Source organism: Dendronephthya gigantea, unplaced genomic scaffold (assembly GCF_004324835.1).
Source record: "Dendronephthya gigantea isolate DGI-Jeju-01 unplaced genomic scaffold, DenGig_1.0 000015F, whole genome shotgun sequence".
Lineage (NCBI taxonomy): Eukaryota > Metazoa > Cnidaria > Anthozoa > Malacalcyonacea > Nephtheidae > Dendronephthya > Dendronephthya gigantea.
In genome coordinates this window covers 335,641-472,967 of record NW_021163025.1, presented here as the reverse complement: position 1 = coordinate 472,967, position 137,327 = coordinate 335,641, and the positions used below count along the sequence as shown (strand labels likewise).

Sequence of the window (137,327 nt, the reverse complement as noted above, 5' to 3'; positions counted from 1 at the left end):
TATGATTGTATCTTTTTACCTTTCTCGAAACAATGTGTGTGTGACAGCTCGTTGTTGTCCAATTTATTTGTCATAACTGATTCTCGTTGGCTTTGCTCGTGAAGCAGAGATTTTGCGAAATGTTATACTGTGTAACTGCTCCGGCTGAATTATAGGATTACCATGATGATAGGATTAATACATGACCATGCAACGTCCGAAGAATGCCCGTAGATTTCAATATTATCCGTATTGGAATGAAAAAAAAAAAGATTTCGTGCGAGTCTCTACGTCCCATAATGATGTTATCTCTTAATACTTGAAAAATATCACGAAATTCGACTCGTGAACTCTAACAGTGCTCAGCTTCGCCGTGTTGTGTTTTCATAAAAAATATAAGCGGTACCCAGACTGGTGATTAAATCAATCGATCGCCTTTTTGCTTTCGGTAAACAAGTCAAAGTATCAATGATTTTTGTTATGACAGGAACATGTACGTTTTTTCTCCACTATTAATTGCCAGTCTGTCCATGAGACATTGAATGCGTGATGTTTTTCAGGTACCTAGAATAGACTCTTATCAGCGCTAGCAACAATATCTCTTTGACTTCAAAATATTTTTTATCTCGTTTGCATCAGACTGTCAGTCATAACATGGTTCCAATGGAGTAGGATAAAATATTATAATTGAATGAATACTTTCCTAAACATCAAAAGATGTCACATTTATACATCATATTGGTTCACTGAGGGATCAGTATTCGTAGATCATGCACTTTTATCGGTATCTGTAAAGGGTTACATAAACTCAGCTTTCAAAAATCGAGATTATTTGTTCTTTAATAGCGTTGTCCTTCTTTTGTCTCGAGTTCAATTCGCACTTCAACGTTTCTCGTTCACGCTGGTAAATGGCAATTTTCTCTTGCATCGTCTGAACTAAAACGTTCTTTGCCTCCATCTTTTCTTCCAGTTCATCTTTTACTCGTTGAAATTTTTGCTTTAATTCCTGTTCATGCTTTTCCAAGTTGGCCTTATGTTGCTCATTCTCGTGCTGAAAGCAACAGGAAATAAAAACAATCTTCAACATATCTGTAATCTGTTATCAAAATCTTCCGGATTAAAGGATTCCGAGTTTAATTTAGTAACTTTTTCAAGGGTAAATTATCCGTATATGACCATTTTAATGAGGTTTATTTTACCAAACTTTTACACTTACAGTAAACAACACGAATATGCTCCTCCACCTTTTTCAGGAGAAGACTAACTTTGTCTCCATTGGCTTTTATCCTAATGACTATTTTCTCAACCAAGTCTTACTAATTTTCGGATGCTCTTTCCAGCTATACAGTTCAGAACCGATGAATTTTCATGTGCACACTCTTAGTTTTGAAAGGGAATGGTGAAATAATCTCCGCTCACTTGAAACCACAATCTATTTCTTTACTCAGACACTCACCTTCAACTTATTAATGTAAGAATGAGTGATCTTATCTGCAGCACTTTTCACCAACAAGCTTTGCCTAATATCTTCTTTATCTTCCTTCAACTTGCGATATTTTGCTTGACAGGCTTCCATTTTTGCTAAGATCTCGTCGTTCTCCTTCTGCAGTTCATTGAGATGATACAAATGGCGATACTCGTTTTTCTTCTTTTCTGCAATTTCGCTACTGAGCTCGTCTCGTTCCCTCGTCAATGTGGCAATCTGACTGTCCTTTATCGCGACAAGTCCGCGAATACAAGAGGCCATGCTCGATCCCTCGCTGTTCTCACCATTACTGAAACGCTGTCCTTGGATACCTGAGAGAAACATACATCAGATATTTCATTTTGCTTGCCTGAAATAGTCGTTTTTTCTTATGTATGTCACTGATGTGTTTTCTCACTGTTATATTATCTTTCGAATTCATGTTATATCATGCAGGTCTTTCAAATCTTTCTGACATAAACAATAAATAGTAAGGAGAAAGTTAATATCTTGTTTTGAGTAGAAAACTACATCGATTATTTTTTCACCTCAAAATAGCGGACTTGATTCCTGGTTTTTAACTGAAATTTTAAGCACTTCTACATACCTGCAATGCTTTCTAAACTTGCAAGTTCTTCATCCCTAATATCGGACTGCTGAAAAATCCCCTGCATCTCAATAGCCATTGCAATATAACCTTGATCAATTTTCTCGTGTCCACTATTCTCTGCATCTTCTTCTGCGTTCTCCCCTTTCTCGATATTGGCCTTCAACATGTCTTTACTCTCGTCGACGCTTTCCTTAAGCTGCCCCAGCTGCTGTGTTGCCTCGCTATAACTCTGAGCAAGCATTTTAAGTTGTTCTTGCAGAGCCTCGTATTGTTTGTTCTTTTTCTCGTTTTCAAGAGCCTCGGCGTTGCTATAATGACATTCGTAATGGATGTGATCAGCCTCATTCAAAGACTAAATTTCGATCCAAGCGAGAAAGATGAGATCCAAGGCATTTTAGAAATTAAGCTATTCACAATAACCATACATGTTGAAAAAAGTGGTAAGCCTCACTGTAACACCATGGATTGAACTTGTGTCGCAAATTTTATTAGGCTATGAATTAATTTAGCTACATTAAAAAAACAAACAAACTTCAAGTTGCTCGATTTCAGTCGAGTTATATAAATAGAGGGAAATGGTAAAACACAAGGCGAGTGTAAGGGACCATTTGAATTTGACATGTTGAGGGTATGTGAACTGGTTGTTTTTGTAAATTGTAAAATTGCTCAATGTGCTTCTCTTCACAATAACGCGCCTACAATGATTCATTCTACCTTTTGGCAACTTTTTCTTGTATTTTCTTTTGCAAGAAATGGACTTCTTTCAACAGTTCTTGTTTCTCTCCCTCAATCTTCAACAACTTTTCTTTGCTAACCTCGTTTGCCCTCTGTTGCTCTTCATGAAGTTTTACCTCCAGAGCATTAGCCTTTTCTTTGAGATCTTTGTTCTCCTTCTGTAGCGATGCGTTTTCTTTCAAACAGTTCTTAACTCTGTCGCTGTTGAATTCCGTGAACTGCTGCTTTGCACGAAATACTTCGTCCAAGGTTTTGAAAATCTCTGAACAGAGCTGTTCGGATCTTTCTACAAAAGCCTTAAACAATCCATCACTCATCAGTACAAGGTGCACCCCTTTTCGGAGTTTTAAAGGTGGGGTACAGTCCATAATATAAACAAATGCTCCAGTTTGTCTCAGGTGAAGAACTTCACTTAATGTACCTTAGATTGTTTTGTATTCTCATCTCCAGTCTGTCTCGCGTTGCTCAGCTCAGTCTGAATCTCTAAATTGCGTTTATTCAATTCAGCTGTCTCCTCGAGCAGCTTCGTGTAGTGCCCACGTTCCTCCTTCGCTTTTGCATTCTCTTCTTCCGTATTCAGCAAAACATTCGACATTTTCTCGCTCAAAAGTTCGTTTTTCGATTCTAAACTTCTTACAGTTGCCAAAACACTGCCAGACTCGCCAAGCTTTATCTCCGCTTGTTTGAGTCGCTCCAAAATCTCGTTATTTTCTACTTTCTTTTTGTCCAGCGATTTTTGTAGGAATCCGCTTTGTTCTGTCAAACGTTCCTTGGTTTTTGTCAACTCGTTTATGTCGTTTTTGTACTCCTCGTTTTTTTCTTCGAGCGTTTTGATTCTTTTTGCTTGTTCTAACTGCCTTTGTTTGGATTCGTCCAGCTCAACTTGGTATTTGTGCATTTGTAAAATCAAACCTGTCAAAACGTCAAGATTGGTGATTACCGATATTAGATCCCAAAAAGTGTGACGTGACGTATCAGTATTTGAAAGCGATTGGTGTTAGTTCCGAGCAGGTGAGCTTTTTTCGAACTCATCTGCTGAACTCCAAACTTATCATTGTGGTGACGACATAATCGATAAAATCGATTTATCTGCATGGTTTTTAAAATTATACATGAAATACTGAATTAGCCAGCTCTACGTGCTTTGCTTAGGGCGTAACTAGAACGATTATTCGGGAGGAGGGGGGGGGGGGTGTTGATATTCAGTTCTGCCCGACAGGATTCTATTGTGAGCTATTATTGCACTTACAAAAGAAATCCGTCGGGCAGAACTGTCTGAAGATATGTCGAATGTTCGCCCAATTATCGTTTAGAAGTTTGCATTTTTTAATTTAATAATGCATTTTGAAGTTTGCATTTTAGAGTTTGCATTTAATAATTTAATAACTTTGCTAATGAGCAAAGTTAGCGATGAATCAGTTGCTTTGCACTTACCGTTGATTCCACCGATGAGCTGTTGTGGCTTAACCACCAAATCATTCGCTTCGGAATTCTCAGCCATCACCACTCTTTGCTGAAACATTAATCACAGAATCGCAGGCCGTCGTAAAAGCAAACGAAAAGCAAACGAAAATATTGAAATCATAGAGTTGGAGCACAAATTAGTCACAAAAAAAATTACAACCCAAAAACTCACCTTCAAAATGTTTTGATTTGGTGCATATTTTTCGTCGAATTTATCCCCGAAAACGCGAGTACAATCATAGTGACGTCAATAATGGTAATCATAAACAGTCGCGCGTGATACGAAAGCGCACATAGGCGATATCTCTCGACCTATTATGAACCTTGTCAGTAGCAAAAAGCGTGACTCTACTACGACTGTTGCATGGCGTCATTTCATAATGACCTCAAACGCGGGGTGCAAATGTAATAGAGATTTGATTGGCTCCGCGAAATTAACGAGCCAATCAAACTTCTTGTTTTAACAAACAGACTTTACGCGCATATCTGGCCACACAGAGCTGAAAAATTGTATTTAGTACGCATTTTGCATTTCACATTTAAAAGTGCCTTAAAATGCTAAATGAATGATGGTGGTAAAGCCTGAAATTTTTAAAATACATCGAATCCCGCCATGTTTTAAAGTGAAAAACGCGGCCATATCCGGTGGGTTCGGGTCCAATGCCAAAACACTGGTACCCAGTGTTGTCGATGACGTCACGTCGGGTCGCAATCTCAAAAATTAAATAAACTTCTAACAACTGAAAATTCGTTTTGCTCGATTTCAGCTGCGAAAAAAGAGTAATTTTAAAAGAATCGCTTCGATTACTGTAGTTTACGAGTATATTTAAACAAGGACTATCATATCCCCGACATTGGATAGAGGATGGCCGAAAATTTAGAAAGAAACGGTGACATGAATGGAGACATAAACGATTTCGACATCGTTATGGGTGCTCGTCCTGTACAAATTGTTCTCACTGATGAGGAAGAACACAGCTTTTCTTTGAACGAGGAACTTTTAGAAGAGGTCTTGATCAGCGACGAAAGAGTACGAGACAAGAAAGTTGTTGTTATATCTGTAGCTGGTGCATTTCGTAAAGGAAAATCCTTCTTACTTGACTTTTTTCTGCGCTATTTGGACAGAAAGGTTTGTTTAATTTTCAAATTTTTCTCTACAGCTCAAAACGATGGCTATCATTTTAAAGCTACGCATGCAATCTCACTAGTTGTCTTCGTTGTCGCGATAGGAAGCTACAACGCTATGATGTATATTGTCATTGTAGCGATGCCAAATATATTTCGTACCAAATTATCAAATCTGTACAATTTTGTTTTGTTTCAATATAATGTACAAAAATCAGTATCAATTCGTTTGAATTTGCCCTGTTTAAAATCGCCGAAATTTTTTATATATCTATCGTGGATTGCTTGATATCGTTGAGGGAATTTGAAATAGAGAGTGCTTTGTTTTGCATCACTGTGGTCGTGGAATTATTAAATAATAATGGTCTGATAAAGAAAAGAAAATACTTGCTATAGTACTTGCTTTGAGAGCGTATAAAATGTATAACTTGTATATTAAATAATAAGCTCAGTGTTTCACAGCGAAGTACGTAATAATATAGCGAACTTCAGACCTGCAATGATTTGAGCTTGATTACTGAAGTTAATAATTAACCTAAGTGTGGTTTTGACTTCCAAACTGTTTTGATATATGGCCTGTAAATAATGCTTGATATTTTATTCACACCAGGCATGAATTTTAACCTCTCAGATATTTTCAACAGCTATCACAAATCTCATTGCGAAAAACCTAAATCAAAACAAGTAAAATATTGCAATTTTATCCTGCAATTTTCTGGTTGACTGCAAATTTTACAACGGCATTTCCAGATACGGTTGAGTTGATTATCAAGTTCTGATGTTTTAAGTTCATTTTAATGTGTCTAAAGCAGTGAGTGAGTGCACCGGACAACCAATAAATGTTCACTTGACAATTTTCAAGTGTTAAATTTATATGAGGATGGGATCATAGTCCCCTATAGGAAAAATAGGAAAATTGTTTGAAAGTTAACAAGATTTCCATGTCTTTGAATGTTACAAAATTTGCTTGTTGCTCGATGATGCTGACAGTTGATGTCTCAATTCTAATTGTTAACAACTGTGCTCTGTCATAAACAAGCACCATCTTTTAGCCTCAATATTTAGCTAGAATAGAATTAAACAGCAGGAAGCAAAAATGTGGACCAAAATCACCCATGTTGATGATATTGGTTCTGTATAACAAGCAGCTATTGTTGTTGTTGTTGTTGTTGTTGCACTAATACCTAAGAAACATATTGTTATAAACAGTGTTTTGTAACATGGGAGCTGGTAATAACTGCACTATTTGTCAGAACTAGTTATTTACTATGAGCATTTTTTACAGGAAAATCCTGATAGATGGCTAGGTGAAGACAATGAGGTATTGACAGGCTTTTCATGGCGAGGTGGATCAGAACGTGAAACCACAGGAATTTTGTTATGGAGTAAACCATACCTGTGTACACTTCCTGATGGAGAGGAGGTATATTGTATTATTTTTCTGGTCATATTTTAGGCAACAAGTTAAAAAGTTCTACTTTGATGAAATGTCTTAAGATTTTGTAATTATCACAATATTATATATTTAATCTTGATAGTCGCATGTTAGCTAGTAGGCGAACAATTTTAAATTCAGTTCAGTGAAAGAAATCAAAGAGTTTTTGCATTATGTTACAATGCTTTTTGTAATCACGGTTAACCCAGACCATGCAAAAAGCTGTTCAGGCATTTGTGGGTAAATAGAAGCAAAAATTTTGTTAGATGTGTTTAGGTAACTCTTTTTTTGTTCTTTTGAACCATGGTTAAATTATGATAAATGCCAAATGCTATTACAACCAAAACAAAGAGAGATGTGAAGGGAGATTTTCAAGGTTTTTCTCCATGGGTCTATTATTGCCTAATGCCCAGTTAATTCAATGTTTGTATTGTTTTAGGTTGCTGTTATTCTCATGGATACCCAAGGTTCATTTGATAGCACATCAACTGTCAAAGATTGTGCAACTGTGTTTGCCCTGAGCACTATGCTGAGTTCAGTCCAGGTATATGACATTGAGTAAATTTGTCTGGTGTATCTATTGACTTCCCTCTGCAAGAAAACATGAAGGATGCATCATTCATTCAGCTGCTACACTGATCACAATATAACAGCTGGATGCAATCTTCATCCTTTCAGCCACAACACTGATCTCTATATTATAGCTGAATACAACTTAGGTTTTCTGAAAAAGCACCTTTTTACATTTGGTTGCAGTGATGCATCAACACCCTACCCTCCTTATACCCATTTAACCCACCTTAATCCCCTGCCACTCAATGTGTTTTGTAATATTAGTAAGTGTTGCACACCTTTGCACATGATAATATTAGGCATATGATTTGTGTTGATCAATGTGATTTTTTTTTCACTAGATTTATAATATCACACAAAACATTCAAGAAGATGATTTGCAACATCTACAGGTTTGAACAACTTGTTGAATTTGTCATATTTGATTTCGGATTTCCAAACCATTCTCCCCACTGTGTACATATACAGTGTATGCTCAGTTTTTTTATTGTGGTAGCATTGCTTTTTATGTGTTTAATATGTGTTCTTGGTAGCATTGCTGATTCTTTTATCTTGTAAAATTCTAGCTCTTTACTGAATACGGCAAGCTTGCTATAGAAGAAAGTCATGAAACTCCTTTTCAAGTAAGTGTGACTACGTAGTACTTGGTGTTACTAATACTATTGTGGAGCGGTTATTCAAAGGCTGATATCCCAATGTTTTTTAGCTGTAAATTACAATATAGAACGCTGGATTAATTGGATTAAGAGTTTTCTTGTACTTTTCTGCCAATTGGTAACTGTCATTTTCAAAAGTGTGCGATATGTTTTATGTAAAATAGAGCTTGTTGTTTCTGGTACGTGATTGGAGTTTCCCATACGAGGCCGAATATGGTTATGGTGGAGGAGAAGCCATTTTGAAAAGGCGTTTAGAGGTATTGCATTATTATGATGTTACTATATATAGTTATACTACTTATGCTGCTTTTAGAGTTTTAGTCTAAGGCCCGTTTTTTCGATTTTCTTTTGATGGATGTGAACGAGTGACTAACTTACGGACGTCAAAATAGAGACACTTCAACATCAGAACGGTCGTAACTGTATGCTCGTTCACATCTGTCGAAAGAAGAAAATCGCACGTGAATTCGCAGTAAAAGTCACAGGTACGTGGAAACGAGTTTATAGCAAAATGAGACCAAAAATTCACTCAACTGATGATAATTGTTCGTTTTCAGACCAAACCCAAGCAACATAACGAGCTGATACAAGTTCGTAATCACATAAGATCATGTTTTGATCAACTGGCTTGCTTTCTGATGCCTCATCCTGGCCTCAAAGTCGCTACAAGTCCTACTTTCGAAGGACAGCTCGCTGGTATGCGGTCAAAAAACTATAAAAATGATTGAAATTTGACAGTCGTTTTCCGTCATATAGGATTCTCTTCATGTGATAGTATTGCTTGTCTGATACACTAAATTTTTCGACATTTTGTTTTCTAGACATCGACGAAGGATTCAAACAAAATCTTCAGAGGTTGATTCCTTCGTTACTCAGTTCTGAAAACCTGGTTGTTAAAAAAATCAATGGAATGCCAGTGACCTGTCGTGGTCTTGTGGAGTATTTTAAGGCAAGCTTTTCATTGAAATCGTATTCCTCCTGTTTCTGCCACTAAATTATCTCTATCATAAAGCAATATAGGTTATCTCAGACCAAGTATACAATTTATTTGAGAAAATACTTTTAACTTTACCTGTTATTTCTATCTTTAGAGACATTTTATTAAAGTGACATGAAGTATCTTCATTTTAGGCATACATAAAAATCTATCAAGGAGATGAACTTCCAGAACCAAAGTCTATGTTATTGGTAAAATATGCTTCCACATGTATTTCTGAAAGTTTCAAATACTGTGAGAGATAACGCCATTATTTTTTTCTCTGTACAGGCGACCGCAGAAGCTAACAATTTAGCAGCTCTGGCGAGTGCCAAAGATCTTTACCTACAAAAGATGGAAAAGGTTTTGTGAATTAGCTATTACAGAAATTCAACGTGAATTATTTATATATCTTTACAATCGTTTCGACACAAATACTGCAATCGATAATAATGCAATCGATAATAAATTCATTATCGATTGATGTACAGAACAATAAGTTTAAATGTAGGACCTTATCTATCGACCTAATTCAAGGTATGTCATTTTACAACATTATCAATGAGTGACGGACAACGAAAATCAATATTCCTTCTCTATTTTTGGTTTTAGGTTTGTGGGGGTGACACACCGTTCCTCGCCCCGCAGGAACTCGAACGACGTCACGGAAAATACAAGTCGGGCTCCCTCGGCATGTTCCACACGACACGGAAGATGGGAGGTGCTGAATTCAGCAAGGAATTCGCGGAAAAATTGGAGACAGACATCGAAGATGCGTTTGTCAATTTCGTGAAATTGAACGATAGCAAAAACATCTTCAACGCCGCGCGAACGCCCGCGGTTTTCTTTGCGATTATGATTGTCGCGTATCTTTTGTCGGGTCTCTTTGGAATTGTGGGTATTACGTCATTCGCAATGTTGTGTAACTTTTTGATTGGTTGCTCGTTAATGGCGATCATCACGTGGGCATACGTCAGATTTAGCGGCGACTTTCGGGAGGTCGGGCAACAGTTGGATCAAATTGCAGAGGTGGTCTGGGACGAGGTAGGTCCATTGATCTCACTGTGCACTGGATTGCCCCGCTCATTGTGAACATGTTGCTAAAATGAATAAAATAAAACACCCACTGATCTGAATAAACACTGGACAGTCCCACTTTTCTGAACATACACTGATCCCACTCATCTGAATATAATCTGAACAATCCCACTGATCTGAATATGCACTGGACATGTAGTGTTTTGTCTTTCTTCGGGGGTCTTGCTATGTCTAGTTGTATTATGAGATCAGTGTGATTGTTCATCGTAGTGAAACAACCACTCATGATCACGTATCATACAAAAAACCACGAAAATATTTTCCAAATAACGATGCATAGTTAAAAAGACATGTAGGCATATAGATGCACAATTGTACATAATCTACTGCATCCGTCTTCACATCCTATAAGTATAAGTTGAATAGAATGTAATAGCACGTTCAAAACCTTATCAAGTTTGCGCAGTAACACCAAGCCACCACTTCAAACCTGTCAAATTTGGGAAGGCATAGGCATAGTTCATGTGATGTGTATATCTTTAATAATGTCAAACCTTTTGAAAGGTCGTTACTTGATTTGTGTCCATCATTGATTTTTAGGTCATGGCAAGGTTTTATCAGAAAGTTTTGGACAAGGGAATGGAGGCTGCAACGTCGTCCATGACGAGAACAACGAATAGAAACAAGAGCGAAGCGAAAAAAATAGAATGAAAAGATAGCTATATTTATAACAAACATAAAACTCTTCTACTTCTTCATCAAGTAGAACCTCGTATTAAATTCTGTTCTACTTCTAAATTTCGAATTGATCCTAATTTCCTGAAAAACCAGACTTAATTGCCGAGCCATTTCCGAGAATTTTTCTTTAAACCTTCCAAATGTTGAAATCGACAGGTTACAGTTTCAATTTGGGGCGAGGTTTAATGATATTTTAAGCGTGTATGCATGTTATGTACGTCTCAAAAATTTTCCTTACCCCAAACTTTTAACCACATACAACATGCAGTGAACCATTTGAAGCGTTAATATTGATAGCTATAAATTTAATTATTGGAAGATTTAATGCGATCTAAAGCAGTGTGTGTATGTACATATATGCCATTATAAAGTTGTAATTTTCAACATGTGTGAACTTTGATTTAGTTGTGGTCGAGCTATCCAGCGAAGTTAATGGAGGTTTGGTTGAGCCGAGTGGAAAAATTGGATATTTTTCTCACTTTAATCGCAAACCGCGCAATAAGACTATATATAACGCCATATTGGCGTAGGAAATAGCCTGCGAATAACAGAATCTATTTATACGCTTATTCCACGCGCCGATCTTACAAGTTCCATACTGATGACGTATTTTGCCGTGGATCTCCGCAGAATTAATCAGTAACAAACACGTTATTGGCTAAACCATAAATTATGCAAAATATGATATGATTATGCGAATATAATGCAACATTCTAAAAAATTAACGACTTGCCAGAACGGTCGGTAAACTGACAAATACATCTCTTCCGTTAAAAAATGCAAACGCCCATCAAATTGATTAGTTGATAATTTGCCTATCCTAAAAACTTCTTTATCCTATTCACACAACTACTTAAAATATTTGCCGATATTCTTTCATATTTCTCGGCTCAGTCCGCTATATTGTTTTGAATGTTACATTATATTCGTATAATTTATAGTTTAACCAATAACATAACGTGTTTAAGAGTTATGACTGATTAATTCTGCCGAGATCCACGGCAAAATACGTCATCAGTATGGAATTTGTGACATCGGCGCGCAGACTCTATTTAACGCGTTTCCCCCCACCGTGGAATAAGCGTATAAATAGATTCTGTTATTCGCAAGCTGCGTAGGAAACAGATTCTCCCAACAAAAATGTGCTGACGTAATGACAAAAGCAGCCAATCAAAGAAGACTTGGTGCAGGAATTCGGTGCTTATATTTATATATCTGTCAAGGACCATCCTGCAATAGAGCTTACTTTGTGGTCACGTTTGCACTAGAAGAAAGAAAGTTTTGGTAGCGAATTTGTTCATAAAGAATTGCGGTAAGTTTTGAACCCTATTTCAGAAGCACCCTTCATAATTCGTACTCGTATTGAACAGCACAGTTGGTGATTAACGATCATAAATCAAACAAAGTTGTGTATATTTATATAGTTTATAGAACTTCGGCTATTACCACGTTTACAATTATATGACCGATATCAGAGTCAGACTTGCATTGCTGGGTATATCAGTGAATATTGTAAATGGCGATAGACTATAGTGGGGACTTCGAACGGTAATGCTAACATTGTAGTGACTGGTTGTAGATGCAAGTTAACGCCTCGCTTTCTCGGCTTGTGCCGAATGCATTAACAAACACTATACAGTTTAATGTGTCAATTAAACTCGATTACACTCCGACTGCTTTGATTGACAGGGAATAATAAAAAAAATGCGCACGGTAATTCACACATGCATCAAAGCTGAGGTATCGACCTTAATTTGCGAAGTAAGATAAATTCGTAGTCGAAATTAGCAAGAACAAACAACTTAAAATAAAAGATTGCAAATAATTGTTCAAAACAATTAAAATTTAATTAGTTCACCAGTTAGTCTTAAATTAAAACAGTTTACTAGGTGAGACTAATCAGGACTTCAATATTATAATAATTTACCCTGCATGCATGTTAGACATCTCCTCTCTCGTCATATGTAACCACATGTACAGGCCATAAACGACGTCTTAAACATGCCTTTTGGATCCCTTTCTCTGCTGTAATGAATTTCATTGTTCAGGGTATATCATGTATATAGAAACATCGGAATTTCTTTAGAAATCAAGCTTGCTCCCAAAGCACAAATGATTATATTTACCTATAGAGCTTCAATTCACTATTAATTGTATTCCTGAATTGAATGCATGTCAATACTTAATTGGCATATGACTTATGTTGTAGTTTTCATTCAATTTCGCCCTTGTCAACTTGATCGATTGTATAGTCCAATTTAACATGCAGATTGAGTTAAAAAAACTGACAGTAATGTCAAACCATATGCAAACTTGCGTCCTAACTGCTGTAATTTGAGAGAAGTTTGCTAACGTAAATCATATTGATCAAAATAAAAAACTTTTGAGGTAAACTCGCATATAAATAGGAATCGATTTTTAACTTGCGTTATACAGGGTACAGTGAAAGATAAAATGATAGGACGATTAAAGTGGCATTTGCATAAGTAGATCTTCAATTTGCATTCAAATGTCAGTGCAACGCCAACAGTCCAACTTTAATTATACTTCTGTGACTTGAAAGTACGTTAAGGCTATTCTCCATTACATCCAAATCTGCCCATGCGACCGTGACTGGCCTGAAAAACAAAGGGCGCTTCGCCCAGCGATTGCAATGGAAAATTGCGTTTATGTTCCTTGTTATTCGAATTTTAAATGGCTTAAAAATTGAGATGAAATGTAAATTAACATTACCATGGCTCGACGAACCACACGGGTTTCATCAGTTCACATTCAACCCTTTAAGTTAAATTGCTTTGCTTTAGTTAAATTGCTGAGTTGCCAAAAAAAATCTTATTGTTTGTTTAATGTACACAATTTACTCTGCTCGTGTTTTCGTTACTAACCGCAGCGTCGACAAAAACAGTGTACGAACTTCGACATCCCCGAAAATGATAATTCTGTTTCACGCACCCTTGGCATTTAAATCACTTTTGCAAGCGCTATCGATCATCTTGGCGGTATTCCGGTGTCTTTAGCCAAAACACTCGCAGAGATATTCAGTTTTGCTTCTCCCGACAATATTGTCTGGATTTACATGTGTGGAGTGAGTTAATTAAAGAACAAATTCTTTTTCAAAGCTTGTGTGTTGTGAGATTAATAAGTTCATTTCTTGCAGAGAGCAGTTTCCAATTATACCTTTGCGAATTGCCCGTACCAAATTTGCAGCTCTGACATCTAAATCGATTTGTTTTGTCTGTGAAACACCAACGTGCGGCTTTGGGCAAAAATATATCGCTGAATGTGTACATTGTTCATTTCGTTATTCTAGAAGTGCAAACATTGTCATTGAGCTTCAAAAATTTAATAAAAAATCCTGGGTGAGATCTTCAGTTCCGTTTTCTTAAAAACTTCTTAATTAATTGCGTAAGTTTCATGTTGATATTTGTGAAGAAAACTGATCGCTGTATCTCTACTGTATTTGTCGGACTTAGTATCTTCTATAATTAACTCGTGGTCATACGTTTACGCAAGATAAAAATCTGCATGATTGGTTTCCTCGTTACATTACAGTGCGCACTATGAATGCTTATACAGGGTGTCCCAAAAAAAAGCAACCACTTAAATATGCAGAACATTAATACAGCTCTAAAGCGCAATAGATAAGCACCTCTGGGAATTGAAAATGGCTCTTAATTCTTCAGTTAAAATGCTAAAAGTCATTTTAGCTGAACTATGGTGCAAACCCGAACAATATTAATATTCTTGCATATTTAAGTGGTCGCGTTCTCTCTCGAGACACCCTGTACAGTATACATATTGAAATCTGATTTAAATTTCTTGTTTTAGAAATGCATTCCTTTCTTCTTATTATTTTCGTATCCGTCATCCTTTGCACAACGTCATATCCCATGTCTGGCACGAGACGCCCCACACGATCACGACCTCGGACCACGGTCCGCGTGGGGTGCTCCTACCAGGGAAAATTTTATCCTCCGGGGGAAATTGAGTCTGATCCTAATGGGTGTTATGGAGTGGTATGCGACACCAGCGGGTTTGTGTACATTTGGGACAACTTTAATTGCGGAGCAACCCCCCGGCCAACAACACTTCCGTCAACAAAATTTTCGCCAACACCCCTCCTGGGATGCTTCTACAATGGGAAGGTTTATCCCCCCGGGGAAATTGAAAGTGGCAATGACGGACAAGGGTGGTGTTACGGAACTTTGTGCACGGACGATTACCATGTGGTATCATGGGATAATTTCAACTGTTTGTCTACAACTCCGCTACCACCTACCACTATCCACGTTCGTCCTACGACACTCCCACATAGCACCAAATGATCATAAACATCCAAACCTAGCATTCCAGTCTAGAAGTCAACTTCGTCGGTTATGCTTGTGTTCAGTAGTTTTAGACATTGAATAATGTAATTTTATTTGTTTTGATCTTCTTTGAATAAACTAGATATCTTACTTTATACGTGTACTCCTGTTAGTTTCGATTGCTATCACCAATTCTCAGTATAGGCTTTTAAAGTTTTAGTACTTACGTTTTCAATATAACTATAGTTTACCTCGATATCTTTTAAAAATTCTTTGAGGGTAAATTACAGTGTGGCTTCTGCGCATCGGCTCTGCTCATAACAATGCGTAGACCTCTTGATTTAAATGCATGTACATATTTAAGGTTAGAGACTATCATGAATGTTTTGTTGACAAATAAACGCACGCGCTGACGATAAAATGAACGAGAACTTTCAATATTTCGCAGCAAAACTTTGCATTCGCACTACCTTAAGTAAGATCTTTCTAGCTAGGATGATTTCCTTCTAGTTATACTTCGATCAAAAATTAGTCTAAAGCGCAAGTCGTCCATGCATTGACACAGGTGCAGAGAGTTCAATATAGAAAACGTGTGTGCACTTTCAGGTCACGTAGCACTGCCACACGCAGTTCACCTAAAAACGACAGCTCAGACAAATTGATTGACAAACTAAAATTATTACTACTCAAATTATTCATTTAAGCTGTCGTGGTTGAAAGAGGAAATGGTCCTGACATCGCAACTAAATGACTCGCCATTTGAACAAAGTAACTTTGCAACTTTGAGAATTATATAAAAGTGTTGTCGATATTCCCGGAAATATCACGTGCTAAATAAGAGCAAACATGCCACAGTATCTCTGTCCATGCACGTAATCAAAACACTAGATGTACAATGTTTAAACTATCCTTAAACCTTGCAACGAGAAACATCAGTTAAAAAACGCTGGCCAAGCGCACTTCCCGGATTCTACTCATTTCCTTCATAGGCTTCTAGGGCCGGTTGTACGAAAGCCAGATGGCGCCGCTATCCACCGGATAAATGATTTTTTCAACCGTTATAAAAATGCTCGAAAAGCGATAAAATTTCATCTTTAGAAGCAACAATTAATAAAGAGGATCCTCTTTTTAGGAATACTACGATTTAATTAAAGTTATAGCAAACAGCGGGCGGTGGATAGCGCTATCCGGCTTTCACACAAGCGGCACCAGTACTTTAATTTAAATACGGAAATTAACGACATCATTTCTTCATCGACTTCCTTAAGTGTTTTTTTAAGTGCACTAGCGCCGAGATGATGAAATAATCTCTCGTCTGGCAGTAAATTGGCAGTATCAATACATGCACGCGCATTTAAAAACTATTGGCAATTTAATTTTAAATTTCAATACTGATACAAATAATAAATCATATAGACTATAGTGTTTTGTAATTATTTACGGTTTACAATACAAGAATAATGATTTCTTACAATAAGTTACGGCCATAGGCTAGTGTCGATACGAGACTATGTGAAGTGTTTTTTTTTAGCCTTCGTTCCGTTTTTCTTAATTAAGTTATTTTCACCGATGTGGAGAGTCTAGGTAATTGTCGAGAGTCGAGAGTCGAGAGTAAAATGTCGAGAGTCGAGAGTAAAATGTCAAGAGTCGATTTCGCGCACAAAATGATGTTTCTATTTATGTGTTAGGTTTACTTTTACTTATATTCATAGCACGTTACCTATGCCAAGAGACTATGGTGACACTGTTTTTTTATCAATTGACGCTTTATGTTTCAACTTCCGACATGGATGCGTCAAGTGACAGAACTCGACGCACACCTTGCGCTTTTTGTCTCGTTTATGAAACGATCGATTCTGTCTTTAAAAGTGTTGCATAAATATAAAAAAATGTTGAAACGGTTATATTCCGATATTTTGAGCGGTAACTCGGGAAACTCGGGCGAGGAAAATGAATACCAAATGAGTCCGAAGACGTGGCTCTGGCGAAAGCCCTAGAAGCGAGCAACGTAACGTAAATGAAATATACTGCGACTTGTTCATCAAACAAACACGCCCTTTTCACACTAGTTTCTTTTATAGACTTTTACTTTTAGACTTTTACCTGCTGTGATTGACCTTTATCTGAAGGGTCAGATAAAGGAAGGCAAGATCTATATAACACTTACAAACATCGCTGTCTGTGGCGTATTCAAGCACTCAGATGCGAACATATTTTGCAAAGCATGCAGCTGATGCAGGCATTTTATTTCGTGGAGGTCTACATGCGTGTGTGTCAGAAATGCTAAAACGCTCAGAAATATGAGTATATAATCTTTAACAGAATCGATCGCGCTTGATAAACGTGACAAAAAGCGCAAGGTGTGCGTCGAGTTCTGTCACTTGACGCATCCATGTCGGAAGTTGAAACATAAAGCGTCAATTGATAAAAAAACAGTGTCACCATAGTCTCTTAGCATAGGTAACGTGCAGTGAATATAAGTAAAAGTAAACTTAATACATAACAATAAAAACATTATTTTGTGCGCGAAATCGACTCTCGACATTTTACTCTCGACTCTCGACCTTTTACTCTCGACTCTCGACTCTCGACCTTTTACTCTCGACTCTCGACTCTCGACAATTACCTAGACTCCGATGTGGAATAGTTCGGATGAAAATTTGTCTTTCAGATTTCCGTTTTCAAATCGGTCATTGTTTGCTGCATACACATAGAAATATTCTATTCCATCGGCCACCTTGACATTTTCACCGCAATTACGATTAAAATCCTATCAATTTTCTTCGTGGATATCCATTGTATTTGAGATGTGGGAGAGCCATTTTTTGTGGGGAACGTGAGCCAATTGGCTTGCGTCTTCCACAATCATCCGAACGAGGCCATTCAAATTAGTATGGGACTAACAGGTGATTCCACTCTACTGAAATTCGAATATCGCTCGGTACACAATGGCAACTTTGCTGACAATTTGCGCGTTGTTTTTCTCGTCGGAGCTAACTCAACTAAGCGAATGCTTAACAGAATCGGCTGTGTTTCGCATACACGCCAAAAAATACCTGGCGAATCATGTAATCGATACGAAACAGGCAGAAAGCGAATTTGAATGCGGCCTGCATTGTGTTAGGAAAGAATCGTGTGCCTCTGTGAATTACAAAATATCTGGAATTGGCAAAGGTCGCTGTGAGCTCAACAACGATGCTATTCAAGAGACGTCTAACGGCGATGAGGAAACAAATCCTGAATTCAACCACCTTGTTATTGAAATTGAAAAGGTGAGTTATGTACATCATTTATAAGTTATAACCTCGATTTGTACTGAATATTCCTCTCAAGTTTATCTTCTCCCTTAGAGAAGAAAATCGATTGAAACGCAGTTGCAAGGTTAGTCTTATCGTTTATCTGGAAGCACATAATTATGAAGTCCTGAAGTGCCGACGTGTTGTTTTTGTAGTAAATGCATAAACCAACATGAACAAACTTCATTTTGATTACAAGTATCTTATTTTAGAACCTGTGCAAAGCGAGGAGTATCGTCGTTTATCATCGTGCAAAGATGTGCTGAAGAAAAATAGGTTTGTACGTAAAGCTTGCAGTGGCCATTGAGTATGTTTTACATTGTGACGGATAATAGTCACGTAGCTTAAGAATATTTCACTCATGCGAGCGATCATGTACTTACTGTTTCAGAAAAGCAATCAATGGAGTTTACACTCTGAATTCAATCGCTACTAATCAGTCCTATGACGTGTACTGTCACATGGCCAACATTACGGCATGTGGCGGAGGAGGCTGGACACTAGTCATGAAGATGAATGGGGAAAATGTACGTGCAGCAGATTGGTAACTAGTCAACACACATTATCACCTTCATCATGCCATTCTGGCACCCAGAGCGTTTTATTTGCTTATTTAGCTCGGCTACAAGAAGGAAGATCGTTTGAGTGGCGCGGTAGTAATATTCATAAATTCATGTTATAAAAAGAAACAATTCCTAAAGGAACTAATAATGCTGAACGTGAATATATGAATATTCGCCCCCCCCCCTCTACATAACGATCTTGGGCCGTTCTTGCTAGAATGTATACTACTTATTGCTCATTATGTGTCAGACATGTTATTGTAAGTTCCAGTACGTCTGCCTGTTGCTTGAGTATATTGTCTTGCAGACTCAGTAACCTGTTAGAAAGGTTCCGGGTATGAGAATGACATAAAACACCAGACGTTTATTGCATCCTTATACCATAGGACACATTCATTTACAATTCTCCTCTTTGGACAAACAAGGAGACACACGCGATACAAGATGGTCTGGAAGGACTGACAGAGAAAGAAAGCAAATTGGCTTCGTACTGGAAAACACCGTTCACTAAGGTTTGCCTGGGCATGTCGTATAACGGAAACAGAAAATGGATGACCTTCGACTACACCGCCAATTCGCTGTACAGTGCGATAGCTGACGGCACATTTAGGGCAACTACCGCTGGCTGGGCAGCATGGAAATCGCTGGTCAGGGACTCGTCACTACAAAGGAACTGCAACAGGGAAGGGTTTAATGTCATTTCGAAAATACGAATTGGATTATTTGCCAATCAAGAAAAGGATTGTAACTCGTGCGATTCACGGATTGGCTATGGAATTTGGATCAATAGAAAAACTTGCGGAAATTATGCCCACCCAAACTGGGATCCCGATAATGGAGGCAAAGATTTCGTCACATTTGGATATATTCTTGTTCAGTAACGAAGCACATCAATATTTGGTTTTATAGTTTTCACCGCAGCTTATACAGTTCTATTTCTTGGTTTATTGTCATACTACCTAAATAACAAAAATTTCCCAGCTTGTAAAGTCAGTTAAATAGATAATAATTTTATTTACTAACAACGTTGCAAAAAAATTAGCGTTGCTAGTAAGACGACCAATAGCGTTAATTATTAGCAAGACATTTTGAATTGGAAATTATAGGTCATTTAACTTATTCTGACTCACCCAGAATCCGCCACTGTAATAAAAGTGATGTTTTCCGCAAACATATTCTTTTCTTCTCAATGATCCGATTTGTAATAAATATATTCTCACTGCTCGCCTCACCGCACAATACCTTGGATGAAGTATGGATTCAGTATGACGATAAAATAATGTTCTGACACAACCCTAGGCGGCTTTGTGTAAGCATTCATTTTATTTCTCTACAAAACATTCGCTAAATAGATATACTCGATCCCCTCTCTAATACTTAGAAAGGGATACATCGATGGGATCCGTGAAGGTTGTTTCTAGCGTGGAGGACAGCATCTAACTCGATGAGCTACGACAGAGAATAATCGATCGATGAAATCAATGTTTTGCGGCAGCAGCCTGAAATAATTCAAAATGCAGTGCGCCGCATATGCAAACGAACAATTATTTGTGTCGAACAAAAATTAGTGGGGAACACATTGAAGGGCATGGGCCATAGCTTTTTGAAAAGTTAAATCAGTTAATTCATGTGACATAAGCCGAGAAAACCATTCATTACTCAGTTACTTAAACCGTCAACTTTTCACATTCATAGATAAGATAAAGCCGAATGGCGCCAAAGCACGTAGTTTTAACATAATGATATATGTACATGGGAGATGCATGGGAATGAGACTTTGAAGAAATAATCGCATTTGCAACGCACGCACAGCAAATACTATAATGATGATAAGCGGAGGGATGTGAATACAGTAACGCACAGTAAAATATAACAGTTAATACTTTGATATTTGCCACAAATTCAATTCACTCAACTTGGGATTTGCGGATTTACTGGTGAAAATTCCAAAAATTACATGCATGCAACATGTCTACTAAAGTAGCATATGTCGCCAAAATTCTTCATACGAGCATACTAAACTAATTCATGCACTTCTACTGCTGAGATTAGTTCGCAATTCTTTAGACTCGGAATTCCAATTTAGTGAGCAAATTCCTAACAAAATATGATTTGCATATTGAAGATTTGAAGCTTGCAGACGGTAAAGATAAATTGTCTAAATTAATAAACTTGCATGTGTTTATGCTGAAGTCTCAAAATGGGCATTTCACAGCTGCCAGATATTTTTGATAAGTTTTCAAAAGATTACAGAGTACGTGTATTCGGAGAAAAATTTGGACTTGTTTTAACTTATTCAGTAGCATTTTTCTCTGAGAGCAAAACAGAAATGCACAAATGTGAATCAGTGAGTTTTTCGAGTTAAATTTTCATAAACACTAATTTCTGCCGTCGGGTAATTTGCGAATATATATTTCTTTTCTTTCTTTCTTTCTAATCACTCTATTGCAGAAATAAAATATTTACAATTTGGCAAGAGCCACCCGCACAGGACATAGTCCCAATTGACTACAGCTACCATTGAATATTAGCTACTAATTATTGAGGACAGATTTTCCTTAAATTCCATTTCAACCCACGTTTAGATAAGTAGCTAGATGTTTAGCAAAGTGCTTTGTGTTTTTAAAAAAAGTTGACAAAAACAATTTACTAATACGTGTAAATAGTCATTAGTCATTAGTGCATTAGCCAAAGACGTCAGCATGAATTGGAATTATTAAATACGCCACAAGGAGACGTTTTTTGTTAGCCTAAACATAATTTAGTTCAAAACAAAATTCAAAGCAAACCGGAGAGCCATGTTTTCTGCCATTTTCCTCCAAAACTAATACTCAATTCTTGGGAAATTGGTTTCAGTCTTCAACTGTGTTTCTAAGAATATTTAGGGCAACGAAAGAATACTAAATTGGGTCTCGTCACAATGTGGCCGACCGTATTTTTTAAGGGGACAATTAACGGGTTCTTTGCATGCATTATCTTACGCGGACACATTCACAGCGGTAATATAATTTTGAAAACCGATAGAATACTTTCTCTTGTCCGGACGTACTGCATGGTCACAATGACTGCGCTGATGATATTTTGTGCTTTATATTTCGTTTTGCAAATACCACAGCCTGTCCAATGCAGGAAAGAAGCATTGTTTCGAAAACACGCGAAGAAATACTTGGCAAATAATGTCATAGAGACAAAACAGGCAGGAAGCGAGTCTGAATGCGGCATGTATTGCCTGAGAAAAGAATCGTGTGCGTCAGCCAATTACAAAACCTCGGGAATCGGTAAAGGTCGATGTGAGCTCAACGCCAAGGCGCTTCAAGAAGTTGATGAAGAAGCGAACCCTGAATTCAATCATCTCGTTATTGTTGAAAAGGTAGAAAACATTACAATATATATTTGCGTTGCTAAGTCGTTTGTTGCATGTTTATGATAACCCCGTGCCAACACTAAGGTATCGCCGAATGTAAAACTCTAACAAGGCGCAAACATAAACGAGTCAAATGAGATAAGAGAAAAGATTTACAATTTTCCAAATCAAACACTTGATGTTTCAAATATGCTATCTTTAGTGTAAATTTACAACACGGCCAGAAGGGCAGGTGTCGGTTGTATCAAGCCCGTTTAGCTTAAACGGTGGTTAAATTCAAAACAGAAAGCAAGTCTATCGTTTTATTCAACAAGCGAACTAAATTTTTTTAACCTCAATACAAAGATACTTTTTACAACTACATATTCTGTGCATAATATTCAAATTCACTCATTCAAGAAAGATCTAAGAGCGCTATTTAATTTTGACTTATCCACCGTTTAAGCTAAACGGGCTTGATACAACCGCCCCCAGGCCGAAAAGCGGTGAGGTGTTTGGGCTCGTGCGGTTCAGTTTATTATTTTAGATCAGTGAAGCTTGTATCATAGCAAAAGTTCAATTTTTTATTTGAAGGGCTTATCAGAACCTGTTTCCTCACACAATGCGAAGCATGAAATTCCAAAACAAACAGGTAAGCCTTGCCGATTTCCCATTAAGTCGGTTCTGCATTTTTGAAAGAATGTGCACAATTCAACAAGTAAGGGCGGTTTTCCACAAGGCGAAACTTTTCGATCGAACGAAATTTTTCGCGTGATTTTCTTTTTAATTCTAATCTGTCAAGGGAAACCGCTACAGTCGAATTCTCGCAATTTAAAAGAAAGTGAAGGGACAAATTTCGTTCGATTAAAAAATTCCGCCTGGTGGAGAACCGCATTTAAGCTACCAAAGTTTGCTGGCTCGATTCGGCTGTATATCACCAACACCTGGCTATTTTCAACATTTTACAAAATAGAGGAGATCATATCAGGTTCAGAACAAGAAATTTACAGTATTTGCTTCCAGCTTGTGCCGAACTTTTTTGTTCTTTCCACTGAATGACATTTCTTGGTGCATTATTGCAAGTGAAAATGAATGTCAACAACAATGCTTCCATGATGTTGCATTGCAAATTGGATGACGATCAGTTTCGACAAAAAAGGTTGTTCAAGATGCGCAGGAGAGAATCTATTCATCACAGGATTTTATCTAAGCTCTCCTCCCCCTGGCAATGATAGTGACCTCATTAGTTACCTTGAGGAAGCATGATGTTGCTTCTTGCATGAACGAACTTCAGTTCATCTTCAGTTCAACTTCAGAAACATCTCAGTTTGAATTCAAGAACCTTATTTTAGAACCTACGCAAAGCGAGGAACGTCGTCTTTCGTGCAAAGATGTGCTAAAGAAAAATAGGTTTGTATGCAAAGGTTTCAGTGAGTATTTTTTACCTTGTTACGAATAATAGTCACGTGTCTTAGAAATATTGCACTCATGCGAGTGATCATGTAATTACTGTTTCAGAAAAGCAATCAATGGAGTTTACACTCTAAATTCAATTGCTACTAATCAGTACTATGACGTGTACTGTCACATGGCCAACATTGCAGCATGTGGTGGAGGAGGCTGGACACTAGTCATGAAGATGGATGGGAAAAATGTACGTTCATCAGATTGGTAACTAGTAAATTGTTACTTAGGCTATAATATATAGGTACTTAGAGCATGCGCAGTATCTGAAAGCCATGTTTTGTGAGTAACAGTTTGGTTGTCGCTTGAGCACATAGTCTTGCAGACACAGTCACATGTAAGAGGGGTTCTAGATACGAGAATGACATAAATATCAGGCGTTTATAACATTCTTATACCATAGGACACTTTCATTTACAATTCTCCTCTTTGGACGAATAACGAGACATATGCGATACAAGATGGTCTGGAAGGACTGACAGAGAAAGAAAGCAAGTTGGCTTCGCACTGGAATACTCCGTTCACAAAGATATGCCTGGGTATGTCGTATAACGGAGACAGAAAATGGATGACCTTTAACTACACAGCAAGTTCGCTGTACAGTGTGATCACTGACGATCAATTCAGGGCAACGACCGCTGGCAGAGAAGCATGGAAATCTCTGATCGCTGACTCCTCACTACAAAAGAACTGCAACAGGGAAGGGTTTAATGTTAATTTAATAACAGCAATGCGAATTGGACTTTTTGCCAATGAAAATAATGATTGTTATAGCTGTGATTCATGGATTGGCTATGGAATTTGGATCGATGGAAAAACTTGCGGAAATTATGCCCACCCAAGCTGGAATCCCGATAATGGAGGCAAAGATTTGGTCACATTTGGATATATTCTTGTTCAGTAACGAAGCACGTCAATATTGGGTTTTATAGTTTTCACAGCTTGTACAGTTCTATTTCCTGGTTATTGTCAAACCACCAGAATAACATTCATTTCCCAGCCTGTGAAGCCAGCTAAAATACCTTATATTTATTTTAGTAACAACGTTGCAATAAAGTAGCTGAAATCCCTAGAGCTAACGTTAGTTTCACAACATATCCTGCTAATATTTCAGGAAAATAACGCTGTATATATAAATATATATATTTATTTATATGTGTATGTATATATTTATATACTTAGAAACTTAGAATCAGGAGAATAATTTAATTTGATATTTGCTACAAATTATTTAGGTGTTAGAACTTAGGGTTTGCTAATGGAATGATCCTTTAACTATATTTACGTCTACACGAATGGCTTACGCGGCCAAATTAAAAACTGAAAAACCAGAGTGCTCAGCAAAATTACAGATGTATTGGTGAGAACAAGAATTTATAACTCAATAAATGAATTATTTCACAGAGATTACTTTATTTACTTGCCGTGGTCTGAATTACTTAATACGCCACAATAATTTTTCTGGGTTTTGAAAAATGAAATTCAAAACGATTGTTTGAATAAAGCTACGTTCATAATATTACCATAGAGAAAAACACAAATACCTGAGAGACATATTTTCTGCAGAAATTTATTATTTCCTTTCCATGATCTTTTTTTTCATGATCTAATAAGAAAGACTTAACTAACATGCAATTGCAATGACCAAGGTTCAGGTTAACGGATCGAAAGCTTTGCGGCATTAAATAAGTTACGTGCATGTTGTACCTACAAGCTAATTAACTTGTTGATGTCACCATGCAAACGACAAGGTGGTGATGAATCATGGGGTAATGAAACAGCCTCGTTCCCCGGCTCTTTGAAGTACTTCCGGAGAAAGCACTAAGCGCGCGGGGGTGCTTGGGAAGGTTGCGAAGTTGCAACGTTTTTCATTGGAAACAATTAACAGGTACATTGTATGGTCCCCCGCAGGCAAATCCACATGCAGCGGTAATATATTTTTGAAAACATAGAATACTTATTTCATTTGTCCGCATGTGATGGTGACAATGACTGCGTTGCTGATACTTTGTGCGTTTTATTTCGCTTTGCAAATACCACAGCCTGTTCCAGGCAGAAAAGAAGCATTGTTTCGAAAACACACCAAGAAATACTTGGCGAATAATGTCATAGAGACGAAACAGGCAGGAAGCGAGTTTGAATGCGGCATGTATTGCCTGAGAAGAGAATCGTGTGCGTCAGCCAATTACAAAACCTCGGGAATCGGTAAAGGTAGATGTGAGCTCAACGCCAAGACACTTCAAGAAGTTGATGAAGAAACGAACCCTGAATTCGATCATCTTGTTATGGTTGGAAAGGTAGAAAAGCATTTAAGAATATATATTTGCGTTGCTAGGCGCTTTGCAACAACTAATATACTTCTTTCCTGTCATCCTGAATAGATATTCGTTCGCACACTCTGCGATATAAATTTCCACTGATATTTTTAAAGTTAAGACGCAAGCAAACTGACATTGCCAGTGGCGTAGGAAAATGCATGATAATTTTAGGGGGCATATTTATATATTTATGTTGTGCGTAGCCAATTCTTTTTGAAATTGATTGTCTTTACAGTAATACATGTATAGTTTTAGAGATGGTTTCATGAGAAGCAAATTAAATTTTAATTTGTTTTCCTGCTAATGATTATAGAAATATTCAGATCCAGCCTCGTCATGCAATTCAACAACAAAAATACAGCACCAAACAAGTAAGACTTGACAATTCTGCGTTAAATATTTGCGAATTACACGTTTAGTGATTAGAAGTACATGGTAACGTGGAAACTCAATTCAATTTACACATTTTCAAGTTCGAAATTTAGCTATACATCCAAACTGTTCCATCGCAAACTGGAGGATTAGTTTTGGAAGCGAGGGCTGGTCGAAATGCGACAAGGAAAATCTTTTTATCACAGGATTTTATCGGCGTTCTGCCTGGGATGAAGATGATTATATCACATCTCTTTACGAAGCGAGATGCTGTAATTCGTCGCCAGTGTTCCACGCTTAGAGTAGCGTGTGTGACGAGAGAATGTGGGAAGGGACTTTGAAAAGGTACGTATTTTAGAGAACGGACTTTATCGGGGACCTTTCAGAAAATTAGGACAAATCCAGACAGCATATTGTTGCAAACCTATCACTCATCCTGATAAGTATGGATCGTGTTATGATGAAGATGTTGGAACATCGTTCAATCAAGAAGGATGGTCAAACTGTTCTCAGCCTGGGCATTATATCACTGGCGTTTATCGCGGATATGGACCATGATTGAACAATATCGACAAATTTCGTTGCTGCAACATGACTGAATAAGGGAATGAGAGGCAGCAAATTTGCTCAAGAAATCAAAGTTTTTCTGAGAGAAATCAACAGTTTGAACCAAATTGCAAACAAATTGTGTGACAACTTTTCACATTCATAGATAAAATAAAGCCGAGTAGCTATAGCGCGTAGTTGTAACATAATGATATATGTACATGGGAGAAATGCATGGGAATGAGACTTTAAAGAACTATATATAATCGCATTTGCAACGCACGCACAGCAATTACTATTTTTTGATGATGAGGGAGCTAGGGACGTACAGTAATAAAACAGTTAATGATTCAACTTGGATATGTTGTCACAAATTCACTGAAGTTAGGATTCCCTGATGAAAATCCCGACAATTGACTTTTCTTATAATAACGTCAAACGCGGAAAGTCTCATGTTACACGAAATTTAATTGGCTCCACAAAACTATCCAGCCAATCAAATTTCGTGTTTTCATGAAAAAGGTCTGTTGCATGCACGCGACATGTCTACTGAAGTGACATATATGTCGTTAAATTTTTCATATGAAAATAATGCATTCCTACTGCAGAAATTAGTTTGCATTCATAAATATAGGCGCAATTCGTTGTGCTGGCAATTAAATTTGGTTGGTGTGCAAAAAGATATATAATGACTTGCACAGAAGGTTTGAAGCTTGCAGATGGTAAAAACATATTGTCTGCATAACCTCACTGCATGTATATATGCTTAAGTCTCAAAATGTTCATTTCACAGCTGCCAGATATTTTTGATGCATGAGTTTTCAAAAGATTACAGAGCACTAATATTCGGAAGGAAATTTGAACTTGTTTTAACTCAGTCGCATTTCTCTGAGGGCGAAAAATAAATGCACAAATGTGAACCAGTGAGTTTTCGAATTAAAATTTCATTTGTGCGGTGTTGGGTAATTTACGAATATATATTAGTTACCAATTATTGTAGACAGGTTAAACATTCAGGCTCTTGGGAAAACAAAACTCACTATTTCCCTCGGGAGCATATATTAAGTGTATAATATATTAACAATATGGCCGACCGCAGGCACATTCACAGCGGTAATACACATGTAAATATAAACTGTACCTCCATTTGTCCGCACGTACTGGTCACAATGACTGTGTTGCTGATACTTTGTGCGTTTTATTTCGCTTTGCAAATACCACAGCCTGTCCAATGCAGGAAAGAAGCATTGTTTCGAAAACACGCGAAGAAATATTTGGCGAATAATGTCATAGAGACAAAACAGGCAGGAAGCGAGTTTGAATGCGGCATGTATTGTCTGAGAAGAGAATCGTGTGCGTCAGCCAATTACAAAACCTCGGGAATCGGTAAAGGTCGATGTGAGCTTAACGCTAAGACACTTCAAGAAGTTGATGAAGAAACGAACCCTGAATTCAATCATCTTGTTATGGTTGAAAAGGTAGAAAAACATTTTACAATATATGTTTGCGTTGCTAGGTGGTTTGTTGCGTGTTTATGATGATCCCAAACAAGCAGCAAACATAAACGAGTCAAATGAGATGAGAGGAAATATTTACAATTTTTTAAATTAAACACTTGATTTTTCAAATATGTTATTTTTAGTTTAAATGCACAAATATATAGCGTGGGATAAGAAAATATGAAGAAATTTCTGACTTTCTGAAATTTCTGATAAAGTTGAAAAAGGCCATCTTGCATTGTTGAAAGACACTGAGTCACTATACCTGTTAATATCATATCGTGTTCAGAACAAGAAATTTACACCATTCGCTTCCAGCTAGTGCTAGTGCCGAACGTTTTTGTTCTCTCCACGTTTTCCATTGCATTATTGCAGTATACAAGTGAAAATGTTGTCTATTCCTTAATGTCAATGATTCCTTAATGCCAATGTTTAGTTTTGCTTCCACCGTGTTTAATTGCAAATTGGACGACCAGTTTCGACAAGAAAGGTTGGTCAAAATGCGCAGAGGATAATCTTTTCATCACAGGATTTTATCGAAGCTCTCCTCCCCCTGGCAATCGTAGCGACCTCATTAGTCACCTTGAAGAGGCAAAATGCTGTAATTCGACACCAGCTTTCAACCAGAGTGGCGTGTGTGAAATCGTTTCATATGACTTGAGAGAGTATGTTGAAGTAACCTTTCCTCTCGCAATAATTATAATACATAACATTCGCCTCAAATATACAAGTAAAATTCATTAGAAGTTTGGGTAGTGCATGAAAATAAGCATCCGCCGTGTAAAATACTTTTAAAAATACATTAATTTCCTTTTTTTATAATATATAGAGACGATATGTGGGGTTTTTGCCCAACTGGTTACTTTCTGAACGGATTATATCGAAAAAGTTACAACAAATTAGGTCAAATCACAGAAGCATATTGCTGTCGACCTGGTAATCACCCGGCGAATTATGGATCATGTTATAATGAAGATGTTGGAGCATCGTTTGATCAAGAAGGATGGTCAAACTGTTCTCGGGCTGGGTATTATATCACCGGACTGTATCGTGGATTAGGAAAATGGTTGAGCAATATGGACCAATTCCAATGCTGCAGTATGCATGATTGAATATGTCCACGGGAAGTCGAAAATGAAGTTTTGCAAGGAATTAACCAACCGTTCAAACCTATTTGAAAAACAGCAAATTGTTTTACAACATTATAATATAAATATATGCATCTTTAACATTGCTATTTAACACCAATGAAGAGTCTTCCACAGGAAAATTAGACTGTAACGCTAAAAATATTCAAAGATGAATACAGGTGGATGGGACTTAAAATGATTAATCCTATTTGCACGCACATATATGCATAGGGCTTTCTTTTACAAGGGAGCAATGCATTTTGTAGCTGCACGCTTCGAATACAATTTCTCACCAATTGATCTGCCGTAGTTTTTAAGAGGTCGAAACCTCCGGAGGTTTCCTAGCTGTGTGTTTTATGGAGACGCTCAACCGCAGATGATAAGTTATTTGCAGGTCTATTACGCCAGTGTTAAACATCGAGTGTTATAGGTCGGTAGTATAGTATGTACATATTCGTCCTTATGTGATCATGTTTGATAGGGTTGTCAACGAACTAGAGAAAACACAATTAACAAAATACATTTAAATTTCTCAGTCATTCGAGATTTGTAATTCAAGCAGATTTTAAGCCACATTTTACAGTGTTTAAACTACGTTAGCAAAAATATATTACTTATATATATCTAGGCCATTAGCTAAAGAGACTTGTATAAATTGAAATTACTAAATATGCAAGAAGATTTTTTGTTTTTCGAGAAGAACGAACATGTTTAGTTAAAAGTTTGATGAAGCAGTGGCGGATACAGGGCCGGTAAGTCAGAATAATGACCTCAGCTTTAACTTGCAATCATATTGGTAGATTGTTATGTAAAAAATATTCCTTAGAAATAAGTATTAGCCAATAGCATTGTTACTAGGGCATTTTGAATTGAAAATTAGGCCGTGTAATTTATTCTGACCTACGCTGAGTCCACCTCTGTGATAAAGTGATGCTTTCCAGACATATTCTATTCTTAAGAATCCATGATCTGATGTTGTAAATTTCTTTCAATCGTCCATTTTTTCCCAAGAATATTTTGGGGTGTTGTAAGAGCACTAAAACTAACAGCCAATAATATAGCGAAACATTTAATTATTATATTAACGCGACAATATGGCCGGTCGCAGGCACATTCACAGCGGTAATACACATGAAAACATAGACTGTACCTTCATTTGTCCGCATGTACTGGTCACAATGACTGCGCTGCTGATACTTTGTACGTTATATTTCGTTTTGCAAATACCACAGCCTGTCCAATGCAGGAAAGAAGCATTGTTTCGAAAACACGCCAAGAAATACTTGGCCAATAATGTAATAGAGACGAAACAGGCAGGAAGCGAGTTTGAATGCGGCATGTATTGCCTGAGAAGAGAATCGTGTGCGTCAGCCAATTACAAAAGCTCAGGAATCGGTAAAGGTCGATGTGAGCTCAACGCCAAGACACTTCAAGAAGTTTATGAAGAAACGAACCCTGAATTCAATCATCTTGTTATGGTTGAAAAGGTAGAAAAACATTTTACAATATATATTTGCGTTGCTAGGTGGTTTGTTTGTCAATTTAACTACATGTCAACGAGTATCGTGATCGCTTCTCAGGAATGTTAAACTGCAATAAGACGAAATTTAAGAGTCATAAGGATGAGAGTACAGATTTATGATTTATAATTAACCCAGAAAGTTGTAGTAATTTAATCAAATTGTTAGAATTGTCACACTAGCTCGTTACCCTGAAGTTTTCTTATGTGAAATGAAAAACTATGTTAATTTTCCCTTTTTTTTTCTACGTACGTTTAATATTTATATTATTGCAGTCACAAAGCGATGGCTTCAAGTTTCGCCTCTAGATGACCTGTTGGGTCTGGTTTGATTTCGGTCTCCTTGTTCGTGGAGAACGAATAAGCTTTTGGTTGCCGTTTCGAATCTAACTATACGATTACGATATACAAGGTGTCCCAAAAATAAAAAACTTACTAGTCTTAAAATTGAAATGAGACATCTTGCTTTGTTTTGGTCACGAATCATTAACTGAAATTATATCAAAACGATTATAGTCTGTTTGTTTTAAAATGCGTTGAGTTAATAACCAATCTTTTCAGCAAAGAAAAGTGTTTTTAAACTATGTTGACAAGAACTAAATTATATCAGTATAGTCAAATTATGGCTAACGAGGTCGCGGTGTGAATTAAAATTACTAAATATGCCACAGCCAAAAAGTAATTCTGTTAGCGCTAGACAAATACATAAACTGTACATAATTTTTTCGCAAGCAAGTTTTCGCTTTCCTCCTATCAATTTAAATTTGACCGTAAACTACGCACTACGATATTAAACTCACAGGCTCTTGATATAGTTCAGACGCAGGACAAAATACAACGTAACTATGAGCTTAGGCCTCGGTATAAGAATGGTCATGTAGTAATACAATAGTTTTAGAGATGTTTTCATCAGAAGCAATATAAATTTTTGTGCTCCTTTATACAAGGTGTTCCAAAAAACGAGCTAGTTTTGAAATTGAAATGAACCATCTTGCATTGTTTTGTCACGAATCATTAACTGAAATTATATTAAAACAATTATAGTATGTTTGTTTTAAAATGCGTTGAGTTAATAGCCAATCTTTTCAACAAAATAAAACTATGCTGAACTAAATTATATCAGCAGTTAAATTAAATAAAGAGGTATAGCGGTGTGGATTGAAATTACTAAAGATGCCACAGGCAAAAAAAATCTGTTAGTACTAGACACATACATAAACTGTACATATATCCGCATGCGGGTTTTCGTTTACATGCTATCAATTTATATTTGACCGTAGCCTACTCACTAGGGTACAAAACTCACGGGCCCTTGCAAATGCCAGGGCCAACCATGAGCGAAGGCCTCGGTACAAGAATGGCCATTCAGTAATGCATGCCAGCAAGCATGAATAGTTTTAGAGATGGTTTCATCGGAAGCAATTTAAATTTTAATTTGTTTTCCTGCCCAATGATTATAGAAATATTCAGATCCAGCCTCGTCATGCAATTCAACAAGGAAAACACAAAACCAAACAAGTAAGCCTTAAGAGTTCTGCGTTTAAATTGCTATTTGCGAATTATACGTTTGTGATTAGAAGTGCAAATGAAATTCAATTCAATTCACATACTTTCAACTTCGAAATTTAGTGATATCTCCAAACTGTTCTATCGCAAACTGGACGATTAGTTTTGAAAGTCAGGGCTGGTCAAAATGCGACGAGGAAAATCTCTTTATCACAGGATTTTATCGAAGTACTGCCAGGGGTGATGATTTTATTAATTACCTTGACGAAGCGAGATGCTGTAATTCGTCAAAAGCGTTCAGCGCTCAGAGTAGCGTGTGTGAAGAGTTGTATTGGCACGACACTTTTAGAGCTGTGTACGTATTAAAATCGCTTTTCGGGTAATTTTTACCTGTTTGAAATCTGTATTTAAATTCCGAGTCTTTTTTGTGTTTTGATGTGTCTTTCAATTTAATGATGCTTTCCTCTACGATGAATAAAATACCAGCATGCCTATCTAACTTTTTTCATGTAGAAATGAAACTTGGAGTCTTTGTTCGAATGGCTACTTTCTCAACGGATTTCATCGCACGAATTTCAAAAAATTACCAAACATCAACTGGGCAAATTGCTGCAGACCCAGGAATCATCCTCTCAAGTATGGATCGTGTTATGATGAAGATGTTGGAACATCGTTCAATCAAGAAGGATGGTCAAACTGTTCTCAACCTGGGTATTACATTGCTGGCGTTTATCGTGGGGTTGGTTTCTTTTTGAATAATATCGACAAATTTCGATGCTGCAGCATGACTGCATGAATAGGTCAATGACAAGCGACAAATTTGCTCAGGTATAATCAAAGATTTTTTGCAAGACAAACAAATTGTGTGACAACTGCACATGTGAGACAACTTTTCACATTCATAGATAAAATAAAGCCGAATGGCTATAGCACGTAGTTTTAGGATAGTGATATGTGTACATTAGAAATGCATGGAAATGAGACTTTGAACGCACGCAATATTTGCAATTACTATATTTCTTATGATAATGAGTGGAGGGAATACAATTACGCACAGTAAAATAAAGCAGTTAATAATTCAACTTTGATATTTGTCACAAATTCACTCAACTTTCAGTGAAAATTTGAAACTTGCAGGCGGTAAAAACAAAGTGTCTGAATTCATAACCTTGCATGTGTTTATGCTTAAGTCTCAAAATAGCCATTTCACAGCTGCCAGATGTTTTTGATGAGTTTTCAAAAGATCACAGAGTACTTGTACTTATAAGGAAATTTTAACTAACTTAACTTCGATAGCATTTTCTATGAGAGCAAAACAGAAATGCACAAACGTGAACCAGTGAGTTTTTCAAGTTAATTTCATAAACGTAATTTTCAACGGTGTCGGGTAGTTTATGAATATACATTAGCTACCAATTATTGAGGACAGGGTTTCGTTAAATTCCATTTCATTCCACATTTTCCTTCAAAAATAAGTAGAAAACACTGAAAGCCAAGCCAATGTTTAGCAAAGCGCTTTGTGCTTTGAAACCGTATAAGTTAACGAAAACAAATTACTAATACAGTCCTTTATAATCCATTAGCCAAAGAGGCCGGCAAAAATTGGAAATGCTAAATATGCCACAAGGAGACTTTCTTTGTTAGCTGAAACATAATAATTATTATAGTTCAAAACTAATTTTAAATCGTTCGACAAAGAACGCTTATAGTTTATGACGTTTTTGTCGCGGAAAACACAAGCATTCACGAGAGCCATGTTTGCTGCAATTTTTTTTTTCCTTTTCTACGATTTTTTAAAAATTGATTTCAATCTTTCATTGCATTTTCAAGAATATTTCGGGCAATGAAAGAATACTAAATTAGGTCACGTCACAATGTGGTCGACCATGTTCCACGAAATCTCATTGGCTCCACAAAACTATCCAGCCAATCAAACTTCGTGTACAACATCATACTTTCCGCGTTTGACGTCATTATGAAAAAGGTATATTAGCAGGTGCATTGTATAGCCTACCGCAGGGACATTTATAGCGGTAATACACATGAAAACATAGACTGTACCTTCATTTGTCCGCATGTACTGGTCACAATGAGATCGCTGCTGACACTTGTTGCGTTATATTTCGTTTTGCAAATACCACAGCCTGTCCAATGCACGAAAGAAGCATTGTTTCGAAAACACGCCAAGAAATATTTGGCGAATAATGTCATAGAGACAAAACAGGCAGGAAGCGAGTTTGAATGCGGCATGTATTGCCTGAGAAGAGAATCGTGTGGGTCAGCCAATTACAAAACCTCGGGAATCGGGAAAGGTCGATGTGAGCTCAACGCTAAGAAACTTCAAGAAATATCCGATGTTGATGAAGTAACGAACCCTGAATTCAATCACCTTGTTATTTTTGAAAAGGTACAAAAACATTTAAGAATATATATTTGCGTTGGTAGCTAGGCGCTTTGTAACAACTATTATACTCCTTTCCTATCATCGTGAATACATATTCGGTCGCACACTTTCTGATATAAAATTCCACAATTATTTTCAAAGTTTAGACGCAAGGAAACTGAAATGGCCAGTAGCGTAGTTAGCATGATGATTTTGGGGGACATATTTATATATTTATTGTTGTGCGTTACTAATTCTTTTTGAAATCGATTGTCTTCACACGTCTGTTAACATGCATGAATATATGAATATGCCCCCTCGTCCCAATCATGTGTGCTTACACCACTGGAAAGGGCTAGCCTTTAGCTCCAGGCTTCAGTAATAATGCTCACTAATCCAAAAATGTATTGTTTAGAAGTGGTTTAATGAGAAGTATTTTTTGTTTTCTAAAGCTCACAGATGCTTGATATCGTTCAGACGCACGGCAAATGACAGGGCCAACCATGAGCTCAGTTATAAGAATGGTCGCCACGCAGTAATACATGTACAGTTTTAGAGATGGTTTCATGAGAAGCAATTGAAAATTTAATTTGTTTTCCTACTAATGATTTTTAGAAATATTCAGATCGAGCCTCGTCAAGCAATTCAACAATGAAAACACAAAACCAAACAAGTAAGCCTCAAGAATTCTGCCTTTTATGCTTGCGAATTATGCGTTTGTGACTTTGTGATTAGAAGTGCATGCATGGTAATGTAGAAATTCAATTCAATTCACATACTTTCATCCTCGAAATTTAGCGATAGCTCCAAACTGTTCCATCGCAAACTGGACGATTAGTTTTGAAAGCAAGGGCTGGTCAAAATGCAACGAGAAAAATCTCTTTATCGCAGGATTTTATCGAAGTTCTGCCTTAAGTGAAGATGATTATATTAATTACCTTGACGAAGCGAGATGCTGTAATTCGTCCCCAGCGTTCAAGGCTCAGAGTAGCGTGTGTAATGAGACTATCTGGAAAAAAACTTTGCGAAGGTACGCATGAAAGTCGCCTTTTAAAGAATTTTTGTTTGGTATCCGAATTTAAATTCAGTGGAGGGCTTTTTTGTGTGTGCATGTGTCTTTGTTGACTAATGCCATTACTTTCCAATTAATACAAACCTGCATATCGATCTCACTTTTATTTTGTAGAGATGAAACATGGAGTCGTTGTTCAGACGGCTACTTTCTCAACGGACTTTATCGCGAAGGTTTTAAAAGAATAGGACAAATTAAATCACGGCAGCATACTGCTGCAGACCCAGCAATCATCCTCTCGAGTATGGATCTTGTTATGATGAAGATGTTGGAACATCGTTCAATAAAGAAGGATGGTCAAACTGTTCCAAGCCTGGGCATTATATCACTGGCGTTTATCGTGGACATGGGTATTGGTTAAAAAATATCGAAAAATTTCGATGCTGCAACATGACTGAATAGGTGAATGAGAGGCGGTAAATTTGCTCAGATAATCAAAGTTTTTCTGAGTGAAATCAACAGTTAATTTGAACCAAATTGCAAACAAATTTTGGGGGAACTGCACAAAGCTAAAAGAATATAGCTTGAATATAGCTGAATATAGCTTGCAGTATGTTATTATATACTATAGAAAATATGTATACATGGTAATGAGATTTAGTAAATATAAACCTATTTGCAACGCACGTGCACAAGGCAATTATTGCGTGGACGAAACGCAAAAGTATTAGCTACACTATAGGTGTCAAAAAATAATTATATAATCCGGTTTTGTTACAGAATATTCTCAACGAGTAAAGTTATCAAAACAATCTTACATTTAGTCAGCGCGTGGCTAAAACGATAATTTGTGGGGGGGGTTTATATACACAGTTCTACCCGACGGATATCTTTAAGTAAGTTCAAAAGTTTACAATAGAAATCCGTTGTGCAGATTTGAATATATAAATAAACAGACACCCCCCCCCCATTTATTGTTCTAGCTGATTTAATGTTTAATCGTCTTTCATCCGAATGGTGACGGAGGTAATGCTTTCAAAACTAGCAGTATACTGTCTTCTACTGAGTTGTTTCTATAGTTTGTATGCATAAAAATACAGCATTAATTCCAATTTCGTCAAACGGCAACACACACTGGAATATTTCAAAATATTTAGGTTACTTATTCTCGAAACACGCTCTTCACCAAAGAGGCTTATAGAATTTAAAGAGTTTTCCCGCCAGATCTTTCCTGCCTTACAAAACTTATAATTTATGAATATACATTAGCTACGAATTATTGAGGACAGGGTTTCGTTAAATTCCATTTCATTCCACATCTTCCTTAAAGGACAAGTATAGTAAGCACTGAAAGCCAAGCCAATGTTTAGCAAAGCGCTTCGCGTTTTGAAACCGTATAAGTTAACGAAAACAAATTACTAATACAATACGGTCATTTATAATCCATTAGTCAAACTGTCAAAGAGGCCAGCATAAATTGGAATTGCTAAATATGCCACAAGGAGCTAGTTAGCTGAAACATAATATAGTTCAATACTAATTTTAAATCGTTCGAGAAAAAAATTTTATAGTTTATGGCGTCTTCGTCGCGGTAAACACAGGCATACCCGAAAGCCATGTTTGCTGGCATTTTTTCCCTTTCTACGATTTTTAAAAAATTTATTTAAGTCTTCAATTTTATTTTCAAGAATATTCAGGGCAATGAAGGAATACTAAATTAGGTCACGTCGCAATGTGGTCGACCGTATAGACCTTTCTTATAATGACATCAAACGCGGAAAGTCTGATGTTCCACGAAATTTCATTGGCTCCACAAAACTATCCAGCCAATCAAACTTCGTGTAACATCATACTGTCCGCGTTTGACGTCATGGTGCGTTTTATAGCCTCCCGCAGGAACATTTACATCGGTAATACATAGACAAGATACAATACTTTTACTTGTCCGCACGTACTGGTCACAATGACTGCGTTGTTGATACTTTGTACGTTATATTTCGTTTTGCAAATACCACAGCCTGTCCAATGCAGGAAAGAAGCATTGTTTCGAAAACACGTCAAGAAATACTTGGCGAATAATGTCATTGAGACAAAACAGGCAGGAAGCGAGTTTGAATGCGGCATGTATTGCCTGAGAAGAGAATCGTGTGCGTCAGCCAATTACAAAACCTCAGGAATCGATAAAGGTCGATGTGAGCTCAACGCCAAGACACTTCAAGAAGTTGATGAAGAAACGAACTCTGAATTCAATCATCTTGTTATGGTTGAGAAGGTAGAAAAACATTTAAGAATATATATTTGCGTTGCTAGGCGTTTTGTAATAACTAATATACTCCTTTCCTGTCATCGTGACAGGTATTTTTAAAGTCAGGACGCAAGGAAATTGTATCGGTCGCTTGACAAGCTTGACGCATGTCAATGGCGTGGCGTGGCATGGCGTGGCGTGGCGGGGCGTGGCGTGGCGTATGTCGCTAGCATGATAATTTGGGGGGGGCATGTTTATATATATTTATGTTATGCGTGACTGATTCTTTTTGAAATCGATTATCTTTACATAAATATATGAGTATGCCCCTCTCCCCAATTATGTGTGCCTATGCCACTGGAAAGGGCCAGCCTTTAGCGCTAGCTCCGGGCTTCAGTAAGAATGCTCAGACACTAATCCAAAAATGCATAGTTTTAGAAGTGGTTTAATGAGAAAGATTTTTTGTTTTAAAAAACTCACAGACCCTTGATATCGTTCAGACGCACGGTAAATGACCGGGCCAACCATGAGCTCAGGCCAACCATGTACAGTAGCGTAGCCAGCCTGTCGATTTGTCCAGCTATGCTAATATTTTGGTTTTCACTGACTGTGAAAACAATAGATTTCTAAAGACATGAATAATTATAATAACTCGAAATTTACATAGCGGGACAAAATCGTCGGGCTGGCTACGCCACTGACCATGTATACTTTTAGAGATGGTTTTATCGGAAGCAATTTAAATTTTAATTTGTTTTCCTGTCCAATGATTATAGAAATATTCAGATCCAATGAAAACACAAAACCAAACAAGTAAGCCTTAAGAATTCTGCCTTTTATAGCCCCGTTTACACTACACTCAATTCATCGGCACGGCACGGCTAAAATTGGCACCCGTACCCAATTTTATTAGTACTCAGGCAACCAAAACAAAGGCCGAGCACAGATGAAATGGGCACGGGTACCCATTTTAGCCGTGCCGTACCAATAACTCGAGTGTAGTGTAAACGGGGCTTATATTTGCGAATTATTCGTTTGTGATTATAGAAGTGCATGCATGGTAATGTGGAAAATGGAAATTCAATTTACTTCACATACTTTCAATCTCGAAATTTAGCGATACCTCCAAACTGCTCCATCGCAAACTGGGCGATTAGTTTTGAAAGCGAGGGCTGGTCAAAATGCGACGAGGAAAATCTCTTTATCACAGGATTTTATCGAAGTTCTGCCAGAGGTAAAGATGATCACATTAATTATCTTGACGAAGCGAGATGCTGTAATTCGTCCCCAGGGTTCAAGGCTCAGAGTAGCGTGTGTAAAGAGACTTTCTGGCAAAAAACTTTGCGAAGGTACGGATTAAAGTCACTTTTTTGAGAATTTTTTTTGGTATATCTGCATTTAAATTCAGTGGAGGTCTTTTTGGTGTGTGTACATGTGTCTTTGTGTTGACTAATGTCTTCCTTTCCAATTAATACAAAACCTGCAAATCGATCTCATTTTACTTTGTAGAAATGAAACATGGAGTCGTTGTTCGGATGGCTACTTTCTCAACGGACTTTATCGCTTATCTTACAAAAATATAGCACAAATCATGACAGCATATTGTTGCAAACCCAGTAATCATTCTCTCGAGCATGGATCGTGTTATGATGAAGATGTTGGAACATCGTTCAATCAAGAAGGATGGTCAAACTGTTCCCAGCCTGGGCATTATATCACTGGCGTTTATCGTGGACAGGGAAAATGGTTGAATAATATCGACAAATTCCGATGCTGCAACATGACGGAATAGGTGAATAGGAGGCGGTAAATTTGCTCAGGTAATCAAAGTTTTTCTGAGTGAAATCAACAGTTTTAACCAAATTGCAAACAAATTTTGGGGCAACTGCACAAAGCTCAAAGTGTCAGCAATTTTCACGGATGAATTGGCAAAATGAATATAGCTTGCCGTTATCATATACCATGGAAAATATGTATACATGGTAATGAGACTTATAGTAAATATAAACCTATTTGCAACGCACGTGTACAAGGCAATTATAGCGTGGACGAAACGCGAAAGTATTAGCTATACTATAGATGTTATTTATTCTCGAAATACGCTGTTCACCAAAGATCTAGTGGCTTAGAATTTAAAGAGTTTTCCCGCCGGTCTCCCATAGTCTTTCCTTAAAAAACACCCCACTACCACTGGTAACTGAACCAACTTTCTACGCTTAGGCTATTCCATTTAGGAGGTATAAGACGTTACTAGATCATATAACTATTTAGATTGAGCAGGCTATGCTTATCACAGTAATATATAAAAATCGAATGCACCGGTATGGGAGGGGGCAGTGAAGTTCCAACGGCTAAAGAATTAGTTTTCCTTGGACAACATGAACCATGTTCCACATTATGACCTATAGCAGATACATCCAAATCATTGAAAATCAATTGTTTCTCAGCTAAGTGGTTAAAATTCAGCATATACAAAGGTCACTCACACTCAAACTCACTGAGTGGGGGATCACAATCCCTTCTTAACTTTCCCATGGCGGTATTTCCATTCCAATAACAGCTTGATTTTTAGTGTCTTACGTCAATTCTTTATTCTGAATCAACATCATTCTTAAGAACATCAGAATTTCTTACTTGTTGGCTTCGACTAAGAGTTGCTATGGTAAAAAATCACATGCATGCATTTTCTCCCAAATACACCACCATGGCTCCAAGTAAAAATTGATGATGTCATGAGACACGATATTATGAATTATTAAAATTCAGTGTAATTGAAAAAGATTAATCAATATTTGTCACAAAGTTTGTCGTAAATCGCTACTTGAAATTTATATTGAAAGCACTATTTTTCTGGAAGTATTAATGAAAAATTGCACTAGCGTTTGGTGATATTAAATATCAACTCTGTTACGAGTATTTCGTAGAGTATAATTTTATTAGTACTTCTCGAATCACATACTATTCTAGCACAGGACACATGCCCTTGCACAATTTGCAATTTGCATCGCAATAAAGAATTATTGTTTTTGATTTCGTCATTTTAATTTCGAGTTTGCGGTGACATTAAAACATCATGAAATATGGATCATTCAAATACTCTGAGCCGAAGATACTTAATATTTAAAACTGCACGGATAAGTTGGTAATATTTAACAGTTATTCTGCGAACTCGAGTCGTATATGAGCTGAGATCTGTTATATACACAAACTTTGTCGCCCTTTCGGTGCATTTGATGTGCTATTATCGACTAAAGCCTGGATTTCTACTTCACTCAGCTCCCCAAATCTTTCAGCCATTTTGTTTACTTTCTCTACTAGACAGATATGAGCTAATATCTGTCTAGTAGCCAACCAATGAAATTGCAGCATACCTCATATCTGGCGCTTGTGTATATAATAATAACAATTTGCACCCAGTTAGCATAATCCATCATATTTATTAAATAAATATAATATTTTAGAAAAAAACCAGCGTAATTAATGGTCCAAAACGTTTTCAGTCCTTGTTGTGCTAAATAGCCTGAGGCCACTGATGTTTCAATACGAATTAATGCACTTAATTTGTACTTTTGCAAACGGTAATTTCAACTCATATACGCGCTAAAGCATCCAGTTTTCTTGACGTAACCTGAAGCAATATCTTTTACATCTTTAATGTATTCCCTTTTTATAATAATAAACAACACTAGGCAAATTAAATTAAATTAAACGGAAAGATTTCAATCTTCCTGCGGTGGGTTTTATGTAAACACCGCTGTTTTTATGTCAGCCGGCCGAGCGATGGCGACTTAAATTGTTTCTACCCAAACTGATAAATCCGAAAACCTAAATGGCTCATTTTTGCGTTCTTTGGACTATTTTGAAGTAACTTTATGCTCTATGTGGCTCGTCTTGTGAATTCAACGTTTTATTACGGTTAAAACAATGCGCTACCTTCAATATTTACAGTTTTAATCTGTTGTAGCGCTCGAGACTTTCGAGTGATTTGCGTAAATGCCATGTTAAAGTTACTTATGATTTGCGCGCTATTTTTTTCGTCGGAGCTACTTCAACTAAGCGAGTGCTTAACAGATTCGACAGTGTTCCGCATAGACGTCCAAAAATACCTGGCGAATCATGTGATCGATACGAAACATGCAGAAAGTGAATTTGAATGCGGCCTGCTTTGCTTTGGAGAAGAATCGTGTGCGTCTGTGAATTACAAAACTTCTGGTATTGATAAAGGTCGCTGTGAGCTCAACAATAAGTCTCTTGAAGAGGCTTCTCAAGGTGACGAGAAAACAAATCCTGAATTCAACCATCTGGTTAATGTTGGAAAGGTGCAAAAATTATTCTTAATCAAAACATATTATAGTTTTCCAGAATTTTATTTTAAATTAATACAGGCATTATACTTGAGCGAGAGCAACACTTGCCTAAGGTAATCAACTGCTCGGAATGCATTTGCGACGACGTCACATTTGTAAACTATGTTGAAACAGGTCTATTACTTTCCCGTATATAGTCACGAACATTGTCATATATCTTATAATTATTACATTTCGCATAAGCTGTAGGAAAACATGCATATTTATTCCTGCATGAAGGCCTTCCAGCCACTCTTGCATGAAGGCCTTTAAATTCAGCCTTCGTCAGTTTAATTTTGTACAAACTATCGTATACCCGCGGCAAGATACTTACAATATATTAATTCTCTCCATTTTAGAATGAGGGTTCGAAGGAAGGGTCGCTGAAAGGTTAGTCCGAACATTCTGCACCTTGGATTTCGGATAAATTAGTCGCCATACTGAGCGAAAAAAGGATGTCTCAAAAAGTTTAAGACTTGGTCACTCTTCGTATCCTTCGATTGAATTTTAGAATCTCAGCGAAAGAAGGAGTACTTCAACTCGTGCAAAGATCTTTTGACGAAATACCAGTTAGTATATGCAAATCATAGTTTATATCGATGAATTATAAATTTACTGTTGATGTCTAAAATAAAACTAAATTATGGCCAAGCAATCTTTAATCATGACGAAAGGAATTTGTAAAGAATATTCTGGGGTAAACAAGGCCTAGGGATTGTTATTCTTCACTTTCTAATGCAAAATGATAGAGATTTATTTTATGTATTTAACATGCAGCACGATTATTACCGATTATACAAGAGCTAATGAAAATAAAAAATTAATGAGCTGATTTTCTTTCGGGGCCATTTTAGACTATATGCACACGGTATAACGTTTTCGAGCTATTTCATTTTCATTTTCATGCCAAAACGGTTTCAAACAGACAAACACCGTCGTTCACCGAGGTTGAAGCTAATTTAACACATTGAGCATATTTTCCTTTGTGTACGTCGATCGAAACATTTTAGAAACGCTCCAAAACGACGCTCGTGGGCACATGGCCTTAATGAATTCATCAATAATTCGTGAGCAATTTATTCAACAACAAGTAAACATTGCCGCCATTGGGTTACGAGATGCAAACATCAAAGATATTTGATAGCAAAAAATATATGCATGCAGTAAAGTACGCATTGTTGACAATGTCTTCATCAATAGCCGAAATCTTGACTACGTTCCTGTAATAATATTATTTTAAAAGTCGGTTGACGTGGCTTACTCCGTTTAGAAATTCTGCAAATGGAAACTACACTCTGAATACAACGGCTTCGAATGAATATTATGACGTGTATTGCCACATGACTAATATTCCATCGTGTGGCGGAGGAGGCTGGACACAAGTTTTGAAGATGGATGGAGAAAAGGTACAGTTCACAACTATTTAGGATCCTTAATAAAGGACAGGCTATCCCCTACCCGTAGCCTGTAGCAAATCATTCAGAACAACCAATTTCAAATCTAGTAAATTTCTATAAGACATTTATAATATTTATATACAATAGGATACATTCATTTACAATTCCAAATTGTGGACGAACAAGGAGACATACGCGATGCAAGATGGTCTGGAAGGACTGACGGAGAAAGAAAGCAAGTTGGCTTCGTACTGGAATACTCCGTTCACAAAGATATGCCTGGGTATGTCGTATAACGGAACAAGAAAATGGATGACCGTCCACTACACCGCGAGTTCGCTGTACAGCCTGATCGCGGAGGGCCAGTTTAGGGCGACCACCGCTGGCCGAGCATCATGGAAATCTTTAATCGCGGGCTCGTCGTTACAAAAGTACTGCAATAAGGAAGGTTTTAACATACCGAACAACGTGGGTATCAAAATGCGTATTGGAATCGTTGCCAATGAATATAATAATTGTCATTCGTGTAATTCTTGGATTGCCTATGGAAATGTGGTTAGTGGAATGACTTGTGGAAATCGAGCTCGGTACCAAGGCGATAACGGAGACAAAGATCTCGCAACGTTTGGATATATCCTTGTTCAATAAATAATATAGATCGATATTACACGTAAGGTTATATTTCTTAAAGAATTTGTATCGCAAGTTTAAACGTAGCCTTATAAACTTAGGGCGTTTTTCTTTATACTGTAAAAACGGCCAGACCGGTTCCATTGTATTTTACTACAGACCGGCAGTTTACTAATATTTTAGAATGCTTTGAAGAGCTTTGCATTAACGTATATAGGTTTTCACATATGCCCAGCACGAAAACTACTTTTTAACTGCAATATTTTGAACGAAATACTCTATTCCAATTTAAAATATGACCGGTTTGACTAGTTTGCCGATCAAAGCGCCATTGGTAGTTTTATTTTCAGTTCGTATTATTAGCCTTACCCAGATCAGTGGTGTATATACGACGTTCATAGCATGATGGCAATAAGAATCTTCTGAGACGGTTTCATTCCATGCGCATGTGGCGGATTCAGGGTTAAACAGAATAACTTACTACTTTTTATTTAAAAATATTCTTTAGAAATCCATGACTAATAAAGTTTTGAATTTTAAATTTAAAATTAAGCCTTTTATTTATTCTGCATAAATAACCCTAGGTCCCATTGATTCCATGTTGATAGTAAGTTTATTATTTGATCCCTGAGGTATGGAATAAGAGGTGAGGAATGGAATAGGAAGGTGAGGAATGGAATAAGATTCAGGTTTAGGGTTATCCTAGGATTAGGCTTATCCTAACCTAACTAATCCCAATATTGCAGTAATCATTTTGTAGTACGTAATCTACTCCAGCTAACCCTGAATCCGCCACTGCTATACCACGGATGAAACTAAATATCCTTTCTTTCGATGATGTATGCAGGCTCACTTTACAAATTTAAAAGGGAGATTGACAACTATTTGTCTCTATAAAGTAACTTTATAATTAAAGTAGATTCACGCACGGCAATCTTGTAAATCATACAGTAACTTATACATGCGACGTATTTAAAGTGTCCAGTGTATTTGTCCCACGTATATTTGTACTTATATAGTAACTTGTCTTTTAAAACGTTTATAAAATGTATATAGCCTAGTCTTCACTTTTAATACCGTCGATTTTACCATGGTTAGATAAAGTTTTGATTGGATTCATTAATTCATTGATTTGACTGAATCCGCCAGTGCATGAATGGCAGAACTTAAATATAGAGGCAATGCAAGATTGGAAAAGATGAAACGATTTCGTTTCGGGGTTATTATAGTTCAACAAAGTTCAATATCCTTTTTGCCATTCAGTTTTCTAATCATCACGGGAAAGATGAATACTCATAACTGCGGAAAAAGGAAATTATTTTCGCGCAAGTCATCAGCTGGACGGGAGTGGAAATCCTATAATTGTACTATGTACAAATAAACCACTATTGTTTAACAATACCTTTGAAATTTAATATATTGGACATAATGTGAATCCCAACACGTTCTCGAGGGAAAGTGAAAATGCACCTCCCACTTCATATATATATCCTAATTATATTCCGTGCATGCAATTATTTCGCCGATAAAGTTAACTATTTTGACACTGGCTTAAGCGCCGGGCAACAAGAGGTTAATTAAAAAAAGCAGTAAACAGCCAATAAATATGCAAAGTAAAAATTGCGCACTTTGACGTTTGAACGGTGTCGATATATGCGTGAATCAAAAAGTTTAACTTCCTGCGGTTCCTATATATTTAAATTGTCGGCTCATTAAAGTTCGCCGGACGAAGGTAGTTTTATTTATTTTCTGCCGAAGCTTCAACACTTAAATAGCGGGCGAATTGTGGTTATACGTTCAGTTGCCTATCATCAGCTCCATGAAATGGCATCTTTGCCCTACTTCCTAAGCCTAATTGTGCCGCTTTTTATCCTGCAAGTACCTCAGCCAGGCGATTGCTCGCAGCAGGCTGTCTTTCGGAGGTCCAAACAAAAATACCTCGCGAATAATGTTATCGAGACAAAACAAGCAGAGACCGAGTCGGAATGCGGGATGTATTGTGTTCGACATGAAACATGTGCGTCGGCAAATTACAAAACGTCTGGAATCGGCAAAGGTCGTTGTGAACTCAACACCATATCCAGCGATGCAGAAAAAGAAACGAACCCTGAATTCAACCACCTTGTTATTGTCAAGAGAGTAAGAAAATACTGTCTTTTATTATGATGCATGTCACAGTTATAAAACGATAGCTCTGTGTCCAAACAATTGCTTCCCATGATTTTCAGATTACATTTAGGAGGGCGTTTTAGCCTTGAATATATTGTTGAATGAATGGGCTTTAAGGCTCGTTTACACTTGCGATTTTTCCTGCAATTTTATGTGCGATTTTCTTCGTTTGACACATGTGAACGAGTTAGTTAGTTACTGATGTTCAAATAAGCGCTATTGACATCAGGCCATTTGTAAATAATCACTCGTTCACATCTATCAAAAAATGAAAATCACATATAAAATCGCAGAAAAAATCGCAAGTGTAGACGAGTCTTTATGTTGGATATGCATTTGCAGCGGCCGCATGAAATTGAAGGGGACACAAGGAGATATAACTAGGCACAGGCATTGATAAGCTATAAACCCAGCTTAGACGAATCCGTTGCCTAAATCAACCTGGTTTTCAGGCTCCTTATATGTTCTATTTACAAGCCATCAGAACACAAACGCAGTTGTTTTATATGCACATATAAAATTAGAGGGAAAGCCAGGTGTACGTTCTTTATACGCTGTTAAGAAAACACGAACAACAACAGTCTTCAAAAGTTTAAAAAAAGCCTCATTAAGATCACTGCGTTTGCCAAATAGACCTATGACTATGTACTAAAAACAATTTCCCATATGTCGACACTATGAATACATCGATTATGGATTGAATGATATGATTTCTCTATAAATTTTTTCGTGAATTATTTATGTGAGTATTTAAAAGTCAATCAATATAATCGACCTTAAAAGCTTGGTAATTGGCGTATGAATTTATTTATTTCTAATCAGTCCAACTGAAAAAGCAACTGTCTATTTTAAAAATTGTCGGCGAAATCGTTAATTACGGTCCAATATAACAAAGTTTTCTTATTCAATTTCATTGTTTAAGAGTTCTGCTGAAAGAAGTGAAGAACCGTCACAGGGTGAGTACGTATATTCCATCTTAGATTTGCTCGGTATTCATATGTATTCATCTTGAAATTTAGAAAAAAACCCACTCACGTGTAAACTGCATGTTTTTAAAATTGCCGCTTGTTTTACAAACCATGTGGTATAAAAGGTAATATAAGATTCAAAATGAAACCGCCGCGTAAGCCTTGACTTACTCAACATTTTGCATTTTTAAAACTCTGCTCAGTCAGCTTCAACATGCTTTTTTTTGTTTAAATAATACCCGACTCCTAAAGGGAGGCATTTATAGCTCTCTGAACAACAATCTGTGCCCAAAGGGAGACATTTATAGCTCTAACTCCAAACACACTGTAGCTACACCAGAAACGCTGAACGCGTCGACGATTACGTCTCCGATAAAGAAGGAAAAGAAAGAGTCTTTCATCTCCTGCAAAGATATCTTAGCAAAATACAAGTAAGTGTATGGTTTCGGTCCTTAAAAAATACAAGTAAGCCAGTGTTTTGTTTTCAGCTATATAGTATGTCAAGGTCTCGTTTGCATCATTCCAATGATACAGGTTTAATTTTATTTGTATTAAAATAATTGTGAATTTTTGCCTTCAGAAATTCCATTAATGGGGAGTACAGGCTAAAGTCGAACACTTCAGATGAAATTTACGACGTTTATTGTCACATGACTAATATCACGACGTGCGGTGGAGGAGGCTGGTCACTAGTGTTGAAGATAAACGGAGAAAATGTACGGTTTCACATTTTTTTAATAATGATATCAATATATATGTAAATGCCAGACAAGCGATTAGTTTAGTAGCTTCTTCAGATAACTTGTTTTCGAATGTTTCGGCACAGTTATTATGTAACTATGCCACTCAGAATGCAAAAACATTACTATATTTATAATTTTACACAAAGTATTTTAAAATTTTGGCATTCGTATTGGCTTAGCCTGAAAAATGTAAACAAATTGGCTGATCAGTTTAAAACGAAATTCCCACCTCCTTCTTATACTATATGCTTTTATCAAAGAGAGTGCATTACACAAATCCAATTTTTTATGTCTGTTCTTTGACTTCTTTCCTTCACATGAGCTTGTTGAGTTGTTGGTCGATTTACTTTTAACATTTGCAGGAAATATTTTAATTTCGTTTAGCTAACATTCGCTCACCATTCTTCCCTGTGGATGAACAACGAGACATTAGCAGTTCAAGATGGTTTGGAAGGATTAGAAGAGAAAGAAAGCAAGTTGGCTTCGTACTGGAATACTCCGTTCACAAAAATATGCCTTGGTATGTCTTATAACGGACACAGACACTGGATGGTTTTTAATTACACCGCAAGTTCGCTGTACAGCGTGATCGCAGACAGAAAATTTACAGAAACGACCGCTGGTGCAGCTGCTTGGAAGTCTCTGATCTCAAGTTCAAATCTACAAGCCAACTGCAATAAAGAGGGGTTTAATGTACGGGCAAATGGCGGTTCTTTAAGATCACGCATCGGAATTTTTGCTAATGGCGAGAAGGGGTGTGAAACGTGCGAGTCTTGGCTGGGATTCGGCAGTGGGTACTACTATAATGGAATTAGCCAAAAAATGGTCCTTTCCTGTGGTAATATTTTTCCAGTTGCCATTGATGACGATGATGATGATGATGATGATGATAATGGTGACATCTCTGCAAAAAATGGTAATAAACATTTCGCCGCATTTGGATACATTTTTGTTCAGTAAAAACGAACCGTTAAACGATTATGAATTGATAAGTCATTGATACGTTCAATATTTAAAAAAACTCTTAAATTATAACTAATGTGATTATGTGATTTCGATATCTGTGGATATATGCTTAATGATGGCCATGCATGCAATATACATCAATTACAAGCTTCAAACGGCACAGGCTTGTACTGATATTACCATATGTAATATTCTTTGTTGACCTATACCCTAAATTAAAACATATTATTCAATATTTGTCACGGTCTTATACAAAAAAATCACGATTTATTCAGTGTTTTTAAAATCTCATGGGATGGAAATTTGAATGTCTCCCAAATCGACCCTGAATATTTTTCTCAAACAAAATAAATAAAGAACGCGAGCAAGGAAAAGGGGTCCATTGGCTTATTCTATTGTTTTACTGTTCTGTTGTATTGTTCTCTATAATTTATGAATATATGAAAAACGTTTTTCGTCGCTTTTTGGGAAAAGATAACTCAAAAAGTAAAAAAGCTATTTTGATAAAATTTTCATGATAGATTTTAAAGACAATCGGGTTGGTCGTGAACCTAAAAGTGTTGTATTTCGTTCAGTCCAAGAAAAATAACCACTGTTTTTTTTATCGCTTGCAAAATGAAATGTGCATGTACATGACGCAGATGCACAAGGCCCCCGATTCTGTCATCTTGCCAATCGAAATTTTCAATCATTTATGCCACAAAATCATGAACAGAATGTTGAGCGTCACACTGCCGACTGGCACGTCTCTGGCCCTACCCTTAATACCGCTTTATGGGAAAAGGACTGTGAAAACAGTTCTCAATCCAGATTTATAATAGAGCTCACAGTGTGTATATGAAAATACAATTTTCAAGTGGAAGCATTCCCTTCGAGGAATTCCCGTGAATCATCGCAGTTTTCAAATGTAAATTTTAAAATTTTGTATCTTTCAATTCGTATTTTAAATATTTCAAGTTTTTTCCCAATTTTCGCACGTTTTTACGACCGGAATCTACGCTCGTGTTTTAACAAACCTTCAAGGCTGGATAACTCTACCGGCAATGTCCGAAACGTATGGTAAGTCTACTAGAATGTGCACGAATTATTTGCAATGCAAGAGCTCTGCATTTGTGCTAATTTGGTGTCGTATTTCTCTGAGATTCCTGGTTGAGGTTCTCCTTATCGTATTTTTAGATTTCCTCTTCAAGTTTTTAGTTATTGGTAGCGCTGGCACTGGAAAGAGCTGCTTGCTACATCAGTTTATCGAGGGGAAATGTAAGAAAGCGTGTTATTTTTTCAATATTCTCAAATATAGAACTAATAGAACGCCATTTAAACATCATCGAAGCCATTTGTACTTGTATTATTATAAATCTTCCCACGTCGAGCATGTCTTATTTGTGTTGTTTTAAGTGGAATCCCATAGATGGTCGTAGAATAAGCTCTAGTATAAAGGTTTGATATATATACGTGTTTAATTTTGAGTATGTATGTATATTTTGAGATATTAATATCATATATATTACATTGTATTACATATTACTGCTGTCCACATACCTTCAATTCCTGAGCTGATGAAAGCCCAATGTTTTTTTCCCTAACTACAATGCTTTGTGAAACCCCCAAGAATTGTGTATTTTACTGTTAGACCAGTCGATTTACCCTTGGAAATGTACTTACTCTTGGAAATGTACTTACTCCTGGTTGGCTGAAATATGCCTAATTCACATACTGGCACTGACTGCGGAATCTAAACATATTTACTTTAGCAGTAGACAATTTTAATTGTCTGTGAAAAAGTAGCCGCCAGTTAAGATCTTTAGAACGGTTTAACCAGACAAGTAGACAGCTAGATTGCTTTAAGCAGATCAGTCTCCATTTTGTCAGTGTATATATATGCAACATTGAAAATATTCTTGTTGTGAATAACGTTTCTTTGGTTGGCATCTCGTAGAAATTTTGATTTCACACACTTCTAGTTAAGCAAGATTCAAGTCACACAATTGGTGTCGAATTTGGTAGCAGGATTATAAATGTTGGGGGAAAGACTGTGAAGTTACAGATCTGGGACACAGCAGGACAAGAACGTTTCAGGTCAGTTGAAAAATCTTTCATAAAGATCTATTCTAGACTTATTAACCAAACAATCTCACTAAATCCTCTCTTAAATTTTGAAGCAGAATTTCTTCCAATTACCTGCATCTTGTTTGAATATCACTTAATACACTTCTGTTGCTAATTTAATAACACAGTCCGTTTCTGATTCCGAATTGACCTAAGATGTGCTTGCAATATTCTCCTAAACTAGGAATGATCAAGATAAAATTTGCAATGCATGTCGTCACATTTGCAATGCATGTAGGCAGTTTCTTGGAAGTTAGCCAAAACTAACCACAGATCTCTATATAGTGTCTGAATATAGTGTTCTAAAATAATAGGGACTATGGGGCTGGGATAATCTTTTAAAATTTTAGTAAGTCTTATGTTCTCTTTAACATGAAATGTAGGTCAGTGACAAGAAGTTATTACAGAGGAGCAGCTGGAGCTCTCCTAGTGTATGACATTGCCAGGTAAAAAATGCAATTTGTTCTTGAATTCAATTGATCACAAACTTAAAGAATAGTACTAAATTCAATTGAGCCATCCATCCGGTACTTTTTGATAAAATGCTATCAAAAAAAATACATCTGTAATCTCTAGGTTACCTCTCAACAGTACAAAAACATACATTACTACACTTGTTCACTGAAGTCTGCAGGGGTCTATGCCCCTGGGATAGCCCCCTCCCTCCCTATAGATTAACCACTGTTATTACCAAAATAATTAATATGCGCTCTGGAAAGAAAACAAATATTTTCTTCGCTGCTCAGTCGGGAGACATACAATGCTTTGACAAACTGGTTGACGGATGCGAGGACATTGGCCAGTCCAAATATTGTAATTATTTTGGTTGGAAACAAGAAAGATTTAGACGCCGAACGAGAGGTCACGTTCATGGAGGCGAGTCGTTTTGCACAAGAAAATGGTAATTTTTTTAATTCTAAGAATTAGGCATGATTACCAAGGTGATCTGAAATTCCCGGGAAAAGACTGGGACTAGTGCTCGAAGAGGAATCCCAATTCTCGGTTGAAACAACTTAACGTCTCTTGGGATTCTCTTTTTATATTTAGTGTAGTTTATTTCGGTTTCAAATTTATGTAAGAGCCATAGTTCGCATAACTAAAAATAACCTCAAAATTTCGACTAGTTTCATAAAGAATAACAAAAGATATAGTTGATCGAATGTTACAGAATTGATTTTATGTTTCGACAATCTCTGGGCGCTGATTATTTAATATATAAACGGCAAATCACCGGGTATAGTTTGACAGCAGAATAAAACATTCAAACTTTGGAATATAGCTACATTCTTATTTGAAGAAAAGCATGCACTCTTTTCAAGAAGACAAAAAGACGAGATTTGTTTGATACACGATATATTGAACAGGGCAATTGTTTTTAGAACTCATGTTTTTGGAGACCAGTGCTTTAACTGGAGAAAATGTTGAAGAGTCTTTCTTGAAATGTTCAAGAACAATATTAAACAAAATCGAAACAGGTTTGTGCCGATTTCTCTTTTAATTAAATCGAGAATCGTAAGTCCAATTAGTACAATTCTGACATGAAATGATATTCTTAAAAACTTGCATTCGTAAAGCATAAGATGAGTCAAAGAACAAGGTTATTCATGTTAACATTAATAAAATCAATTGGTCCACGCGTATTTGTTATGTGGTTTCGGTCCTAACACACGGGCCTTCAGCACAAAATATAAATAAACGTATTAATAAATATATCTATTTCAAGAATGATATAATGCATGCAGCTATTGCTGTTACTATTGCATGTATTACAAGCCAATTGCAAACTCGCAAAAAAACAACAACATGAGATTGGACTATCCAGACTTCGAGCCTTGTAGCCAGAAAAATAATATCCTTGTCTGTGAATTAAGACGACTGAACGAGTAAAGTAATATTCGAGTATAGAGATTCAAATATACACGCTGTCTTCTCCTTCCTAGGCGACCTCGACCCGGACAGAATGGGATCAGGAATTCAATATGGCGACCCATCGAGACGACGAACACTTCAGCCAAGAAATTCGGATGGTGGAAAGTGCCCGTGTTAGCAATGCAATGAATCATTACTGTAAATTTCTTTGTCTCAAAGGCGTATATAACACTTCTTGAATATAGAGTATTTAAGATCCATTTTGATAGCATTGATCAAAACTGATTTGAAATTTTAAAGGTATGCATACATGCCGTCGGATAGAACAGAAATTGCCTCATGCTTTCGTTTATGCAAAATTAAGGAAACAAAAAATTATTTTACAGTCTAGGATCAGTCTAGAAATGCGGGAGGAGCAATCCCCCATAGAAAAATGTTAATTTTCTAAAAGAAATCACCCGTTGCGGTAGAAAATGTTACAAAAGGGAACATTTTACTACTGAAGCATGCGACCATTCACCTCCCTACTGTTTCGTGGTCCCTGATACAACAATTTAAATGACTTCTTTTAAATCAGTGAAAGTAGGCCGAAATGGCATTCAATAATGGATTGCGAGTTACGGGTAGCCGAGGATGGGTGATGATGAAATGGGTGACTAGTCATTGGGGTAGAAGCTTCTCAGGGTATTCACATAAAAGTAATCCTTAGGACCTTCGTGCGATATGGAATGGCAATTTGACAGAACGTGTGAAATTCGCTTCCTGTGTTTCCAAATTATCATGAACAGTTTCTAGACTCAAGCTTGTCTTTTCCCATGCATATTCCATCGTAAATAAACCATTTATGGTAAATTTTAGACCTTTTATAGCTTTTTCATTATTGTATTTTAAAACGAGGAAATCCGATGCTGTTCTAGAGCGTACGAAGGTCCCAAGAGGTCAATAAGAAGTCATACAGGAATCATTTCCGCTGGCCAATCACGTAGCCGAAGTTTTGCTTTCTGCGAAAAAAATTTGCGATCCAGTATATTATGTCTAACTAAATCCGAGTGATTTCTACATCGTCACCATGATTTATTGCACCACGATCGGTATACATTGTGCACACAAGTTTATTAAAATTTTGTTTGTTATTACAATTTGGAATGTTTAGTTGTGAAGGGATCTCAAATAGAGCTTTTCGGACCAAGGCACAGGCAGCCATGTTGGTTTTATTTCCTAACAGACCGGCTGTGACTTCATCTGCAAGACAAACTGATAAAGTTTGTACCACCAGTAGTTGCAACACAGGCTGCCTGGCGCATAGTAACAAAACGTTCTTTATCTTAATAATAAATAATTTAAAAGGATATTTTAAAGATGGTGTCACTGGATGTCTGGAATTAGAGAAATAGAGTGTTCTAATTAGGTAATAAAGATATTCCATTTATCTCAAGTGTTGTGATTTTTTCTCCTCATATATAAAATTATCTTCTACGAATCGTTAATAATCGAGTCTGAATTTCATGGTCAGATTCGTTGCTTGAATGTTTGTGCACAATGGACCTGGACTAAGTGGACTTTACCTTTTAAAGTATTGGATATTGTTATTTCTTTTAAAGTATTGGACATTGTAAAATATTTTTTACTTAGTGGTATTGCCGTTTTATAATTTAGACAATGCACTTTGGTTATATTACAAAGAAACTCCAAGTTGCCCATTGTAAGGTGAGCTGCAATAAATATAATGCATGCCCACTTTTTTGTTCACTTGAAATATCCCATAACTGTCCTTTAACATTATGTGCCCTTATGAGCTGCTATCAGCCTAAAATAGCCAGGTTTTGGCAGATTAGACTGACATGCTGAATATCAAATAATAGTGCATGAAAATAACCATCAAAACATTTTATTAGAAAATGTACAAATATTCTGATTCTATGTTTTTTATCACAATCATTGGTATATATTAGGTTTGATTATTTTTTATGGTTAAGCTTTCTCTTATTATCAATACACACTACTGTTAATATTTTTGGCCATCTTTTTTACCACTTTTTATCACTACTGTTAGATGTTATGTAGCACAATTTTGTGGTGCAGCTATATGTGACAATCACAACTATGTAGAGCTCTGATAAACTGGTCATTCACCACACATATCCAGTTTTTTCACCACCAATATTGCAGAAACTTCTCTGGTATTCTGTCATAAACATTGGTGATATGTCTCTGAGGTTGAAGAACTTTTCCCTAGTGATTTCCTCATCAAGCTGAGCTTTCTTCTTATTCTCTTGCAACCTCTTCGCAATATCAAGTTCGCGTCGTTTTAAGGCTCTCAATGATGCAGGGTAAACCTATGTGAAAGGTCAACAAACATAGCACACTAAGCAACATCCCACATTTGTGAAAAGCTGCAGGCCATAGCCATTTTATTGTCTAAATAAAACAATGGCAGAACACAAAACCTTGGCACATATAACCATATGTTTAATACTAGAAATAAGACTTCTAAAGTTGGTATGCACAGAAAAGTAGACAACATTGCTTGCAATGCTGGGGTTGGTTGTATAAAACTCTAACTACATTTTGCATAGTTAAATCCTAGTTAAGTCAGAAATACATGACCCTGATTGGCCAATTCCATCCTTTACAACAGTTAAAAGTTAACTAGTCTTTTATATGACTGGCCCCTGATCAACCTTTAGTTGTTGGGAATAGGACCTGTATTTCTCAAAGGTATTGGTTTCCTGCATTAAATAATTTATTGTTTGAAAACCAGTTGAAACTTAGAAAAACAATACAATTAACTACTAAATGGTTCATACAACTCAGAATCCAAACTCTACCAACAGTTTTTCCATTTAAAGGATTATCATATTAGAACTAGCTAAGAAAGTGCCTAGACATGCCCTAGAATAATATTATTCTATTACCCTGGCTATATTGCAACAATAAGTTTGAAGTGAAGTATTTGTTAGGAAAAATTATCCCATCAAGCTAAACAATTAAAACAAAGCTATCGGCATGATCATGTAGACACTGCAGTCACTGAAAATTGAATTTTAAAACCTCCTTCACCTCCTTGTAAACTTCTCTAGCTGACGGAATCCGTCAAAACTCGTGCAAACAATTAACAAATATAAATTAATCACTCACATCTTTTGCATTGGCTCTAACATTGTGCGTATATTTCCTCTCAATAGGGGCATCATTTGCCCAGCCATAGGAAACGAAAGGCACCCTCTCGTCCCCTCTGCCAACATCTTTCACGAAACTTTCTTCCCTGTCCTTTTTTGTACACTTTGCCGCTTTCTTTCGTTTTATATTTTTGCGACGCTTTTGATGCGTTGTTTGTGTTGCTTTCTGGCTATAAACACGTTCGTCATCATTCGGTTCTGATATCTCCCACGCTTTTTTCACAGACGGCACATCACCTTTTGAATTTTCTCCAGTTAAGTCCCTTCCTCCATAGTCTCCATTTCTCGCAGTTTTGTAAGAAGACAATCTTTTAGTTTGTTTCTGTGGCTGTGCATTTGTAGGCGTTCCTTCAAATTCGACATCGCTAATTTCGCTGTCCGAACTATCGTCCCATTCGAAGGGCTCGTGTCTGTGTTCAACGCTCCTACGGCCTATCCGATAATCCTTTTTCCGATTGTACTCATTTAAAGCAAAATCATCCCAGCTTGGTCCTTTGTATTGCTTTCTGTACTGCGTATGCATCGCCATTTTGCAAATTGCAACATATGTCTCATTACTTTGTTATTCCGCGTTTTCGCTTTGCGAACGTAAACAAACATTTGTAAATCACGTGTTTTTTGTTCCTATGGCAACATGGCGAAAAAAGCGCGCGAAGAGCCCTCATTGGCTGAAAAATGTACACAGCGCGTGGGAAAATGAATGCGATGTTCAAGATTTATTATACTTTTAGTCTTTTATATTATTAGATTAAGCTGATACAAAACTTAATTAATTAATCATATCAATTTCGATTATATATAAGCGTACAAGCAAAATAATATAATATAATGGACAATGCAATACAACGGTTTAGGTAATGAATCACTATTTCAGTGCTCAGGGTAAACTCTGATGAATATAATGCAATAAATTCTCGCGCTTTGTATATTTGACAGTTTAGAAATATTGATTATAAGTGCTTTACTCAATCAATGATACTATCAACCTTAGTAGCTACTACAATATACATGATTGGTGGAAAATGTCGAAGGTATATGAAATATTATGCCCTAAGTTCACAATTCTGTCAAGTTTCAAAATCTCGAACTTGGTTTACTTTGTTGGAATTCTTTGACCATCTTTCCGAATACATCCAGACCTTCGTAGAGACCATCGCCACTCAGGCCGCACGTCCCCTGCACGTGCCACGGCCGTCGCAGCTGATGTAGGCCCAGCTTCTGCGCAACGTCGCTGGTTTGAATTGCGTGTGGTAGATCTTGCTTGTTCGCGAAAACCAGGATGGGAATGCGATCACTGTCGAGGTCAGTCAAAACACCCTGGAATTCACTTCGTGATTCCTCCATTCTTGATGGATCGTTGCTGTCGACGACGTAAATCAGGCCTTCTGTTCCTTGAAAATAATGTCTCCAAAGCGGACGGATTTTATCCTGAATGTGGAAAACATGAAAATTAAAGAAAGTTATTGCCTCAAATTCGTGAGTCGAAATCTTAGGAATAGACTTGATTCGGATTTTTAGTAACGAAAATCGATGAATGTGTGGTTTGGGGCGTTGCAATAGTGAAAAACTTTATACTAGTTGTTCTGGGTCTATCTCGGACTTAGAATTAATTCTCCAACGAACTGTGATATTATTATAATTAGTAGCTGTAGCAATATGACTTCGTGTTGCGGTGGGCTCGTACAAGATATAGACTGATCCAGTTTTGACTGCAATTGAGAGTACTTGAAATAAATACAAGATTCTAAAAGTTCACAAACCTGTCCGCCAACATCCCAAACCGTAAATGTCAAATTTTTGCTCGGTGATACAGTCTCGACATTGAAACCGATTGTCGGGATTGTTGTGACCGTCTCGTTCAACTTGAGTTTGTACAATATCGTAGTTTTTCCTGCGGCATCCAGTCCGACCATCAGAATCCGCGCTTCATTGTTGCCAAAACTCTGGTAAGCTTGGACAATCTTTGAAAAGATAAGACCCATAGCTACGCCGGGTTGATATGTATATTTTAATTCAACCTGTTATACTACTGGACTGAAACTCAATCAAATTCAGTTAATTTAGGAACAACCAAACTTCTTTCGTCTTGACTATCTTCTTATTAACTCAGTTCTGTTCAAAATAAAGTCGCGCTGGGCTTTTTAAACGCTTACAGGGGAAGTTATTTTTATGCGGCATAAGTATTAACGTTGGGGCAGATGACGTTGACAATTTTACGAATGAAAACAAAAATTCCCGCCCACACATGAGCTTCCACAATGGTTTGTGGAATTTCCCGTTCTGGTGGCAGAATTTCCTTGTTTTCTATTGATACAATTTTTATCTTAAGGAAATTGAATTAATATCGATATCACCTAGTATTATAACATCTCACATAAAAAAATACTTTATTATTTTAAAAAGCCTTTAGACTTAATAAATCCATCGCCCGGCATCGGTTAATAGTAAATTCTAAAATATTCTTTAAAAATTCAAAGCTGATAGCGTCGTTATTCATGTATTTTGAATTTGAAATTGGGCTGCTGTAGTTTTTTTGGCTGACAGTGGATCTGCCGCTAATTGTGAAATTTACAAAACCCTTTTTAATTGCTCAGCTAAACTGCTGAAGTTAAATTCTTATCCTCTAACTTTGTAAGTGGAAGCCCTGTCACACACTTTTATTATAATTTATGCAACTTATTATATAAAATACCTGTCAAACTATCAAAGTTGGCGACGTTGCAAGTAATCACTGCGCAACGCCAAAATTGGGCAACTCGCCCCAGTCTTTCTTGTGCGCGGATGAAGAGGCATCTCAAAATGGCTGCCACGAAGTCGAAGAGTTATGAGTTGTATTTTCGAATTTTATGATTTTAAAAGAGATTTAATGGGTATTCTAAGCTATGGGGTAGAATTGGATGCCCTTCGTTTGTTAAAAAGCAAAGAAAAACGTGACAAATTTTCTTTGTGGAATGATGTATTGGCCTGTATTTGGTGTCGTACTAGTAACTATAGTATAGTCTATACGAATTGTATTTATATAATTGTCTTAGGCATGTCATAAATTTGAAATACAAAACATATGTATAAATATTGATCGTTGACGTTGTTCGGATTTTGTGAAGTTTTGTAAATTTTGGGCTGTTCTTGGTATATATACCAACTGAAAAAAAGTAAACTGGGCTCGGTTTTAATATACTTGCATTCAGTATTATCGACATTGTCAGAGCCAGAGGAGTAATTTTTCTTATATATTGAGAAAGCACCAAATCTTTGATACGTGGAACAACATGTACAAAACACATGACCAGTTCTAACATTTTTATCCAATGTTAGGGAGGCTCAGGCTTCCATTAACACGTTACTTTCGTTCCACTCGTACAGAAATAATTTTGCTGTCTCATTAAGTGTCGCCAATTGTTCCTCATATGAAATACATGCTATATTTTGTGCTACTGTTATATAAAAATGTCTGTAAATTGAATTCAAAGACGAGCTTTAAAATTAATATTCATTTATAATTGCCGCAATGTTATTACCTGCGCATTACGAAATTTCCGCGCCGGAGGACTGGATCATACTTGCAAAAAGGCTTCACTTTCCGACATTTTGGCGTCTTCAAACTTCCGGCGGAGCTAGCGTTCCAGTTTTATTTGAGTTCACTGCCCTTCCCTGCTCTTCAATGGCGTAAGATACGATAGCGTAAGGCTGCAAATATGATGACGTAAGATTTCTCGATGAAACAGAAGAGTACATTGTTGGTCAGCGGTATTCTACTCGCGTCGCCAGGTTTCTTGCGAATCGCAAGCATTTTATCGTAGATGCTAATAAACTTATTAAATATCATCCAATTTAAATATAAGTTGAAAAATTGGAAAAGCCAATTCGAGAAGCAATGAACTGAATAAATAAACAGCTGCCGCGCCTGCATGAAATCCATAGCAATTACAGCTACAACAAAGGACAAAATAAAATAGGGACAACAACGAACAAAACAACAAAATTGAAATTTTTCTCGAAAAACACAAACTTCAAGTGTTAATGCCTAATGCCATGAGGATTTATTGCATTTTGTTTTACAGCATGACTATGTACGTTACAAGCAGATTTTTTGACAGAAGAATATTAGAAATATTCATAAGTCACAGCAAAGATTTCCAACCTAGAATTGTTCTGGAATTTCCTCAATAATAAAACGACAAACCGATCCCCAACATGTGAATGCGTTACCGTGAATTGAGTGCTTGCATTTCCCAACAGAAAGACCAACTTTGACCGTTCCTTTCGGAACTTTGTCGCAAATGCCGTCCAGTGTACCGGGGCGATGAAGATTGAGAGCATGTCCATGTTTTGATGCATAAATGGCAACATCAATGGGAGCTGGGTGCGAGCATTCTCTACCATTTATTGTTATATGCCAACGACGACAGCATTGGCCACCAGGACAGGTCACCACTCGGAGATCACCTTGATAGGTCACACGTAAACCTGATCCAGATTCATGCTTCACAAAATCACAAGACTACAGAAGAAGAGCAAGGCCCGTCTCAGATGAAATAAAAAGGTATCGTTGCAATTACGAATTATTTTAGATTACAGACCAAACTCAATAGTTGAAGCGCGAAAAAAGAGCGTAACCAAAGGCATTGGATTGGTTTGAGGATGTCAAGAGATATTGACCAACGTTTTTTAAATGAAAAATGACCAACCTTTCGTTACGCGTATTGGAACTACGTTTTTACTTTTTAGCGACCGCATACGGTGTTTTTATTGACCCCTTCTACACTCGATTTTAAATGCTAGGGCGCTTTTACGATTGTTTAATCTATTCATCTTTTATATTTTCGCCTTTAAATTAACTAGTATTTTATATCCATGCATGTCAAACCTACCGCAATCTGGCCATGATCCCGACCATCGTTGAGATGTTTAAAGATACATTGTTTCACATTCCTATCCAGGCCCCCAAAATGATGATACGATACCTGGAAATATAATTTGAACCCATGCATTCAACGAATCATTGTAAATGATAATTGCTTTCAGCTAATTGCTATAACCAAAATCTGAATGAGAAAACCGAAACCCGAACGATGAAATCGGATTTGCTGAAAATCGTGGACGCGGGAAAAAGCGTTACTTGATACATATAACTAAACAGAAAAGTCGAAATGAGTAATAGAAAAAATCCATCATATCAAACACGACTGATGCAAAACAAGTAATGCAAAGTGAAAAATAGCAGCAACGTCGTTTAACGTTTTTTGTCTATGCAGCTAGTTTACATCATACTTACCACGTTCTTGAACAGAGCAGCTATCATAAGAACGAAAAGGACATTACGAGCAATTTGGTGATTCATTTTTGAAGTCTTCTTTCACAGTTTCCAAGTTTCTTTGGTGTTGCTTCTTCGACAAGTCTTTGTTGGAACTATAAGCTCGTCTGTCTGTGTTCAACAATATATGCATGATGCATGCATGTTCTGATAAAGGAACCAGTCATTTGTTATGAAAGGCGTTATTGAAAACGCGGGTATGTTTGCTGGGTACTGTGTACGCGGTAACGGGTACCGTGAGCTATAATTATAGTTTCTACTTTCCCTATGGGATGCTGGCTTGTGCGATGCATGTGTTTCATGAATTTCATGAGAGTCGTAAAAGGGCAAAAATAGTATATAATAAAATTATACAATCCTGCCTCGTTTTTCGAAAACCATATTTTCTCCACTGATGTTGGTATCTTTAATATAATATAGCTAGCTACCTTGGCATTTAGTCTCACTGAAGTTCAAATGATATAATATTCGTATTTATTGATGTTTCTCAACGATCCAGATTCATCGAGTACTATGCATATTATACAGTCAGTTATATCTTCTGTTTTTAGGCTTTCTGTTGTACCCGATATAGTATCCTATCTATATTATAATCATGACCATGCGTGTTTGTCTCATTTTTAAACAATCCGGACTGAAATATACTTTTTTGGCATTTCTTTGCTTTACTGAATATCTACTAAACTGTATATCTATATAGTATTATCTACTAATATATTACCGCGACAAGTTGTTTTTATTTTTCTTTTATTCGTAAATTTATGCATGTACTTGTGAATATTGTAAACATTTCGTGAAATATTTATATATATGTATATATAGAACCCATGATGTTAATAAATTTACTTGGTTTAAAGATGTTGTGCATGAACAACAGTATAACGAAACGTTAGCTGGTAAATTTTGCATTTTTTTCTGTCTTTTTGAAAGCCATTTGCTAGCTGGGCTTTAATCTTCATTTTTAAATTGTGCTTTTGCCCGATGTTTAAAAACGCCTTTTTTTCACTGATAATCTTCAATGTTTAGCGCGTTCATACTTACAAACTATAGTTTGCATACTTTACGACTCGTGAAATATTCCTTATACAAGTCGTATACAAACTTCGCGAGATTATAAACATGCACTTATATCTTTAGGTGCTTATTTACCAAATATTTATTACTCGTGAACTAATTCTTATACAACTTGTCACGAATCCTGAAACTTCTCGCTGATTTGATTTTCCTGAGCAGGTAGCGGGTACCGTGGTTTTTTTCTCCGTTATGCAAATCAATTTGAAATCTAAACGACCAATAAAAAGCCGTAACAAAACAGGTTTCGTAAATTAAAATGCAAAAGCAAAAAAACAACTTTACATACTTACACTCACGTAATCAAAGTAGACGGATATTTTTATTGTTCTTATATTGTAGTTACTTTAGTTTTAAGGAAAGTAGTTGATTTAGTAATAATTTAGTCTACCGGCCTTTTATGCGCGATAAAGCTAGTTACATGCATGCTTCGACGTTCTTCAAAAATCCGTTCTGCAAGTATCATTTTATGGGCATTTTTTCTTAAAATAAAGTTAGTATTTTTAAATAAGGAGCCTAATTTAACAGAGACTATACGAGTACAATATTCGTCATTTTTGCGCCAATCTCTGTGTTTTTGCCTTCGTCATCTGACGAAATTCTGACGCTAGCTTGCGGGCGTACTGAAAAGCTCGGCGACTACGAGTTTTGACTGATGGCGTAAGCAAACGAAGCGTGAGAATGACGAATCTTGAACTTGTAGTCACTGCTAAAGCTCCATAATGTGTAGTGAGAGCGAACATATGCATCATACATGCTTTGGCAATGCTGGCGCTATCCGGCTCAGCCTGTGGTTCTGCAAATATATACTTTATTAGATTTTTACTTAAATGAAGGCCTACTTCATAAGTCGCATTTTGGCTGCATGCGTCGAATGCATGCAATTAAACAATAAAATTAATAATGTTTTCGTAAACCTCATTCAACCTCAATTGTCATCTCAACTATAGTTTGAATTTAATTCGACATAGAATTCGACATAATTCAATTCGACCAAAATGTGACATAGATGTCAACCAGACCGAAGTCAGTGTCTTTAAATGTTTGGCGAAAGCGTGTAGGGCCTATATATGATTTGGCATTGCTAGCTTTGTTGAACTTAAAGTTATCAAGTAATATATTATGTATAAATTACTAATACCTTCTCATGATCAGATTTGGCGAATAGATTTGGCGTATAAATTATAGGCTCTTCTAAATTTAGGTATACTATATACATGTGTCGTGCTTTAAAAATCTGGTCTGCAAGTATATAATTAAGAATTTTGCTTTACTCAATATCTTCTTCTTAGCACGTTCATATATAACTTTACCATTTAAGAATCGAGCTGTCACGATCTGTGAAATTTTACGGATTTTACGAGTCGTACTGTGATTCACCACTCGCCTTGTTGGTTAATGATTACTGGAAGTCATTTACGAATCGATTGTAAAACATTTCTCGCAAGTCATCACGAGTCGTGAATGCCCGCGATATATTTCTACCCGGTACCTCACATATAGACGAAATTGATACTTGCATGTCTAAAATCTAAATACAATTTTCCCACTTAGTTCAATATAAGCCATAGGCTAATGTATGGTCAAGTTACAACCAATCAGCAGCAATATATCACCATTTGTATAATCGAGAGACAATATTCAAGCTCTAAAAAATACAAATTCACTTACACTAATATAACTAACTGAAAACAACAGTGACTAGCTTTTAGTGTTAAATATAAATTACAAAATAACCATGCATGCAGAGAGCATGCAGCGTCTTCGAATAACTTTTCATCAAATGTGGCGAACATAATGCATGAATTAGTTATATCGACGTTTCGAGCAGTGTCAAGTGTTTTGAATGGAGCTACTGAGGTTTCTTAATCGGCAAAAATTTATTTGAATGTTATATATATGATGCTATAGTTTATTTGAATGTTGTATATAATGATGCTATAATAGTCATATCTTAATTCCTTTGGCTATACCCTGGGTGCCAGAGGTTTTTCCACGCTCGCAAAACAAAAACAAAGATTTCATCGTATGAGCTATGTATGAGCCTGTTTGGTCATTGTCACTGAATTTGAAATGAAAGATAATGACATGCCTTGAAAAGCGAGATGCGTGCATAGAACACGAACGATTCATAATTCGGCATGCAAATTAGGTTAAAAAGGGAACTAAATAAAGTTCATATTCTTTTGGCCAACAAATATACAGTAAAGGATTTATTCAATTATTCATAATGATTAAGGGAAAAATACTGGTATAATTACTGCCTGCTCAATTTCAATTAATCTTCTATTATATTCTCTCTTCTTTTCGTTTTCGTGCCATTGCAGGATTGACTCAGTGGACTTAGATTTATTTGATATGGCATTATAACACGTACGTGCTACTTTAATGTCGAAAAATGCTCGTTGTCCTTAATTGCCGGTAGAAATCTCTTTCGACATGCAAATTGCTGGGAACCGTTAAAATTTCATTGTCCGCGCCAAAATCTAGGGCCGGTTGTTCAAAAGTCGGTTAGCTTAAACGGCGGATAAATTCAAAATGAAAAACAAAATTTTTCATTTATTGAGCAACTGGGCCGAACTATTTCGATGTAAATAGTTTAATCGTAATCGTAATCAATAAATATTGGAATCGTTCCTAAACACTGGCTTCCCCGACAGTCGAAACAGGCGATGATGATATAATTGTGTAAATAGAGTTAAGTGAAGTTCGATTCCATCATTGTAGAATATTTCCTGGCTGACCTGCATGATAGCAACATCTTTTGTTCTGAGTCGGTTATATTTGCTATAATCATCCAATTAAAATTAAACACTTGAGATTCTAACATCCGTTTCAGCGACGATATATATCAACCATTTGAATAATCAAGAGACCATACTCAAGCTCTGAAAATACAAATCCAGATGCACTAATAATTAAAAACAACAGTGACTTAGATATATATTACAAAATAGCCAGAGAGCAGCGTCTTCGAATAACTTTTCATCAAATGTGGCAAACCTAATGCATGAATTATACAAGAATTCAAACGCTTCTTAATCGACATGAATTATTTGAATGTTATCAATAATGCTAGTTATATATCTCCATTTGGCGGGGCTGTGCATGATAAATTCATCGAATATTTCACCGTATGAGAGTATACTTGGACATTGATTTTGAAATGAATGATAATGACTTGGCTTGAAAAGTGAGGTGCAGAGAATACAAGCGATTCATTCGATATGCATCCAAATTATATAAACGTGTGAGCATTTGCATAAAGAGTAGAATTAAACCACAGAATTGCGTTTTCTGTATGATTAAATGTGTATTCGTTGGGGTAACGGCGCATACATTTAAAACGTAATGTTTACTTGATGGTCAAGTTAAAAATCCTGACTTCGGCGCGCACAATAAAATTTCAAAACTTCACAGAGAATGAAGCGGTAATATGCAATTTTGCGAGAACATGTTGTGCTTTATATATGCATGTGAAACTAAATATACGTAGCTTCATAGTTCTAAAATTTCTTTCAAAAAGCAATAGAGGCCAGGCCAAACCGCCACGGGCAGACCGCTCATAACTGTACACGAAAACAAAGTGAAGAGTATGGACAAACAATGGGCTGAAATTACATTTTACTGATTAGCTAACTGAGTTCTGTTTTTTTGCATTCATTTCTTGCAGTGCAGTTACTATTTATTCAATGATTAGGCGACTCATTACAAGTAGATTTTACCATTTATTTAACATAAGAATGACCTCTCATCCGTTGTAAACATGGCTCAAAACCATTGAGATTATACAGATTTGGAACTGAAAGTTATCAAAGAGAGTTTTCAATTTTAGAGTAATAAGGTTTGATCCAGGTTATATACTGCATGAACAACGCCAACGGGCAATATTAGAGCGATCGAAAAATCACTATGTGCTATATCCACGGTTCAAAAATATTCGCCAGCTTTTTATGTGCTTTTGCAAGGACAATAATATGAAGGACAGGAATGTATAATTCATGCAAATGATGTATTGCATGGCCCTTCCTTGCACTTAAAGTGCATCATGTGACCCTCATGTGTCAATGTAGCCTCGCACACGGGAAAGGTTATATATTTTATTTTATTTTATTTTAACTATGAAATATACCTTAACTAGGAATACATATTCAATGATAAAGAAAACTAAATTCTGCCGTTTAATTCTATTTATATGTACGTTTGTTTTTATAGTTTGGTGCATGAGAATATACTGAGAATATGTTGTGCTTTATATAAAATTACATAGCTTGATATATGGTTCTATAAATTTCTCCTCGATAGAGACCATGCAAGGCTATACAGACTTGTTTCAAATTATTGAAAGACTCTATTTGCAATCACATTTTACCGAGTTAGCGAACTGGGTTTTGTCTTTTTGTATTCATTGCAGTGCATTTATTTCTTCAATGATCAGACGACAACTGGAATTCCAGCATGTGTACGCATCACCAGAATATGACTGTTGCGAGTACTTGCAGTTTCCAACGGAAAGGCCAACTGTGATCCTTCCCTTGGGAATGTTGCTACAAAGGCCGTCCAGTGTAGCTGGACGATGAAGGTTAAGACTACCTCCTCCACCTGCATAGAAGGAGGCATCGATGGGTGCAGGCGACGAACATTCCTTACCATTGATCGTGATATACCAACGACGACAACATTTGTTGTTAGAACAGCTCAGCATCCGGATGTCACCTTGATACGTGACACGCAAAGCTGAGCTGGCATGAGCCTTTTGAAAATCACAAGTCTATCAAAAGAATTAAGAATAATTTTTCTGTTAAATCTTTTTAAAAAGTAGCGGCAATGTAACATTTTAACGGCCTAAACTTCATACCATTATCTGGCCATTATCTCGATCATCTTGAAGATTTTTAAAAGCGCACTGTTTCAGAGTTGGTTTTGCTTTTTCTTCCGTTTTTTTCTTCCAAAATTCCTCATCATGGTTGTCGCCACACGAGCAACGGCAGGTGCTGGATGATTCCTGAAAGATATCGGTTGCGGAACGTACAGTATAGTCTATAGATGATAATTTTTAATCCTCGCAAAAAGATTACATGCTGAGCGAGGCAAAGGTTTCAATTAATGCACTTAAGTTTGGTAAAGGAGCATCATCTGCATCATATGAAAATTCTCTCAAATTCTATCAAGAAATCAATAATTATTAGAAAGCTTAAGATTTATGATCGCAACTACGGCTAAGTATCAGTAATAATAATACATGTATCTAGAATATAATATTTAATGAAATCAAGACTGAAAGTCTGCACAGATATATTAATAGATTATCAGCTGTAAATTTAATTAAAGACAGATGATAATACTATATAGCGACTTAACTTTCTAATGCCGTAATGGGTTGTAAGTGTAATGTAGTCAGAATTTTCTCATATAATGACTTTCATGCAACCAGTGCCAAGGTCGCAAATTGCGTGTAAAATGCGGACGTATTTAACACTAGATTGAGCATATGAAGTAAAAAAACAAAACGATACGTACCGCGACCAGCACAATCAACGAGAGCAAGATGAAGACAAGACAAACGATTAGTTGTTTCATTTTGAAAATTTTCAGTTCAAGAGAAAGTTAACTTTGATTGAATTATAGTTTAAAAATATTGAAATCGCTCCTAAACACTAGCTTCCTTGACAGTCGAGACAGGCGATGATGATATACTTGTGTAAATAGATAAAGTGAAGTTGGATTCCATCTTTATAAAAGATGTCCTGACATGCATGATAGCAACATCTTTTGTTCTGAGTCGGTTATATTTGCTTTAATCATGCAATTAAAATTAAACACTTGAGATTCTAACATCCGTTTCAGCAACGATATCATCCATTTGTATAATCAAGAGACCATACGCAAGCTCTGAAAATACAAATCTAAATGCATTAATAATTAAAAACAACAGTTACTTAGACATATTTTACAAAATAACCAGAGAGCAGCGTCTTCGAATAACTTTTCATCAAATGTGGCAAACCTAATGCATGACTGATTATACAAGGAAACGTCTCGACGTTTCGAGCATTGTCAAGTGTTAGTGCATGGAGCTATAGCCTATAATTAACGATCGTAATCGATATAAATTTAATTGAATCTTATATAATGATGCTATAGTTATATTTTCCTTTGGCGAATCTGTGAGAAATTCAGGCATCTAAGATTTCATCGTATGAGCTGGCTATATCAGCGTTTTTGGGCATTGAATTTGAAATTAAAGATAATGATATGAAAAACGAGATACAGAGAACACAAGTGATTCATTCGACATTCAAATTAAACGTCAGACAAGTAAACACTAAGTGTACTTGCACACGATATGCGCCAATTTTTTGTGTATAGGCAAGTTCTGGGGCAAGCCTAGAAGAGGGACTGTTCCAATTTATTTCCTTGTGACTTTTCTATTGGAAACTGAGAGAGGCAAATAGCGTTGAAAGAATGTATAATTCATCAGTGCAAATAATATATTACATGACCCTCTCACTTAAATATCTCTCCTATGACTATGTAGCTGTATAAGAAAAATTTAAATCTTTCATTTCATATGAAATACCCCAACGAATACACATTTAAAATTCAATCAAGAAATCAATAGTTATTAGAAAGCTTAAGATTTATGATGGCAACTACGGCTAAGTATCAGTAATAATATATAGCTATATGTATATCTAGAATGTATAATATAGACTGAAAGTCTGTACAGATATATTAATAGATTATAAGCTAGTAAATTTAATTACGTATGATAATACTAGCGATTTAACTTCCTAATGCCGTAATGGGTTGTAAGTGTAATGTATTCAGAATTTTCTCATATAATGACTATAACACTGCCAAGGTCCGCAAATTGCGTGTAAAATGCGGACGTATTTAACAATACTCACTAGATTGAAGAAATGAAGTAAAAAAACAAAACTATACGTACCGCGACCAGCACAATCAATGAGAGCATGCAAGATGAAGACAACAAACGATTAGTGGTTTCATTTTGAAAACTTTCCGTTCAAGAGAAAGTTAACTTCGATTGAATTAGTTTATAAATATTGGAATCGTTCCTTAAGACTGGCTTCCCTGACAGTCGATAATTGTATAATATTTCTAAAATATTTCCTGGATATTTCCTAAAATATTTCCTAATATAATAATTGTAAAATATTTCCTGACCTGCATGATAGCAACATCTTTTGTTCTGAGTCGGTTATCTTTGCTTTAATCATCCAATTAAAATTAAACACTGGAGATTCTAACATCCGTTTCAGCAACGATGTATATATATATATTATTAACCATTTGAATAATCAAGAGATCATACTCATGCAAGCTCTGAAAATCACAAATCTAAATGCACTGATAATTAAAAACAACAGTTACTTAGATATATTTTACAAAATAACCAGAGAGCAGCGTCTTCGAATAACTTTTCATCAAATGTGGCAAACCTAATGCATGACTGATTATACAAGTAAACGTCTCGACGTTTCGAGCATTGTCAAGTGTTAGTGCATGGAGCTATAATTAACGATCGTAATCGATATAAATTTAATTGAATCTTATATAATGATGCTATAGTTATATTTTCCTTTCGCGAATCTGTTAGAAATTCAGGCATCTAAGATTTCATCGTATGAGCTAGCTACATCAGCGTGTTTGGGCTTTGAATTTGAAATTAAAGATAATGATATGAAAAGTGAGATACAGAGAACACAAGTGATTCATTCGACATTCAAATTAAACGTCAGACAAGTAAACACTAAGTGTACATGCAAGCGATATGCGCCAGTTTTTTATGTGTATATAGGCAAGTTCTGGGGCAAGCCTAGAAGAGGGAGTGTTTCAATTCATTTCCATGTGACTTTTCTATTGGAAACAGAGAGAGGCAAATAGCGTTGAAAGAGTGTATAATTCATCAGTGCAAATAATATATTACATGACCCTCTCACTTAAATGTCTCTCGTATGTAGCTATATAAGCAAAGTTTACATCTCTCATTTTATATGAAATACCCCAACGAATACACATTAATTAATGATATAGAAAACGAAATTCTGTCGTTTAATTATATTCTGTATGCACAGAGGGTACCTAAATATCGAGGCAGGATTCAAGTCAGGATTCAAGTCAGGACTCGAGCCAGGACTAGAGGTCAGGACTCGAGCCAAGGACTCGAGCCGACAAGCTCCGAATTAATGACTCATCTACGTCTGGCTGATGGAAACTTCTATTGCCGTCTTTCCCGCGTGCCTGTTGGCGTAAGCGGGTTCTTCCCAGTTCAATGGTTCTTCCAGTGTGCGGACAAATTTTAAGCGCTTTTGTTTATTCGTGCCAGAATAAAGTGCCACGAATGAACAAAAGTGCTTAAAATTTGTCTGCACAAGAGAAAAATTTGCTTACGCCAACAGCCACGAGTGACTATTAGCTCGGCTAGTTGCTCTCGTGTGCGGCAGGTTTTAAGTAGACTAGAATTTTTCCGAATTCGTTAAATGTGATTTTTTATGATACCATTTTTTGAGTCCACAATTTTTAAATCGCTAAATGAATTCAAAAACACTGAGAACTATGCAAAACTTCTAGTTAGTCAGCAACATTGTATTGGTCGCATAGCGTTAGAAAGGCTAATTCTTTTACCATTACGGTGCATGCACCATTAAATCGTAAAAATTTGCAAGTTAAAACAATGGATAATAGAAACACAATGTGTTTTTATTCTCCATGCCATGGTCAGAAATGAAAATTAACGATTTGCATCCGATATTTTGCACAGCAATTACCTGTTGGTTACGAGTTATGTTACCCCCAATTTTTATTTCATAAAATTATTTATTATAAAATCAACTATATGTCATCCAAATATGGCGGATTGGTCGCATTGCGGGAGAAAGGTTAATTGACTCGAGTCCTTGACTCGAGTCCTGGCTCGAGTCCTGCCTTGAATCCTGACTCAAGCAATAGTATATCTCGTATGCACATACGCTTATATAATTTTGCGAGAACACATTGGCTTTATAGTGAAATTATACATAGCTTATTTGGATGTATAGTTCTAAATTCTAAAGGTTCAAAGCCAGACAAAGCGGCTTCATTTCGAGTGGAATTATATACACTTCAAATTCAAGCTAGGAACTGTTGATGTAAAATAAGTCAACTATAGATACTCCGGGAGGAATTGTACCTACGCTTTTGCGATGCCAGTGCAATCCCTGCATCGAGTGAAGTGCCAAAAATCATAACTGATAGTTCTAAATTTCCCTTCATAAAACAATAGAGGCCAAGCCACCATTATCATGAACACAAACCTTTGTCTCCCGCGTCTTAAAATTCTCGGGGAGATGAAAAGGCGAAACACAACGGGGGACTGAAAATGGTCAAAAGCGTTGTCAATTTCACCTAATTGTTGAAGATTGCCAACCACCTTTGCGTCTGCCCGCGCATTTTAAGGTGGGCGAAACGAAGGTCTATATTCAGGCTAATCCACCACTGGCAGACCGCTAAAAACTTTACACCAAAACAAAGTAAAGAACATGGACAAACATTAATGCCTGAGTAGATTTATTTGTTCCAAATTATTGGATGACTCTTTTTGTCTAGTTTTTGAAATTACATTTTACGGAGTTCTTTTTCTTTTCATTCATTCATTCATTGCAGTGCAGTTATTTCTTCAATGATCAGACGACAACTGGAATTCCAGCATGTGTACGCATCACCAGAATATGTCTTTTCCGAGTACTTGCAGTTTCCGACGGAAAGGCCAATTGTGATCTTTCCCTTGGGAATGTTGCTACAGAAGCCGTCCAGTGTAGTTGGACGATGAAGGTTAAGATTGCTTACTCCACCTGCATAGAAGGAAGCATCGATGGGTGCAGGCGACGAACATTCCTTACCATTGATTGTGATATACCAACGACGACAACATTTGTGGTTAGAACAGCTCATCATCCGGATGTCACCTTGATACGTGACACGCAAAGCTGAGCTGGCATGAGCCTTTTGAAAATCACAAGTCTATCAAAAGAATTAAGAATAATTTTTCTGTTAAATCCTTTCAATGCTGGTATATCTTTTGAAAATTAGCGGCAATTTTACGGCCTAAACGTCTTACCATTATCTGGCCATTATCTCGATCGTCTCGCAGATTTTTAAAAACGCACTGCTTCAGAGTTGGTTTTGCTTTTTCTTTTGCTTTTTTCTTCCAAAATTTTTCGTCATGGTTGTCGCCACAGGAGCAACGACAGGTGCTGGATGATTCCTGAAAGATATAGGTTCTGGAAATTGCAGTGGAAGATGCTTTTAATATCCCACAAAAAAAATACAAGGAAAAGTTTCGTTTAACGCTGAAGTTTGGTGAAGTGTCATCGTCGTTCAGCTGCATAATATTTAAATATTATTTTTCAATTCAATCAAGCAATCAGTAGCTAATTATTAGGAAGCCTAAGATTTAGAATCTCAACGCCGTCGACTACGGCTGAAATTAGTATATATACTCGTTCAAACAAAAAGAAAAAGAACCTTTTCGTATTTTATATGAAGTCTTAAGGTGACTCTCCATTACGCCCTCTCGGACGAAGTGGTCTTTGAAAATCTGCCCATGCGACCGTGACGGGCCTGAAAAATAAGGCGCGCTTCGCCCGCGCGGGTGAAGTGGGCGGTAATGGAGAATCGCCTTTACTGCATGCAGTAACAAGAGTTAAGGCGGATTTCCACTTACAGCGAAATCGTTCGCTGGCGAAATATTTGCATATTTTCTTTTGAATTGAGAACACTCAAGTCGCACTAATCTGTTTATGCTGCTTAAATTCAAAAGAAAATATGCTAATATTTCGCTAGCGAACGATTTCGCTGTAAGTGGAAATCCGCCTTTAAAGACGTCACTTGCTTGCATAATGGGCGGAAACAGTTCTTCTGAACCGAATTTAAAATTGCACTTGCTAAGGCGTTTTAGCTACTATAGGATGAGTAAATCTAAAATTTGCTGCGTTTTACTGAATCAACAAACCTTATACTCATCTATTGTTGGTCCTTTTAAGTAGCATAAAATAGATAAGATTCCGTTCCTCTGTGGAATCTTGTAGTAACAACCATATAGATCTAGAGTGTATCGTATTTTTTCAATTAAAGACTGTGAGCTAGACAGTCTGTGAGATAAAGATTATAAACTAGCAAATTTGAAGACGTATAATGATACTAGCAGTTTAAATTTCCCAAATCGTGAATATGTAGTCAGAATTTTCTGATATAATGCCCATGCATCGACAAGTGGCAAGGACGCATAGAGCGCGTGACTATGTGAAGGTATATATTTCAGACGGCTATAGTATGAACTTATAAAATTAAAAACAAAACTACCTACCGCGATCAGCACAATCAACGAGAGCAAGATAAAAATAACACAAACGATTGATTGTTTCATTTTGAAAATCTTCCGTTCGAACTGACTTGACAAGGTTTTTCTACGACAAACCGTGCAGCACTGGACACCTTCGCCTTTGCACAGTGGTTTAATCATAGTGGACTGCATATGTTATCACCACAAAAGTCTGGATAACGTTGTCATTTCGCTGCTGAAACGGATGAAGGAAATTAACGCTGCTGATTGGAAGCCTCTAATTATCCTCTCAAACTCAAGCTTTCTATAAGAGCGAGTTTACATAACAAAGTAAATACTGTCTTCTTCCTTTTATATAAACTGCAGAAACTAGTATTCCGAGGCTTTAAAATAACCTGGGTGGATTTGAAATGATAAGTATTTAGTATTTGCAAGCAGGCCCGGAGCTACGGGGGGGTTTAGGGGGGTGTCACACCCCCCCAGAAAGTTTATTCCTAGGTTTAGTCGGTAAAATTGCTATTTTAGTCGGCAGACAAAAATATTTTTGATACTATAGACCGATCCAATATAAACTTGACAAAGTTTCATCCAGAGTGTAGTCGGTACAAATCCGTCGATCAGTCGGTTATGATGACCTTACACCCCCCCTGTAAAATATCCTGAGGACGGCCCTGTTTGCAAGCAGTAGAAAAATCAATTTAACCGTAGTCGGTGGTAGTTCGTTGTGAACATCTTAAACTCCCTAGTATCATACTCCTTCGTCTGGCGAAAGCCCTTAGGTGGAAACGTCGAGAACTTGTTTGCTTCCCCGCTGCTCCTTGACCCTGATTATATTAGAACGTATCTACCCCCTATAACCAGGTTTGTTTCGAACAACTAACAAACAGCTAAATTCAGATATCAATTATCTCAACGAGATGTGCAGCTTTCTGACAATTTTCGCGAAGAAATGAAGTAAATAAAGACTCGCTTGGCGCATATTATTGGCACACAAACTTCAAGTATTTATTTCTGGAAACTTTTTTTGAATTTATGTTACATTCTGCCTGACTACATTACAAGTAGATTTTACCATTTATCTAACATAAGAGTGTTGTACATATATGAGATTCATTTCGTTCCACTTATTGCAAGGGAGGTCTTTCCTCGATAATAAAACGACAAACTGAACCCCAACATGTGTACGCGTTGCCAATATCGTAGCTCGAAAATTTGCATTTCCCAACCGAAAGGCCAACTGTAATTTTTCCGTCCGGAATGTTGTTACAGAAGCCGTCCAGTGTAGCGGGACGATGAAGGTTCAGATGGTTGTTTCCATTTTTCGAGGCATAAACGACCGCATCAATGGGTGCTGGGTCCGAGCATTCTTTACCATTTATTGTTATATACCAACGACGACAGCATCTGCCGTTAGCACAGGTCACCACTCGGAGATCACCTTGGTAGGTCACACGTAGAGCTGTTTTAGAGTACATTTTCCGAAAGAGACAAGTCTATCGGAGAAGGAACAAGCCAGTCACATACAGAAAATAAAGGGATTGTGACGATTACAAAATTACTCGTGTTAGTTCAAGTATTCTATTGAATCAGCCACCTTGACATGCATGTTCACGACCATTAATAACTAAATGGACACGAAACAACTGATAGTTAAGCATTTGAAATAAACGACAACATTTTTAATTGCAAACATGTTTCGACTTAACTATAAGCCATCTTTAGTGCGAATGAATTAGTTATTACATTATGAAATACATAAAGTAGAAACATGATACAGGCGAGGTGATACTCGATGAATAACGAATGAAATTTTTTACAACAATGATTGACAACATAACAGGATACAAGATATGCATAATAAGTAGAGAGGCACGACAGACAAAAATTATAACTGAAAAGTAGCATTAAAATGCTGAACCTGTTTGTTAAGGTCTGGTGCATGCGTATGTACAGAGCCTCCTTAAGTTTGAGAGATTTGCACTCACGTACGCACATTCGTAAACACAAACCAGACCTTAACAAACAGTTTCAGCATTTTATTACTATTTTTCAGTTATAATTTTTGTCTGTCGTGTTCTTCTACTTACTATGCATATCTTGTATCCTGTTATGTTGTCAATCATTGTTGTAAATAAAATTTATGTTATTCATCGAGTATCACCTCGCCTGTATCATATTTGTCAACTTTATATATTTCATAATGTAAATAAGTAATTCATTGAAGATGGCTTATATATAGTTAAGTCGTTTATTTCCACTGTTTAATTACTCCTGTGCTATTCAGATCATATGGTAACAACTAATAGTCACTGAATTGATCCTACCGCAATCTGACCCCTGTCCCGACCATCGTCAAGATTTTCAAAAGTGCATTGTTTCACAGTCGATTCCGGGTTATTAAATTCACCTGATTCCTGAAAAAGAAATGGCGCCGAATCAATGTATTATGTCTCATTCTAAAGAAATAAATTATTATTGCTTTCAGCGGCTTAGCCATCGTTTCGTTCTTGAATTGAAAGTGCATATCAGAGAGGCAAAAACAGCACGAACCTAACCTAAGCATGAATATGCGATTCTAGTTGTGCGTGGCCCCCGTATAAACTACGGAAATCTACGATGTGAAGCCTTGTTTTCATATGATTCAGCGCATCATTCGTCGCATTAGCAGTGCATTAAGCAGTCCAAATTAGAAAAGCGGACACCAACAAAGATTATAAGAAAATCCATTCATATCATACGCCCGGCAGTAAGAAAACAAATAAATGTAGCAGCTGAATGTAAAAGGAAAGAAAACTGTGGCAACACTTCATGTTTTCTGGCCATGTAGTTAAAATTATATACATACCACGTTTGCAAACAGAACAGCTATCAACTGAATCGAATAAAGAACAACAAAAGCAATTTGGTGTTTCATCTTTTAGTGTTTTTTGACCGTTATTTCTTGTTGTTGTTGCTTGACTTGCTTCTTCGACAATCCTTGACTCCTTGTTCAAACTAAGCTTTTCTGTCCTTATTTATACATCTGTATGTCGTGGGCGCGGCGTGGAATGCGCTTATCAACAAACCAGTCGTTTGTTTTGAAACATGTAAATTATGTCGATGTCGTGCTGAACCAATCTATCATCGGTCGTTGAGCTTTCATTTATCTGCATGTGAATGTAAGCCTACTGTGACAGCTGTTGTTTGTTCAGCTGTTAAACAATTCCTTAAATCGACATAAAATGCTTTCAAAAAATTCTGATATTTCCGATTTTGACCAAAATTTGCGGAATAATCATTTGCGGAATTTTTAATTTGGAAATTTCGAGTATTTCAAACGTTGAAAATAAGCATGGATTGAGTTTTGACAGAAAAGTGAAAAAATTAGGTAATTTATTTAAATAGTCAATCATTCACATTGAATCTTCATTATTTTTAATTAGGAGAGTAAACTGTCCTATCATTTTGAAATCTATCTGTGAAGGTAAGCTGGAAGTAGCAGCTGTTGTTTGTTCAGCGGATGCAATACATCGAATTAGTTCTGTATGTAATTCCTGTCCTATCCCGTCGCGAGAATAATTTTCCTGGGTGGAACTGAAACAGCCCAGTCGAACGAGCATGAATGTGTTTGTAGAACGGCATGTGATCTAGCTATAATGAACTATAGCAAAAAGCATAACTACACGGCAGTTTTTTATTTTAGTATTTTCCCTGTAAGGCAAAGATCATGGTCTCTAGCAGTCAAGCAAACGAGAAAATTGCAATACAGGGGCCCGTTGTATCAAGCCCGTTTAGCTTAAACGGCGGATAAGTTCAAAATAGAAAGCAAGTCTATCGTTTTATTCAACAAGCAAACTAAATGTTTTTGACCTTAATACAAAGATACTGTTTACAACTACATATTCAGTGCATAATATTCAAGTTGACTCATTCAAGAGAGATGTAAAAGTGTTATTTAATTTTGACTTATCCACCGTTTAAGCTAAACGGGCTTGATACAACCGGCCCCAGGATGCAAGCAATCTAAGCTTTACAGGAAAACTGGAGAGGTTAGTCTGGTCACCATCATGAATCACTTACACGGACATTAGGGAGATTTAGCACGAGGACGTGAACGTCAAATACGACGTGAAAATGGCGAGTACGTGGCGTGGCATGCCCATATTTGGGCGCATCACGCCATTTATTCGCCATTTTCACGTCGTATTTGACGTTCACGTCCTCATGCTAAATCTCCCTATTAACGTAACGCGACGACAATACCGAAGTAGGGTGTTTATTATGGTCACGATTATTGACCTTGACCATTTGCAAAAGAAATTGCATTTTTTGTTTCCCAGGCGGAACAATTGTTTGAAGGAAGCTATGAAGAAGAATCAAGATCTTGAGGAGATGCTGCTTTATATACCGTAAGGATTGCACGAAGACATTCATAGTCAAATGGGTGGAAATTTATACTTATCGTATAGTTCTCGAGTCTCGAGTAATGTTCGAATTCAAGCTATGTTCGCCAAAGTATTCAAAATGCGTATCGGACTTTGCAAGTTTCTGTTGAAAGTTGCGGAAATTAAAAAGTCCATGTATCATATTATATCAATCACCATGTATGGTCCACATCACGCTATACTGTGTACGGAAAACGCATCCTCCTCTTTAAAAAGCATTATTGGCAAATGCTCAATTACAATTAATTATTCAATCAATTAATTAATTAATTATTATTATTAATATTAATTAATTAATATTTATGCTCCATTAATGTATATCCAAATTTAAAATAATATCAAATAGGAAATTATTAATATTTCACACTATTTAATGCCTTCTAAACAAAAGATAGTCATTATTAGTATTTTTATCATTACAGTATTACGATTTGGAATAAATAGACCTTTTCGGTAATTACCTCATAACATTATAGTTTAGCCTGAACCACCATGATGAGATGGATTTCAAGTTTTATTTAACTCTCACAAGCTATGTGCAGTAAACCCCTCAGCCTCGTTCTAGTGTGATGGCTTATTTCCACATTTATTGGTCAAAATGAAAAAATCTTTTTTATGCATGTGTTGAAGAAGAATGTTTTGCATAATTACCGAAAAGGTCTAGATCTATTCCGTGAACTCTCAGTCTCAGTCTTCTTCTCTGCTTTGCCCTCGTGGGCAGCCCTCGTGGGTAGCCCTCGTGGGTAGCCCTCGTGGGCAGCCCGCGTGGGTAGCCCTCGTGGGCAGCCCTCGTGGCGCGCGCAGACGAAGCAAAAGCTTAAGTAAATAAATAAGATTTATGTGTAAATAAGATGGCGACTTCAGAAGTCGACGACAACGAGTTACCGAATGAAATAATCACTTCTTTGGAAGATTTTTACCGCTCTATGAATACAGTTGAAGAGACTTTAGATCCTCTTCTTTGTACTTCAAGTGAAGAAACACACGAAAAGGTTTGTTGTCTACTAAAGAATACTGTTAAAATGTATCGAGGAGTGTGGTAAATTTCACGTGGTGAAAACCGAAACATGATTTTCAGGGATAAATTTGCCATTCTTTTGCAGTTAAATGTATTAGATCGAGCGAAGTTGGATCTTATGATGGTTTATGCCGTGAATTCGATGTTTTGGAGTAAGGGAATTAATATTTTCAAATAAAATCATAATTTGACTAATTTGTGTTGCTGCACCAAGGATAGCCTAGGTTAGGCAGTTTATTTGATAAGAGTCAAGTCATTCCATAGCAAGTAAAAATGCAACACTTGCCACTTGGATTTAACTTCAGCCCATGATTTGGCAGCATGGGGGAAATAGGAGCACTCTGTTGAGAAGATCAATGGTTTTAACATGAATTTCACAATATTTTGTATTTCAGTTTATCTGATTACTCAAGGAGTGAATCCCAAGGACCATGGCATAAAACATGAGCTGGTAAATATATCTGAAATTTTATTTTTTTATCATGAAACAAAACTTAATATTGCAACACTGTAGGATAGGGTAAAAGACTACATGAAGAAAATTAAAGATGCAAGTGACAAAAAGAAAGGTATTCAGAATAACAGAACTAGAAAATAATTTTATGCAGATCACCTCAAAATCAATCTGCTCTAAACTCACCACCTATTTCCAACCAATTCAGCTTCCCTGAAGATTGACAAAGCTGCAGCGAGACGATTTGTTAAAGGTGCCCTTGCTAACCCAGCAGGTATGTTTGGTGCTGGATCTTTTTTCTCTTAGCCAGTTTTGAACATTTTTAATTATTTTGTTAAATATTTTATATTTCTTCCCAGCTTCAGGCAGTGGAAAGGACAAGGTGAAGAAGGCAAAGCGCAAAAAGGAGTTGGCGTCTGGAAAAAGGAAAAAGAAAAAGGCAGAATAGGTGGGAAATTGATAGCACTGGGAAGCAATCATTTTCATGGAGATAAATGTTTTGGATGGACATTCTGAGTGAACCCAAGATTAAAAAATCCCATGGCACTTGGTACAGTGCAATTTCAAGAATCAACTTGAACCTACTTTCTAAATAGAAAGGCCACTTCATTCCTTTCGAATATTTTTGAGCTAGAACTGCAAAGAGTATTTTTGATGCATACAAAGTTCAAAGAGGATCACCGAAGTCATAGAAGTGCATGTGCATATGTAAACCTCTTTTTATAATCTATGTGTTGATTTGCTTTGGATTACAGCCAATATTTGGATTCATGCAATTAAAAGCATGTTCTGAAAGAAAGTCCCCAACAGGGGTAGCTTGCCAACCCATGGTGTACTATGTATGGTGACCCAAGTCATTTTTCTCGACAGCTGTCGTCCCCCCCCTCAATTGCAATAACCTCGAATAGAATGATACCTTATTTTTACCTGGGGTATAACGCTGGGTAATAAACCCAAGTTATGAAATACGTCGCAAGTGCGAAACAATAACATGCTAAGTTTAATTTAAAAATCCGCTGTTTTTATTGGTCGACATGCGGGTTAATAATATCACAAAGTAAACAATGCATGTCGCCGCGTCCTGTGCGGCTCGAGTAGATTTTTGCACCAAACCCAGTCAAAGCTTTTCACATTTATTTACACGCGTATTGTCGCCATGTTCGTTGCAAGATTCAGAACTCTTTCGGCGTATGTTGGGAGCGGTGTTGTCGGCTCTGTCTTGGTTTATTCTTTGGCGAGACAAGGTCAAGGTATGGCTTAGAAAGAAGTGCTTATTCACGGCGAGTCGCGTGAATGAATTGGTGATTCGTGCATGCAAAGAATCTTTGGACGCGCTTCAAGCGATCAGCCGTTTCAAGAGATGTTATTTGTGGTATTTGGAGAAGTGTGTGTGTAGTGTTTTCATCGCTACGGTTCAAAATGTATATGAATATGACTTTCACACATTCCTTCGTACAATCATAAACATGCTTTATTTCTGTCACTGTCGGGGAAATGATTTACAAATTCGTCACAAGTTTCATTTTAATACCTAATAAATAATACCGTATCATTATCGAGCTCTAATCAAGGGTATAAACACCAAAAATCACATTCCACTCGACTGCAAAAAGAGTTTGTATGTTTGCAAAGCCAAAGGTGCTTGCACGGTACTTGTACTAAAGTGTAATTTTTGGCTTTGATCATAAATAATCCGTCGAAGGTCACTTACTTGATATAGTTTAGGTCATTTTCCGGATTTCTCGGAAGAAAAGGTTTAGGATTTCACTCTAATGCCTAGCTACTTAGTACGTTGAATTGCTCTTTGGTAAGAAGGCATGCATGGCAAATTGACAATATGCTCCATAGTCTATATACCTAGATATTACCTTTGTGCACAGTGGGCACTAACAGAATATAGTAACTCATTAGCTGGCAGTACTATTCTACTGATGAGTGAAATTGTCTGGCATTAAGTCTAGTTTCCACTCAGGAAAATTCTCCTTTGGATCGGACAGGACAGGAAAGTTTCCTTGTATAAACGCCGCCTGAGAACTCACAGACAAAGGAAATTTTCCTGCCCGTTCCGATCCAAAGGAGATTTTTCCTGAGTGGAAACTAGCCTTTAGACAGAGTAAAACATGTGACATGTTCTCAAAAATCGCATTTGTATTTATATATGTACAGCCTCATTTGTCCATGCAGAAGCAAGGAGAGGGTTGAAGGATATGCGTGTTGTGGTGGTAGGAGGTGGTTATGGTGGGGTAGCTGCTGCAATGAAGTTAAAGGATCAATGTAACCTGACGTTGATTGACAGCAGAGATGCATTTCATCATAACATGGGTGCACAGCGATCCTCTGTTGAACCAGGTAGTGACTGCACTCTTTTTTAATTACCATGAAAGTTAAAAGTAGTTCATCTCCCCCCTCTTCCTATTTACATTCCACATTCTCTAGTTGGATGAACCAAGGATTACCCAAGGAAAAATAAAATGTTATGCATTATATCTATATTTGCATGCAACCATTTTTGAGTGAAATTTGCTTGAATTGCCATTTTAGGATTTGCTAAGAAGTGCTTCATTTCGTATGAACCAACATTTGGCAAAGGATTCAAACAAGGTGCTGTGAATGCCATCTTGGCTCAGGAAAAGAAAGTTCAGTTGGTTGGTGGAGAAACAGTCAGTTATGACTACTTGATTATTGCAACCGGAACTGGTGGCCCTTTTCCCTGCAAGCTTGGCATGAATGTGAATGAAAATGAAGGATTGGCTTCTTACAATAAAATATCTCAAATGGTTTGTATCTTTATATATAGTGCATTTCATAATACCTTAAACCTGCAACAAAAACTATACATTATATCTTACATCACATATACATAAAGGATAACGAAAGATAAACCCATTTGAAAATATAAACGGGGGCAGAGCCAAGGAAAAGCAACTCCCCCAATCATTCAAGAAACCACTTTTCCAAAAGAGGGGGAAGGGGGTATCTTATTGTGAAAGAAAGCCTAGAAGAAAGAACTCTAAATTGTGCCTGTTGGGATGTTGCCCGACACCCCTTAAATGCGCTTGCCTGCCATCCAAAGGCAGGACCTTGGCTGCACCACTGAATGTAAAGTATATTGAAAAGGTGCAAGACTATATAGTGGACTGAATGATGAAATTTACGTTCCACACAGATGCAATTATGGTAAATGATATTTCAGGTGAAGGACGCTAAGAAGATTGTTGTCATTGGTGGAGGAGCAGCAGGTGTTGAACTCTCTGGTGATATCAGAGATGACTATAAGACCAAGGATGTTACACTCATCCATCCACGGGAGATCCTTGTCAATGATAAAGTGAATGAATCATTTCAAAAAACTGTCAAAGATCGGTTGCAGTATCTCGGAGTCAAGACAATCTTGGGTAAGTTCTAATATATTAGTAAAACGTTCTAAAAATCTCACTTTCATGAACGGATTCTTGATTCCGGCCGGTAACAAACACAAACTCTGGGCAAAACTTCTTACTTCTTTGTGCCATAAAGGTGATAGTTAAATAATGAATTTTCCCTAGGTGAACGTGTAAGTAATATGGAAGAATTGCGTGCGAAGAACTTCCAGAATGTTGTTGTGAAAACAGACAAGGGAAAGAAGATAGAAGCAGATTTGGCAATTCCCTGTACTGGTTTGAAAATTAACTACGGTGCTTATAAAACAAGTTTAGGTAGGTGTGGAAAACACTGAAACGTGACCCTGCTACTAGGCTAGTTTACGTTAGTTCCATAAATTTCAAGCTACTCATTTTTTGATGTGTTTTGTCTTTTTTTGCAGCTGATAAAACGGACAAAGAGGGTCAGCTAAGGGTGGACAAATTTCTCCAGGTGGAAGGCATGAAAGACGTATACGCCATTGGAGACTGTGCCAATACGCCTGAACTAAAGGTGGCGACTGGTGCCCAGGCACACGGGGAGCATGTCGCGGCCAATATCAAGCTGTTAGCCGAAGGCAAAGAGCCAAAACCTTACACCATAAATGGTAAATATGACAATGAGTAATACGTGTCATTACTTTCACAATAGTCTTTCAGTGAGACGGGCCAACCAAGCAATGGTTTAGCTTAGTTACCAACTGAAAACACAGCATTGAGCATTGTAGTAAGTTATACAAGCTTATGATTTTCATAGAGATTTTTGAACCCCCGTGGCTGACAGTTTAGTCCACTCATTTCAATTTGAATAGGCCAGCTTTTAGCTAACATTGGCCATTATTTTTTCCCTACCGAAAACTTAGCATTGTCGTCATTGATACAGGTCTAGTCTTTGACATTTCTGTAGAGATATCAGTCTAAAATTTTTGAATTCGAGCTTTATTCCAGGTACTGACTTTGGTCTTTTCCCGCCTTGGTTTTCCCGCCTTAGTTTTCCCACCTTACTTCTATTCGTGCACAAGCCAGCTTTGGCATAAATATTATCCTGATACAGCTGGTACTTCTTTCCCAAAAGTGGCAACAAAGTGATTGGGAATTTTTTTCTAGAAAAAGTCAGCATGTGTCTATCAATTGGCCGCAGTGGTGGAGCTGTACAGTTGAGCAATGGTTGGGTAGTTGGTGACTGGGCTGCTCGCTTTATCAAGGGAAAGGACGTCTTTACTGGAATGACATGGAAAGCTATGAAAAGGGACATGCCACCAGATCAGTGAAAATATTGCTATCGAACTATATAAATATGCATTGAACTATATGGAATAATTTTCTGGAAGGATCTTTACCGTTTTAACTTTATGAAATAAAGTTATGGTATAACTTCATAGTATAACTTTACGAAATTGAGCCACATATTATATAGCTTAGTGCCAGAAGATAGAACAGTCCAGGTGTTAATATTTATACCGGTCAGGTCAGTTGCGCGTAGTATTCTTGGAGTCTGAGAACGAGAAAGATTTGGAAGAAATTTTTTTATCTCGTCAACTTTTTTTTAATTTTTCATATAAATGCCCTAAAAAAGTTAATTTTTTAACTCGAAAATGACTCGACATCATCATATGCCAAAGAACCTGGAAAATGCAAGCGAATTTCGTCTTTTTGTGTACGAACTTACGGAATCGAAGAGCTTTGGCGCCTTTGTTTTGTTCATCATTTTGCTGAACACAGTTATACTTGTTGTTCAAACTGACGAAGCCATTTCAATAAAAGGAGGTAAAAATAATCAATAAATATTTCTTTACTTTTATCCGTTTGAGTATACAAATCACGGTAGCGTGTAAATATATAAAATATCTTTTGAAAAACGTTAAAACTTTATCACCAATTCAAATCGCCCGGTTAGATTCGCAATGATTATTTAAATATATAAGATGTTTACATACTTTCGGAGTATGTTTTCTCTTCAATTTCATATACAAACATGGCCTGAGATGTGTCAGTTTTGGTTTTCTATAGGATGGTATTTTTCAGCGATGGACAATGTCTTTTTGGCAATATATATCATGGAGTTGATTCTAAAACTCTACGCCTTGGGATCGCATTTTTTTAACTCGGGCTGGAATATCATGGGTAAGATTGCAAAATGAAACCATCCAAGTTTATTACGACGTCTATATGAGCAGTTTAAAAAAACAGTATAAATACGCTGATATTTTGCAAACTCGTACTAAACGCTTGCAGACTGTCGATCAACAGTGACAGTGTTTATTTTTCAGATATGTTGATCGTTTTATTCACAACTGTGGATTTTCTCCTTCCTCTTATCGTGCGAAGTGTTGGAGCGTTTGACGTAGCCGCGATCTTCAGACTTCTCAGAATGTTCCGTGCCATTCGAGCATTAAGGGCTCTCAGAGTATTGAGGACCATTAGGTATGGTTTGCAAATGAAAAACACAAGCTGAATGGTTGCATTGATTATACGATGATATACAAGGCCTGAAAAGCTAAATAATTAGGCTTTAGATCGTGATAAAGGCTAATTAGCTAAACAGCATCGATTTAACATTCATGTATACATACATGCAGGGCGGTTCAGTTTCACTGCAAAGTTTTGAATATTTTCCACCAGATTTCTGAAAAATCTTCAAGTCATAATGACGACGATCCTTAAATCGTTCCGTGCTCTCAGCACCATAGTCTTGTTGATGTTCCTATTTCTTTGTATCCTTCTTCTTTGGAAGTGTGTTAGGTCTTAATTGAGAAGGTCAGAATACAGTTAACCCTATGGAATCAATTAATATAATACAATACTACAAAGACATGCAGTTGTTCATAGATATCCTTGACGAGATTCATGATAGATATGTTTGCGGTGATTGGTCGTGAGTTATTCAATGCTGTGGACCCAAAACGATTCGGTTCTCTGGTGAAAGCTCTCATTACCTTGTTTCAACTGATCACATTGGACGATTGGTTCTACATGTACACAGATATCATTGATGTTGATCCGGGTAAACATCTCCGCTCACACTTTCTTGTATGGAATTGTTTATTTGTAGAATAACTACCTCCCCCCTCAAACCCCATTTGGGACGTTACCAACCATACTTAATAATGACGACACATGCGTATTCTCATGACGCAAAGGTTCGCGTGACGTCACAATTGACAATCTATGGGGGGGGGGGCTAATGTACTTTAAACACTAATGTACTCTTGTTATTTAAACCTTAATTGCCTCTAATCGAGAATGCTACGAGCGAGATTAACCGAACTTCTTTTTTTCAGCTTATGGTTATGTGATAATCTATCTTGCATTGTATATTGTTCTGGAGAACTTCATTTTCATGAAGTGAGTAAACTGCTATGGAATATGCATGGTGTGATCATATTCTCATCCTGCCACCTCATCGCATATGGTTCCATTTTCAGTCTGTTTGTTGCTGTGTTGGTGGACAATTTTCAGAGGACGCTTTCGGCAACTGAGAAAAATAAAAAGGCTGCCACACGAACCGTATTTCAGGTAAATGAAGTAGAGAGAGGGGGGAGACTTGGGGAGGAGGGGGTTTAACATGTTGGATTCTCTATTATCAGTTAAAAACAAGTGAACTTCTCATTTTGTAAACTCCCAGCCCGAGGAAGATGATGAGAGCGGCAGCGAATACACAGCTCAGGAGGAAGAAGATGATGAAGGTATATAAAAGAGATATTCCCTGCAATACAGCGGTTGAAAATGCAAATGAAACGTTTGTTTACATTCGTGATTCACTCAATGTCTGTTATTTTTCCTGTCAACTCTCTCTTTTGATGATGCAAACGAGCGAAACCCTATAACCTAACCCTTGGTATACCCTATACCCTTACGAAAATATGTTGTGTTGTATATGCCCAAGTGTTGTGTTTTTGAAAAGAAGCCATGTTAAGCTGTACTTTCCGATTATTTCGGTTTGTAAGACGATGAAGATGACGATGATTTGGACATCGACGGAAAAGATTCAAAGGGTCGAGATATTGGCCACTTTTTTCCTATTGGGAAAATGGATAAAAAGTAATTGCTATATTTTATAGGTTATAACTTACTAACTTGATTGCCTAAGTGCATGCATAACGTGCGTGTTCATTTATCGATTCATATTGCAAACTCACTAAACAATTCGTTACTTTGCTTTTTACCTTCTATGTGCATCTAGGAAAGGTCCCTTTTTGGCCGAATACTATCAAATATTGTCCTCGCTGGATTACAACTACCATCAAATGTTGATTCAGTTCAAATCACTTGATGACTTAACTGACGTGACGGCAGCTGTAAGTACACTTAATGAACACAGGGTGGCATCTCGGGGTAGAGTGTGTGTTGATTTTTTTGTCTTTCTGGGCCATGGGTCGCCGTCAAACAGTGACGTAACACCAAGGCCAAGGGCCTGTAAACAACAATATTTCCGCATATTCATAATTATGGCGGGATCGATTTCTTTTTTCATAGATCCCAGATGTGCCCGAAGATCTGATATAGACTGATTCGTAGAGCTTGGAGCGACAAACTCGTGTTTGCTGTTTTTTCCTTTATGTTCAATAAACTGACATTCATTCTTTCTTAGAATATTAACTTATCATTGTCAATTGAAAGCCAAACTGATAGAAAAAAGTCAACCTATATCAAGTTTCATAATATTTGTGGTTTGAATACCTGACTATTACACTCTGATCACTGCAGTGTCTCGTATTTTAATCAGTTCAGACGGCGATGGGTTTAGCGTAGTAATAAATAAGGCATTCAAACTTCAAATTCAAGAGCAAAAAAAACGTGAGTTTTTTTAAGGTTCCCCACGGAGTGGTTCAATACGCTCTTCGAAAGTTTTGAAATCAATGAACCTAAACCTTTTTTTACTGAACCCAATTCAATAAATGGCTAATAGAACTGGTTTTGCTCTATGTGTGCAGTGATGCACACTCAATTAGGCAATTACAGATTCAATTAAAATGCTACCATAAGAAACTTCTTTTAACAAGACGTCGATCCTAGCCTTTTTAGCGCGTTTTCGTACTATAATCAGCCAACAAAGCTTTGGCCGTATTTAGGGGAGCAATCCCTTTGATCCTCCCCCTGTCAAGCGACCAGAGCCCTGCCGGAAGTGTGGCCCCCCGGTGCGACAAAGTCCTCTTGAGGAAGACTGCAGACGTTTCTTGTGTCACTGTTGTTTTGCCGTTTTGCATAAAGTTTCTGTTTGTTTTTCGCGGCGGAAAGAGGTGCTTTTACGCCACGCCAAGAATGGCACAACGTCCGCAGAGCGATTTGGAAAAGAAGAAGTCGATATCACTTCGCAAAATCCCTTTGGTGGGAAATGTCGCCGGCGTGAAGGAGAGCTTCAACAGGCACTTGCATTTCACGCTGATCAAGGACAGAAATGTTGCCACAAGTCGGGATTATTTCACTGCACTCTGCCATACAGTTCGCGACAGATTGACAGAAAAATGGATTAGGACACAACAAGATTATTACGATAAAGATCCGAAGGTAGTGTACAAAGTTTTCATGCGATTTGCATCGCAATCCAAGTGTCATAATTTGCAGAATTTTTGTTTTGTTATTTAACTTATTTTGTTCATGTGGTGCTGCTTGCCACGTCGCGAAACTTGTAGACAAACGTATTTGATATGTGTATTCACAAAAGTAAGGCTTGCAACTCGTTTCATTCATGTTTTGCAGTAGTTTTTTTATCGATAGTTAATTGTTTTGGACTTCAAGTGCGGTCCGTAAATAGACAATGAATAATGATCAAATGACAAATGCCCACAACCTTGGGCACATTTGCCATTGCTAGTGGACGGCTGGAAGCCAGATATAGACTAGATTGATAAATTAAATTGATTGCCTTCAATCTGGCAAAAGATTTGAGACACAATTTAATGCATAGTGGAAAATAGCAGATGTTTTGAACAAAATATGAACAAGGCAAATTCTTCCATCTTAATATATTTACACACTTTATAACTTAAAGTACTTCTTTGATAATGTCACATGAAATCCACACCAAGGCAAGTTTTTATTTCATATTCCCATAGCGTGTGTACTATCTGTCGATGGAGTACTACATGGGCAGATCTTTGGGAAACACAATGGTGAACCTGGGCATGGAGGGTGAATGCGATGAGGCTGTGTATCAGGTAAACTAAGTTGTTAGCTGTCGTTAGCAGTTGCATGGGTTCCTGACAGTGGCAAGGGTTATCAGAAGTAGGAAATCCACTTTAACCTTCTCATTTCAAGAACCTAAGCTTTATTTATATGGAGCCTTGCAGCCTACAGGTGTATATATTTGCATAATATTATATATGTATCAATATATGCAAAATTGAATTTATTTACATAATGCAATTAGCTTGGCTTGGATCTTGAAGACCTGGAAGCAAATGAGGAAGATGCTGGACTTGGTATGTATTGCTGTATTACTTTGATCAAAGGTTTACACCTGGTCAAAACTGACCACTGCTCAACATTAGGTGCAGGGATTAATATAAGTGCATGGTCAAAATCTATTAAATTAGCTAACTATAGGCCCAATGGCTAATTGCCAAATATCTTTTAGGAAACGGAGGTCTTGGTCGCCTTGCAGCATGTTTTCTTGACTCCCTGGCCACACAAGGTTATGCTGCATATGGCTATGGTATCAGATATGAATATGGCATATTTACTCAAACTATCAACGAAAAAGGGGAACAGGTATTGTAGTATAATTTTCAACTATCATTCTATCAAATGGCATTGCTCTTTTAGTGATAAACAGTGCATAAGCATATAGTTTTTACCCTATTATAACAATCCAAGGTTTCCCTAATTGCAAGACTGTGGTATTAAGTAGTTTGTGGGCAAGGAAAATATTTCCATTTGGTCAGTCAAGATGCTGTGGCTGCAAATTATGTGCGGTGTAAACTTCTTATAAAGGCCTCTAAACAGTACAGTAACAAAATATTAATTACTGTTTGTGTATAATTTGCAAGGTTGAAGTTCCTGACCACTGGTTGGAATTTGGCAACCATTGGGAGAAAGCGAGACCAGAATACCTTCTGCCTGTCCATTTCTATGGTCACCTTGAGTCTGATGATAAAGGTTATCATTATAAATGGGTGGATACTGAGACAGTCTATGCCATGCCATATGATGTTCCAATACCAGGATACATGAATGGAACAGTCAACACCATGAGATTGTGGTCTGCAAAGGCACAGAAAGGATTTGATCTTAATTATTGTAAGTACATCATTCCTGCTGTTGAAATTGAGTCTCAGATACTGGAATAATAAATTGTCTTGGGGGAATTGTAACCTAAATTAGTGCCCAATATTAGAAATATTAATTTTTGGTGTTCTTAGGAGCTCAGTGCATGATATTACCTGAGGTTCTTAGGCATGGGTAGCACACTGGATGCATCTCTCGGTGACATTTCATGAATGCACATACAACTGAAGTCTCTAATTTCAGTCCAAGGTGGTGACTACATTGGTGCAGTTCTAAATCGTAATAACGCTGAGAATATTTCTAGAGTTCTGTATCCAAATGACAATGTAAGTTTGAATTATTAGCAAGATGAACATTCAAGTTAGAATTAGATCTTTTTTAAATACGCGGCCGTCGATATATATTTTTGTCGCTATGTTTTGTAGTTTTTCGTGGGTAAAGAACTTCGTTTGAAGCAGGAATATTTTCTTGTTTCGGCCACGCTTCAAGATATTATCAGACGCTACAAAACCTCTCAGTATGGCTCGAGGGAACTCGTAAGAAAAAACTTTCAAGATTTCCCAAAAAAGGTACGGAAAGCATAATTAAAAATCAGACTATTTTTAAAAAATCTGAATAAAAAGTAATGTGTAATAAGACTAATAAGTGAAAATGATAATTTTATACTTGTTTGAAAAATTAATACTCATTTAGCTAATAAGGGTATCGCGAACATTAAAAATTCCTCCCCACTGATCTCTATAGCGACTGATTCCCACTTAGATCGTTGAGAAGCAGTGAAAAACAAGCAGAACAGAACTGTTATGTTACTTATTTTCCATTTTCCAGGTCGCCATCCAGTTAAATGACACGCATCCGTCGCTAGCGATCCCCGAACTGATGAGGGTATTCATGGATGAAGAGGGACTTTCGTGGGACGAGGTATGTAAAGGGCGAAGCGCTGCATTTGACCTAACGCGGACCGGCCTAACAGTGCATCCTGTCGTGTCTAGGCGTGGGATTTGGTAACGGAGACTTTCGCGTACACGAATCATACAGTTCTACCTGAAGCTTTGGAAAGATGGTCATGTAAGATGCTGGACAGTATATTACCACGACATTTAGTTATTATATACGAGATCAACTCTAGACATTTGAGGGTAAGGATTTGCCAATTAACCATATAACTGGTTATACCCGTTATACCAGTTATATAGACCGGTTATACCGGTTATACGTTATTAATGGCTTGACATTACAACTGGAACAATAGCTGAGCTTTTAACTTAATTTTATTGATTTTCATATATTTAGAAAATTGAGCAAATGTACCCAGGGGACATGGATAGAATCAGGAGGATGTCACTGGTTGAAGAAGGACACGATAAACGGATCAACATGGCACATTTGTGCATCGTAGCGTGTCATGCTGTAAATGGCGTGGCTGCCATTCACTCAGAAATCATTAAGAGTAGCATGTGAGTTTTTTTTTCCAGCAGATGCCATTTGAAACACTTTTTTTAATCAACAGCACTGTCGAAAAACCTATTTTCCTGTGACTCCTCTGGCTCACTTTTATTATTGGACTTAGATAAAAAACGTGAATATTCGCGCGCGCGGGAATTTTATAGGTTTTATAAGTTATAACTTAATATACGTTTCAACAAAATGACATTTATCCCTTCATCACTTTTTCGAAATTTCCACGCGTGTTTCATTAGTTCTATAGAACTCTGTTACATAGAACTCTTCAATTTATATCCAGATTTAAAGACTTCTATGAAGTTTGGCCAGAGAAATTTCAAAACAAAACAAACGGTGTGACACCTAGAAGATGGCTGTTAGTTTGTAATCCTATTTTGTCCGACCTTATCTGTGACGTGAGTATATATTGGTCGTGTCCTAAGACGTACTTTCCCCTTTTTAATGGTTTTAAGCTCCCAGGACTCCATTGTCCATCTGGCAAGTTATAATTCCTCGCTGCAATGTATTTTGTTAATTCCAGAGATTTTGATTTGAACGTTTGAAATTGCTGCGATTTTTCCTGTAATTTTCTCCTTTAGAATCTATCGATACAAGAAGCGCTACCTTTAGGAATTCCAACTAAAACTATGTAGACCGATCTTTTATACTTTTGCATCCGCATTTGTTGCAGAAAATCGGTGAAGATTGGATAGTCGACTTGTCACGGTTGAGAGATTTGAAACGTTTTGCAAGCGATGTTCGTTTCACGAACGACTTCATGAAAGCGAAGCAAGTAAGTGACAACAGCGCCAGACTTTTGATAGATTCAGCTGCTTTGGGGGAGGGGGAGATATTTCCTTTGCAAAGACTGACGTAAATGTTGATTTTTTCAGGGAGAGGGTGCACCTCGGCACATACTCCCATAGATAACGGCGTAAAATTGTTTTTCAACAGGAAAACAAAGATAAACTTGCGCGGTACATCAAAGACACTTACGGTATCGATGTGAACTCAACGTCTATGTTCGATTGTCAGTTCAAGCGTATTCACGAGTACAAACGACAGCTTCTCAACATCCTATACGTGATCGTCCTTTATAACCGTAAGTCACCATTTCTCTTTGCTCCATAGAGTTACAAAACAAAATTTCAAGCGATATTCTGAACCTGGTTTGACAATAACAAAGACTTATTAAGGCCCGTTTACACTTACGATTGTTGCTGCGATTTTATGTGCGATTTTCTTCTTTTGATAGATGTGTACGAGTGAATTAGTTACGAATGCTCTGATGTGTACGAGCTCTTATTTAAACATCAGTAACCAAAACACTCGTTCATATCTATCAAAAGAAGAAAATCGCACGTAAAATCGTAGCAAAAATTGCAAGTGTAAACGGGTCTTTAGTGATCTATTTGAACAAACCATAGTTGGATACCCACACTTCTAGTTTAAAAGATGTTTATAGTCAGTTGATTATTTTTCCCTTGTAAAAAGACATTATAGTGTATCCACAAATACTGCATGTTTGGTTTTGCAGGTATTAAGGCCGATCCGAATGCTGATTTTGTTCCAAGAACTGTTTTGATTGGAGGAAAGGTGTGTTTAAACCTGTTACTACCCTACTTACTATTCGCCATACAAGTTCTAAATAATTGATTTACTTAATTCACAGGCTGCCCCGGGCTACACAACTGCAAAAGAAATTATAAAACTCATCAATTGCGTGGCAAAAGGTATAATTCTACTTAACTCGATATCAAACTCGATATCAACTCAATACATTCTTTTTCGTCTGTAGTTGTAAACAGTGATCCCATCGTTGGGGATCGTTTGAAAATCGTGTTCGTAGAAAACTACATCGTTTCTTTGGCTGAAAAGAGTATCCTTTTAACCATACAAATATCAAACAAAATATTACCAAAAATCCCATGTCGTGGAGTGCGCGATATTTTTGAATATATAATATAACTCTAAACCTGACTCCACCCGAATATTTACACCCTAATATTATGAGGGTAAATCAATTATGATTTTTCGCACCTCACTCGATGCAGGTGAAAACTACCGGACAACCGATAGTTGACTCATTTTTCCTTCAACTGTTCCTGGCTTAAATTTGAAGTGTGTATATAATTCCACTCGAAATTAAGACCCTTTGAACCCCTAATATTATGACTATTAGATATCGGGTGGCATTTGGGTCCATCGATTAAAAGATTCTTGTAGATAAAGTATTGTTTGAAATATTTTTGTCACAATATAACACCAGTCATTCAATGGTTTCTACCTTGACTTTGTTCAGTAATCCCTGCCGCAGACCTTTCTCAGCAGGTTTGTTTGTAGAAAAAACGTTTTTGAATAATCGTATCCTATTTTCCCTATGTTGTTTGAATGCTAACCTCTTTTGTGTCTTTATAGATCTCGCTTGCAGGAACGGAGGCGTCTGGAACAGGAAACATGAAATTTATGGTAAGCAAAGTTCTCGTGAGATCATATTAAGATCTTTTTATTAAAGTTCAGAAGGCTTTCTCACAAAAGTTTCTCGTATCTCTCGTAGCTAAACGGCGCCTTGACCATTGGAACACTGGACGGTGCCAATGTCGAAATGTGCGAGGAAGTTGGGGAGGATAACATGTTTATCTTTGGAATGAAAGTTGAAGATGTCGACGTACTGGCAAAAGAGGGGTAACTGTTTGACGAAATGATTTACCTAATGTATTTACCCAATGGGTCAGAGCGCTTTTTACTCCGCACTGTAAAATCAGATGCTTGAAATGACCAAGCATATTCCAATAAATTCTTTTCATGCACTATCCTTTTCAATTTAGCTACAATCCAAGGGAATACTATGAGAAGATCCCCGAGGTTAAAAAAGCAATTGACCAGATTTTAGAAGGATATTTTTCACCAAATGAAGAAAATGTCTTCAACCATCTGATCATCAAGCATTTGTTAGACCACGACAGGTAGCTCCCAACCTTGATTTTATGCTTTTCTAATCTCTTAGGCCAAGGTATACGTCGCAATTTCGTCGCGTAGAATGTAATTCGAACAATAAGTAATAAGATGATGATTTCCCGGCTAAAACGTTTTCCCGCCAACAGGTTTTATGTGTTAGCTGATTTTGAGGCATACGTTAAAGCCCAGGAGAAAGCTAGCGAATTATTTAAGGTATGTATCTCTAGTAAAGATTTGACTTGTATTTGAGTAGGATTTTTATCAATGGCTATATTACATTGGTTGTCATTTTCCAGAATCCTGCTAGCTGGCACAAAAAAGCAATTCTTAACGTGGCAGCCGCTGGCAAGTTTTCAAGCGATCGCACCATCAGACAGTATGCAGAAGAAATCTGGGACGTGAAGCCGACCAGAGAAATTTGGTCGCCCGAGAAATCCAAACAGAAATCTACAGACAAATAGTTTTCTGTGCCAAGGTTTTAGGAACCATTTTAAAATTTTCACGAGCAAAGAATAGGAATTTATCGTGCTAAAATCCACGCTCCTAATCACAAATTTGCGATGACGGACAATCTTTTGGAAAAGAAACAAAATTTCAGCCAGTTTGTAAAATAGCCAATTTACAATTTAGGGTCACAGCTTTAAATATGCTCTGATGCTCACAAGACAAAATCTTATTCTTTGGTCAAAAAACTCTAATCGTGATGTAAAATAATCGTATGTTTGTTATTACTCTATATCAATTTATAAAAGTCTTGTGTAATAGTTACCGTTAAATTAAAGAAAGAACGATTTTTTAATTGATATCTGTAATGCAGTGCTTCCACTTTCAAATTTAAAATTTCCATCAAGCAAGGCTGGAATTTCCATAAATTGAACAAAAATTCTACAAACAACATGTTTAAATTTCCATAAAATTTCCACAAAAGGAATCAAGAAAAGGCAGTATTTTTTTAAGGCATTAAAGTTGTTTTCTTTCAGTTTCTAATATCAATTTATCATTAGTGTTTCATAATAATGCCAACAATTAAGTTGTTAACCAAACAGTTAACAGTTAACCAAAGCGTGTTTATATTGTTTAATGTTTTTGTATATGAGCGCGAAACATGCTTGCAACTTTACTAGGACAAGCATTTGACCATTAAAACAGCGTGGTTATTCATGTCAAAGTATTTGACATCATAACCGAAACATGGTTAAATTTTTTAATGTTGGTATATGAGCACGAAACATGCTTGCAACTTTACATAGGACAAGCATTTGGCCATTGAAACAGCGTGGTTATCCATTTCAAAAAATTTGACATCATAACCAAAGCAAGGTTATATATTGTTTAATGTTTGTTATGAACGCCAAACATGCTGGAAACTTTACATAGGACAAGCATTTGACCATTAAAACAGCGTGGTTATCCATGTCAAAATATTTGACATCATAACCAAAGCATGGTTATATTGTTTAATGTTTGTATATGAGCGCCAAACATGCTGGAAACTTTACATGGACAAGCATTTGACCATTAAAACAGCGTGGTTATCCATTTCAAAATATTTGACATCATAACCAAAGCGTGGTTATATTGTTTAATGGTTGTATATGAGCACGAAACATGCTGGAAACTTTACATAGGACAAGCATTTGACCATTGAAACAGCGTGGTTACTCTACTTATTCATCCGAAAATGGCGTATTCGACCATGGTCGAGTTCGCCGGAAAAGGCGAATACGACCATGGTCGAATGTGTCAGAAAACGGCGTATTCGACCAAGGTCGAGTGTATTGGAAAACGGCGGTTTTTTATCGTTTTCCAATACACTTAGCGTTTAAGTGTGTTAATAATCGTGTCCTTTTTCACTCAACTACATTTACTATAAGCTAAAGCAGGTTGATTTAGTTAAGAAATGAAGTAAATAAACAAATTGAAAATTGATTTGAAAAAACAAAAGATGTACCTTTGACATCCCATCAACGTTGCGTGCAGCCACTAAAACACACTGACATGATAACCACACAATTTTGAAAGGTATTTCAATTCAGTTACATTGCAATTTAATAATCTACAATTCCACATTGTTTTTAAAGCTAAGATAATTATCAATTATATCATTATATTCCTTATAATACTTTGGAATACGATCAGCCAACTTCTGGTCCAGATCAACTATGGCAATTGAGTATTTATAAACTCTACCAGTGAGAAGATCTCGAAAGCAATTTGAGTTTGCCAAAGGACCAATAACTTCTTGAAATGAGATCATTATGGAGCAATCATTAGCGCTGGCTGCAATTAGGAACTTTGTAAGACTATCTAATTTACTTGTTACTGAGTGCTTGTTTACATGTGCCAATGAGTTACCATTGGTGATGCAACAATCAGTAATCTTGCCTTTATAATTAATATTTGCATGCACTTGGTCATAATTAGCGTTTATTTGTACATTTCTAGGATTAGCATTTGTGTTTTCGTTTGCATTAACACTACATTGACTCTCATTCCAAGCAAATATATGCAAATCAATCATGTCTTTTACACCAATTGCATATAAATTATTAAAAATACAAAATGCTTCGTCAGTCCCAACATCATCTAGCCTCTGAACATCTAGGATTTTCTTCAGAACACCACCTTGAGCAAAGGTCAATCCCTTTGACATCATATATGCTGGAATGGTACCAGTCATACAGTCAGCTTCATGGTATTGACTTGCCAGACAAACAGGGTGCTTTGATGGATGGTGATTACTGCCATTGCCACAACCAACTGTATTTTCATTGGAGTCATATATAAGTAACTGAAGCAATGTTGCCAAAAACACAGTGGTTGACTGCATGTTGGAACCATTTTTTTCACCACACACATTGTGGTTGGTTAACATGTCTTGAGTACTGTCAAGAAATGAATGACTTAGGAACTCTTCAAGTTTTGACAGGTGTAGGTGGTGTTCGTTTGAACCCATAGTTGATGGTGCCTGCTCGGTTGTTTCACTTTCAACCATTGAACCACATGATGGTGCCATTGTCTCACCAGAGTACATCATATTACCATCTTGAAAAATTCTGAAATTATTTTGTGGATTATTCAGAAGACATGTCAAAGCATACCAGACTCTCCTTATGTCAGATGAGAAGAGGTCTAAAGGGCAGTAGCCACTCCGCTGTAAGTATTTCTCATCTTTGTAAACCTTTGTCCACTGAAAAAGACAATATTTACAAACAGATTGCTTCACATCTTTATATTCACCACTTTCAAGCCCTTTACAAGCTGGCATCGTACCACACTTTGGTTTGATTTCCACACAGAATGTAGGCCGGCTAGCCTCATTAGCATTAATCCCGTCGCCTGAGGGTACAAAGCAAAAATCCGGCATCAAAATACCATATTTGTTCTGTCCATTCACCTCTTTGTTCAGTCTATGTTTTGGCCTATTTGTATTAGCAGATGTAACCAGATCTTTAATATTTGCCATGAACTCTCCCGGTAGCTCAACGATTGCTCCATGTTCGACGTATTGCGCGCCCAACAGTGGAGTGAAAACTTCTTGATAAAGCTTGATACTTTTTTCAAGTTCTAACCGCAACTTTTCCGCAGCTTTTCCGCTCGAATCTTGAGCTGAATTTGTCTGATCTGTTGATGCTACGTTTGACTTTTGCAAGCGAAGGACTTTTTGAGTCTGTGGATTTGAAATGACAAGAGTTCTGTTCCCTTCGCCGCGGTAAAACCACTTCGAAGAGGCTGAAATGTAGGCCATTTTTTGAAACCTTCTTCTGTGCTTCCTCTTCATTTCGTTCATTCCTTCAATCAGTTCAATGTTGTTCAAATTTCAAACTTTAGAATTAAAGATATGCCTTGATGGCAGCCCTAAAACTGCTTTAAAACGACAAATATAAACAATTTTTGGGATGTAGTCACCATTCAGATTTTTTTAATTCTTTTTTAGGTCATAAATAGAAATGTAAATATCCAAAAAAATAGGGCAAAACAAAAAGTATTTTTCACTATTCTCTGTGCTTCCATATATATAAATTTTATATCCTAGTTAAATATTGCAACGTGAAGTATTTCATCCAAACTGCTGATATCCAGGAGCTTGGGCTCGGAAAAAAGAATATGGCTTCCAAAGAGAAGTCTAAAATTCAGAAAAAGCGCAAGAAAAAGTCTGATATCTCTCAATCAACAGAAATTGACGAGGAATTAAGCTTACAGGACGTCGTGGAGTTAGGAGGAGATGAGGTATGCTTAAGTTACAATATTTTCTTTATGATTAACAATTGGAAAACCGAGGTCGTATTATTAAAGTCGTTGTTGCCTGTTGGAATTTGGAATATTATACCGCATGTCTCACTCATTGAACTGTCAACAAACTGGAACGATAACTCGGGAAGGAAGCCAGTGCTGAAATACATACGCCAAATGTTGAGCCATATATGAAATTAAAGCTATTAAAAAAGTTATATTTCGTGTAGAAATTTCGAGAGTTTAGCTTATTAAAAGGGAAATATCTAGAAAATATTTATAAATTTCCTGGTCCACAGTATGTGATTTGGGCCTGGCATAACTTGATGGTGGTATTTTTAGGCAGATTATCAGCTTCTTAAAGAGGTTGATGATGAGGATGACATTTTGATTCTTGGAGGCATTGCTTCGGAGCAAGATGAGGTTAAGGAGAATGAGGTTTGCCCATAAATATTGATATTATGAATTGAAGAAAAGTCAGTAATCACATATTTTATTTAATCATGTTCTTGAACTTATTATTTAGTTGAAAAATTTCATAAAAGAACTTGGTCTTCAATCCTTTAAAAAGTAAGCTTATTTACTTATATAAAGAAATGATAACATTAGCATTAGTATTCATATTCTATGTACTAATAATGGTATAATTGATTTGTATTTAACTATCAAATATGTATTAGGATATGATAGAATTGTCATTATATATACAGTATAGCTAGTATACATGGCAAAGAATATGAACTAGAATATGAACTAGAATATGATCCCACCCTATTGAAAATCCGGCCTCGTTTATTTAAATTGGTTTTAGTCAATATAAATCAAAGACGGTCGTTGACAATAATAACACAATTTTTCGGAGAGAATAAAACCAGTACAAATGAGGAACCAAAATCTAAAAAGTCCCAGAAAAAGAAAAATAAGAATGAAGATGGCATACAGTCACATGAAAATGTCATTAATGCCGTCAATGAGGTGAAAATGAAAGATAAGCTTTTGTTCCATCCACTTGGAAGATGGTTTGAACAGGTACTTTGAAACTGTTTTTATAAGAGGTGACATTATTAGAAAGGTGACCTGGCATATTAGAAAGAAGTAAAGAGGTTACAATAATTTGTGAGGTGACCATAGTGAAAATTGTTGTCTATTAAGAATGAACTTAAAACTAATTGATTTCAAATTTCTCAGTCATCGTTAGAATCACCTGTGGTAAAAAATAGCAAAGATCTGGAGGGAAGTTTCGTTGACAATACAAAGCAAATGGCAGAAAAACTTTTGGAAAACGAATCAACCGTTTACAGAAAAGGTCTTTTAATTTCTTATAAATAAAGTGTTATTTAGACGTTACACGTTTTTTATTTCTGTAAGTTTTATAGAGTTTTTATGTCTTACAATTTTTAAAAGTAATTGTGCACAACACTCGCTTATTGATCACTTATTAGAAGTTTTCTTAATGTTCTTTTCCATATCCCAGAAAAGGAACGAACAAAACCCTCAGACGTGGAATGGCTGAAGAATGTGACAAACTCTGGAACACTTGGTGATAAAGTCGCGGCGTTGGCGATACAAATTCAGGTTTGAAATTTGCACTTTTATGGAGACAAATAAAACCTTGCTGGTTTCTTTGAGAGTAAACAACAACTAGGCAGGTTGACAACAACTAGGTTTTTTGCAATTGAAGATATGATGTAGACCGGCCATCTAAATCGTAATGACCACCCGTATTTTAAATGAATTTCGTCTTAGGCCTTTTTCAGATGTCGACCTTTTCATGGTCTTCGAGTGCGAGCACATTTTATGGACTTTGTTTTTTATTCGTCTAACTACTGTATTTTCCGCTCATTTCACATACAGGATTCACCATTACATCATCTTAAGACGCTGGATGTGTTGCTAAATATGGCCAACAAAAAAGGAAGAAGGGAATGCTTGATCGCAATTGGTAAATTCGTAGTTTTTCGATATTTTCTTCAGCATGCACCTGCGTGTCATGAAAAAGAAAATATGAAATTGGGATTACTATGAATTATCAGCAAAGCTAAATGCAGCCTAAACAGTGAATAAATCACAAAATTTTGTTCTGGTTTACCAAAATACATGCATTTCAACTAAAGTAGAACAATTACGTTAACATGTTACGTAAGAATTATATTTATTGACTGCCTCGGGTGAACGGCATTCGAATAAACACATCTGCATTATACAGCATTTGTGCCATTTTTTATGATCGCCGTATCTTACACACTATTTTAAAAGCCCTTATCCGGTTCGGTATAACGTTTGCTGTGTTTGTTAATATTCCCGTTGTCCAATAGATACTTTAAAAGATTTGTGGCTTGTGAACTTGTTACCAAACGACCGAAAATTAAAACGATTTTCAGAGGTAAGGGTAGTACAGTAGCTACTAATGACTGTGCAATTCCATTTGATAAAGTATGCCGCTGTGAAAGTATATTAAGTACCAGTCATCACAGTATATCGCGCTCACTGTTGTCTCTGGTAACAAAATGCATCCATTTGGGAACAGCTCGGATTGACTAATAGAGTAAAGCTTATGGGTAAAGGGCAAACGTTTAAAAAAGTGCTATTCACTTAAATTGTTCGAACTTTCTGATTCCACGCGTTTAAAAAATTGTGCCGTTATTAGCCTGTGGTTATAGTGTTTATTCAAGCAGCTGTCTGCTACCAGAGCCTAATATGAAAAGGCAGGCTGTTGGCACGAGAATGGTTTTTGGTACACGGATCTTTTATGTATAACTTTGTATTGCAGTTTCCACTGAAATCTGCTCCCCAGAAAACGAACCAGGGCGGTCGTGACGCTTGGAACAAAAAATTGATGGTCTGGTATTTTGAAGATCAACTCAAAAAACGATACGAAAATTTTGTTCTTGGTTTGAAGGTAAAAATGATTTTGCATTAATATAGCGTTGGCGCCTCAGATTAACTATTCCTAACTAAATTAATATGTGTGTTATTTTAGAGATTGCTTCATGATAATCTTGAAAATGTGCGCAACAAAGTTTTAGGTAAAAGAAAAGTTCTCTAATTTTGATGTTTAGTGTTTTGAAAAGCACAGATATGATATATTTGCTATATCCACCGTGAGTCTTTGTAATGCAATGCTAAGACTTAGCTACCCAAACATAGCTTATAACAAGCTTCTGGTTTAAAAATACATTATATGAAGTGTTACGGCTGGCTTTTTAGCATTTTCTGATTATTTCTAGGTGTTGTTTATGAACTACTTGTTGAAAAGCCCGAACAAGAAAAGGTGATGCACAATGTCGATATTTTAGGACCGCCTCTACCTATATTATTCTCGAAATCCTTTTCCACATTGCTTCTGATTGATCTTAAAGTAAAGCTTATACAACCGTGTGTTTATTTTTACAGGCATTGTTGTTGTATTTGGTGAATAAAGTTGGCGATCCGAACAGGAAAATCGCGTCAAAAGCTGGTCACCTCTTGGGTTGTTTAGGTTGGCTTTATTTACATAACATATTCAATATATAAATGCAACCAATAGAAATAGAATATGCAAATATGCATATATCTTATGCTAATAACGATGCCTCCCAGATTATATTAAACACCCCCCCCCCCTAGCTCAACGATCTTATTTTTTATTATGTTTACGATGCTCCTGTTTGGTTTTCCCCCTTTTTCCACATGTAAAATATTTATCTTGTTATTCTCTAGTCCAAAAGCATCCAAACATGAAGATGATTATCACACTGGAAGTGGAGCGGTTGCTGTATAGACCTAATATTGGTTTGAAAGCTCAGTAAGTCGAACATCAAGGGAAACATATATACCGTGTTTATGAAAAATATATTCCATGATATTTCATGATTTTTTTTCGATTAATCCCATTTCTAGATATTATGCTGTTTGCTTTTTGAACCAGCTTATATTGTCAAAGAAGGATAGTTCGCTGGCAAGCAACTTGATTACGATATATTTCAGTCTTTTTAAGGTGAATGTAGCTATATTTTTATTAATTGATCACTTGGAAATGTAACAGAAATAGGAAAAACGTTAACAGAATGATACTAATAGCAGACAAACATGTAACTTCCGCCTGCAGTCTATCTGAACAAATCTATTGAATACTCAGTGTAATTTAAGCTTGTAAAAGTGACATGTAGAGGTAGCTTCCTTTATTTTTTAACTTCAACGTAATTAACAAAGCGCGTTCTTCACTTAAAAGGCTTTTGTAGATAAGGGACAAGTGGAGACGAAGATGCTAAGTGCTTTACTCTCTGGAGTTTCCAGGGCATTTTATTATGTTAAAGGTATGTAGAGTTATTGTCCTTCATTTTTCCTTTTTCGCGTATTTTTTAGGTTCTTAGTACAAATCCGTGCTAGAAGAATGCCAATTCGCATTATTGGTCTGGCTTAATTTCGACCTTAGTGATGACGATTTTGAATTTTGGTTTTAGATGACGAAGATCAGTTTAGTGAGCAAGTAAACATGCTTTTCAGGGTCGTGCACATCACCTCATTTAATACATGTGTCCAGGTTTCTCTTCATTTTCAACTTAAATAATTTTCTCCAATTCCTCTATTCAAATTGAATTTACATTCATTTTGTTTAATGCACTTCTTTAGGCATTGATGTTGCTCTTTCAAGTTATGGATTCTAGGTACGTGTCATCTTCAAAATACTTGTCCTATCTCTAAATCTTTTGTTTTGATGCAAGGTGAACTGTTCATTCCGTATAAACACTTCATATCGTTGGAGATGCATGTCATATGGAATTTATTCTTTCAGGCAGTCGATGTCTGATCGCTTTTACCAAGCTTTATATGCAAAACTTCTTGATCCACATTTGAGAATGTCGTCCAAACAGGTAAGAAACTTTTAAAAATAGATATTTGGAACATTATGAGAAAAAATAATACATTTTGACATTAAGTATGATAATCATCAAATTGTACTGAAACCAAGAATATTTAATTTTTAGGCAATGTTCCTGAATGTTATCTATAAGTCTCTAAAAATCGATACTTCTTTGAAGAGAGTTAAAGTAAGCCTTTTGTAGAAGAAATTTTCAAGCGTTCGGATATATTCTGATATTCAAACGAAGGATTTTTAAATTCTTCTCCAGGCTTTTGTAAAACGTCTCCTGCAAGTGTGTTCAACTCAAACACCAGCATTTGTGTGCGGAGTCTTATATTTATTATCAGAGGTAGGGCAAAGAATTACAGTTTATTGCCTGTAGCTAACACGTCTTAATTCGACATTGTATGTGACTCCAAAGGAAAAGAAATGAAAATGTTAAGTACATGGTAGCACCAAAGTTTTGCATATATATACATATTGTATATGTCTTAGGTTGGAAAAGTCAAACCTGGGATTAAAAGTCTTGTCACTCAGCCTGAGGTAACGCGTTTGTTTCTCTGTCTAGAAATGAGAATTCGGCGTGTGCAACAGAACGTAGGCTAAAGCTCAGTAATTTTCCCTCACTGAAGTGTAAAATGATCAATTTAGGGGAAAAATATAATGTAAATAACGATTTAGGCGAGCTTTAAAGTATATGTGTTGTTATGCTTGGATGGTGCTTAAGAGTTGTTATAACTGACGCCATCTATGAATTCAAACTATGAGGCTGAACTGAATAACGACATATTTCAGGAACTCGACGAGGAAGAACATTTTACAGATGTCATTGACCCAGAAGATCCTGAAAGTGCCCCTTCTCTCCCCTCAAGTGACGTCAGCAAACAACCAAACGCTGTCCACGAGACATCTTCCCAAGGTCACGTGTTTGTTGATTCGCCGCACACGTCAGGTTACCAAGCGAATGCACGAAATCCGCTGTACAGCGGTGCTGATAATTCATGTTTATGGGAAGTTATGAAGTTGTCGAGGCATTATCATCCTTCCGTGTCTCGCTTTGCTCAAAATCTTTTGCAGGTAAATTATTACCTTTACCTGCCTGCGGCCAGTTGTTCAAATTAATCTAGGTTGGCTCTAATCCTGGGTTAAATTTTAATCCAGTGTTCTTGTTTTTGTGCTTCTGAACCACTGTTCGTTTTAAAACTTTTTAAGATATGACTTCTATCGGTATTCAAAGATTTGCTTTAACCCATTCAGGGTTCAGCTCAAACACGGAAATTGTCCCTGAGAACGAGGTTCGGTTCAGCGAACCGGCTTTTTAACAACTTGCCTTCTCGTTCCATGGCAGGAGCGGTGGATAAAATACGGGTAGTGTCGCAGCTCTTCGCAAGAATGATTTTCATTGGCTGAACTTTAAGATACATTTCTGTTTCAACCAATAGCATAGCTTCGTTCTTTAGAAACCATAGAAAAACATTATCCAATTGGACGAAAGCTTCCGAGCACTGCAATATGTCCCTAAAATACCATCATTACCATCGGCACCAGTACAATGTAGCAGTATTAACACAATGCATGGTGAATCTATTTTAGGGTGAAAGTATCTCATACGATGGTGATCCATTATCTGATTTTACTCTCATGAGGTAAAATTGTTGACTGAGAATTTTGGAATATCTAATATTACTTTACAAGTAGTGTTGTTCGATCATTAAAATATTTGAATAGTATTGTTTACAGTCTTGTGTTATTTTTTCTTTTACGTTAGATTTCTGGATAGATTTGTCTATAAGAATCCAAAGAAGAAGGTTCAAGGTAACAATATAATGCATTTTTCTTTATATTTTTGTCAATCTCGGTTCCTTTAGAATTGACCTTTTATGTTTTATTTTGTTTGGCATTATACTGGTGGCTTTCATTTCATCCGCGTATACTTTTTTTGTATGCTTATGTATGCTTATAACATACAATAAAAGCATGAGATTGTTTTAAAATGATTAAAAATATTCATCATATTAATATTCTTGTTTAGACCATGGTGGTTCCCTTATGCAGGTATTTTAAACGTTTGTTTTTTATGTCTTGCGAAATTTTGATATTTCCTGTTTCCACTTCACGTTACTATGCAATATTTTTTGTCATTTTGACCAGCCTCAGACAATTTCTCAAAGACAGTTTGAACAACCAGGTAATTGCTGACAAATATATAAGTAATAATGTACAACTCGTGTACGTCTCAAATGACGTGTCTCAAATGAGATTTTTATTCCAGTCAACACCACCGCATTCTTGAACAAGAAGGAAGAAAGCGTACGTGAGGATGAGATTTTCTTTTATAGGTGAGATAAACTATCATACAAACACTGCGTGTAAACAACGTGATATCTACTTTATATACAGTACCTTAATTACTCCTAGTTTATAACACCTTACATACCATTTACCTTTATATATTATAAACTCTCGTACCTATTTTCTCGTGACTTGAATTCTCGCAAGCACAAAACGAAGATACAAGCACTGAAACGAGATAATTGTACGAAAAAATTTTTCTACTTTTAAGATATTTCAAACAGAAAGCAGTAGAAGATGAAAGAGAAAACAAGAATGTTGAAAAAGATGATGCAAGTGAAGAAGACGACGAGACATTGGGTCAGAGTCAAGTCATAGAATTACTATTTTCGGGCAATTGTATAATTTTCTAGTAATTTGTTATCAGTATTTTTTCGAAATTGTTCAATTATACACTAATTTATTTTTATTTATTTTTAACAGGCGGCTTTGGTGATGAGATTACGATGGATTTCGCTGGGTAGGTTGTGAGCTGTTTGTTAATAGGTTGTATTGACCAGCTATTTCTGCTTGACTGCTTGTCAATCGCTTCGAAGCTAGGTTACTTGAACAGGTTCTGCTCATGCAATTTTTCGCCTTATGATGCTAATTGTACAAATTCGCCATTCGTACATAGAGAATTCCAAAAATCCAAGACCAGCAAACAGGGAAAAAATAAAGAATATGGCGACTCTGACGAAGAAGATATGCTGGACGATGAAGGTACTATGATATGTAATATACAGTTTGTTTCTATCAACAGGAATAATTTTAAGGGGACTCGTAATGAATTAAACTATCTTGTACAATTGGGTTTGCAGAGTTCGACTACAATGATATGCAATTCTCAGAAGATGAAATGGAGGATTCAAATGGTAGGTTACAATATTCATTCATGTTCTTAATATGAGGTATCAGGTCGATACAGATATGATAAATTATTTAGCGGATAAACATATCATATAATACATACAATAGTATGAGGAAATGCATTCGAAAGATGTTCAGAAAAAAAGTTGTTTTTCCACACTTACGTCAAGTCAGATATACGTTCGTATCTTAGTTTGAGGCGTTTTTTCAGCGCACAGATATCTCCTAAATACCAATCTCTCGTGCAATCATTAAATTCATTAACGTACATCTCTTCTTAATTACAGACGAGAAGAAAAAATATAGTGAGAAAGATTATGAAAAGGTGAGTGCATCGACAATATAATGAGGTAAAGACACCAAATAATACGTGCATGGTCTATTCTTGGAGCGGATTTAAAACCGGATGGGTTTTCACAAAATTTTTGACTCTACTTCCTGCACAGACTCGCTGCAAGGGCTTTAGAAATCTTGTGTCCAAATTCCTTATCACGGACGGGCCGCCAAGTATACCATAGAGCACATTATGCTAATGTTATATCATTTAGGCGTTGTTAGAGAACCTGAGCTCAGATGAATTCAGCGATGATGGTGATGACAATTCTTCACCGAAGAAGAAAAAGAAGTTCCAGTACGTTTAAGCACAATTTGAGATTACTTCGATATAAGTTGTGTTTATTTCTTTTTGATATAATTAAACAGCATGGGCCGGTTGAATAAAACTATTAAACTACATTTTGCATAGTTAAATCCTAGTAATCCTAACTAAGAAATACACGACTCTGATTGGCCAATTCTGCCCTTAACTACCGTTAAAAATAAACTAGTCTTTTATACAACTGGCCCCTGAAACGTAAAGAGTTTCCTTCGCAATGCGTGAATATTTTTCTTTTTTGCAGGTCTTCTGAGGATACGTCAATGTTTGCTGACGCAGAAGAGGTAATCCTTTCATTCATTTCCATGATTGCAATTCCAACTCTGATACAAAAATCCTTTCCCTAAACATCACGGCCTAATCTTAGGAAAAATACAACTGGGGCCGACTGTACAAATGCTGGATAACGCTATCCATAACATATAGTGATTTTCAAAAACTTGGTGAAGTGCCTAAGTCATATATACCGAACAACCAGAAATTTTGGAACGACTGAAAACAACGCTATCCAACTTTGCTCAACCGGTCCCTAAATGGTTTAACTTGGTACAATTAGGTACAACTAAATTTCGCAATAGTTTCGTTAAGAAGAAGTCATATATTTTCTTAGTTTGCTCATTTATTGGAGGACTCTGGTGGTTTTACACAAGGAGGAAGTGAAGATGTGGACATGAGAGGTGTAAGCTGGAAACAGCAGCAGTGGGAAACGAACAGAATGCATCAAAACAGTTCTAGGAGGAATAAATTTCGAGGTGGTAAGAATCGCGGGAAGGGCTCTCGGAATTTAGGACAGGGTTCGCTCGGCCTCGGAAAATCCTCGAGAAATTTCGGGGAAGGTCGAAAAGAATTCGGTAATGGGAGGAGAAAGCCGCGTGATATAGGAAGTAAACGGAAAACCCCGAGAAGAAAAGGAAAATAGTTTACTCGCATGTAATATATGCGCGATTATTGTAAACATGCATTAAATACTTCATTACTTAAGTTAATAACACCCCACGAGAAACTCGGAGTCTCAGGCCTGATTCGGCTATTTTGCCCAGTACAGTGTGACTGCGTAGATCAGCGTTCGGCTAAGGATTTCCATTTAGTGCAAAATTGTCGCGCGATCAATCGACTTTTTGCGATCGCTTTCCTTTGAAATATAGACAATGAAGCGGAAGTAATCCATTAGATTAGCTTGACTGAACACATTTCAAATGAAAGCGATCGCAAAAAAACGATCGCGCGACTGCCCTTCAGCCTGTTTTCCACTAGGCGGTGTTTTGCGTGCAAGCGGAATTTTTCTTTGTTTTTTTTGCGTGAAAGCGCAGACAATGAAAAATTCCGCTCCGCGCGCAAAATTCCGCCTAGTGGAAAACAGCCGTTAGATACGCATGCGCAAGTCGGGCAGTTATTTTAATTTTATTCATGAGGGTTTGGGAAAGTGTTGTTGTTTTTTTCAAAAATTCCATTGTGAAATCCTATTCATCCAGACGCTTTCGCTGGACTGAAAGCCTAACAGGAGGAAAATTTCTACTGCTACAGACAAGGTTAATAATATTTCCATTTTTTTTTAAAAAAATGTATTTGTTTGGTGTATTTACTCTCAAACGTTGTTGTCAAGTTCGGCAACGAGAAATAATTGCTGTTCTCAGCACTTTACACGTCTGACTTTAAACTATGGCATCGCTAAAATAATGCTTGAATACCTAAGCTTAAATTAACACGTCTTACAAGGTTACGAGGGCAAAAGGCGAAGGGTTTTCCTTAAATAATTTGAAATGTCAAAATAGAGGAAAATTAGCTAGACAACCTGGAGAAAGTATTCTTTACTTTTATAAGTATTTATAGACAATGCCTTACCGTTTTGTTTGTCTTATGAAAGAGTTTGAAGCTATTATTTTGGGAAACTTGCCTGTCTATGGGAAAAAAATTAAAAATTTTAATTTGAAATCAAAATTTTAATTTTTAATTAAAGTGTTAGAACTTAATTGCCTTTAAAAATTAGGGCTTGTACTTAAACTCTGCCTAAACTGTACACTTTCGGAATAGAAGAAAGGATTGTTTGGTTTTTTAAGTCAACTAGGAATGTGTGTCATTTTGAAGTTTAAGGGTGTCAATTGGGTTAAAAAAAATGGCGAGCAGTGTTTGTAAACAAAAAGTCCCCTTTCTCAATGCCACAAGAATTTTATGACTGTCTTTGAACCCTCATATCACTGAAATTTCACCTTTGTACTGAAACAGCCTTGTTTTAGTATAATACTCAATTTCACAATATGTGAAAATGAATGATGTGGGAATTATTTGAATCAGTATACTTCACATAAGATGAAGTATTTTTGATGAATCAAAACAAGATGGCAGCATGGTCATGGGTGTTTTGGATGAAAAAATTAAGCAGTGGACAGAGGTCGTTTTTGAAATTTGGAATGCCTATGGTGGTATGTCTTTTTTTATTAAAAGCAGTATTAACTACTGCATTATTAGTTGTTTTTACTGTAGTAGTAGATTTCTTGTCATATATTTCAAAATTTAAATTGTGTATTACAACAAATATAACAAACACAACATTACAATCACCATTTGCAATTGTTGACAGCTTTTGGTTGTTCTCGGTTCTGTCGGTTTGTCTGAGTTCACAGAGATTAAGATGAAGAAGCGGGATGAAAAAGTCAGAAAGGTCTTGTTCTTTAACTAGTATTGGTTGACAGCCAAATAATTGTAGATTTAATTTGTTATAATACTTATAGTAAGCATTTTTGATAAGCTGAAACATGATGGCAGCAGTGAATGTTAGGGTAAATTATAAATCTCTCATTCTACCTGAACATTGACATATTAAATATGAAGAACTCAAGAAGTGTTCATTTTAACAAGTGTACATTTACAAACAAGTTTAGTATCTAGTTTGTCCAGTTTCAATTTTTTAAAAAGTTATCAAGTACATGAAATTCATAACAGAATCTGAAATACTCCCATTGAGAAACTCTAACTACATTTTGCACAGAGAAATCCTAGTTAACTCAGAAATGCACAACTCTGATTGGTCAATTCTGTCTTTAACTACAGTTAAAAGTTAACTAGTCTTTTAAAACAACTGACCCCTGATTAGTGATTTTTATTTAAATGAGTCATCATATGTAAAACTTTAAATTGTATATACCAGGGCCTGTGGAGCATATTAGAAAGCTGGGGGGGGGGGGCTAAGTTCTAATTGTTAGCCAGTTACTGTCTGACTTTTATTTCAATACTTTTGACTACCCCTTCCCCATTTCTGTGGTCCATGGTAAATTATATACATTGTATAAAAAATCACCATGTCTAGTAGAGTTACATTGTTTAGAAGCAAAACAATAATTGAGAAAAGAAAAGGAGTTGAAATAGCAAAATTTCTAATTCTTAGGTAATTACCAAAGCATAGTGAGGTGAAGAACAGATTATTTTTTTGCTAAAAGTACATGTCTTCAGTCATCCTATCAGAGATCCATCATTGCTTAAATATAAATTCCACCTTTTAAGTTCACCCTCCCTTCTAAAGTTTTCTGTGATGCATTGCTTTTCTTAAATGATAAAAATGTAGCAGGTAAATAATTTTTTAGCTAAATTATGAAGAAACCCAAAAGTTTCATGTGAGAAGAAAAGAAAAACCATTGACATTGGAGGATGCTTACAAAGTATATTATCATTTGGTATTATTATTACAAAGTATATTATCATTTGGTCACCATTTAGTCACATGATTATAGCTACTTGAAAGTATTTTGTGTTGACATGAGGGAAGGGTATACGCACTGACTCTTGGTCTAAATATAAAGTAGCTAGATCAGTTACTGATCTTTGTTTATATTTAGGAGGTTCAAGGTATGGACATTGGTGATTGGGAAAATAAAAGGGTACCAAGGCCTTGGTCTGAAGATAAGTAATATAGGAATTCGGACAAACCATGGTTGATAGGTCATGGCGTTTTTTAACAAGTAAACCCCACAATCCAATGTTTACAGCAAAACATGTGTAAACGTGGCTAAAAACATCTGTGAATTTACACAAACATCGGTAAATTTACACAAACAATACATCTGCAGCTACTCCGCTTTACTAAATATAGACTTGTAAGCTGTGGGAATGCAACATTTAATATATGCACCAAAAAATTTACAGTACTATAATCTATGACTATATTATGCGCGTAGCATAAGCAGGATGGTAAGAAAGTATATATAAACTTATCCTTTGTTTTTTTAATTTCATTGCATGCTAATTAAGTGATCAAAAAACTACAAATATTGTTATATAAATATTGTTATAGCTATATATGTATTGTTATATTCACATACGTGATTAATATTAGATTCTATGATTTTCATACTTACAATCTTACGCCTTTTGCAATAAACATTTTTGTCTCTTCGAAGAAGCGATTCAATTTTATTTTTGTAAACTCTATGCTCCATGGCCTTAATTTAATTCTGGTAATATAGAACCATTCGCCTTCCATGTCCCACTTGGATTGGTAAAGGCTATAGCTTGTTTCGGACCGAGTACTCAAAAATATAACTTCGAAAACTGTTTGAATTCTAATGTGACAAGTTAAAGAAAACTTCGGTATGATTCATGTGAAGAATGACTGACAGCTCACTCGGCGAGATACGAAAAATCATAATAGTGCTGTTGCTTCTTTTTAAATTTTAAAGCTACTTTGAAAGAGACAAAAATCGTATCGCTATAGTTCTTTACCTACACGTAAAACTAAACTAAAGCTAATTGCCACAATCCTTTTTATTATGTTGTCTCGTATATCTTATGGTAGTATATCTTTTATTAACTAGCGTACAGTGGTGATAATGCTTTTGATTATATAATTATAATGATTAAAATATTCTTAATAGATTGTCCTCGGGCACAGCTACAATACAATCCCTTATATATTCGACTGTAAGTAAATCGACACTCACTAATCATGTGCGGGAGATTTTTCGACGTCGACCAGGTGGTCCATGCGAAGAATTATTTCGAAGGCCTGGTATTTTGCTGCTGCCTTTCCCGCCCTACGAAAAATTTTATTTATCAATAAAACTACAAATAAACCGAGTTTATTTTATTAATATAAATTGGAGAAATTGTGGACTTCGTTTTTGTGTCACGCAACCGTAATACACGTATCACGCGACCGAAAGTTAAACGGCTACTAAACAATTCAACAACAACATAACAGAGAGCGATGTCAGCGATTAGTTCACTACAAAGCGATTGAAATAGTGTTGTTAATTATTTCCAAGCCATTTTAAATGTAAAATAAATCGTTAAGTAAAAATATATTGCTTAATTCACGTTACAATTTCACACCGTATTTTGTTGCCTACTTTTTCGCACTAATATTAGAATTTAATACTAGAATTTTCGGAATTTTTTTGGAAAGCAATAATAGTTACTGCCGGGAGCCGTCTGGGTCGTAACTATTGCCTCATAGTTACTGGTGAGAGCCAATCAAAATGCTCAAAGGCCATTTTTTTTTCAAACTAAAGTTATATTAAAAATAGATTATAAATATTCCAAGGAGGTAGTAAAACTATACAAATGTCACATGAATCGTGATCTCTTGGCAAGTATATCAACACATGTAAGCAAAAATATAGGAGTATTTATTTTTTATGGATCGAGCAAATGTTTAGTCTTTATGCAACAGAGCTTGCAGAACCTATACACGGTAAGAACAATCATAGTTTAGGCAACGTACAAATATGGGATCTTACCTTTTCCAATTTTTCAAGATACACCGCAGTTGAGTGGATGTATTTGAGAGTAATTTCTTGCGGAATGTCATCTGGGCTTGGTGGTAGAAGTGGAAACCACAGCGAAGGTTCCCTCAAGCAAGACTCTAAAGTTGCACTCTCTTCGGGCCAGTATCTAGAGGCGTCGGATGAAAGATAGCGGAACACAAAGCGGCGCAGTGCTTTCAAAAGGTTCTGCGGTTTCAGCTGTTCAATATCTTTGCGTATCATTGTGGTAACGGTCACTTTCATCTCCTCTGTTAACCCCTTTCGGAATTTATCAGCGAGTCCGTTGATAACGCCATCTGTAAGCATATCTTCAACAGCTTCGTAAAGAGCAGCAATGTGCTTAATCTTAATAGAACTTTGAGGTTCCGGTAACAAATTTACTGGAAACGGTGAAAAACGGTGACCATCTTGCAATACCGATGCCCATTTTTCAATTAGTTCTTCCAAAGACATATTCTCGTCGAAATTTCTAAATTTTTGTTTAAGAAGATAAATTAGCACTTCGATATGCTGTAGAAGCTCCTGGGCTTCTTTGCTTTTCCGTTCTTTCAGGTTGGACAGACCTTTGCGTACTTCCTCTGGTACGGTTGGACTCATTATCGGCCGAATCTCTGTCAATAAAGGGCCACAGGAATGAAACAGTTCCTTTGCAAATATAAATTTATTAAGTGCTCCTCTTAAGTAACACTTTCCAGAGGCGATTTCTACTGCAAGTTCCATTTCTATTCGCTCTAAATCATAAATAATTTCTTTGCCTTTGCCATAATGAAGATTGTTTTGTGCATTTTGCAGAAACTCATCAGACCACTGGAAATTGATCATTTCTTTGTCCTTCACGTCCTGAATGGAAACGGACATGATACCACTCGCGCTGGCGTTTCCTTTTTCTAGAAAGGTTAGAGCCGGATGATGATATGATGAAAGAGAGATGACCGCATCTAAAATTAAATTCTGGTAGCCGATGAGGATTTTAATAGCTGTTTTAAGGTAAATACCACAATCACTCTCAGTAAGACAGTAAGCTACACAACTCGTCTCTGTTATGTGCGGCATCTCCCCCCTTTTATCCTTAAGCTCTTCATTGACAAAGGGGCACATTTCGTTCCATGCTTCCGTGAAGTTGTCGAATAGCATGTTTAAATTCTGTTTTTCACCTGGAAGATGACCTTTCATAAAACCGTCTATGTCCTTTAATAGTGCTTCTTTTCTGCTTATGCGGTGGGTTAATGCAGATGACATTAGGCGAGTCCATTTCATAAGGTGATGAAGGTTTCTGATTATCTGTATTTTTTCAAAGTTTGCAAAGAACAATGTTAAGAAACCATGTTTCAACTGAACCTCTTCTGGGGAGAACAGGAATGCTGCACGAAATAATTCTAAACTTGGATTGCTTTTTACACGGTACAAATTCTTAAGTTGCGCTTTCTGTTCTTCTGGGTCGTCTGGATAATCGTCAAGTTCCAAGATGCGGCAGTCCAGTATATCTGTTTCTTGACTGTCTTTCGTCTGTTGTAATTTTAACATCTGCTTGATTTCCGTTTTGCTTGACTTCGTAAACACTACTTCTATTTGTTTTGAAAATTCAGCTTCCCACTCTTGACACATTTTTGGCGTTGAGCAGTCGTTGTTTCCTAGGAGGTGTTTACCACTAATAAGGTCTGAACTTTTTTCGATTACGAGATGCATAGTTTTAATTGCAATATCTTTTTTGCAACTAAGGATATTCATCAGACAGGATAAATCAGCTTCGATGATCTTTAAACAAATACCTCTTAAGTCACTCCCAGGATCAATTCCGTGTAACTTGTTTAACATACTCGATAGGTTTTCCTCGTTCGAACTCCCAAGAGCTATTCCAACGTAAAAGGTAGAGTAAACGATGAGGTGTAGGGCACGATAAATTGCTGGGCGCATGTGCCTTGTGCAGAGATCCCATTCTGGACTTGAATCATCGCAGGAGGGTGGTAATGTCGAAGACGTTTCGTCAGATACGATGGTTGCCGTCTTGGGTATACTAAGAGCTGCGCGACACTGTGGACAAACTATTTTATTGGAATTGCTTTTAAAAGCCAGCCTTAAACCACACGAGCATGTAACATGGATAGATTCTTTAACAGATGGAGGGTATGCCATCACGGAACGTGCTTTTGGACAATGAGCGAGAACACAGGGCTGTTCAAATGTGACAGAGTTGGTAATATAACGGTAAAATGGTAATTTTTCGTTTGCTGCACTAGTTGCCACAACGCTGCCAATGTGAACAAAAAGTAACGCTATTTCTACATCCTCCACTGATGATTGCGGTGACAGTTGAAGTTTTGAGCAATTGAACTCACGACGGCCTACAACTCTTAGAAAAGTTTCCCGAAGTAACGCCGGCAACGACGCATCAATCGATGAAACGTTTTTGTCGACCCAGTCAACCAATTGTTCTTCCTTAACAGTGAGTTTTCTCACGGCACGTTTTAGGTAAACCATATTTATAAAAATGCCAACAAGAGCAAAACCATGATGGGGAGAACTACAGCATTTCGTCAAAAATGCTTTCATAGATGAATCGTCGTTTTCGCTCAATTTCCAATAGGCCGCTTTTGCTTCTTCATATTCAGGGTCCTTCAATACAGATGTAAACACTGCCTTGTCTCTACATTTTTCATCACACCATATTCCCTTTATTGTTGGAAAAGTGCTGCTCTCGCTAAATAACTTTCGTAAATCAAACAGATTTGTGTCCTCTTTGATTTGTTTCAGAAAAAATAACTGCAACGGAGATTTTGGACCATTAATGAGGGAATTAATTTCAGTCAACAAATGAACATATGGACTGTCTTCCTTCAAAACATTGGGGTTTCTAACAACAAATTTTGCAACCATTCTCAAGAGTCCTCGAAGGAATGCGACGGCTGAAAGTAGGCTTAGACCACAATGATCTTCGCTGTATTGTGATATCAGCGCTTTTGAAGATTTAGCAAGCGCGAGTGCTTTGCAATCAGAACTGTGAAGGTCATCAAATTCACACTGCTCCTCAAAATTTAGCAAACGTTGGATTAGGTCACAAATCATTACTGTTGGATACGAGTCATGATGTACCAATGATGTATGATGTTTTAATACTCCGTCGATATTCTTAAGACAAGGGAATTCTTCGATGATGCCTGGATTGGTGATTATATCGATAAATACCCCAGAAGAGCCTTCCACCATAAGTAATCGTAAGATAACAGGGCTCATCCTCATTACAAACTTTGACTGCTTTAATGAAAAAAAGTGCTCAACTATTAGGCGAGCGCCACTGCCAATAGCATGGGTATCGATGCACCGACAATAAAACAATGCTGAAAATTTGTGAAATGCTTCTTGTTTATCGGGCGTGCGATCCTTTATTTCTTCCTCCAAAGGTTTGAGTAGCTGGTTGGTTATCATTTCAAACGACCGTTTGTGTTTTAGATATTCAGGTCGAAGATCCTCAGCGATTTTGTTCAAATGAAACAAAAAACGTAGATACGTGTGTGTCCCAGTTAGCGTTAGAATGATCTTCGAGAAATCAACGCACGAACGTAGGTAATGGAATGCTGGTGAATTTTCACAAATCTTGAACGCTAGTGAAAGAAGCAAGCTCGCATTTCGCAACCATGGCCGAAGGCCGCCATTCTTTTCCACATTGCCCTTCGAGGGTAGCATTTCTTCACAGTATACTGTCACCATGCTGTCTCCAAAATTTTTCAAAAATTTGGGATAACTCTCTAATTCTTTATCATCAGCTTCCTCATCTTTAATTGTCTCATCTATATTGGACTTAGAGTGAAATTTTACCGCATTTATTTCATTCACTCCGGTTTCCTTCCCCAGGGAGTCATCATTACAACTTCCTCCTGTCTCGTGGTGTCTAACGAATGTCACCTGCAAGTGGTGGAAGATGTTATCTGTGACATTTTTTAAAACATTTAATCCTACAAACGGCAAACAGCACTCAACCATTTTTAGCAAATCAAGGATCTGTTCGCGATAGATCCATACAAAGGTTTGCAGCAGCGTACAAAACTCAGCTGTATCATTTGCCGGCAAATTTGATTTGACCTCCGATATAAACATTGCTTGTGCTATTGAAACTCGTTCAGAACGATTAAATATTGGGCTAAAGTCAGCAGTCATCATATCAAAAATATCATCCATGTATAATTTACAACAGTCCAATGTAAAAACGAGGATTTGGGGAACTAGGTTTGTGATCATCTTGGAATATTTTTTTTGCTGTTGTTGCTGAACAGTCTGCTTTAGCTGGTTATTTTTGTCGTAATTATCTTCATTTTCTTCAAGTTGTGCTTTGTCCTCTAAAAAAAGTTCTTTGACATTGTCGACTTTTCTGACAAGTACCTGGCTGAAAGGTAACTTAAGATCAAGACTTATGCTGTTAAGAACATATGATTCAGCTCCAAGTGGCTCTGGTATGTCTGATGCTTGAAAAATTACGTTGGTTTTGATGAAATTACACCACAGATCTTCTAAGGTTGATATTAGGGATTTATCGAAGCCGCTACGATCAGCTATATGTGGTGGCCAGGCATTCTCTTTTTCAAGAAAGTAAACAATTTTGGCCAATGGATTTCGGACTAACCTGGAGACAAACTGTTCCATGGCACAGTAAAGGGTGCATGAATTAGATAATAATTGCCGATCACAAGCAACTTTAACTTCCCAACTTTCTGTCTTGTGAGTTATCTGATCATGTTCGGGGGCATCCATAGTAATGGCCTGCAAAATGAGACATTCAATTTCTCTTGAAACTCTTTCTGAATTGAAAAGATTGTTTGCGATGTGTAAAAACGTATCCAGACGTCGTTGGCTACGTACATATTTGATACGGGTGAAACACCAGAGAAGATGACGTTGTGCAATCCTGCGAAGAGGCCAGATAGGAGATGTGAGAAGATCTGAAACACTTTTTCCAAGTATTTGATTTAGGGAAACATGATGATCTTCCAGGTCCTCGAGAAATACTAGTCTCCAACCACACAGGAAACTGAATTGCCACGAAATATCAGCGGCTTCCCCACGTTGTACATGCACTACGATACATACATGCTTGTATACTGGAGTTCCTGATCCAGATGAACACTGTTTGTAAACATTTCTTTTTTCTTCAATAATTGATCGTGCAAGAAGCAAATGTAAGCCATCCAAATCTGATTTACACTGCAAAACTAACAATTCCTTATTAGGTGCATTCCAAAATTTACTTATACTTTCAGCTAGTTGCTTCTCGGACTTGTAAGCACTTAAGCGTTCAACTTGACATTTCGACTGTTCTCCCACACGAATTACTGTATGAATGTTAGCAAATGTCATTACGACTGTCTTGGATCCAATCGCATCACTGGCAAAGAAAGATGATTTCTTATGATTGTTCTTAACATATTCAATGAATGCAGAAAAACCTTGGTGAATTGGTTTTTTGAAATAGTCCTCAGTTAGTTGTCTCACTTCTTCTGAGTCTTCCCTAAAAAGACTACATTTCCGCGCTCGAAGTACGCCATCAGGAGAGGCTATCCACATCAAGTCATCTTTGCATTTCTTCAAAACGCAATCTTTTTTATTACGATGTGACAAGACCAATGATGAGAGTGTGTCTTGGTGGAAACCAATGAACATATCTGTTTTACTAAACTTTGATTCCAAACCTTCCACAGTGGATATTTCTTCGACCCATCGAAGAAGTTCAGTGATAACATTCTGTTCGTCTTCAGTCAGGACATCAGAGAAGCGCAGAACTTGTTTCTCAAATCTGTTAAGCAATGGCGGATCAGAGAATTTTACTTTGGGTTGATCAACTAGCACAATACAGCGAAACCCGTCGTTTACTTGGCATATCGGGTTACTGTTAGCACCAAGAGCAACACGACAATTCTTTCTGTTTCCGACGACGGCGTAATTTTGATTTAGCATATCATACAGACTACCATAGATACTTTCCAGATCTCGTAATATCAGAATACAGTCCTGTTCCATGCAGAGAATTATACGGCTCAAGATTCTGTAGTTATAATCTTCAGACAAATCTTCCTCAAAACGACTGCCATATATTGTGATAGTCTCTTTCTTTAGGCTGGACAAACATTGCCTCAAAATTCCAATGGCCGAATCTCCACTTGTTATAAGCATCAGGTGACGTGCATAGGGATCTGCAAGATTCGCTTGAATTAACTCAGTTACTGGGATGATATCATGGTCACTGGAAATCATGCTGTTCTTCAATCTGTCGAGGAAAATCTTCTGAATGTGGGTTACGTCATCAGGAATTCCTCCAAAATTACGCTGTAATGAGATGTTGACCGCTTTAAAGTTGCTACAACCTTTTACGCTCTTAACCAAGGAGTAGTAATCGCGCAGACCATGAAAATTGCCCTTTGTCTGTGTAGTCTCGTATTCGAAATAGCTTTCTGCTAAAGACTTTAACACATCCTTTCCCAATTTTTTCCCGTTATCACCATCATCAGCGTAATGTAGTGAATAGCCAGTCTCGTACAAATCTTCTTTCGTTGGTTCAGGTCTGGACAGATGAATTGCTCTGTTCATCTTCGCTGCATCTAACGACCAATTTGAAATACCCACGACTGCAACCTCTGGCAATTTCCCATCCCCAGGTTCTAGCAGGCTGTGTAGAACTTTGAGAGGATTGTACTTCGAGTTTTCAGCCAATCCGACTTCATCAAGCAAAACAACAGGCAGGACATCTTTGTTGTGAGATTTGTATTTTTGTGCTTTTTCAAACACTTTTATGATTCCTTCTGATGTTGATGATTCTGAACCTTGATACGAGACGACATAAAGCTGAGGCAACTTTTTGAACCAAGGATCTTGCGAATCACGTCCGCGTAGGTTGCTTCGAATCAGTTGAATGGATAATGATTTGCTGCATCCAGGCTTCCCAACTACAAAAATTGGAATTCTGTTTAGAATGCAAACCAGCATAACAAATACGTTCTCCCGTAGAGCGGCGTTTCTTGCTGTTCCTGGGGGCAGTTCCATTCGATCCAAATAATCTTCTTCTTCTATACGTACAATGGCGGAAAAGCTATCCAAGTTTTCATTAGATGTCATCATGGTTCCGTTTTGTGTAAACAAATCTATCATCTTCCGTCGGTAATTCTTCCGCAACTCTGCCGTCGGCAGTCTGGATAAATAACAATGTGCAAGAGCGAGAACAATGCTCTTTATCATTGCTTTTTTGTCGTATTCTCGAGATAGCAAAAAGTATTCTTGAAGGCGGTCGGGACATTTATCTTTTCTACTCTTTAGCTCTTGACGTTTCTCTGTCATGTCATGAAACCAACTAATCAGGCGAATGCAGCGGTCCACATCACGTAAACTCACACAAAATCTGTTCTTCTCAGCATCCCGGAGAAATTTTTGTGACGCAGATAGCAATTTTACCAGCAAATCTTTATAATCTTGCGGTAGAACCCGAACCATTCTCCGAATATAGTCTTGTTCATCTTCCGAACCTAGAGAGCCATAGTCCCAAACATAGTCAATCATAGCTTCAGGTAGTGGATTGACACGGTACACGAGATCGGAATAATCGTCTGTGATATTTTTACCTTGGAGACCCGCTGTCCTAATTTGCTCTTCGGGTCGTAATGTGTACGGGTTGCAAGCTGCAAGGAAGACAAGATTATTGGACAGTCTTCGTCCAAGTAAGGCATGATGACACATGATATCACTTATCAAACCTAGATGGTCACATGTGTTTATTTCATCCAAGAAAATCCATATTTGTTCTTGAATGCTTCTGGCCTGGGTATCCTTCTCTTTGATAAATGTGATGATTTCTTCTTCTGATATTCCAGCATGAAAATTATATTTACAAAATTGTACTCCACATGTGTATGCCAGATAACGAACCAAACTTGTTTTTCCACAACCGGTTTCTCCCATGATTATTATCGGAACATTGACACGAACTCTTAATATGATTAGTATCATCTTCAGGATGTTATCCGGAGTCAATGCGTAATTTGGGAGCAAAGGATTTTCTTTTGCAACTGGTTTTGTGCAAGCTATCTTCTCTAATTTCTCTTGTAGTTGTTCTTGAGTTAAAACCTTAAAGTCTTCAAGTTCTTTGTATCCTTTGATGTCTTGACTCTTCAACAATTTTTCAACGCTCGCAGGGACATCAGATTTGTCGCGATACATAGCAGTGATTGCCTGTGTGTTACGACCATGAAACACGACCAACAAATGGTTGTTGTCTTCCCATTTTATCATCCACCTTACCCGATTTACCATATCTTCAGCTAACTTGACATTTGATACCATCGCTTCGTCTAGAGCTTTTGCTGACTCTTTTTGTGAAAGTTTTCGTGCATGACTTGAGCGACAAGTGGTTAAAGCACGGGACGCGAACTGCTTTGATACTTCCAAGAGGGCGTGAAAAAGAATATTTCGGACACCCCGAATTTCTTTGCCCACCATAGTTTTAAGCTTTTCAATTTTGAAGAAAACACTCCTAGAAAACTTTAAAAGTTGAACAGCCAGCACTGCTAGGAATGTGTGGAGCGTTGTGAAGGTGATATCAGCGTCTGACGCAAAGTACTTCGCTAGAAGCTCTCGACAGCGAATCGCTGTCAATGGCTTTGGCGTTTTCGGGCCACTGAAATGAACTTCCTTTGATTCAATCGAGCCTCGATCGAAGATATCTAAGTACTGACAAACAACTTGAACATTACTTGTGATTTCAGGGCTGACCAAAAAGTCTTCGTAATCCAGCCATATCAAGTGAACACGAGTGAAATACTTTGCAACCACCAAAGACTCTCGGAGCCTGTCGTTCAGCGTATTTGCTATTTCAATGTAGATGTGTAATTTGGGAAGATGATAAAACTGATTTCCAGCTGAAACCATTCCTGTGAGAATAAGTTGAAATAGAAATGTGTCCAATGACAACGGGTCGTTTACCTCCCCAATATCAAGGTGTAGGCAATGGTATTCCATTAACTTGAGTTCTTTTAGACGTTGAATGAGTTTTCTTGGTTCAAATGGTCCGCTGATGGAGAATGTAGCAACGTTGAAACCATTCTTTAGTGCCTCGCGTTTGATATGCTCTGTTTTACCAAGACCAGGGAGCGTTGAAGTGATCATTTTTACATTTGGCCAACCAGATTTTAGACGTTGCGTGAGAACAAGATCAGTCATACCAGGAATGTTGTGTGAATGTTGAGCAAACTGTTCCACAATGTGATGATGGTCGCCACCACGACAAATTAAAGCAAGCTGATAGTCGCCATTCTCTTTGGTAGCTCGATAACATTTTGATTTCTCTTCTATTTCGTCAACCAATCTGAACTGCAATTCATTCGACAACAACTCAACGTTTGCGATACAAAATAGGCTTTTGTGACGGGGGGAAACCGAATGCGTAAAGCATCTTTGAAGTAGCAGATGTATTTCCTCCCAAGTTGTTTGAGGACTGCAAAAGACGATTTGATACGGCTCTGGAAATGCATTCGAAGTATTCTCGTATAGTGTAAGAATGACGTTGGCTGTTAACGGACTTTCTCCCTCCAAACTCGCAACAAAAATTTCCCCTGGGGTAACGGTAACCTCCAGTTTAGAGCCTGATTGACCTTGAAAATCATCTGATATTGGTCTGATGACAGGATGTGGATCTCTGAAGATTTTTTCCAATGCTTCACCAACGGTCGATAGCAGTAATTCTGGGTTGTCGTTTGGTATTGAATTCAAATCCAACTGTATATTTTGGTGTTGCTTCAACTGCTGCTCGGTGATCCGTCTGTCCACAAAATGGATTAAAGATAGAACCTCGTCAAAATTATTCCTCCCACGATTCACCAAAAAATTAAAGATAGTGCAAAGTTGATCAGACCGGTAATAATTAAGGAAGTAGAAACGTCCGCGTGTTTTTCTTAGAATGTTATCCCAGTTATTTAAATCGCGCTGCAATTCATCCCTGGTAGTTTTGAGATCATCATCGCTAGGTTTCATTCGTCTCCAATAGTTTTGGTATTTCACATACCCAGAGGAACGCAATTTTGTTAGAAGAGTGGAGATCTCTGTTAAAAGATTAACTTGATATATAAATTTATCAAAATTGATGTCCTCGCCTCTGTTGCTCGAGTTGTAGGTTTGAACTTTCTTGGCATTTTTGTTGGAGGTAACGATAAGATGAGCGCGACTTCGTAAATGGTGTAGGTCTGACAATGAGTAGTTCCGTCTTTTATCTCCACTGCACTCGTAACTCATTTTAACTTCACATTTCCCATCTTTTTGGGACATTATGAATTCTCCTCCGCTAAGGCAATTTCTGATGATTTCTTTAGTCATCTCTCCTCGATTTGCAATGCTCGCGTACAATCCATGAAGACTGTTCACGTTTATACTGCACTGATGAATCTTTGCAGCTATGCCTTTATGACCAAGGCAAGAGTTTTTTAACATCTCCAAAAAGTGTTGTGGATTACATTTGTCTTTTCTCTTCTTAATCAAAGGTGCTAAGAATCCGTGGACTTCAATAAGGTCGGAAACAGACGACTCGGGTACAAACTGATCAAAATGTTCTTCAACTGCATCAATTAGAAAAAGGATGTCTTCGTCAACGATCTCTTCTATAAATTCTAGCAATTCACTGGATCTTGACAAGCTTTCAATTACACAGTCTAGCTCCTCGCCAGAAAAGGACGAAACTATTCTTTTCACTTCTTCCATTGATTGGTACAGCGATTTAAGAGTGAGCTCATCACTTTTCTCTGAGACTGCTTGGAAATGTAGAAGCGATTTCATCGTTTCACTTGAAGCATCTGCTAATCCAAATATATTTAGCGTTACAATGGCATGCTGAACTTGTTCCAAGACATGTGAATATCTTACATAACCCTGAATGCATTCTTTACTAAAAGAAGAAAAAGTTCGCCTGAAATATACTTCTAGTAATTTAAGCTCTTTATCAAGTACGTGTTGATCCTTCAACGAGCCAAGTAACATCATCATGGTCTCAACACTAAGCGATCCAGAATCATTGAACACGGGATTCCATTGCAACTGAAAGTGTTCAATTGCGGTGGTTGTCAGATAATCAATGAATGATTTGAAATTAAACTCTGTTAGTTCGCTCCCATCCTCGTCTATATCCGAATCACGTAAATCTTCCAGGCCCTTTTTAGCGACGATCATAAAGGACAGCGAATTTACCAAAGGTTGTATTGTTTTTGCAGGGCCTAATAAAGGAAGTAAATCTCCCCAAACCTCATCATGATTCAACTCGTTTACCTTCACTGTACACATCTTTTCTTTCAGGTTATTGACTGTCAGGATGACGGTCTCGATTCCTTGAACAGTAGAAACATCATGCGATATTTTCTTTCCATGGTTGATTGCAGATTCCAGCAATTCAAATTTTCGGTCGAAATCCTTCTTAAGATGCGTCAACTCGGAGATTTTAATTAAAATTGGCTTTTGAAGATCTGTCAAGTGACACTTTGGCTTAGACTTACTCAGCACACAAGCGCACAGCATGGAAACCTTTTCTTTCTTTTTGTTGACTAATTCCAAAAACTGTATTGATATATCGCCTTTCCTAATGCACTTTTCCAGCTGTTGACAAATATTTTTTCCAGTTTTATATTTCATTGATTTCTCAATTTTTCCTGAAAATAAGCAATCCATGGAGCAAAATAATTTAAAAATACTCCTAAAGCCTCATACGTTTTTAGCCCACCCAGAGGAATAGAAATAAAGCTATAGGTCGCAAAAGCTGTACGTCATGCCCTCAATATAGACTCTTTGACCTGAAAATGTAGGCTTTGATACCTAAATTCTTATAACCTAAATATCTGTAATATTTGTACCACGAATTTTGGTCTATTTTAAAATACAATACAATGATAAAATATGCAAGGTCGCCATTTTCGGATTTTGAAGGATACGTTTATTCTGCGAGGGTTTTTAATCCGCTAGGATACCAGAAAAAACTATAATAAATTTTGTAACTCACGAGAATTGGTAATCGCTATATTTACTAAAGATATAATTGTTAAGGATTTACCTCTGGTTTTAAAAAGGATTATCCAAACGTCGTACCAATCAAAAACTTTTTTGAAGTCACTTTCCTTGATTTTCTCGTCCATGGCAACTTCTGGTATATCTATGATGTTCAAGATGCAGGACAAAAGTTCCTGACCAAGACTATAGGCAAAACAAAATAAAATTGTAGTTATGAAATGCTTGACATTCGTTTTGAAGGCCCTCGTGTCGTGCATGTTTTGAGAAAATCATGTAAAGCCACATCAACCAGGTGATTTGAAAACGCGGGAAAGGACTGGAACTCGTTGTCAAATAGAAATACATTTTTCGATTAAGACAAGAAAGACATTTTTCAATTAAGTCTCTCGAAATCGTGCGAATTTTGGTTCGCAATTTATGTTTACTTACGAGAACTATAGCTCTGACATACTAGAAAGTTTTGTCAAGTTTCATAAAGAATAACAAAAGATATAATCGATTAAATGCTGAAATGGATTTGTAGTTGGATAGCCCAGCGCTGATTGGCTAATGAGCGCGAGATCACTTCGAAGGAAACCTAAGGAATCGAATGGTTCGTGATGGGTCGTAGGAAATAACAAACAGTAAGAAAAACTGAAAAAAGTTCTTATTGTGTACCTATCGCTTCTGGAACATTCATTTAGGAACACTGTTGATTTCCTTATCACACTTGGCGCTTGTTGCAGTACCATCTCAACATGGGATTTGTAACAATTCTGAACAACATCCACATAATTTTCTATGATGGGAAAAGCTTTGAGAACGCAAATAGCATCTTCATTTTTTAGTACCATTTCAACAGCGGATGTAGATATTTCTTCCGCCAAAGATTCATTTGAGATATTAAGAGAACAGTGCATTATGATATGAAATGCTTCGTAAACTGCAACAACCTTATCTTCGCCACTGAGATTATCTGCGGATGCTTTGTTTTTCACTCGAGCAATTACCCACGATTTGCAAATTTCAACTTTGATTGCTTGTGGTGTGCGAAGCCATTTTTCTTCAAAATTCTTCTTATTCAGAATTTCAAGAACTAGCCTTTGACCGTTAACTGATTTTGACGTCGATAGCTTCTTGAGTACAACATGGACTTCATTCATACCAAGAGTACGCATCGCTTCAAGAAACATTTTCTCGTGTTTCTTCTGTAACTGGTCCACTGACATTGAGATTTTGAGCAGGATGTCATACAGAAGCGTGTGCAGCTTTTCACGGATTGTGTCCGGAAGTTCAAAGAAATGAACTAGCTCTGCACCTATGCTTTCATCTCGCGTCCCTTGATGTCGTGAATTTTCTTCGTAGAATTTGACGAAAAAGTCAACTTTTTCGTGTTCGTCAGCGAAGAATGGGCGGAGCTCGCATCTTTCAAATTGCGTTATGGCATCATTCAAAGTTGGGGCGTCCATCAACACGCAGCGTAGCAATCTTTGGTGGGCAGGCTGCTCAATATTGTTTAGTGTCCTTGTGTATTTAAATAGTGCGTCGACAATTTTATGGTATTCCATAACATCATAAATGTAATTTAAACCACTGTTATATCTTTCGCTGAGGAGAAATTTGATCCCAAGATATGGATAAAAATGTGCTGCAAGAGTAAGCCAGCCTGGACTGCTGCTATTCTCCACCAAAATACCAGCAACCTTTTTTAAAAGTTGTAAGTCCGTTTTTGAGAGGTAGTTGGAATCAGCACAGGCATTCAAACATTGAAGAAAGCGGTCGCACACCTCAGCCGTCTGGTTATTACTTCGTGAAAATAAAGACGAGATGTTTTGAAGATGAGCCAGGACAATACACAAATACAACCGCTGTGTGTCGCTTACGGAATTGCCCAACGTCTCTTGTACAATCCAGGTAGCACAATGTTTTGTATGCTCCATGTTGAGCCACCCAAATTGCAGAGTTTTAATTTGAGCAAGGATGCCAGAGATACTAAGTTGATTAACATGCGGCAGTAACCACTTCAGGTAGAAGATTACAGCTGAAGGAATCGTCTTATTAATGTAGGTTCTGTCCTCGGGAAAATGGAAGACGTCATACTGGACTTGTGAACCTACACACCTTTCAGCCGACTCTTTACAGTGTAAAACATTTCCTAGGTCTACTCTGCCAATGCCAGGTATCTTAAACGTATGCTTTTTTCTATAAAGGCTGTAACTATATTTAAAACGATTCTTTATTGGGTCACCAGGCAAGTCTAAGCTACATTTCCATAGATTCGGTTGCTCGCATTCGAATAACTCTCCCCAATGACGACCAGCATGGATGCAAACATTGGCAACGGAGTATGTCTCGGGGATCAAGAGATAGAAATCAACCTATTAATTATTAAATAGTTATATATTAATTACTTGTATTATAGGTGAAACAAAGCATACTTTTTAGATACTCCACTAAAGTGAATCTATCATACGCATAGGAATCTTCAGGTGGTAGACAAACAACGAAAAGGTACCGCTTACTTGTTTTGTTCGAAACCTTGGTTGATGGGTTGGGTGGGCGTTCAAACAATGCATGCATTCTAAGAATTTTTAGATTTTAAGATTCTAAGATTAACGTAATCGCTGTGAAACATTCTTTTGTGGTTACATTTGCAAATTAATTCTGATTTTTGGTTAAACAAATAGGCCTTATCCTTTGCTTTATCCAATCCCCCTGTAATTGAAATTTCAACAATGGGACCGTGCCGTTAAACCCAGCGTTGTGTTTTCGTCGTTTCGTCGAATCGCACATTTTTTGCTGTACATCTTCATAGAATTAATTTCAGCCCAAAATTATGTTTCCGAAGAATTTTAAAACTTGAAAAGTTTTTGTCGCTTTCACCCGACAGTCGACAATCATTCGTCGCTCCACTTAAATTTAGGCTTGTACGCCTATATATTTGTCAAATATGCGTCTTATAGTACCGGTCTTTCCTATCCGATAGAAATACAACAAAAGGTGGTCCTAGACCTAGGATGTAGCTTGTAGGACACCCCCAGATATTTTCCTAATGTGCGCCTCTGATTGGTTTACTAATCAAAATACTAAAAATAGTGAAGTGTTTGTATACAGCGGAATTTTTTCTATACCTTCGTTGACTGCTGTGGTGTTGATCGCAAATTATGCGACCCAAGGGATCTAATTGTATCATCTGGGTGCACAAGATCGCCTTCTTCATGATGAACATTAAGAGAGCCACTATGATGTCTCTCCTCTTTATCATTTTCTTGTCCATCCCTACCACAGCGGTATTCGCTCTTAAAATTCCTCTTCTCAGATTCATTAGTACGGCCTATAATAATGGCGTATGAGTTCTACGAGTGTTTTAATTCCCAGTAAAATACCCCTGGCCCTGTCCCCATATAATATTCAACCAATGGTGGGTTCAGGGAATAAACTACACAGTCTAATTTCTAATTCAAAATACCTTAAAAACAACGCTATTGGTTATTCATTTCTTAAAAAAGTTTTTACATAAAAATCTACCAATATGTTTGCAAGTTGGAGCTGTAGTAATTTATTTCCCTGGATACGCACGTTCAACGTAATCTTTCGGAACGAAAACTGCTAATAATAATTGATATGCGCATATTGAACCAGCCACACTGAGGATGATTCATTACCAAGGCTTATAAATGTATTATGTGTTTTGCTCTAAATATTACGTGCTATATTTGTGGCCCGAAGTGGTTATCACATTGGAGGCTTGGTGATATCAGTTTCATCGAGCTCAAGAATGTTCAACTCACCCATCATGTGATGCATATTGCATGTTTAAAACATTTATTTTATCGCGGTTTTAAATAAAGTCGATTTTTAAACGAGTACTTCAGATATGTGCTAGCCTTTTTTAAACACATTTAAAATTGAATATCAATAGAGAGAAATTTATTTTAATGTTTCAATAAAATTAACGCATAAATGAAACACCTTGTTCGAAATAATTTGCGTGGTTTACTTTACAACTGTTTTGTCATTTTTGAGTGAACAAGCACTGATGATACAATAAAATATAGCGGCTACTAAAGAGCGGCTACTATAAACTCGATCATTGAACTCGAACCTTAAAAATGACTTGTGAACACAAAAAAGTTTCTTCGAAATGCAAAAATATTTCCTGCGAGTGGTATTGCTGAATAATTTCCTAGCAGTGGCGCTGCTGGCGCTGACGGACATTTTCCAGCCCTGGAAATTGTTGCGCAGTCCCCAATCATATGGCGAAACCATTTTGGTAATTGTTCATTCTTATAGCATTGGCTACATTAGGTGTGACAAAACCAATTATTTTCTTGTTTATTTATGATTTATTTGAGAGAAGGCAGCTGTGCAATATTTTGCACTTCTCGGAGTGTCTTACCATAATAAAAAAACCGTTATATTGTTTTTAAAACGAGCGAGAACACTATCTTATGCACATTGTGTTTTAGAGTAAACAAAAATCATTGACGCTTATTATTATTATACAATATTACAATTGCATGGGTTCTGCTGGGGCCCCCGTGGTGTGTAACTCTAAAATAACTCTAAAACAGTATTCAGCGAAATAAAGGAGTTTGACATCATTTAAGGTGAAATATTTGGAAGAAAAAATGGCCTGAAATGGCAAGTCAAATAAATATAATTCATAGCGGAAGCGAAAGCTGTACGGTACGGATTTACATCACCTTCTTTTTTAGAGCATCGATGATCTACTCTGGGCTGGCTATCTGTCTTCGGTAGCAAATTCCAGTTGTTATCAGGTTTGACAACCTGAGAAAATTGTGCTGCTACATCATCTTCTTCGTCATCGCTTGCTTTTGATCTTTCTTGTTCTTTGGAATTGTCTGGGCACTCGGCCATTCGTTGACCTGAAATTGCAAGTTACTTTCGTTTTATATCCAGCGGAAACAGTGACACCACAGGACATCGGAGAGACAAAGAAAAGCCCATTTTATCATTCATTGCGTGGGAGGCATGTATCAGCATTCATGTTTATAGAAGTTTATTTGGCGTAAATTTAAATGTTTAGTACAAATCAACGAAAAATGAGAATAAAAAGTAGAATTATGATAAAGTTTCAAATAAGTGAAAAAGTTCTAAGAATGCAAAAAATTGTAACGCAAACTTGTCAAAGTTCCGACGTCTTCTAGGATATAACCTGCATGGATAGGTAGCCGATATTTACGTACTGTATTTGAAAGGCTCTTTGTGTTGATTTTAAGTATTTTTAAATGAATCGATCATTTCATGCCAACAAAAACCGGACCGCAAACCGAACATACGTGAAAGATTGAGAGAAACCGAGTAATGATGGGAAAAATACCAGTGACCATAATGCACCGCGCTTAGTAAATTCCGATCCCCCCCCCCCTATATATTTGAACATTAGCACTAATAACAAATACTGACAAATTTGAATATGTAATGCCGGAACCCGAGTCTACGAGATTGATTCTAAAAATCCTTTGATGGCCATTTTTAAGGTTATCTGCGCAATATTGGACATGCCATAATACAGCCAGTACCAAAAGCGTTGTTGATTAACCTGCTGCGTGCTTACCATGCAATTCCCGTGTCGAGTAACCTGAACGCCTACGTTTCCGGGCCTTTCTATAATACTTTCATCAATCGATAGATAGACAAATGGACTTCCTTGCAATATATTCGTACAATAGAAATCAATTTGTCGATACAACATCGAAATTATTGATATATCGATCCAGCAGAGTGTTCCTGCTGTACGTGTGTATATACCAGGCATGGGTACCTTTACTGTTAGTACCTGCATGCATACGTATACATTTAGGTTTCATTTTGTCCTTGGCCATAAACTAATATATTAACGCCTTCTATTCATATACTCAGTTATCATTTTGATAGACGGCAAACTCCAAGTGGCGACACTATACACATTTCTTCAGCATCATGACAATCAGTAGACGTACACTTCAACATAGTTATAGACGCTTACCGCTTGCAAGAAACGGTAAGCTAGAAATCGTTTTGTTTAGGCAAATAACAGCTCATTTTAGTTGGGGCAATAAGTGTGAAAAAAAAATTTGAAGCAAGAAGCATTTACGAGGTTCTGGAAAACCTTTCTAACTTGCTTTCACTGACGATTTATGGCTTGCCGTTTGCAATTTGCCGTAAACGTCAATCTTTAGATCTCTATTTGAAAACGAAACCAAAAGTGCAGAATACGTATATTGTAAACAAAACACAACTAACAGCTATACTAAAAGCGCATAAGCAATTCATTTTCATTAAATGTATTACTATTAAACTCTGAACCGTACTAAAAAAGAAAAGAAAACTACAATGGCTAGCTAGCCTGGTCGGTCAGCAATTTATACAACAGTACACAGTATGTATACCAGATTGTTTATAAAATAACATTGACATTTTTAGATTACCTTTTATTTTCTTACTTCTTTATCATCATTTCACTCTACTCAAAATGGAAACGATTTAAAAACGTCATCATGCTCAAAATCGACACGTATAGACCAATATTTGACGATATATCGCACTGGCCGTAATCACAGTGACTATTGTGTGATTATTTCTGCTCATTTGACGGGCGTGTTTTCGTGGAACTCTGCGGGAATCTCTAGCTTTCGCTTTTAATAATAGCTGAAATACCAAGAACTCACAGGCTTATGCAATTGTTTATTATTCGTTTCATTGTTATATTTCACCCAAAAAATAGCCGACAAAAACGACAGTCATGATTTGCCATCTTTGTGGTAACGATAAATTATCTAAAGAGTTTCCTGAAGAACACCTCACGGAAGATTGTATTAAACATGCGTTACTGCATTGTCTAAGGGTAAGTAAACACTCATATATTGAATACACAATTTGCACAATATAAATCGAAAATCGTTATGGCGAATCAATAATTGTCGCCTTTATCTGCACGAGTATATATTTGCTGCATTTCGTTGATCGAATCTTTGTCTTCGATATCACGTACTTGCATTATACCAAATATAAGAAATTATTCATGCCAGCAATGATATTAAAAATAGAATGTTGGTTATAAATTATTTTTAAAAAATTTGAATTTTTGAATAGATGCATTTATTACTCAAGCGAACATGCATTTATGAACTGTGGTAAAAATGTCTAATATGAGTTATGCATGCCGTGCAGTGTTAATTACTCTACGTGTTCTCAATTCAGTTTGCCTAATGCCGAAAATGCTTCGTGTTATTTATACTATGGTAGGCTTCTACATACAGACCACGTATAATGATAATACAGGACAAGTCTATATAACTGGTGTGCTATGAATGGTCACGCATTCCAGTCATATTACATATATGATTTAAAGCCGTGGATTTTGAACATGTCTAATTCTGGACTTGGGATTCTTCAGGAACGTGTGGAGTATCACTTTCATGCAATGAATTATTGATATTGTTTTTTAAAACCACCGACCGAGGTGATAAAAGTGGTTCCTCTTACACAAATTAAGAGCGTATATAGCATTAAAATTTCTTCACACATCTCGATCTATATACATCGATTTTATTTGATAGATATATAGTCTGACCGTAATTGATTCGACGTTGAAACCGATTATTCATCTTGAGATTTTTCTTCTCAGTGTGTTACGACGGCCGTGCAAGATCACCAGAAGTGTTCCCAATGTAAGGTCCAAGTTACAAAAGACAACGAAAAATACAAGCAGTTTGTTCAGATTTTGGAGTTGCTTTTCCCTACAGTCGCTACCGGCGATGAGTTCGATGCAAATAGTGAACCCATTGATGCTACTAGTGACGAATCGCATTCTCAGATAGTTGTTGCAACGCTTTCTGGAGATAGTACTACGCTCCCCTACGATCCAGATCAGTCCATTCTGAGTTTTAAAGAAATTGTCGAGCAAGAACTAGAAACGCCTTGCCCAAAACAATCCCTGTGGTATAACGAAATTGAGCTGAAGGTATTATATAGCATTTGACTGACGCAGTATTCAGTCTAAGGTCCATTAAGTGTATAGATTGTGCTAAAGTTTTATGTGAAATCTGAAATTTCGGTGATCTCTGTAATTTTATTGACTTCTGTAAGTTGAGTGTAAAGTTCTGTTGACAGTCAATACAAAGTGCGCACATAGCAGGCGGCCTCACTATATACTATTCATGTACCCCAAAAGTTTGAAAATGCAACATTTCCACCAAATGTGATCATTAGGTGACAAAAAATGATTACCTTAGCAGAGGGTAATGCAACAGGGCTTGTGTCGTACGTACGCGGTCCCTCTAATGCACCCAATAGCCTTAGTAATACAACAGATAAATGGGTAGCACGCTAAAAGATGCCCAGGACGTCCAAAACGTCGTTCAGGAAGGAGAAACCTACGCCTGCCTATGGTAGTAGTCGAGTTTACATGCACCCCTGCTATTCCGAAACAACGCCCTCTCCACCAAAGGTTATCTGGATAATTTTATTTTAGGAATCAGGGCCGAACAACGAAGTTCTTACCTTAAAGGATTACCATGTTCAACCCAACAGCAGAATATATCTATTGGTACTGTTGTATGCAATTCCAGATAGATTTAACCAGGTTATCTTCAATCTTTTATGGGAATATCCGGAGAGTGGCCGTGACTACCTGGATGCTTCGGTATTGCTGTACAGTGGAACAAATTTTGTAGACGTGATTGATTTTAGCAATAGAGAAAGTAAGTCATGTCCGGGAGTCCAGCATTCTGGCGATGTGGTGGATGATGACGAGCAATCGGGTCATCACACCATACATGTGTCAATCAAATCGATTCCGTCTCATATCAACAAGCTGATTTTCACCTTGAGCTCGTGGCATTCTTCAAATATCTCGAAATATCCCAGTCTAAGCCTACGATTCTTCGATGCGGAGTTTCCTGACAAACAACTGTGCGACGATAAAATGAGTCATGCTGCCTATTCTCAAGCAATCATCATGTGTTGTTTGATTAACAGAGGAGGTGGGTGGAAGGTGTTCAGTTTGAAGAGACCCTCCGCTGGTAACGTTTTGAATTATCGTCAAATAAAAAGCACTAGTATGGCTCTTATAGAAAAGGGTTACATATAAAGGGTTGTTTTGCTTAAACTAAACGACTATTTAGTTATTTTGACACTTTCTTGGGTTTTTGACGTGTACGACCTAAATGAAAAAATGTTATATTTTGGTGGAAAGAAAAACGTTTGTCGTTCAGTCTGCCCTTAACACTTTTACCACATCTTGCATGCGCGCGGTGTATTTAGAATTAAAATTACTTTTATTCAACAATTTTCTGCAACATTAATTTTCCCGCAACTTCATTATCGACGAATTAATTAGGTATCGATTTCACTAAATACAACAAATGGTAAACTATGTAAAATCGATTACATTCAATCGTAAGTTCAGATACATCTGTGCCTATTAACATAAGAATTGATGTCGTGTATGATTGATAGGAAGAAATCCTTTCAGTATTAATGACTCGTGCTATCTAATATTTGGCTGTTTGACTTGTTTAAGTAGGGTTAGAGTATAATCATGGCGTTTGCTATATGGTATATATAGAGTCCCGAGAATTAGATAATGTATATACTATCCCTTTTAGAGAGTAGCTACCTTCACATAGTCCTCTTCACAGAGGGATTGAATTCACTGATAAGCGGTCTAAATATAGTTGTTATTGAATTTAATAAAATTACTCATAATAGAATTTGACGAATTTTAGAAGCTACGAGGTATTGAATAAGAATTCTGAGAGCTGATAATCCTGAGTGAAGGTAACTATTCTCAAACTAATTCAGATGCCAGTCCCCGAATCTATAATTAATGTTTCATAGATGTTAATTTACTGCACTGTTTGTAATAGCGTTAAAGTATAAAACCCAATTTAAATCAAAATCTAATCTTTGAACTATTTGTCTTAAATCTAAGCTATTGCCCATGTTTTCATTACGTCATGTCTTCAATTGTCACCGCATAGTTGTAATCGGATAAGGAAACACCAGCTTCATTTCACTTCATGACAAAGAGAACTTCGTAAGTCGACGTTTTCCCGATTGTTTAATAGTCTGTTGTTTACTGGAGAAACTTCGAAGACTAGTATTTCTTCGTTCGCTTTTTTTCTCCTGGAAAAAGAAATATTTAATTTTATGTTATTAGTTAGTATATTTCGTACCTACATATCTTTCACCTTGTATATCGGGTACAACTACAGGTGGTCCTGCATTGAAAACACCGTCATAAAAACACTATCTGTTTCTTTATGATCTGCTGCGGAAATGCAGCTTCAATTATCAAGTCATAATACCCATAAAGATTCTTTCTTTTTAATTGTTCATACTGTGCGGATTCATGTAGACCGTTAAATATGAATAATTGTTGCATTAATTTTAACAGTTGCGTGATGATTTTCTAGGTAGACATCGACACGTTTCTAGGGCGTGGCCTCAATCTTTATGTTCAAAATTCAAACATTGCAGACAAAGTGAGTAAGATAGAATGCCGAAAATGTCAGAACGTTAAAGCCACACCCTAACGCAACAGCTGTTCACATGCAACCGGTCTACCGGACACCGCATTAATTTCCACACATCCAGTGACAGCTCTTTGCACGTTACTTTACAAAATCAACTGAATGAAGCCAAATATTCAATGTTAAATCGTAGGTTTACCTTTTCTTCTGCTTCAAGATATTTCACAATCGAGTGCACATATTCGAGAGTGATTTCTTGTGGAATGTCATTTGGGTTTGGAGGTTCGAGTGGGAACCACAGGGAAGATTCTTTCAAACAGGACTGTAACGACGTTCTCTTTTCGGGCCAATATTTTTCAGTTTCAGATGATAGGTAGCGGAATACGAACCGCCGCAATGCTTTCAAGAAGTTTGACGGTTTGAGCTGGTTAATATTCTTCATGGCGTTAACAGATTCTTTCATGTCACCTGGCAGAGCATCTCGGAATTTGTCAGCGAGCCCTTCGATAGCTCCATCAGCAAGCAAATCTTCAAGTGCTTCGTAAAGTGCAAGAAGGTGTCTAATCTTGATCAGGCTCCGTGGTTCGGGTAGCAGGTTTACTGGGAAGGGACTGGGTAACAGCGGTGACATTTTCTCGGCGAACTCCTCTAAGGTCATATCGACGTTGATGCCCCTCAGTTTTTGTTTAAGCAGGAAGATCAGTACTTCGCAATGTTGAAGAAGATCTTGGGCTTCCTTGATTCTCCGTTCTTTTAGGTTAGACAATCCTTTGCGTACTTCCTCGGGCAAGTTTTGATCCTGTACTAACTGCGACCGAATCTCCGTCAACAACGGTCCAC

General features: G+C 36.9%; 21 protein-coding genes and 1 long non-coding RNA gene across 26 annotated transcripts; 13 read left to right on the top strand and 9 right to left on the bottom strand.

The window, feature by feature from the left end:
* Positions 1-787: 787 nt before the first annotated feature.
* Positions 788-4,290, bottom strand: LOC114520159 (early endosome antigen 1-like). The gene is made up of 6 exons (XM_028540384.1): positions 4,224-4,290; positions 3,211-3,701; positions 2,769-3,085; positions 2,052-2,362; positions 1,436-1,776; positions 788-1,030 (listed from the first exon to the last, which is right to left on the bottom strand). The coding sequence occupies exons 1-6, from the start codon at positions 4,288-4,290 to the stop codon at positions 788-790; spliced, it is 1,770 nt and encodes a 589-aa protein (XP_028396185.1).
* Positions 4,291-4,974: 684 nt separating this feature from the next.
* On the top strand, positions 4,975-11,162 carry LOC114520104 (atlastin-2-like). The gene is made up of 12 exons (XM_028540315.1): positions 4,975-5,382; positions 6,664-6,801; positions 7,253-7,357; positions 7,728-7,778; positions 7,953-8,009; positions 8,207-8,299; positions 8,600-8,738; positions 8,864-8,991; positions 9,174-9,230; positions 9,310-9,381; positions 9,631-10,062; positions 10,657-11,162. Exons 1-12 carry the CDS (start codon positions 5,119-5,121, stop codon positions 10,765-10,767), a joined length of 1,647 nt encoding a protein of 548 aa, XP_028396116.1. The 5' UTR covers positions 4,975-5,118; the 3' UTR covers positions 10,768-11,162.
* Positions 11,163-18,035: 6,873 nt separating this feature from the next.
* LOC114520158 lies at positions 18,036-19,897 on the top strand. The gene is made up of 5 exons (XM_028540383.1): positions 18,036-18,373; positions 18,452-18,482; positions 18,610-18,673; positions 18,789-18,924; positions 19,347-19,897. Exons 1-5 carry the CDS (start codon positions 18,050-18,052, stop codon positions 19,839-19,841), a joined length of 1,050 nt encoding a protein of 349 aa, XP_028396184.1. The 5' UTR covers positions 18,036-18,049; the 3' UTR covers positions 19,842-19,897.
* A 3,770-nt stretch (positions 19,898-23,667) lies between these two features.
* Positions 23,668-24,875, top strand: LOC114520231 (uncharacterized skeletal organic matrix protein 5-like). Its single transcript, XM_028540460.1, has 3 exons — positions 23,668-23,713; positions 23,822-23,957; positions 24,171-24,875. The coding sequence occupies exons 2-3, from the start codon at positions 23,892-23,894 to the stop codon at positions 24,669-24,671; spliced, it is 567 nt and encodes a 188-aa protein (XP_028396261.1). The 5' UTR covers positions 23,668-23,713; positions 23,822-23,891; the 3' UTR covers positions 24,672-24,875.
* An 18,283-nt stretch (positions 24,876-43,158) lies between these two features.
* Positions 43,159-45,214, top strand: LOC114520245 (uncharacterized skeletal organic matrix protein 5-like). Its single transcript, XM_028540477.1, has 3 exons — positions 43,159-43,212; positions 43,914-44,049; positions 44,188-45,214. Exons 2-3 carry the CDS (start codon positions 43,984-43,986, stop codon positions 44,686-44,688), a joined length of 567 nt encoding a protein of 188 aa, XP_028396278.1. The 5' UTR covers positions 43,159-43,212; positions 43,914-43,983; the 3' UTR covers positions 44,689-45,214.
* Positions 45,215-46,405: 1,191 nt separating this feature from the next.
* Positions 46,406-49,719, top strand: LOC114520094 (uncharacterized skeletal organic matrix protein 5-like). Of its 2 annotated transcripts, none has more exons than XM_028540303.1 (5): positions 46,406-46,809; positions 47,762-47,795; positions 48,148-48,238; positions 48,388-48,523; positions 48,935-49,719. In XM_028540303.1, the coding sequence occupies exons 1-5, from the start codon at positions 46,495-46,497 to the stop codon at positions 49,508-49,510; spliced, it is 1,152 nt and encodes a 383-aa protein (XP_028396104.1). In that variant the 5' UTR covers positions 46,406-46,494; the 3' UTR covers positions 49,511-49,719. The 2 variants fall into 2 exon arrangements, with proteins under 2 accessions (XP_028396104.1, XP_028396103.1); XM_028540302.1 differs by having other exon boundaries at positions 48,139-48,238.
* Positions 49,720-50,428: 709 nt separating this feature from the next.
* LOC114520052 (ras-related protein Rab-4B) lies at positions 50,429-54,333 on the top strand. The gene is made up of 7 exons (XM_028540254.1): positions 50,429-50,575; positions 50,693-50,773; positions 51,478-51,592; positions 52,006-52,068; positions 52,369-52,523; positions 53,002-53,097; positions 53,563-54,333. The coding sequence occupies exons 1-7, from the start codon at positions 50,560-50,562 to the stop codon at positions 53,667-53,669; spliced, it is 633 nt and encodes a 210-aa protein (XP_028396055.1). The 5' UTR covers positions 50,429-50,559; the 3' UTR covers positions 53,670-54,333.
* Positions 54,334-55,022: 689 nt separating this feature from the next.
* Positions 55,023-57,252, bottom strand: LOC114520051 (centriole, cilia and spindle-associated protein-like). Its single transcript, XM_028540253.1, has 2 exons — positions 56,630-57,252; positions 55,023-55,827 (listed from the first exon to the last, which is right to left on the bottom strand). The coding sequence occupies exons 1-2, from the start codon at positions 57,197-57,199 to the stop codon at positions 55,621-55,623; spliced, it is 777 nt and encodes a 258-aa protein (XP_028396054.1). The 5' UTR covers positions 57,200-57,252; the 3' UTR covers positions 55,023-55,620.
* Positions 57,253-57,480: 228 nt separating this feature from the next.
* Positions 57,481-58,715, bottom strand: LOC114519966 (ADP-ribosylation factor-like). The gene is made up of 2 exons (XM_028540159.1): positions 58,431-58,715; positions 57,481-58,098 (listed from the first exon to the last, which is right to left on the bottom strand). The coding sequence occupies exons 1-2, from the start codon at positions 58,650-58,652 to the stop codon at positions 57,745-57,747; spliced, it is 576 nt and encodes a 191-aa protein (XP_028395960.1). The 5' UTR covers positions 58,653-58,715; the 3' UTR covers positions 57,481-57,744.
* A 2,047-nt stretch (positions 58,716-60,762) lies between these two features.
* On the bottom strand, positions 60,763-62,083 carry LOC114519967 (collagen triple helix repeat-containing protein 1-like). Its single transcript, XM_028540160.1, has 3 exons — positions 61,946-62,083; positions 61,542-61,634; positions 60,763-61,171 (listed from the first exon to the last, which is right to left on the bottom strand). Exons 1-3 carry the CDS (start codon positions 62,009-62,011, stop codon positions 60,812-60,814), a joined length of 519 nt encoding a protein of 172 aa, XP_028395961.1. The 5' UTR covers positions 62,012-62,083; the 3' UTR covers positions 60,763-60,811.
* Positions 62,084-67,362: 5,279 nt separating this feature from the next.
* Positions 67,363-68,916, bottom strand: LOC114520224 (collagen triple helix repeat-containing protein 1-like). Its single transcript, XM_028540451.1, has 3 exons — positions 68,576-68,916; positions 67,914-68,060; positions 67,363-67,826 (listed from the first exon to the last, which is right to left on the bottom strand). Exons 1-3 carry the CDS (start codon positions 68,633-68,635, stop codon positions 67,461-67,463), a joined length of 573 nt encoding a protein of 190 aa, XP_028396252.1. The 5' UTR covers positions 68,636-68,916; the 3' UTR covers positions 67,363-67,460.
* Positions 68,917-75,393: 6,477 nt separating this feature from the next.
* On the bottom strand, positions 75,394-77,353 carry LOC114520265 (collagen triple helix repeat-containing protein 1-like). The gene is made up of 3 exons (XM_028540498.1): positions 77,248-77,353; positions 76,727-76,816; positions 75,394-75,895 (listed from the first exon to the last, which is right to left on the bottom strand). Exons 1-3 carry the CDS (start codon positions 77,314-77,316, stop codon positions 75,527-75,529), a joined length of 528 nt encoding a protein of 175 aa, XP_028396299.1. The 5' UTR covers positions 77,317-77,353; the 3' UTR covers positions 75,394-75,526.
* Positions 77,354-79,678: 2,325 nt separating this feature from the next.
* Positions 79,679-80,872, top strand: LOC114520156 (nuclear nucleic acid-binding protein C1D-like). Its single transcript, XM_028540380.1, has 6 exons — positions 79,679-79,818; positions 79,930-79,996; positions 80,240-80,295; positions 80,359-80,413; positions 80,507-80,572; positions 80,658-80,872. The coding sequence occupies exons 1-6, from the start codon at positions 79,753-79,755 to the stop codon at positions 80,744-80,746; spliced, it is 399 nt and encodes a 132-aa protein (XP_028396181.1). The 5' UTR covers positions 79,679-79,752; the 3' UTR covers positions 80,747-80,872.
* Positions 80,873-81,354: 482 nt separating this feature from the next.
* On the top strand, positions 81,355-85,075 carry LOC114520004 (apoptosis-inducing factor 2-like). The gene is made up of 7 exons (XM_028540198.1): positions 81,355-81,548; positions 82,465-82,647; positions 82,840-83,075; positions 83,492-83,693; positions 83,844-83,993; positions 84,101-84,304; positions 84,804-85,075. Exons 1-7 carry the CDS (start codon positions 81,455-81,457, stop codon positions 84,965-84,967), a joined length of 1,233 nt encoding a protein of 410 aa, XP_028395999.1. The 5' UTR covers positions 81,355-81,454; the 3' UTR covers positions 84,968-85,075.
* Positions 85,076-85,272: 197 nt separating this feature from the next.
* Positions 85,273-87,777, top strand: LOC114520157 (cation channel sperm-associated protein 1-like). The gene is made up of 9 exons (XM_028540381.1): positions 85,273-85,463; positions 85,707-85,820; positions 85,967-86,120; positions 86,319-86,410; positions 86,551-86,700; positions 86,978-87,041; positions 87,122-87,212; positions 87,322-87,382; positions 87,758-87,777. The coding sequence occupies exons 1-9, from the start codon at positions 85,292-85,294 to the stop codon at positions 87,775-87,777; spliced, it is 918 nt and encodes a 305-aa protein (XP_028396182.1). The 5' UTR covers positions 85,273-85,291.
* A 1,066-nt stretch (positions 87,778-88,843) lies between these two features.
* On the top strand, positions 88,844-96,107 carry LOC114519973 (glycogen phosphorylase, muscle form-like). Its single transcript, XM_028540165.1, has 22 exons — positions 88,844-89,204; positions 89,753-89,854; positions 90,067-90,118; positions 90,274-90,407; positions 90,686-90,935; positions 91,167-91,249; positions 91,349-91,492; positions 91,752-91,844; positions 91,916-92,062; positions 92,217-92,380; positions 92,668-92,782; positions 93,058-93,159; positions 93,321-93,468; positions 93,904-93,962; positions 94,039-94,099; positions 94,165-94,245; positions 94,669-94,697; positions 94,785-94,835; positions 94,924-95,051; positions 95,195-95,332; positions 95,471-95,537; positions 95,621-96,107. Exons 1-22 carry the CDS (start codon positions 88,959-88,961, stop codon positions 95,783-95,785), a joined length of 2,559 nt encoding a protein of 852 aa, XP_028395966.1. The 5' UTR covers positions 88,844-88,958; the 3' UTR covers positions 95,786-96,107.
* Positions 96,108-97,380: 1,273 nt separating this feature from the next.
* LOC114520155 (inositol-pentakisphosphate 2-kinase-like) lies at positions 97,381-99,072 on the bottom strand. Its single transcript, XM_028540379.1, has one exon. The coding sequence runs from the start codon at positions 99,070-99,072 to the stop codon at positions 97,381-97,383; it is 1,692 nt and encodes a 563-aa protein (XP_028396180.1).
* Positions 99,073-99,437: 365 nt separating this feature from the next.
* Positions 99,438-100,411, top strand: LOC114519892. The gene is made up of 4 exons (XR_003686644.1): positions 99,438-99,554; positions 99,900-99,995; positions 100,084-100,127; positions 100,369-100,411. It is a non-coding gene; the product is annotated as an uncharacterized LOC114519892 (long non-coding RNA).
* Positions 100,412-100,439: 28 nt separating this feature from the next.
* On the top strand, positions 100,440-113,194 carry LOC114519891 (CCAAT/enhancer-binding protein zeta-like). 4 transcript variants are annotated; one of them, XM_028540065.1, is made up of 36 exons: positions 100,440-100,586; positions 100,746-100,863; positions 101,032-101,132; positions 101,412-101,499; positions 101,873-101,940; positions 102,328-102,456; positions 102,538-102,583; positions 102,785-102,828; positions 102,951-103,035; positions 103,257-103,341; positions 103,437-103,533; positions 103,768-103,852; positions 104,000-104,079; positions 104,169-104,203; positions 104,332-104,410; positions 104,525-104,587; positions 104,669-104,749; positions 104,896-104,943; positions 105,196-105,477; positions 105,994-106,046; positions 106,169-106,215; positions 106,433-106,455; positions 106,552-106,588; positions 106,673-106,739; positions 106,964-107,052; positions 107,176-107,212; positions 107,369-107,454; positions 107,553-107,606; positions 107,889-107,926; positions 108,150-108,232; positions 108,501-108,540; positions 108,867-109,785; positions 110,549-110,676; positions 110,835-110,915; positions 111,835-111,909; positions 112,087-112,889. In XM_028540065.1, the coding sequence occupies exons 1-32, from the start codon at positions 100,539-100,541 to the stop codon at positions 109,173-109,175; spliced, it is 2,625 nt and encodes an 874-aa protein (XP_028395866.1). In that variant the 5' UTR covers positions 100,440-100,538; the 3' UTR covers positions 109,176-109,785; positions 110,549-110,676; positions 110,835-110,915; positions 111,835-111,909; positions 112,087-112,889. The 4 variants fall into 4 exon arrangements, with proteins under 4 accessions (XP_028395866.1, XP_028395863.1, XP_028395862.1 ...); XM_028540062.1 differs by lacking the exon at positions 110,835-110,915 and having other exon boundaries at positions 107,173-107,212; positions 112,087-113,194; XM_028540061.1 differs by lacking the exons at positions 111,835-111,909; positions 112,087-112,889 and having other exon boundaries at positions 107,173-107,212; positions 110,835-111,824.
* Positions 113,172-125,648, bottom strand: LOC114519890. Its single transcript, XM_028540060.1, has 2 exons — positions 113,986-125,648; positions 113,172-113,280 (listed from the first exon to the last, which is right to left on the bottom strand). Exons 1-2 carry the CDS (start codon positions 125,539-125,541, stop codon positions 113,191-113,193), a joined length of 11,646 nt encoding a protein of 3,881 aa, XP_028395861.1. The 5' UTR covers positions 125,542-125,648; the 3' UTR covers positions 113,172-113,190.
* An 849-nt stretch (positions 125,649-126,497) lies between these two features.
* LOC114520154 lies at positions 126,498-131,962 on the bottom strand. The gene is made up of 3 exons (XM_028540378.1): positions 130,713-131,962; positions 129,138-129,340; positions 126,498-128,384 (listed from the first exon to the last, which is right to left on the bottom strand). Exons 1-3 carry the CDS (start codon positions 130,885-130,887, stop codon positions 126,498-126,500), a joined length of 2,265 nt encoding a protein of 754 aa, XP_028396179.1. The 5' UTR covers positions 130,888-131,962.
* Positions 131,963-132,308: 346 nt separating this feature from the next.
* On the top strand, positions 132,309-135,328 carry LOC114520247. Its single transcript, XM_028540479.1, has 3 exons — positions 132,309-132,856; positions 133,640-133,975; positions 134,486-135,328. The coding sequence occupies exons 1-3, from the start codon at positions 132,755-132,757 to the stop codon at positions 135,101-135,103; spliced, it is 1,056 nt and encodes a 351-aa protein (XP_028396280.1). The 5' UTR covers positions 132,309-132,754; the 3' UTR covers positions 135,104-135,328.
* Positions 135,329-137,327: the final 1,999 nt, after the last annotated feature.

What these genes read in the sequence shown, in the direction of transcription:
- LOC114520159 (XM_028540384.1), bottom strand. Translation starts at nt 4,290, where the DNA reads ATGGCTGAGAATTCCGAAGCGAATGATTTGGTGGTTAAGCCACAACAG. An exon ending in GCTCATCGGTGGAATCAACG is followed by an intron (nt 3,702 to 4,223) that starts GTAAGTGCAAAG and finishes ACGTTTTGACAG; the next exon opens with GTTTGATTTTACAAATGCAC. An exon ending in CAAGAAAAAGTTGCCAAAAG is followed by an intron (nt 2,363 to 2,768) that starts GTAGAATGAATC and finishes ATGTCATTATAG; the next exon opens with CAACGCCGAGGCTCTTGAAA.
- LOC114520104 (XM_028540315.1), top strand. Translation starts at nt 5,119, where the DNA reads ATGGCCGAAAATTTAGAAAGAAACGGTGACATGAATGGAGACATAAAC. An exon ending in CTATGCTGAGTTCAGTCCAG is followed by an intron (nt 7,358 to 7,727) that starts GTATATGACATT and finishes TTTTTTCACTAG; the next exon opens with ATTTATAATATCACACAAAA. An exon ending in TTTTGAAAAGGCGTTTAGAG is followed by an intron (nt 8,300 to 8,599) that starts GTATTGCATTAT and finishes GTTCGTTTTCAG; the next exon opens with ACCAAACCCAAGCAACATAA.
- LOC114520158 (XM_028540383.1), top strand. Translation starts at nt 18,050, where the DNA reads ATGGCAACTTTGCTGACAATTTGCGCGTTGTTTTTCTCGTCGGAGCTA. An exon ending in GATTGAAACGCAGTTGCAAG is followed by an intron (nt 18,483 to 18,609) that starts GTTAGTCTTATC and finishes ATCTTATTTTAG; the next exon opens with AACCTGTGCAAAGCGAGGAG. An exon ending in GATGTGCTGAAGAAAAATAG is followed by an intron (nt 18,674 to 18,788) that starts GTTTGTACGTAA and finishes TTACTGTTTCAG; the next exon opens with AAAAGCAATCAATGGAGTTT.
- LOC114520231 (XM_028540460.1), top strand. Translation starts at nt 23,892, where the DNA reads ATGGCCAACATTGCAGCATGTGGTGGAGGAGGCTGGACACTAGTCATG. An exon ending in TGAAGATGGATGGGAAAAAT is followed by an intron (nt 23,958 to 24,170) that starts GTACGTTCATCA and finishes CTTATACCATAG; the next exon opens with GACACTTTCATTTACAATTC.
- LOC114520245 (XM_028540477.1), top strand. Translation starts at nt 43,984, where the DNA reads ATGACTAATATTCCATCGTGTGGCGGAGGAGGCTGGACACAAGTTTTG. An exon ending in TGAAGATGGATGGAGAAAAG is followed by an intron (nt 44,050 to 44,187) that starts GTACAGTTCACA and finishes TATATACAATAG; the next exon opens with GATACATTCATTTACAATTC.
- LOC114520094 (XM_028540302.1), top strand. Translation starts at nt 46,495, where the DNA reads ATGGCATCTTTGCCCTACTTCCTAAGCCTAATTGTGCCGCTTTTTATC. An exon ending in AAGTGAAGAACCGTCACAGG is followed by an intron (nt 47,796 to 48,138) that starts GTGAGTACGTAT and finishes AACACACTGTAG; the next exon opens with CTACACCAGAAACGCTGAAC. An exon ending in GATATCTTAGCAAAATACAA is followed by an intron (nt 48,239 to 48,387) that starts GTAAGTGTATGG and finishes TTTTGCCTTCAG; the next exon opens with AAATTCCATTAATGGGGAGT.
- LOC114520052 (XM_028540254.1), top strand. An exon ending in GCAGGACAAGAACGTTTCAG is followed by an intron (nt 51,593 to 52,005) that starts GTCAGTTGAAAA and finishes CATGAAATGTAG; the next exon opens with GTCAGTGACAAGAAGTTATT. An exon ending in ATTAAACAAAATCGAAACAG is followed by an intron (nt 53,098 to 53,562) that starts GTTTGTGCCGAT and finishes TCTCCTTCCTAG; the next exon opens with GCGACCTCGACCCGGACAGA.
- LOC114520051 (XM_028540253.1), bottom strand. Translation starts at nt 57,199, where the DNA reads ATGGCGATGCATACGCAGTACAGAAAGCAATACAAAGGACCAAGCTGG. An exon ending in TTAGAGCCAATGCAAAAGAT is followed by an intron (nt 55,828 to 56,629) that starts GTGAGTGATTAA and finishes CCTTTCACATAG; the next exon opens with GTTTACCCTGCATCATTGAG.
- LOC114519966 (XM_028540159.1), bottom strand. Translation starts at nt 58,652, where the DNA reads ATGGGTCTTATCTTTTCAAAGATTGTCCAAGCTTACCAGAGTTTTGGC. An exon ending in TTTGGGATGTTGGCGGACAG is followed by an intron (nt 58,099 to 58,430) that starts GTTTGTGAACTT and finishes TTCCACATTCAG; the next exon opens with GATAAAATCCGTCCGCTTTG.
- LOC114519967 (XM_028540160.1), bottom strand. Translation starts at nt 62,011, where the DNA reads ATGAATCACCAAATTGCTCGTAATGTCCTTTTCGTTCTTATGATAGCT. An exon ending in CTGCTCTGTTCAAGAACGTG is followed by an intron (nt 61,635 to 61,945) that starts GTAAGTATGATG and finishes TTATATTTCCAG; the next exon opens with GTATCGTATCATCATTTTGG. An exon ending in GGGATCATGGCCAGATTGCG is followed by an intron (nt 61,172 to 61,541) that starts GTAGGTTTGACA and finishes CTTCTTCTGTAG; the next exon opens with TCTTGTGATTTTGTGAAGCA.
- LOC114520224 (XM_028540451.1), bottom strand. Translation starts at nt 68,635, where the DNA reads ATGAAACAACTAATCGTTTGTCTTGTCTTCATCTTGCTCTCGTTGATT. An exon ending in CGTTGATTGTGCTGGTCGCG is followed by an intron (nt 68,061 to 68,575) that starts GTACGTATCGTT and finishes GATATCTTTCAG; the next exon opens with GAATCATCCAGCACCTGCCG. An exon ending in GAGATAATGGCCAGATAATG is followed by an intron (nt 67,827 to 67,913) that starts GTATGAAGTTTA and finishes TTCTTTTGATAG; the next exon opens with ACTTGTGATTTTCAAAAGGC.
- LOC114520265 (XM_028540498.1), bottom strand. Translation starts at nt 77,316, where the DNA reads ATGAAACACCAAATTGCTTTTGTTGTTCTTTATTCGATTCAGTTGATA. An exon ending in CTGTTCTGTTTGCAAACGTG is followed by an intron (nt 76,817 to 77,247) that starts GTATGTATATAA and finishes TTTCTTTTTCAG; the next exon opens with GAATCAGGTGAATTTAATAA. An exon ending in GGGACAGGGGTCAGATTGCG is followed by an intron (nt 75,896 to 76,726) that starts GTAGGATCAATT and finishes CTTCTCCGATAG; the next exon opens with ACTTGTCTCTTTCGGAAAAT.
- LOC114520156 (XM_028540380.1), top strand. Translation starts at nt 79,753, where the DNA reads ATGAATACAGTTGAAGAGACTTTAGATCCTCTTCTTTGTACTTCAAGT. An exon ending in GTGAAGAAACACACGAAAAG is followed by an intron (nt 79,819 to 79,929) that starts GTTTGTTGTCTA and finishes ATTCTTTTGCAG; the next exon opens with TTAAATGTATTAGATCGAGC. An exon ending in ATGGCATAAAACATGAGCTG is followed by an intron (nt 80,296 to 80,358) that starts GTAAATATATCT and finishes GCAACACTGTAG; the next exon opens with GATAGGGTAAAAGACTACAT.
- LOC114520004 (XM_028540198.1), top strand. Translation starts at nt 81,455, where the DNA reads ATGTTCGTTGCAAGATTCAGAACTCTTTCGGCGTATGTTGGGAGCGGT. An exon ending in ACAATAAAATATCTCAAATG is followed by an intron (nt 83,076 to 83,491) that starts GTTTGTATCTTT and finishes ATGATATTTCAG; the next exon opens with GTGAAGGACGCTAAGAAGAT. An exon ending in AAAACCTTACACCATAAATG is followed by an intron (nt 84,305 to 84,803) that starts GTAAATATGACA and finishes ATTTTTTTCTAG; the next exon opens with AAAAAGTCAGCATGTGTCTA.
- LOC114520157 (XM_028540381.1), top strand. Translation starts at nt 85,292, where the DNA reads ATGACTCGACATCATCATATGCCAAAGAACCTGGAAAATGCAAGCGAA. An exon ending in GTTGATGTTCCTATTTCTTT is followed by an intron (nt 86,411 to 86,550) that starts GTATCCTTCTTC and finishes GATTCATGATAG; the next exon opens with ATATGTTTGCGGTGATTGGT. An exon ending in CCACACGAACCGTATTTCAG is followed by an intron (nt 87,213 to 87,321) that starts GTAAATGAAGTA and finishes GTAAACTCCCAG; the next exon opens with CCCGAGGAAGATGATGAGAG.
- LOC114519973 (XM_028540165.1), top strand. Translation starts at nt 88,959, where the DNA reads ATGGCACAACGTCCGCAGAGCGATTTGGAAAAGAAGAAGTCGATATCA. An exon ending in GCGATGAGGCTGTGTATCAG is followed by an intron (nt 89,855 to 90,066) that starts GTAAACTAAGTT and finishes TAATGCAATTAG; the next exon opens with CTTGGCTTGGATCTTGAAGA. An exon ending in TGAGGAAGATGCTGGACTTG is followed by an intron (nt 90,119 to 90,273) that starts GTATGTATTGCT and finishes AATATCTTTTAG; the next exon opens with GAAACGGAGGTCTTGGTCGC.
- LOC114520155 (XM_028540379.1), bottom strand. Translation starts at nt 99,072, where the DNA reads ATGGCCTACATTTCAGCCTCTTCGAAGTGGTTTTACCGCGGCGAAGGG.
- LOC114519891 (XM_028540062.1), top strand. Translation starts at nt 100,539, where the DNA reads ATGAAAGATAAGCTTTTGTTCCATCCACTTGGAAGATGGTTTGAACAG. An exon ending in ATTTTGTTCTTGGTTTGAAG is followed by an intron (nt 102,457 to 102,537) that starts GTAAAAATGATT and finishes GTGTTATTTTAG; the next exon opens with AGATTGCTTCATGATAATCT. An exon ending in TTGCTCAAAATCTTTTGCAG is followed by an intron (nt 105,478 to 105,993) that starts GTAAATTATTAC and finishes AATCTATTTTAG; the next exon opens with GGTGAAAGTATCTCATACGA.
- LOC114519890 (XM_028540060.1), bottom strand. Translation starts at nt 125,541, where the DNA reads ATGCTGTGCGCTTGTGTGCTGAGTAAGTCTAAGCCAAAGTGTCACTTG. An exon ending in ATCTTGAAAAATTGGAAAAG is followed by an intron (nt 113,281 to 113,985) that starts GTAAGATCCCAT and finishes AATTTTTCGTAG; the next exon opens with GGCGGGAAAGGCAGCAGCAA.
- LOC114520154 (XM_028540378.1), bottom strand. Translation starts at nt 130,887, where the DNA reads ATGGCCGAGTGCCCAGACAATTCCAAAGAACAAGAAAGATCAAAAGCA. An exon ending in TCGATGCTCTAAAAAAGAAG is followed by an intron (nt 129,341 to 130,712) that starts GTGATGTAAATC and finishes CCATTATTATAG; the next exon opens with GCCGTACTAATGAATCTGAG. An exon ending in CACCACAGCAGTCAACGAAG is followed by an intron (nt 128,385 to 129,137) that starts GTATAGAAAAAA and finishes AATAATTAATAG; the next exon opens with GTTGATTTCTATCTCTTGAT.
- LOC114520247 (XM_028540479.1), top strand. Translation starts at nt 132,755, where the DNA reads ATGATTTGCCATCTTTGTGGTAACGATAAATTATCTAAAGAGTTTCCT. An exon ending in CGTTACTGCATTGTCTAAGG is followed by an intron (nt 132,857 to 133,639) that starts GTAAGTAAACAC and finishes TTTTCTTCTCAG; the next exon opens with TGTGTTACGACGGCCGTGCA. An exon ending in ATAACGAAATTGAGCTGAAG is followed by an intron (nt 133,976 to 134,485) that starts GTATTATATAGC and finishes ATTTTATTTTAG; the next exon opens with GAATCAGGGCCGAACAACGA.